The sequence below is a fragment of the Pinus tabuliformis genome, chromosome 4_1 (assembly GCF_031772625.1).
Source record: "Pinus tabuliformis cultivar Carrire ecotype Pingquan chromosome 4_1, CPIR1, whole genome shotgun sequence".
Classification (NCBI taxonomy): Eukaryota; Viridiplantae; Streptophyta; class Pinopsida; order Pinales; family Pinaceae; genus Pinus; species Pinus tabuliformis.
Window position 1 is genome coordinate 791,319,132 of NC_142303.1, and position 144,179 is coordinate 791,463,310.

A 144,179-nucleotide genomic window follows, 5' to 3' on the forward strand; every position below is an offset into this window, starting at 1 on the left:
ATACAGATGTGATTCAATGTTTCTTGGGTTCCTTTGGACAATTGAACACATTTTTCTAAGACTTGAGAGTAGAAAATATGGAAGGTTAATATCATCTCCTAAGAAATGCATCATGACTTTGGCATGGTAAACATATAAAACTCCAAACCTTCCCTCACAAGTAAAGAATTTTTGCACTAATAAAAGTAAAGTTGTCCATTCTTCCTTGACATAAGTAACAGGAATCCCTTTTGTAAAAATGTTGGTATCCATACCTGGATTCTTTAAGATTTGCTTCCACTGTTGGTCTTGTACTGATCTGTTTTTAAACCATCTTTCTCCAGTTTGTGGAAGTGAAGTGGCCTGTGCTATACTGCTCTCAGTGACTGTAAACTTTAGGTCCCCTATCTCCACTTGATTGTCTTTGTCTCTGAAGGAACGTGCAAAGGCCTTCGTAACCTCTTTGTGATAACCTCTGAATTTCTGGATGCATTGGAGCCAGTTTGCTTTCTGCAAAGCCTCTTTAACTTGAGGATATCCCTTCAGAAATTTTGAACCCTCGGGTTCTACTCTTAAGAGTTTACCCATTGGCTCTACGACTCTGTTCTAAGACTTTTGGAAAAAAGGTTACACGGCTTCAACAGTGGCCTTAACACAGTAAATTTACGGCTCTAATGTAACAACCGTAACATACGTTCACTGATAATCAGAATTAGCAGAGAGGAAGAAGTAAAACAGAGTATTGCTAAGGTAGCAGCGTAGTGAGCACAGCGGAATAAGGGAACTGTGGAAATGAAACAGCGTGAATGGAATGATACGAGAGTATGAGGGTTATGAGATGATGGGTAGAAACGGTTAGGTCCTTAGGCTTCGGTCATAGGTTTACACTTGGCTGCGGGATTATGACTTAGAGAGACGTAGTACAGTAGTCTACGTCACTCAGGTACGAAAACCTTAATGGAAGAGCAGCCGCAATTGAGTTTCAAAATCATGATGAACAGGACCAATAAGTGTGGGGGATACGTGGATTTTTGGTCGCATGATGGGAAAGACTGGTAATCATTACATTAAATGGCAGAAAACATAACCCGAAAACTTTGCAAAATGAGATAACCGTAAGTTTAGGATTTAGATCATACCTCATATCCGCGTTTGGATTGCCTTTGACCATTTTCCACTAACCCTTCATTGTTTTATTGTTGTTGCATGACTCTTTTCCATTTATTGTTGATGACTTCTGAACTGTAAATTTCTTTTCAAACAGACTGTGTTTCTTTTTTATGCAGGTGCAGAGAGCTGCAGAATGGTTGAATGGTTGCAGAATTGCTAGACAGCTGCGGAAACTGCAGTGGTACCCTCCGGCTGCACAAAACAACTTTAGTTGTCTAAAAAAAACTTTATTGATGGAATGAAATGTAATGAATGGATGGATGCATGGAAAGAAATGAGGTGGAGTGAGAGTGATTAAATGAACGAGACGGTGAATGAAGTGGATGAAATGGAGAAATGAGATGGAAGAGAGAGATATATTTTATTTTTTTTGGAAAACATGAGGTGTCAGGTGACCCTGATTTTCACCTCAGGTTTTCTGCATAAGACTGCCAATCAGAGATTGGTTTTCAGGCTTATACATTTATTCTTTTTTTTTTTTTTTTCAAAAACCAAAGATTAGGCTGATGGAGGAGAAGAATCCTTCTCCACCAACCTGATTGCAGAATCTTCTTTAAACAACTTGACAAACTCTTCTTTTGAGAATGGCTTTTGGTAGATTTTCAAGCGATGGCCATTCACAATAAGAGGAGTATGAAATTCATCAATAGTTTTCACTCGAACTGCTCCATTGCTAAAGACTTCATCAATCTCATATGGCCCAAGCCAATGAGTTTGAAACTTTCCTTTGAAGTCTTTGAACTTTGAATCAAACAATAGAGCCCAATCTCCTTTCTGAAACTTTCTTTCTTTGATATGACGATCATGCCATTTAGATCTTTGGTGCTGAACTAGATCGGTCCTTAGAATTGCATCTTGTCTTATTTCATCTAGCTCACTTAGCTGGTCCATTCTGTGTCTTTGGGCTTCTGAGAGGCTCATTCCCAATTGGACTGCCATCTTGAAGGTCTTGATTTGGAACTCAATGGGGAGCAGGACTTCCTTCCCATAAACAAGTTCATAGGGAGAATGTCCTGTTGTGTTCTTCCATGTAGTTCTATAGGCCCATAAGGCTTCAGGGAGCCTTTCCGCCCAATCTCTTCTATGAAGATGAACAATCTTGGTGATAATGTCTTCAAGAACTTTATTGGTAGATTCCACTTGGCCATTGGATTGCGGATGGTAGGGAGTGGATGTTCTGTGCTTGATCTTATATTCCTCCATCAGCTTCTCCATCAATTTAGATGTAAACTGGCTGCCCTGATCTGTTACAATTTCCCTTGGGACACCAAAACGAGTGAAAATATCCTCAAAAAGAAATTGGACAACTGAATTTTCAGTGGCAGAAGGCAATGCTTTCGCTTCTACCCACTTAGTAACAAAATCAGTACAAACCAGTATATACTTCTTTTGCTTTGATGGAGGATTAATTGGTCCAACGAAATCTAGAGCCCATTTCTCAAAGGGTTCGATGCATACCTGAGGCTGTAGTGGCATTTCATTTGAAGGAGTTGGTTTCCCAACTCTTTGGCAGCTGTCACACCTTCTAACATACTGCTTTGCATCTTTAAAGAGATAAGGCCAATAATATCCTAGAGAAAGGATTTTATAGGCTGTCCTCTTGTCAGCAAAGTGCCCGCCGCATGGTTCATCATGACATGCCTTAAGGATGTCAGGCATTTCATCTTCCCGAACACACCTTCTGATTATACAATCTGGCCCTGTTTTGAACAATTCATTAGAAATCCAAGAAAAATGTGAACTCTCCTAAATGATTTTCCTTTTCTCATTAGGAAATAAGTGTAGTGGAAGCTTCCCTGTGACTAGATAATTAGCCATATCTGCATACCAAGGAGTCTTGGTAGTCACTGCAAACAAGTATTCATCTGGAAACTTATCTTCTACTGGAGAATCTTCATTAGTGTTTTGGATTCTAGACAAGAAATCAGCTACTGTGTTTTGTTTTCCAGGTCTATCTAACACAGTAATGTTGAATTCTTGTAAGAGTAAAAGCCATCTTGTAACTCTACCATTAGTAACAGGTTTGTTCATTAAATATCTTATGGCAGAGTGATCAGTATGGACAAAGGTTTCATAGCCGGTTATGTAGTGTCTAAACTTGTTGATTGCATGTACCACAGCTAAGAACTCTTTTTCTGTAACAGTATAATTTAACTCAGTGGGAGTCAAATTCTTACTTGTGTAATAAATGGCATAAGGGATCAAATCCTTTTGTCCCAAAACAACTCCTAGAGCTGTATCTGAAGCATCAGTAGAAATGTGGAAAGGGAGTTTCCAATTTGGCCCCTTAAGATGGGTGCTTCAGATATTCTAGTCTTTAAAGCTTCAAAAGCAGATTGACACTCGGGATCCCATTTGAACTCAAAGTCCTTGGTAAGAAATTTGAAAAGAGGGGATGCTATCTTAGTGAAGTTTTCAATAAATCTTCTGTAATACCCAGTAAACCCAAGAAAACTTCTAACATCCTTTTGGCAATTTGGAACAGGTAACTTAGAGATGACTTCAACTTTGGATCTATCAACCTTAATCCCATCTCCTGAAATATGATGTCCTAAAACAATCCCTTCAGTAAACATCATAAAACACTTTTCATGACTTAAAGAAAGATTTGTTTCCTTACATCTTACCAGTACTTTTTCCAAATTTTCCAAAGCTTCTTCAAATGTATTACCATAAACTGTGAAATTGTCCATGTATACCTCTACACAATCATGAATCAGATCTGAAAAGATTCCTAGTACAGCCCTTTGAAATGTAGCGGGTGCATTGCACAATCCAAAAGGGAGTACTCGGTAGGCAAAAGTTCCCCAAGGACAAGTAAATGTGGTTTTGTCTTGATCTTCAGGTGCTACCTGAATTTGATTATACCCACTAAAACCATCCAAGAATGAGAAATACTTTTTACCTGCTAAAGTGTCTAGTACCTGATCAATAAAAGGTAGAGGGAAATGATCCTTTAAGGTTGCCTTGTTCAATTCTTGATAATCAATGCAAACTCTCCATTTACCATTCTTTTTGGGCACTATAACCAAGGGAGAAACCCATTGGCTATCTGAAATGGGGTAAATGAAGTTTACCTTGAGCAATTTCTGGAGTTCTTCTTTCACGATTTCCCTAAGGTTTGGATTCATCCTTCTTTGTGGTTGCCTAATAGGTCTGTTGTTTTCTTCAATATAGATGTGATGAATACAAGTCTTAGGATCGATTCCTTTCATGTCAGTGTATTCCCATGCAAAGGCAGTGGAATGTTTTTGCAACAGTTTAGTTAATTCTTCTTGTTGTGGTCTTTCCAAGTTTTTATTAATGTTCAATGTTTTTCCTGGAAGGATTTCAACTGTAGAACTACCAAACTCTTCCATTGAGAAGAGAGACATCTGTCTAGAGGAGAGATATTCAATGTCTGCATCTAACTGAAACTGTGTAGAGTCATATTCTAAAGGTATTTCAAAATTTTCTAATGTATTTAGAATTTGACTATCCTCACTGATTTCAGAGATGGTTAGAACAGGTTGAATAGTATCCTCATCATCAACCCACTCATCTTCTCCTATTTCTGTTATTGCCTTTGCTGGAGGATACAAGTTGAATTTCTTGGTGGAATTACCATTTGATATATACATGTCCCCAGACCTACAACTTATGAAAGCATCAGCTATGGCCAGCCAAGGTCTTCCTAAAATAAGAGGATGTCCTCCTAGATTGTACTTAGGAGTTAAAATCATAAAATCAACTGGATATTCCCAAGAATCTAGGGAGACTGGAATATCTTCCAATACACCATCAGGTTTAATGATTGATCTATCTGCAAGCTGCAGTAAAGTAGGTGTAAAGAGAAGGTTAGGAAGCTTTAACTGATCCATGGTCTGTCTACTCATGATGTTGATCGCGGCTCCTAAGTCAATCAAAGTATTTGGGATTTCAACCCCATTAATATGAGTTTTGACAATAGGGCTACCGGGATCCACATACTTTTGCATGGTAATCTTACCCATCATTATGTCTGCAATTTTTCCAACTAGATGTATCATTTTAGTATCTCTGGTTCTTTTTCCTGTTTTCTTCAAACTCAACTCCTTTATTGTCTTCGCTAGAATGGGAATTTCTTTAATGGCTTGTAACAAGGGGATCTTGATACAGACATTCTTCAATTCATCTAGAAAACTATAGTCAGGCACCCATATTTTCTTTTCCACCCCTTTGTCAATTTGCAATCTTTCAGGAAAAGGCGGTGTAGCTAAAGGTGTAGGTTGCTCAACTATGGGAGTTGTAGAGGTTGATTCTTTTTCCTTTTCTTTTTGGATATTTTGGTTTTGAAGTGATACTTCAGAACCTTTATTGACTTTGAGAGATTCTTCCTCATAAATGCTTGGTTGTTAAACACTTGTAGAAGGTTGATCTAAGATTCTACCTGATCTGAGTTGTACTTCATTGAGAGGAACAACCATATAGGTAGGGAATGGTTGACCTTCCATCATGTAAGCATTTTGAGGGTTCCTATTATTTGGATTTGGTAATGGCTGAGAGGGAAGTTGATTTGATTTCTGCTGGGATTGAAGTGATAGTTGAGAATTTTGATTTTGTGGAGGAGGTTGTTGTTGTTGAGGGTATGGCAATGATAGTTGTTGACCTTGATTTGGAAGTTGTGGGGCTTGCTGATTCTGAAATGATGGAGGATATTGATAGAATTGAGCAAATCTCCCATAAGGATTTTGCATGCTTTGCATCCATGCTTGAAAAGCATTTTGAGGTTGAGGCCAAGGTTGTTTCCAAGGATTCCAATTTGGTTGGGATTGAGAATTCATAGAGTTGTTAAACCCTTGATTCTGTTGTCCTTGCCAAGGTCTCCTTGCAATAAAACAGAGAGATTCAAGTGTATCTGGATCCTCTTGAAAGACTGCTTTGAGGCCAGGAATTGAAGGACAATCCTTGGTCTCATGAGTTTCCGAGCAAATTACACATGTTTCTACAACGTGTGCATCTAAGGGACATTCCCTTAAAGCATGTTTCTTTCTACACTTCGGGCAAAAGATAGCCAAAGCCTCAGCTTCTGCTTTTTGTTTATTTTGAATCTTAAGGGTATCAAGTTGTTCACTAAGACTCCCTAAGATGTCAGTTTTAAATTCATCAAGCATACTGCCGATTTCAGCCCTACTCACTGATCCTGTTGCAGATTTATTTGCCCTAAGGAGAGAAGGATCTCTAGGCCCTTTTTGAGTTTTTGATTTGCCTCTTGAGAGATGGATACAAAGTTCTGCTATATCATTGAGTGAAAGTTGAGAAATATCCCCTTTTCCCATCATGTTTAAGATGTCTATCCATTCATCCCTAATGGCTTTTAATAAGAGGGCTTTTAAGGTCTCTTCATCCAAGGTACTCATTTTTGCTCTTTTCGAGTTATATTGAAATCTCTCAAGTAAATCTTCTAAGCTCTCATCTTCTCTTTGTATCATTTTAAAAACCTCGTCCTTGTGATTAGTAGGCATACAATAGTCCAAATACCTATACAAAAATGTCTGTTTCATTTCATCCCAAGTCCTAATGGATTGAGTGAGTAACCCCATGAACCATTTCAAGGCTTGATCCTTCAGTGTTGAAGGGAACAATTTGAGTTTCTAAGAGTCATCCAGGTAGTCATAAGTTCGACACACCACTTCAAACTCAAATAAGAATGTTTCAGGGTCCTCAGTCCTTAACCCATGGAAGTTAGGGAGGACAGATGGTGATATGTTTTTCATGGTGGCTCGGTAATCCTCATTAACAATGGGAAACCCAAATGAATTATCCCCATCTCTATTTCCTCCTCCAAGGGGACCTCTACCTCCATTATTGTTATTGTTATTTCCTCCTCCTCCTCTACCTCTACCTCTACCCCTACCACCTCCTTATTCCTTTGCCATGATGATTCTCCTAGGGATTTCAAAATCTTCTGGTTCCTCTACAAAAGGTGAATGAGAAGAGATTTCTCCTTCTTCTTCAGATGATTCCACTTCCTCAATTACAATTGGTCTTTCTGTAGGAGAAAGAGAAGAGTTTCTTCCTGGTTCAAATTCAATAGAAGGTGTAGGAGAGTCAACTCTTGGCTCTTGAATTCTAGGAATTCTAGGACTAGGAGTGTCGGTTGGAGATAAGGGAGGTGTCTCTTGTCTATCCCTTGAAGCAGATGGACTTGTAAAAATTGAACTTCGAGCTCTAGCTAAAAACCTTCCTCTAGAATCTCTAGCTCTATGCATGTCATTTTTTATTATTTTCTTCAAGTCAAGTTAATAGTTCTTTTTCTGATCTTCCAGTTCACTCTAGGTGCAAGAAGAGAGCATACTCAAGAAACTACCAAATCAATAACTTTCTCTTTTCTGATCCTCCAGATCACCTTGAAGTGCAAGAGGAGAGCATACTTTGATAGGTTATCAGCTTCTTTCCTTGAAATTTTTATGTTTTTTTTTTTAAGAATATGGCTACTTAATTTCACTTCCCCAGCAGCGGCGCCAAAATGTTTAGTCAATTTAGTGTTCCTAAATTGATGTCATTAATTGTCAACCCGGGGCTCGTAAGCTGATGAAGTGAAGGTGTACTATATGTACTTAAGCAACCTCTTAGAGCTTTTTGTCGTTTGGGGTGTTGTTTGTGGTTAATTTATCTTCCTAAGATGGAGTGATGTTTTTATAAATAGATGAGTGATAGTGTGTGTAAGGTGAATTCTAGATGAGTGAGGGTGTGTGATTAGTGGTTTCTAACTACTTGCTGAAAAGGAAAAGCTTGAAAGAAATAAATAACTTGAAATGAACTGAAAGCAAAGAACCACTTTCTAATGGCACTAGACACCATTCATGTTGCTGCAAATAAAAGGTAAGAAAATCACTTTAAAACCCAATGATAATGTTTATCTCTTCCTAACTCCTTGCTTCTAACACATAGTACTGTGTAAAACACGATTAGGAAGTAGCTAGAGATGAGTTTAAAAAGTGATCAAAAATGAGAAAAATCTACTTTAAAGACTAGTTATAATGTTTTGCTCTTTCTAACTCTCTGCTTCTATCATATGGTACTATGTAAAGCACAATTAGAAAGTAGTTAAAGATTAGTCTAAAAAGTACTCAAAGCCAGCTGTAATTTATCAGTATTCTGATCTCTAAAAGATAAACAATCTGTGATAAAGAGACCATTCATATGTTAGCAGACAACTTTGAGAAATTAAACTAAAAATTAGCTATGAAAATAAAGTAAAGGCAGCAACTTTGAATCTGTCAACTGAAAATACCATCAATTATAAAGCAAATACATAAACACAAAAACAATCCCGGGTTAAAAACCTGCAAAAGAACAATACTGATCAGCTTAAAATAAAGGCTGGAAATAAAATAACATGAAAGTGAATCAAGTTGTACATGTTTCAAAGAAAAGGAAATGTTGAATGGAAAATAAGGAAATGTTGAACATAAAATACTATACAAGGGCTAACATGAACAGGGGCCCTCCATTCATATAACCCAAAGAAGACTCAAGGATTTGAAAACGTCAGAACAACATTGTCTTCTATTACTCCATATGCAGAAAATTACAGTCAAGAGTGCTAGAACAGCACTATCAAAACAAAGTCTTGAAATGCACTAAAATTATAACAAGTTCATAAAACACAGCAACTAAAAAGTAACATTAAGCGTATGCAAACGCTAGTTTTTATAGGCATCTAAACGATTGCCTAATGCGTAAAGCTAGAAACTGAAAATTAACTAATATGTCATGCGTAATAAAGGTTAAGCAACACGTCATAAGCCTCGTGGATGAGCTGGAGGTTCTGGTCGTTATGGGAATTGAATCCAGAGTTGGATTATGTCTTCCATAACCTGCGTAACACGGACAAATCACCAGTTGCATTGACGTGACCCAACAGCTTACGCAACACCGTTTAAGCTGCCTTTATTGACCGTGGCTTGACCCTCGTTGACCAGAGGTGTAGATGATGTGGCTGACCGAACTAACAGCACAGGAACCTCGAGCACCTTTATCCCTACATGCCCATGTGGCTCGTTTTGCAAAATGACACGTGGAACCTTGAGATTAACAAAAAGGCTGCGGAATCATCAGATGGCTGCAGAATCGCTGAATGGCTGCGGAATTGCCAGACAGCTGCGGAATCTCTGTAAATATGTCAAAATCTAAACAAAACAGTCACACATTAGCAAAGTTCACTTAATCATGCTTAAAGACATCTAATGTAATGATCTGGGTATGTTTACAAGGAAAATGAGGCAAAAGAGAAAGATGAGTGAGGGAAAACTGTAGGTAATGATGGATAATCAAGTGCAAAGTAGAGGCTCTACACTATTATACATAGGAATCTCTCTAGTGACCTTGAGCATAGACAACTCAGAGCTAGGGGATAGGCAGGTTTTTGACCAACTCATTAGACCATTGACTACATCTTCACTCTTCGCATTATGATTGAGGAGGCAAGACATTGCTCTTCTAAAGTCTACTATTGTTTTGTAGATTTTCGGAAAGCTTTTGACTCTGTTTCGAGGGAAGCCTTACTCCAAAGACTCAGAGATATTAGCATCTCGACGACCCTATTAACGACTATTACGTGCCTATATGAGTTTCCTTGGTCTTCTTCGCATGACTCATGGGATGTATGATTTCATCCATAACATTATTGGGGTTAAGCAGGGTTGTCCACTGTCCCCTACCTTGTTTTGGATCTATATTGATGAGTTGGAGGCATTTTTACATGAGCATATCCAGGACATCGATGGTTGCCTTCTTCACTAGGTTCTGATATCTATTTTACTCTTTGTTGATGGCATGGCTCTCCTCTCCTCATCCCTAGAAGTATTACAGAGGTAGTTAGATGCCTTAGCTCTGTTTCGTGATCTTTGATAGTTGACGGTCAACCTGGGTAAAACTAAGGTTATTATCTTCAATAGGGTGAAGAAAACTTCATACCTTCACTTCCTATTCAAAGGGGAAGAGGTTGACATCACCAACACATATGCTTACTTGGGGTTGCAATTCTCAGGTCCCCGCTTCTGTTTGTGACCAATGCTTCAACCTCTGATCAACAAAGGATATGGATCCTTACCACTTCTCGGGAGACAATGCTTTTGATGTCACTGTTGAGTCTTGAAAATGTCATTCATTTCCATTACACTTTCACTATTATGTCCATTATATCACCTCCATTTCACTACTATGTCACCACATTCATCTCACTTTCATTATCATTGGGCCACCTTTATGTTTTTCCAATATTTATTATTTCTAAGCCTTTTAAGTGAATTTGTGGTTAAACATTAGAAAATAATGTGCATATGCTTATACCTAACAAATGGGTTGAGATTGTTGACATGTGTAGGTTGAAAGGAGGCTTCTAGAAGACCCTTATGTGGCACTCTAAGGCCAAATTCGAATTTGGTTGGAAAGAATCATGGGATCATGAGGATATGTGTCACATCTCCTAATTGTATTGTAACTCTAAGAAGACATGTGTCTTATCAGTTCCTATTTTGATTAGGACTCTAGAGGTAGAGGGAGAGATTCATGGACTCTCATTAATGAGATGGCTCTCATCTTTTTGTATAAATAGGAGATCTCTCTCCTTCATTTGTTAGTCTTTTTAGTCTATTTTAGCTTAAGCTTGTTTTGTAGTTCTTCCTTGATGGCTTTTGAAAGCTTTGGAGAACTTTGTTGTACTTTGTACTTTTGAAGAAATTGAATAAAGCTTTGATGTTCTCAACATGGAAGGAGATGTGAAGTAGATGTCATGGAGCATATTAGGATGTAAGGTAGAGTAGATTTCATTTTGTAAATATTGCTTTGTAGAATGTAAGGTAGATTAGATTTTTCATTCATGCAAGTGTGTTCAATTTTGCTTTGATTTCATAACTAGTGGCATGTGTGATCATCTTGTCTATGTTGCTGACTTTTATTTTTCTGCAGTTTGATTTTCATTAGTATCATTTCTTTAACTTGCAATTTACTTTCTGCTCTTAGATATCAAGTTGTTCATCTATTGATGGTTCTTTTTCCATAATCAAATAACTTTATTGGAGCCAAAATATCACTTAGTACAGCTTGGTTTAGTTTGCTTTAAGACTCACATTGCTGACTTGTTCATAACTGTTCTCACATGATAAATCTAGCTGAAAGGCAAAAAGGTTAAGAAAAGGTTAAAGTAGTGTGATTTGTCTCCTTTATGTAGTGTCACTTAGATTTCACATTGCTTAGATTAAGTTGAAGAGTTAAAATAGTGTGAGATAGTTGTTCTCGCTTTTAATTGAATTTAATATAGATTTCATTTTCATTTTAAATCAGCAGTAGAGATACTGGGCCGATGTCATTAGTCCTTTATTTGATGTCTTTATTTTCCTTTAAGCATTTGATTTCATAGGTGGTAGAGGGCCCCTGCCTTGTATAGTTGTCATTTTATTTTTGCATTTTATTTCACCATGTATATTACTGTACATAACAAAGCTTTTTGGTTACTGTTGTTTTACATTTTTCTCATGTATATTAGCTGTACATAAATTGCTTTCAAGTTGATTGTAGATTAGTGATGCACATAGCCTTTTAATGAACTAATGACGTGATAGAATCGTCTTGTCCTTTTGCTGAAGCAGCAAGGATACTGGGTCACATAGTCATTCTCTCATTATTTGATTATTGCATTTTATTTCGATTGAACTAGTTGTATATTTACACTTTTGTTTAAATACTAACTCCATCAATAACATGTTTTAAGTTCTTTTGAAGTGCTAAGTTTTGGAAATTACCATTAGGGACATAGGCCTTGTCTTGAAATCTTTATCCATACTTGTCCTTTAAAATTATTCTTAAGACCTTAGAATAGGACTTCCATTTGCATTAAACACTTTAGAAAACCAACAAGAACAAAACCCCAAAAACAACATAAACTATAAAACAACGAAGGAAGAGAAAGGTTAACTAAGCACATATAGTGCACTACACTTCATCAGTTTACGATACCCGGATTGATCATTTATGTAGAGCAATTTAAGACATTAAATTGACTAGACAGTCACTTCTAGGAAATCTCATCCAAGATGAGCCTCATGGACACCTTGACCTGTCCCACTGTTTTATATGGCTCAAAGATTTGGGGACCATCTTTACTTGAGTCAAATTGGGCTTCAACTGAGAGAGTCCAAATTCTTCTTCTCCACTGCATCACTAGATGCAAATATACAATACATCAACACATAATCCTTGCAGAGTTTGGATCTCATCCCTTTCGACTTGAGATGTTCTTCAGATTGGTCTCATTCTTGCATCATGTTCAAGGCTTTGCAGACTCGATAAAGGGTAGGGATTGATATCCTTACTTGACATATTTATCTTATAAGACTATTGCCCATTCTACTCCCTTAGGTCAGGCTAGATGTTGGTTTACTGGAGTTTCAAATCTCTTAGAGTCAGTGGGCATTCAGTTGGATCGTCTCCCTCCTTTCCGATATTCTTTAGATGTTCCTGGTCCCCTTTTACCTACTAGACAAGAGTTGAACAAGATCATTAGGGAGGACATCTACAGGCATTTCACTTAGGTCACCTGGGTCAATCCTTCGGGAGGATTGTGCCCAAATATCGCCTTCTACGTTGAGAACTTCTTGGATTTGAGAGACAGGCTCATTGTTCAACCCCAGTATACATTTCACCACTGGATGCTTGCTCTTTGCATTCCTCTAGGCTAGTTCAAAGTAGGTTCTCATAGACTTCAAGTAGAGATGGACCACCAGATTGATAGAGCATAAAAAATCTTCCAGATATGTCATTTACAAGAAGTGGAGACCAAGGTGCACTTCATTTTTGGATGCCCTGTCTACTACGAGATCAAAGGAAGGTTCCGTTGCTTGTTAAGAGATTCTAAGATCCTCGCCGGCTTTTTCAGGTATCCCGATCAGAGATGTTTGGCCCTATATATGCAGGAGGCTCTCAGTTTCCAAGCCCATATTCTTCAGCCTCCCATCAGACCAGACACCACATAGAGGATCATGACATTTTTCAGGACATTACCTTCCGGCAGGGGCATCGAGAGACCAATTGATACTAGTTCATATCCAGACTCTAGATCAGTGAGGATTTGTGGGACCTCACCCCGCCACACGATATTTCAGCAGCAAATATGTCTTAGATCTATTCCTGGGATATAAAATAGGTCCTTCAAACCCCAACAATGCATGAACTTCCCCAGTCAACGATTTAGTGGACAATCCGCACTTTCCATCGACCCTTCATCGGGCCAACAAACTTTGTGGAGTTTTCTTTAGTGTTCTTCATCAGACTCGGATGTTAGGAGAGATGGGTCTGATCCTCAGACCCATTAGCTCTTGTTTCTTCTCCGTTATGGCATTCCATACATTGTATCTTTTATGTTCCTGCATTGTACCTTTATATTCATGCATTGTACCTTTATATTCATGCAATATTTTTTTTTATAGAAGACCGTTTGGTTCTCCCGCATTTTATGGACATCATTGTAATCAATAGTCCCTTTGACCTACTTTGTGGTCAATAATTAGACATAAATATAATTATCTTTATCTTTATCTTTATGGTGTGTTCCCTGGGTTGAATGAGTACAATGTTTTTTAGGGTTGATTCATCCATTCGTTAGCCAATTGAATTACTTATTTTAACAAGGAAAAATGAAGTTGGGTTATGCCCTATTTATCATTATGTAAGAGGAGGATCACATTGGAAACTTTCTGTTGCAACTAGCTTAATGAATGATTGAATTGGCTTATCCAACGATAACCTTAAATAAGAAAATAAGGGAAGTGAATCGACCTCAATTCCAACTTTGCTCTCAGAACCATTGGGAAAGGACATGAGTAGCTAGGCATAAATAACCAAGATAACTAAATGGCATAGAACACAAGACACTAGTTACTAGAAGATGGGTTACTAGGAGACAGAAATACCTAAGGTAACCACCAGACAGAAGGGCTTCAACCAATTGATTCCAAAAACTTGATTTATATATTTAATGACAAGCAACTTTTGCTTCACATTAGTGGCCTTCTAGAAATTGATTTGGATGACCTTAGAGCGAACAAGAGTATGCTGGTTACAGTGCAACATCTTCTTCTATCCAATGCTTTAATTAATCATTGGCGGTTAGGTTACACTTTTTAGGTTAGACATTAACATTAGCAGAAGATCATCGATCATACTTTCTTGCCTTCACCACTATTGAGGAAGAGTGACTTTGTTCCTTTGACCACTATGAGGAAGAGAGACTGATAGCACAAATGATCCTTACCTGTGAAGGTAGAAACAATACCTATTGTTAACAAAACAGAGTCCCAAGGCCCATTTATCACACTGGCATCAAAAACTCAATTATCATATTTTCAGGCAAAGCACCAATAAAGGACGTACAGGCCTGTGAGCACTTAATTGCTTGTGAATAATAAAAACCAATGCCAAGGCAATAGAGCTAACATGAAACCTACCTGACGAAAACCCTCCTTAATTCCTACCAAGCTTCCCATCCCCAATGATGAAAGAAGGATAAGCTAAAATAGGAATTGGAGGGACAAGGTGGTCGTAGATCAGGACATGAAATGTGCATTAAAAACCTAGCTCCAAGAAGCATTGGGTAACACCTTGATACCCGTTGACTCCAAAGAGCAAAGCCACCTTGAAACCATCAACTCTGGCAACAATGTATGCAAAATTTCTAGAATTTCACGATCATCTGTCAACTAAGACATAATCCTACACAACAAAGATTAACAACTAAGACAAAATCCTACACAACAAAGTTTAAACACCTAGCAGATGATTAACATGATACTTAAAGCATTCAAGGTGAGAAACATTAATACGGAGAGCGAGACATATCAGTAAAATCAGTTATGGTTCACAAACACAAAGCGCAGGGAAGATCTCCGTACACAACAAAACAAAGGGCAAAACTTCAGCATTGTACTATATAATAAGAACACTTATCACATCTAACTAAGTAAAATGCATTGGAAAATAGAAAGCAACACTATTTAATATATATTATAAAATATTAATGCATGATCTTTTTGGTCTTTATGTGTTTCCCAGTGTAAAATCGTGATAACGAGTGTCACATTTGTTCATATGTGCTCTATTGTGCACTCTCATGTGTCTCCAAAACCCTGCAACTTGTGTCTAGGTGTTTTATGTTGCCCTTTTCTGTGCGTGCGCCCTAGCTATAGTCATTGATGGAGTGACTCTAGCCAAGATGTGGCACATTGAACAATGTCATTATGCCTAACTTGTATAGGCTCCTCGTCCATTTCTTAGGGTTCACCACTTGACACCATCAATAGCATGGTCAATCTGAGTATAACCTGAGAATTTGAGATCAAGGAATAATTGATTGTCCTGGATGATGTAATCCATGAACTTGAGTATTGGCACTATGCCATAAAGAGACCCTAACACTTGGACTTCAGATGGCAATGGTTGCTCCAGCATGAGTGTGGGTTCAACACAAGGTTTAATGCGTGTTGTAGGAACCTTAGTGGATTTGGTGTGGCTAGAAGATGCCATCATGCACTGGAGGCAGATCGTGCATTGAGCTTTGTATCAGAAAAAGAATACCCGTGAAGAAATCTACAAACAATGGGCTTTCGGGAACTCCACAGTAACATGGAACAATGAAAATGACAATAACTCTAAGAATCACAACTAGGGTTGACATGCAAGGATGGAACAAAGGCAGTGGTATAGATTAGTTAAAGCTCCTCTGCAACTAGGTAATCACTTGACACAATTACTAATTCAAGTTCAATGGTCTTTCAAATTGGCTCTGCTCATATCTTACATGCAACTGCCTCCGCTGGTTTTCGAAAGTTTATGAGATACCTCTGCTGAGACTTGGAATATCTCCTCTATGATAGCAGCCATCTTAATTCCTAACTAGTATCTGACCAGGTTCAACCTACCCCCTCCGAAAATCATTTCTCAAGCAAGTGTTTTGGAAGCCCTGGTCTAAGTTCAAGTAATATAGCCAAGTATGTAAGGTGAACACTACAGGCTGACCCTAGTGCCTAGACCTCTTGTTATTGATCCAGATCTAGATGCGAAGGCATCGGCAAGGACAAATGCATCAGTTGATTATGTTCATCTTAGTTGTTTCTCTTCAGCTTGTTGGTTCAGTAGATAATTCTTTAGATTCTAAAGCTGATGAAGTAGGACCACCTATTGTTGATCTAGATATGGATGCAAAGGCATAGGCAACGACAACGATAAGTGCATCAATTGATTTTGTTCGTCTGATTGGTTCAATAAATTATTCTTTACATTCTATAGTTGCTTTAAATATTATTCTTTAGATTATATAGTTGATGAAGCAGATGATCTAGGTGCTTAAGTCGATCCATCAACAGTACCAGAGCTTGCGGAGCACAAAAGAATTTGAGCTTGCATCTCTTATAGTCCTAGCCTCTCGCACAACCCTGTACTAAGATGAAGCTAGCTAGAGCCCAACTGGCATAAACAATAGCAACATATCCCATTCTCGCTGACTTCTGTTCCATAAACATCACAATAGACACCGCAACAACATGCATTCACAAGTTGGCCTCCTACTCGTAGAACCACCCATACCCGATGCATCGCATTGGGTAGGATGGCCTCTAGGGTTTGCACTTCCTTATAGCTGCCTTTATAAGTAATCAATCAAGTTTTAACAACGTTAGTGACCATTTCAGTTTTTTACCATGTGGCAGATACATAGCAAGTGTGTACTGCCAGTTGATTCGAGCACCACTAATTGCTTTGATTGCGGCAACAGCCTTGAGCCATTTGATAGGCATAGCACAAAATAAGCAATAGATTCTAATGTACATAAATATCTTGTATGCCCCCTAGTCCCAAGTGAAGTTGATCCTACAGAGACAAAAACATTAGTGGCAGTAGCTAGAACTTGCCTTGCTCGCTGGCACAAAAGCATGAATATAATAGAGTTGAGGCCAAGGTATCTAAGGTAATAATGGTTGGATATGGAACATTTACCGAATGAAAGCAACATCGGTGGGAAGGTAGAGGCAATGGAGGTATTTGATAGGAATTAAGACGATTGGTAGGCTTACCAAGGTAGACGCCCAGGCCAGACATGGCGATTCTTGTGCATAAGCAAAGGAAACAAATAATATTGTAAGGGACAACAATATTGTAAGGGCCAGAGCCACAATAGACACCGCAACATGCATTTACCACCTGACAACTTCAACCGTTCACCACCTAATAGCTTCAACCCGTAAATGACTTTAGCTTGTAATAACATAGCTTAACATTTCATAATTGTAGACTAATGCTAGCATTAGTCTCCACTTCCGAAATAAGAAAGGCAAAAGGCAAACATAACATATTCCTGTGGCCTCTCTGCCTAGGGAAGAGGCCAATTAAGAAGATGAAATAAATTGCCATATAGCTTGTTATGCTCCTAAACTGCAAGATGATACTGGAATACCAAATATGCGAACAAATATACCCAGAACATAGAACAATGAGAAATAACAACAAGTATTTTATTATTCAGAAAGCAATGTTCACTTGCCTCTTCAAGGGGGTAACCTCCAATAGAGTTGAGCTGAATTACAAAATAAGACACAATGCTCCTCGAGGGGAGTCTCTATCCTTTATATAGGATTCATACATGCATTACCATGGTTCTTATTAATACCATCTATCTAATACCATGGCCCATTTGCAACTAACTTTGGTCCCTTCATTAAATGATGGTTAACCACTTACAATTATTAATATGGGCTTTATTGACTCTTTACTTAACTATAACTATGACTCGATCCTATTACATAAATAAGGGGGTTAGGGTGGGACCCTAACATGCCCTCCCCCATAATAATAGCCTTGTCCTCAAGGCTGAAGCTGCGGAAACTGCTGAAGAATAGTGGCTGGTTCCCAGGTTGCATCTTCTGGAGAGGTGTCTTTCCACTTGACGAGGACTTCCTTGATCATGCGGCCATGCAGGTGTCGTTCTCGTGTGTCAAGAACTTGTTCAGGTTGGAGCTAGATTGACCCTTCTTCATCCAGTTCAGGTAGACTGGTTTGAATTCTACAATTGTTCCCAATCACTTTCTTGAGGCATGAGACATGGAAGACTTGATGGATTTTTGCAGTGGGTGGCAAAGCTAGCTTGTAGGCAACTTCTCCAATGCGCTGAAGTGATTGATACGGTCCGTAGAATTTTGGAGATAGTTTCTGATAACCCTTGTATTTGAGTGATGTTTTCTTATATGGTTGTAGCCTCAAAAATACCTGATCCCCTTCTTGAAATTGGCGTTGTGAGCGATGTTGATCTACCTATTGCTTCATGCGGTTTTGAGCTTGATGAAGATTCTCTCTAAGGTGGGCCAGCATGGTTGTGCTGTTCTATAGGAGTTGATCCACTACTTGTACCTTCGAGCATCCCTTGATATAAGACGTAGGGGAAGGAGGGAGTTGACCATAAACTGCTTCATATGGAGTCATTTTGGAGGTGGCATGATAGTTGGTGTTATACCACCATTCGGCTAGAGGTAACCACTGTACCCAGAGATGTTGCTTTTTTGAAGTGAAACACCTAAGGTAGGTCTCCAGACATTTGTTGACTACTTCATTTTGACCATCAGTTTGTGGATGATAGGAAGTACTGAGTTGTAGTTGGGTACCTTGTAGCCATAAGAGTTCCTGCCAAAAGTTACTGGTGAAGATCGGGTCACGATCAGACACAATGGAAGTGGGCATGCCATGCAATTTGAAGATTTGATCCATGAAAGGTTGAGCCACCAAAGTTGGAGTAAAAGGGTGGGGTAGGGCGCAAAAATGAGCATACTTAGAAAGTCTGTTCACAACCACCATGATGACTGACTTGTTTCCTTACTTTGGAAGACCCGTAATGAAATCCATAGAAACCTCCGTCCAGATTGAGGCCAGAATGGGCAATGGCTGTAATGTGCCTGGGGATTTCACTGTTTCTCCTTTGTGGCGCTAACAGACGTCGCATTCAGCTACAAAAGTAAGAATGTCCTTTTCAATGCCTGTCCAAAAAAATGATCTTCGAGTGCGAGCATACGTCTTCTAAAACCCTGAATGTCCTACAATGGGAGATGAGTGCAACTCCACCAAAATGCGGCTTTTGAGGGTGGATGTTGGTGATATTATGACTCTGTCCTTGTAGCGAAGAATCTCATCCTGCCACGAGTAGCCCGCTGTGGAATTTGGATCCGCCTGCAATTGATTAATGAGTTGGGAGAGCCAGGGATGTGAAAACCATTCCTTGTGAGCCTCTTCAATCCATTCTGGAATGGGAAGGGAAATTGCGAGCAGGGTACTTTCCTCCTCAAATTGGTGGGATAACGCATCTGCTACAATATTTTCGCGCCCTTTCTTGTAAATTATCTCATAATCATATCCCAGCATTTTGGCAAGCCATTCATCTCCTTCTCATAGGTAGATTGTCCCAGATTCTTCCCACTTATTTGTTGGCTCGTGAAGGCCAAGGGTCGACCTTCCTGCATTAAGACTGCCCCAATATCCGTACCCGAAGCATCACATTCAATCACAAAAGATTTGGTAAATTTGGGTAGTGCTAAGACTGGAGTGGAACACTTGGCATGTTTGAGAGCTGTAAAGGCCTGTTGTGCTTCATCATTCCAGAGGAATGATTTTTTCTTGAGGAGTTGAGTGAGGGGCCTAGCAATGCGATCATAATTGCAGACAAATTTGCGATAGTAGCCTGTGAGACCCAAAAATCCTCTCAGGCTCTTCAAGGTCTTAGGTTGAGGCCAATCCTGCATTGCCTGGATCTTTTTAGGGTCCACCCTGACACCTGCATGCCCCACAATGTGGCCCAAATACTCAACTTCTTCCATGCCAAAAGAGCACTTGGACATCTTGACAAATAATCTATGCTTGTGGAGCAATTGCAAGAGCAGATCTACATGCTGAAGATGTGTGGCCCAGGTGCGACTATAGATGAGGATGTCATCAAAGAAAACAAGGACAAATTTCTGAGATATGGTTTGAGCAAGTGGTTCATAAGGCTCTGAAAAGTGGAAGAGGCATTACAAAGACCGAATGGCATGACCAGGAACTCATAATGGCCTTCATGAGTTCGGAAAGCAGTCTTTGGAATGTCTACTTCTTTCATGCGAATTTGGTGGTAGCCTGAGTGAAGGTCGAGCTTAGTAAAGAATTGAGCCCCATTTAGTTCATCCAACAAATCATCGACAACTGGGATGGGAAATTTATCTTTGACTGTCAACTTATTAAGGGCCCTGAAGTCTGGACACATACGCCATTCCCCATATTTCTTGAGCACCATGACCACCGGCGATGAATAAGGACTAATGTTGGGACAAATGACACCTGCTTCCAAGAGTTCCTTGATTATTTTTTCTATTTCATTCTTTTGGGCGAACAGATATCTATATGGGCGCACATTTTGTGGTTGGGCCCCTGGGACCAAAGTAATGCTATGATCATGTTCCCCTCTCGAGGGTGGAAGCTCATGAGGCTTATCAAAGACTGGCAGATGGTTGTTTAAGATCTATTGCATCTCAGGATGAATATGAAGAGAATTGGGTTCAAAGGCCTGGATGACATTAAATTGAGCTATAACTCCATGGTGGCCCTTTTTTAACAATTTTTCCATCCGATGTGAGATGATGCTAGAGGGAGCTCTCGCCTGGAGTCCGTGGAGGGTATGTGTGTGGTTGTTCTGCTTAAAGCTCATATATAACTCCTAGAAATCCATCGTGATTGGGCCAAGTGTGCGAAACCATTAAGCACCGAGGACAATGTCGCATCCTCCCATGTGTATGGCAAACATGTGGATCTTTAACTGATAATCCCCCATTTGAAGTTTGACATTTTCATAGCGGCCTTCACATTTCATTGTCCCCCCATCAACAATTTGGACCTGGAAGTTAGAAACTACTCGGACAAAACAATGCACTGCTTCCGCGATTCTTTGAAGAATTAAATTATGTGTACTTCCACTATCAATCAAGACTACTACTGGGCAATGCTTAATAAAACCTCTGATTTTGAGAGTTTGGGGCAAAGAAATCCCTGCCAGAGCATGCAGGGAGATAACTGGTTCTTCAGGTACATTGTCCTGTTGGCTGTCCAATTCTTCCTCCTCTAGTTTCTCAAGCGGTGGGGCTTCCTTCGATGAACTGTGATCAGTAACATCAATTTGAAAGAATTTGGGCTCCTTGCATTTATGCCCGAGGGAGTATTTCTCATCACAGTAGTAACATAATCCTTGCTTTCTTCTTTCCGCCATTTCTGCTGGTGACACCTTTTGAACTCGAGTGTTTGGGTAGTGCTTTGAGCCTGTGGGGGACGACCCTTGGCGATGAAATTTGGGCGAGTGGACTAGGCCGCTAACGCACATTCGACTTCACCAGCTATCTTGCAAGCATGCAGCCATGAGCTAGGGTGGTGCAGTCAGACGTGGGCTTGTATGGCTTCTTTGAGACCACTGACAAAACATTCCACGTAGAACTCATCGTGTAGACCTCTAGTGCAGAAAGCTAAGGCTTCAAAGGAGGCAATATATTCGTTCACTGTTCCTGTCTGTCGAAGCTTAGTGAGAGAACCCAAAAAGTCAAATTCATGGTCAAAGCAATCCATAAGAGCTTTTTTGAATGTTTCCCAAGTCAAGGGCCTTCCATAGCAACGTTGATGCCATTGCCACCATTGCCATCTTTCATTGTCCAAGTACATGATACCCACACTAAGTTGAGTCGCATTATCCAGGATGTAATTCCGTGTGAAATATTGCTCCATTTGTGCTATCCATGTGGCTAGGTGAGAGACATCAAATTTATACATGTCCAGCTTGGGTGGTTGCGGATAGGATTGTTGGTGGGTGCCAAAGAGGTGAAGAGATTGGCTAGACTCACCCTCACTGCTTTCATTGCCAATATATGCCTCCTGGTGTGCCTCCACCTTGCCCTTAGAGAGTGTTGCATTTAAGTTCTACAGCTACGACACGACCTCTTTCAATTGTGATTCAAGGTTGTCCATCCTCTCATTCGCCATAGCTTGAGCTCTAGTTTGTACCATGCACTGATCCGATGTACTTGAAATTTGGGACCGCCCGAATTTTTTGGGACTAACAATTGAATCGGACCACCTTGCTCAGCTCGTCGTCCTGATTCTTATGGGCTAAGTCACCAATAAGTGCCCTGGGGGAACCCACACAACTACTCAGATCTAGATGGCGGATCTGATGGATCTGAGAGATCTGAATGGTTGATCTGATAGATCTGAATGACGGAACTGATTGTTGCTGCGATCTGATGGATCTAATAGATCTGAATGGCTAATCTGATAGATCTTAATGACGGAACTGATTGCTGCTGCTGTGACAAAACCCCACTTGCGAGATCTGATCTGGCAAAGATTATGCGTGATCCAAAGATAGAGAAGGGAACTATGGTCTCCAGGAGTGTTAGGTGCTACGAATTGCAATATACATAAGGGTGTGACAGTAGTACTTGGCCCAATTTTTCATGGCACTAACCAAGGAGGATCAACCGTACCCTTAGCCGTACAACCTGACTACCCTATTGTACACGCGAGTAATCTCTCCGAGTGCTATTCTCGATGTACTGTAGCAGCAAGACGGCTGACAGTTTATCTATGGAGAAGTTTCAAGGGAGCTAGGGGGCTTCTGATATACCCAGAGGGTACTTGGAAGACAGTTCGTGCACAGTTCTGTTTAATGCGCTACTACTCGAAGGGGTACCCACAAGGGTTACAAGGGAGTCCAACAAGCGTGACCACCTCTTGTATTTCCTGCATGCATGCCTCCCCAAATTTGAAGGTTTATGCACTCAATGACAGATCCCGTGGTTTAAAGACGCTGGAACACGTCTCTAGCAAAAAAAAATTGCTAAAAATTGGAGATCCCACCGGCCCTGGAAAGCGCTTTGATACCACTTGTTATGATCTTAACCTGCAAGACGATACTAGAATACCAAATATGCGAAGAAATATACCTAGAACATAGAACAATGAGAAATAACAACAAGTATTTTATTATTCAGAAAGCAATGTTCACTTGCCTCTTCGAGGGGGCAACCTCCAATAGAGCTGAGCTCAATTACAAAATAAGACATGATGCTCCTCGAGGGGAGTCTCTATCCTTTATATAGGATTCATACATGCAATACCATGGGGCAATACCATGGTTCTTATTAATACCATCTATCTAATACCATGGCCCATTTGCAACTAACTGTGGTCCCTTCATTAAATGTGGGTTAACCACTTACAATTATTAATATGGGCTTTATTGACTCTTTACTTAACTATAACTATGACTCGATCCTATTACATAAATAAGGGGGTTAGGGTGGGACCCTAACATAGTTAATAGACGGAACCTGGTGTATAATCTGCAGACTCGAATGCATAAGTTGTAGACTCGGTAAACGAATTTATGCTAAAATCATGATTCCGATTACTATAGTCCGATGCCAGACGACAGGGACTAAAAAGGATGGTGAGAAAAAGTTTTGCTTTATGAAATAGTAGGGTTGGCACATTCATTAATTCGAGAGAGGTATGATATCCTTTAAGTATGAGATAATTTTCAATCTTTTGATAAGTAATTGTATGTATTGACTTCACATGGAATCTCCGTTTCAATAGGCATTCAAAAACACATCTGATAACATGCCTAGTATTCCTCTCAAACAAATTGGTCATTTGAGTTTGTCTCTGAAGGATCATGATGGCCACCTCCCATGATTGAATACCACATGCCACAAATGAACACTAGGAACGAAAAGCACATGGGAAGGTGGGTAGTGGGAGGTATGATGTAGTTTGTCCATTCTTGTGAAATACCATCCATTCTTAGAAACGATTGGAGGTGCACCATCCATCAAACTTTTTTGCAAATAAAATTGTAGTGAAACCTCAATTTCAATAGAGAATTATTTGAGTTGCGTACGACCATGGAAAATATTATTAAAACCTAACATGCTTCACTGTAGGGTTTCTAACAATCAACATACAATTGTAAGTATAACATGATTATTAAATATAATATTAATATTAAATATTTAATGTGAATATATGATATATTAATATTATTAATTCAATACCATATTAAAGTTATAATTTTGGATTAATAAAATATTAAATTTGGTATATTGTAATACATACTAATATATTAGGATAAAGAGCTTTAATACAATATTACATTTAATTTAATATAATATAATAATTATTGATTAATATAACATATAACTAATATTATATTAAACATGATATTATATTATTAAACATAATATAAGGGAGAGAGAAGGAGAAGAGAGAGGGGGAAGGGGAAGGGAGAGAGACATAGATAGATATAGAGAGAGTGTGTCTATGTTTGGGGGTGATATAGAGAGAGAAAGAACGAGAGATAGAGCAAGATAAAGATATAGATAGAGGGGGGAGAGAGGGGAGACGAAAGAGACAAAGAGAGGGAGGGAGAGATAGATAGATATGGAGAGAGAGAGTGTGTGTGTCTAGAGGGGTTAGATAGAGAGACAAAGAAGGAGACATGGATATAGATATAGATGGAAAGGAGAGAGAGAAGAGAGAGACAAAGGGAGGGAGGGAGAGGTGGAGAGAGATGGAATTAGAGGGGGAGAGAGGGAGGGAAAAAAGAAAGACATAGAGAGAGAAATGTTGGGAGAGAGAGGGAGTGACAAGGGAAATATGGAGAGAGAGTGGGGGAGATAAGAGAGCGGGAGGGAAGAGTGAGAGAAGGGGAAGAGAGATAGAGTGTATGTTTGGGGGGCGAGATAGAGAGACAAAGAAAAAGAGACATAGGGATATAGAGATATATATGGAGGGGAGAGAGAGGGAAGAAGAGAGAGACAAAGGGAGGGAGGTAGGGAGAGATAGATAGATATGGAGAGAGAGATCATGTGTGTTTGGATGGGTGATATAGAGAGACAAAGAAGGATAAATTGAGGGGGATATTGATGTAGATAGCGGTGAGAGAGAAATGGAAGAAGAGAGAGACAAAGAGAGGAAGGGAGAGGCGAAGAGAGAGAGACATGGGGGAGAGGGGGTGGGGAGAAAGAGAAAGATGAGGGGAAAATAAGGGGGAGACACAATTTTATTCACTAAAATAATGCATTGATTTCAGTGTAGGTGTTGATTCTTAATCCCATTTGATCGATCGCACTAGGTGCATTGATTTCAATGTAGTTGATTTATAATTATAATTGATTGCTTGCACTAGATGCATTAATTTTAGTGTAGATGTTGATTTATCATCCTATTTGTTTGCTCGCACTAGATGCATTGATTTTAATGTAGATCTTGATTTATATTCCTATTTGATTTCTTGCCCTAAATGCATTGATTTCACTGCAGACGTTGATTTCTAATGCTATTTTAATGCTTACACTAGATGCATTGATTTCAATGTAGATGATGATTTCTAATTCTATTTGTTTGCTTGCACTAGATGCATTGATTTTAATGTGAATCTTGATTTCTATACCTATTTGATTGCTTACCCTAGATTCATTGATTTCACCGTAGACGTTGATTTCTAATACTATTTTAATGCTTGCACTAGATGCATTGATTTCAACATAGATGTTGATTTTTGATTTGATATAACTAGATGTATTATGTACACTAATTTCAAAGTAATTAGATTAATAGTGTGCATTGATTTTAGTGTAAGCATAAAATAAATTATTGACAAAGTGCATTGATTTTTGTGTTACGATAATTCAATCATAAATAAAAGACTTGAATTTTCATCTTAAATAAAATGTTCGCTTACCTGAAATGTCTACTTCTTGAAACTGTAAACTATTTGTCATTGACTACATTCTTATTATTCCCATTTTCCATCATTCAATATTGTTAGTCACTTTTCATTCAAGTGAGGTAATAGAAAACAACTACCATTGAAACTTACTTGGGGTTTAACACTCCATAAGTCACAGAGTTTGGAGAAAGCTAGTATTAATATTGGAGAGCAACATAGACAAAGTATGACGTTTATTACAATAACTCAATTTAAAGATTGGTCTAAGATTTAAACCACCAATTTTATATGATCCATATGAAAGGATGACAAAACTAATAGGTGTGACAATAAGAACAATAGAAGAAAATAGTCTAAAATTTATCACAATGAAGACTATTTGTAATTGACGACATTCTTATTATTCATATTTTCTATCATTCAACATTGTTACATAGTCAATTTGCATTCAAAATTTTAATTTCATCATTTGTCATTATTCAATTTATTAAGAGTCTCTATCATCTCAACAATTGAGGTAACTTAGTAAATTTAAAATTAAAATGGTGAAAATAATTAGATGTTCAACAAATTTTCCATGGCTAAACACAAATGTTAGATTTATCTAACTCTGAATCTACTATGCACCAAAAGAGATCAAATCCCTCGGGTGCAAACCTTTCCTCAAATTATACACTCCAAAAAAGATTTGATCTTTCTTTAAGCAAAATAATTCCAAAATTAAATGTATCTAAACTAGTTAAAATAATAATAATGATTAATCTCCAGTTAAACAACTATTTTTACTAAAAACCAAATTTGTCAAATAAGTAATAAACCCTTAACCCCCTCTATTAAAACTTAGTGCATAAAGACGGAATCTCCCACCAACTAAACTACCAGGTAACGTGACTTGTTTACATTGCAATGGCATATTCCACGTGCTGGGATACAAAGTTCTACATTGTTACTTTACACTGTACGTAAAATATCTTCTTATCCTTTCTTCCAATCGTTTTCAGGCCGTTCGATCGGGCTATTGGGAGATCACATCCGTCGAGCAGGTCCTTGAAACTGGTAACCCTAGACAGCAATCTTTGTGCGACAGCTCGGGGCCACCGGCTTCGGGACGCAGGGAAGCTTATTGTGCATGCCGATGTTGTGAAACTGATACCCCAATACCCCTCAACACGTTATTTCCTGTCGTCGGGTTCGAATCTCAGAGATTGCGTCGGAATAAATAGACAAGCTCCCGATGGGCTATTCTGAGAGCAAGGAGAAAGGGAGTTTTTTCGAGGAGGTAACCGAAAACGTTGATACTTTCAACCAGACGAACGCCAACGGAATGGCTGATGCTATGAATCCCTGGAACAAGCGCCCGTTTTCTGCCAGGTACTATGAAATTCTCGACAAAAGAAAAACCCTACCCGTGTGGCAGCAGCGCCATGAGTTCCTCGACATGCTTGACAAATCTCAGACATTGATTTTGGTCGGAGAGACTGGCAGCGGCAAGACCACACAGGTAAACCCTAGCCTCTTTTAAAAAGAACCTTAAACATTTTGCTGTGTTTTTCATTAATTTTGAGTTATTAAGTCCAATTTTGTTGCGAGGTTATGACTTTTGTCCCTTTTATCATACGCAGTTGTATGGAACGCATTTATTTATTTTTAAATTTATGTATTGAAGTCTGATTACGGTATATTATTATTATTAAATCTTCGTTTAATAAACGCCTGTTCGGTCGCGGAAACAGCAACTTCCTGCGACTTAGATGCTAGACTCGAGGGGCATATATTTTGCTAAAATTGCTGGGACTTTGCCCCTGGCCTCATCCCTTTGATAATTTATACTCCTGCCATGACCTTGTCAATGAACCAATGAACTAACCGTGTTGTTATTTCTCACTGTGACAAACACCGGACTCCGGAATAATGCTTTCCCTGACCTTGTCAATGAACCAATGAACTAACCGTGTTGTTATTTCTCACTCTGACAAACACCGGACTCCGGAATAATGCTTTCCCACTTTGAAAAACGTTGGACTCGCAATAAAACAATCTGTTTCACTTTGAACTTTTCTTTGGATTTTGATACCATTTTAGGTGAGACTGTGATTTTTTTCATACTGAAAATGTATTTTAGAATATGTAAATAAATTTAGCACACTAAAAAATTTCGTTGGATTTTGATACCATTTTAGGTGAGGTTGTGATTTTTTTCACATTTAAAATGTATTTTAGAATATATAAATAAATTTAGCACACTAAAAACTATGTAACATACTCAAATTTTGCAAACTACACCATTTTAATTTACAAATCTAAAAGTCTTCTAGCAAATTTCAAACAAAATTGACCAAAATAAAAATGTTCAGTAAAAATCCAAAAATATTGAATTAAAAAAAACCCAAAAATATTGAGAATCTATTTTTTAATTAACCCTCTTTATGAATCCTGGCACATTTATAGGAAAAAATACATTTTAATTTAAAAATTGCATATATTTTTCTCCAAAATTGCCAGCACATTGATCAGAAAAAATACATTTTAATTTAAAAATTGCAGTATTTTCTCCAAAATGGCCAATTTTTCACCTTCTCAGCAGATAACTATTTTTTCAAAGTGATTTATGCGTTTGGGCATTAACTAAAAAAAGATCATATGTGGTCCTAACTTCTTTTTATGAATTTGGTTATTTGTTTGATTTCCTGACATGAAATAGTTCCAAGTGTTTGATAAATCAGTGAATCACACCATCTCCCGTTTTCTGTAATCCGCAGCAATTTGCTTATTGCTTTAAAGTCGTAAGATTTTCATGTGAATGTAGGGAAAGTTGCTCCTGTATGAGCCATAATTTATAATCCAGAGCCAAGTGGTTGGGTATATTGATTTTTTTGTTTTTTGTAATTGTTTTCTTGTACTGTTGTTAATGTTTTTGGAACTGAATTGGAACCGGTCGGAACTAAACTGGAATTGGTAAAAATACCGGACCAAATAATTGGTCAACCAAAACACATAAAATATTCAAATTTTAAAGAAAAAAATATATATATTCATGTGCATCCTTATGAATTGAAACCATTTATGCACAAATAAGCAAAAGTTCTTATTTATATAGCATGTAAAGGTGCACATAACAAAAATAGCATGAAGTGCACAATGTTCCACCAAGGTTCCGGGACAACGGGGCGAGGGAGCGGCCTATGCAAAAGCTCCCTACCATTTTTTAGGAAACGTGGGGGAGCGTCAGGGTCTTAAAAATTTATAAATATAAAATATAATTTATTAATTGAGTCCACTATGACAATTTGGGTTGAATTGAAAAGCTGCAAAGCATGATCATTGATATGAATTCCTGGAGCAAGAAAGCAATGAATTTGAAAATTTACAAAATCCTTCTTAGAAGAAAACTTAAACAAAGAAAGAACTGTCCTTCCTAGAAGAAAACTTAAACATAGAGAGAACTCAGAACTATAGTGGATTATGTATAATGATTTTGAGAAACTGGACTTCTAAGTTCTTGACATATTAGTTAGGCAGGGCGTAGATTTTCAACTGATAATATTAATATATGAATAGCCTATTTGGCAATGCTTCCATAGGACTAGCCCATAGGTCTGATATACCTTCACAATTTTGTTTTAGATACTGCTAACCTAGAGAAAAAGTCTAAAAGAAATCATTTTTGGAACTTGGACTAAACGAAACTTGGATGCTTTTTCCACAGGTAAAGACCATAGGCCTAATATAGTAATAGGCTGACTGTCTATTGTTTATTCAGTTCCTAGGTAACCATTGTGACAGCCATAACCTTGTGCCATAGATTTTTCCATCAGCAATCTCATGCAAAAAATGATAGACACGTAAGTGGAAGTTACTTTCTTCTTTTCATGTTGTTAGACTGCTTAGTTAGTTTCCATTTTACAGATCCCGCTGGTTTCTTTCTTTGAGTGAATGTTTATTTTGAACCCTTTAAGTTCTCATGGGATCAAAATTAGATGTCAAGGCAGAATTTTGAGAAATCATATAGGAAAGTAGTTGGGTGGCTGGTGGAATATTAACATTTGTATTTTAATCAGGTCTTATTATATCAACAATATTATATTTCAGTCAGGTCTCATCAACACAACGCATGGTAGTCAAGGAGGCAGTCTTTTAAGTTTTTACAAGTCGGATTTTTCACCCATACTTGTGGTTAATTGGTTCCTGGAAACAAAATAGTCAGATCCACTTTTCAGAACATGTGACAATAGGCTCTTTTCCTAAACCTACTATCACCATGAACGGGAGAGCCCATATTGAACCGATTCAAGGTCTTGGTTTTCCTAGCTTGCACTTTCAACTAATTGTATTAATTCACTGACTTTTTTTAGGTAATTTACCTTTTGTATACAATTCCTAATACAATCAATAATGATACAGGCACTGTTTATTAAAATCTGAACAGTGAAATCCAACGCTGTGAGTGGAGCGCTCAGCGAACTTGCAAAGGCTGTGAGTGTGTTGTTCATGGTTCAAGGTGCCGTTTTTATAACATGAAACAACGATTTTCCAAAACCCTAAATGTTAATTAACTCTTAATTAAAGATTAAGTTCAGCATTTAGTTAATTAAAATGGTTTTTAATGCATTAAAGGTGTGCCACGCCCCCCCACGTCCCCCCACGTCCCCTCTCGTCCCCCCACGCCCCCTCACGTCCCCCCACGTCCCCCTTTTTGGAAACGCCCCCTCAGGGAAGGGAAACGTTTCCCTGGCACGTCCCCCCGAGTTTCCTCCATTTTGGGAGCGTGGGGAAACGTCCCCTACTCGTCCCCAAGTCCCCGGAGCGTGGGGGTGCGAGGAAACTAGACCCCTGGGGGGGGGCGAGTCCTCGTGGAACACTGCAAGTGCAATCCATCTCTGAACCAAAAATACATCAACAAACAGGCTCTAGATGACCTCTAGCATCCAAAAAAATCATTCTACAACAAATACCTATCTATCATCAAAATCATTGCCTACAGTGGGATCTTCGTCATCAATATCACCCTCTAAGCAATAAAATTCTCGATGTCTTGTAAGCAATAAAGTAAGATAGAAAAAACGTAGCATGTCAAGTCAAGTTTTTGTTTGAGTGATAGTACATTTTTAGTAGGGTCATGATAGAGGAGTTTGACTACCAATGCCACTAAAATCAAGGTACATAGAAGGCTTGATGCTCTTGATTAATTACTAGTTCTATACCTTCATACATGACAAAATCCAACGGAAACTTTGCAATCTCCCCAATCTTGAATTCTTGAAAAATTGTTAAGTTTGCTAGATTTTGAGTGGGATCTAAAATTCTATTTTCTCCATGTGAAATCTAATGAGGTCGGAACTATTCTCAAACATCCCGAGTCATTTCATGGTAATTTTAAAATTTAAGTAAAAGGATAACAAAATGTCATCCTTTTATTTTAAGAATTTAACATTTTCCATGAATTAAATAGTAAAAATATGGCCGTAGACTTGAATATGAGGCTGCCCCATCCAAAATTTTTTGTTTTGTTTTTGTGTTTTTGTTTGGTAAATTGCATTTGGAACATCTTTGGTGGCTAGTTCCGTACAAAATCGACCTGTTCAATGAAAAAAGGTCGGTTTGATACTGTACAGGCCAGTTTGGTACTGTACCCACTGGTTTGATACTGAACCAGCTGGTTCTATTACATAACCGGGCAGTTGGGTACTTATCTGGCCATTTCCGATTTTCAACCTTGAGAGCCAGACTAGTTTGACCCCGAACCAGTCAGACCGACTAATTATGATAACATTGACTATTATTCTATATTTTCTTCATGCTCTTTTTTTCATTGCATTGGACTTATTCCTTTATTTTTATGATTCAATCAATCAAAAGAATCAGCTAGCTTTCAAAAAAGGTGTGAATGGGGCATTAGTTCAACAATGAGTATGGTACACTCTGGGTTAACTGGGTGAGGTGAAAGAGTAAAGCGTAAAACTTGGAAAACAATTGCTCGAGTTAAATGATTTTTTGGATGGGTTTTCGGTTCAAGCTTCTAGAGTCAAACTCACTAGTTACTTGCGAGTTAGGTGTTGAATTGCGAGCACTCATGACACAAGTGTGTTGTAGTCAAGTTTGATTAGACAATGATGAAATTTTGTTGGGTTGTTTTAACTTGAATCAGTTTTGGCACCAAGCCAGATGTGACTTACGATTCCAATTAGTTCCACTAACTCCTGTGAATATGCTTGTGAGGTCGATAAAGTGACAAGCCACCCCGGGGTTCCATTCTTGTTAGGTCATCCTCACATGTATGGCATGAGTTTAGGAAGGGAAGAGTGTTGAAAATAAGGGTACCAAGGAGGTGTTTCCTAGTTCATTTATCCTTTTGGCCTAGGAAGACACACTAATGACCCTTTTGTCTAGTGACATTATGAATTTTATTAATGTCATGGAGCAAAGTTATTTTTTATGGGTGATGTACTATGTACTTCAATTTATTAAAGTCACATGTGTTATAAAAGTGACTTTATGAGAAAAGTACTAAGTACACTTTATGATATAAAAGTGACTTTTATGTTTTAAAAGTGACTTTATGAGAGAAAAAGTGTACATGGTACAAAACATTAGAAAGTACTGTGAGGCTTATTAATTGAGGAGGACTACATGAGGGAGGAGGTCAAGTGGGGGACTTGATCTCATGGGCTGAGATTTAATCCGAGCCCTTGATTTCATGGGTTAGTGTTCTCCTCACTTTATAAGACAAAAAGGGAAACGAAAGAGTTACTCCATTTTTTTATTCTCAAGAGCTACTGCAAAGAGAAGGAGAACTAGAGAGCAAAGAGCAAGGAGGCAGAGATTGCAGGGTCAGGGAGAGGAGTTCATACAACAAAAGGAGAACAACAAATAGACCAAGCAAAGAGCTTGAAATTTCTAGAATGAGACTAGCGCTAATCCTGAAAATTATGGGCTAGTCATACAAGCCAAGATTTCAGTGCTTGTTGGCTGAGATTCAAGCCACAGGACTTGTGTTGGCTTGTAGAGCCGTTGGGAGGGAGTTCCAGTGTGTACCTAGCTAAGGAGAAGGATAGTTCAAATCCTTGTCTTCAGCAATTTATATAGTCACTGGTGATCCAGGTGGATGTTGGTGGCCACCCGCCTATCCCACATGGACCCCCACAACTGTCTCTTTCAGTTTTTCAGTTTCCTTAATTGTAGTACAATTTACTATTTTTAGCAGTTTTTCGGGTCATGAACTTCTAGAGCCATTTTGAGGCCCTAAACGACGTTTTTTGGGAAAACTGGGAGCAACATGTTCCATATGGGTCCATGGACCATGTTGCTCATCCCAAAGTTGTAGTCCTCGGATAGATCTTTCTAACGAGTATTGTGCACGTCAAACGAAGATCGTATGCCAAAGTTACGACCCCGTGAAGTTGATGTACCAATTTATCCAAAACGGGGCCCATAGTTTGGCGCTTCATCTCCTAGGGTTAGGTTTTTGGATGTTTGGGGTATTCCATTGTTTCTCAACAATAATTAGGCCTTCGAGCCTCTTTGTAACACAGTTCAGAGGCATGTAGCCACCACATTTCTTCTCAGAGATACGCTATCATCGCCCTAGCTGGTTTATTTCCATTTCTATTTGTCAGCATATTTCGTTATTTTACATTAATGAAATGAAGTATTATTTCTGCTGCACCTCTGTATTTATGGTTATTTTTGTAATTTGTTGCATTCCTGTTTAAATCCGGTCCAGTGGTATCAGAGCGATCTGCTCTTTCTCTGTTTTTCTTTGCATGTCCTTAACGAAGTCGGGATATAAGGAGTTAGGGCTTGAACTGGTCAAACCTTTGCAAGACTAGCCTCGCAAATCGAGACGGCCTCCCATGGCGGATGAAAAGAAAGACGAGGGGACAAGAGATCCTATCAAAATCTTGCTCGAAGAAGCCCCTGAGCAACAAAGGAACGCGATGATGGACAACTTTGCCCAGATCCTTCAGCGGCTACTCAAGGGCGACACATCTACTTCCAATAGCTATTCTGGAAATGCCATGCTGTTAAGGTACACGTTAACTTTGAAATCCCTATATTCGAGGGTTAGATAGACGCAAATACCATAGATAAATAGTTAAATCTGCTAGAAGGTTATTTTTCTGTTCGTGATTTTTCCAGCCGGGAAAAGATCACTTTTGCACTTCTTAGAGCAACCCCCCACGTCAAGGACTAGTGGGAAACCTACAGCAAGAAAAAGGATGAAAGTACGAGCTCACTATTTTTAGTCGCACCCACTTGGAATTCATTCCAGGATGCCATCAAGGAGCAGTGCTACCTTGTTAAGAGTTATGAGGACAAATACATAAAGTGGACCACGCTGCGGCAGGGAAGGGACCAAGATGTGTCGAAGTTCACAAATATTTTCCATACCCTTCGCACAAAGTTGGGTATCAAGGATTCTGAGCTGCATTTGGTACTCAAATATCGTGGCTGCCTACACAATTATATCTAGGACGAGATGGAGTTCCTGAACATCTTCTCGCTTGGCACGACGTACCAATACGCTGTCAAGATCGAGCAAAAGTTTAAACAGAAGAAGCGAGACTTTGGATATGCAAATCTGAAGCAAGGGAAAGGCTTCCCCAAACCGCAGAACCAAGGACAAAGCCAAGACGGGGCAACCCAAGACAACCCGTCGAAGCCACAAGAAAAGAACAACACCACGAAGTCGAAGAAGGACACAAGAAAGTGGTGTGAGTTCCATAAGAGCCCCACTCACAACACAAGTGTCGGACCAAGCAGTTGCTGGTGGCCGATTTGAAGGCTTCAGAATCAGATTCATGTTTCGACACTGAGTCAGAACCCGACAAGGGGAATGGCAAAGGAAGAATATCATTGACGTGGAGCCCAATGCCACTGTTGCCATCGCCAAGATCCAGAAGAATGAGCTCGGAGATCCAGAGGAGGGGGAGCGTCTTTTCCACTCACCAATGTGGGTGAAGGGTTTGCGCCTGCAATTCATTGTTGACAGTGGGAGCCAAAAGAACCTCATTTTAGCAAAGGTCGTGAAGCGGCTCGAACTACCAACCATACCACACCTGCAATCGTACAACATCGGGTGGCTTCACCAAGGACGAGATCTCTGAGTCTACCAGCAGTGCTACCTTCCCTACAGCATCAAGCCCTTCACAGATGAGGTATTGTGTGATGTTGCACCTCTTGATGTTTGTGATGTATTATTAGGCCAACCATACTTGTGGAGGCGACACACTGTGTATGAGTCAAGGCCTCGCGCTGTTATTATTTCTTTGTGTAATACATTATACATGATACCGGAGGTAGCCCCACCTACTGCCACTTCTTTGATTTCTGCTAAGAAAGGCAGTAAGATCATCTCCTAGACTAGGAAATTTATTTTCTGTCTGGTTCGCTCTCAAAGTGAGGGGAAGATAGTAGCCACTTCCATGGCCCACGTGAAGGGTTCCTCCACGCAGCAGAAGCAGGTTGATACGATCATGAAAGAAGATAGGGACATCTTCTCCTCACCCACAAGGGTACCGTTGCACTGTAAGGTCAAGCATTCGTCTGATCTGACTTCCGGAGCACCTCTACCCAATGGGCTGATCTATCGCCACTCCATTATGGAAAATGCCAAGTACAAGCAACGACATGATCAACATCAGGTACCACGCAAGTTTCAAGTGGGTGACAAAGTCTGGTTACATCTGCAGAAAGAACGCCTTACAAGAGCTCATCAGAAGCTCAGACCACTTCGATATGGTCCTTACACCAGTACCAAGGCTGTGGGAAACAATGCTTTGGAGCACAACATTCCCCTTCTTTCGCTTGCACCGAGTGTTCAATGTGGACCGCCCTCGACCAAGCTTCCCACCATCACTGGACACATCAGAAGTTACAGAACAACTCACCAGGGACCAAGTTCAGCAGAAGTTTCCTCATGTCATGGAAGAACTCAATGCAATGGGGACCATTGCTTCTTAAGGCGGGAGGAATGATCCAGGTGGATGTTGGTGGCCACCTGCCTATCCCACATGGACCCCCACAACTGTTTCTTTTAGTTTCCTTAAATGTAGCACAATTTACTATTTTTAGTAGTTTTTTCGGGTCCTGAACTTCCAGAGCCGTTTTGAGGCCCTAAACGACGTTTTTTGGGAAAACTAGGAGCAACATGGTCCATATGGGTCCATGGACCATGTTGCTCATCCCAAAGTTGTAGTCCTCGGATAGATCTTTCTAACGAGGTATTGTGCATGTCAAACAGAGATCGTATGCCAAAGTTACGACCCTAGGAAGTTGATGTACCAATTTACCCAAAACGGGGCCCATAGTTTGGCGCTTCATCTCCTAGGGGTAGGTTTGTGGATGTTTAGGGTTTTCCATTGTTTCTCAACAATAAATAGGCCTTCGAGCCTCATTGTAACACAATTCAGAGGCATGTAGCCCCCACATCTCTTCTCAGAGATAAGCTACCATTGCCCTCGCAGGTTTATTTCCATTTCTGTTTGTCAGCATATTTCGGTATTTTACATTAATGAAATGAAGTATTATTTTTGCTGCACCTCTGTATTTATGGTTATTTTTGTAATTTGCTGCATTCTTGTTTAAATGCGGATCAACTGGAGGCCGAGTTTTAGAGGGTAAGGAGGTTGAGAAAATAACTCGCTGTCAGCATAAATTTCGGGCCTCTTCCAATACATATTTCGAGGCATTTGCACTCAGAAGTTGAGGCAGAACGCTGTTGAGAAATCTGAAGGGCTGCAACTAAGATGATTTGTTTTCAACTTGATAACTGTTTGTGATGTATTTTTAATTTTCTTGGTTATTAGCTGCTTCTTATATTATTATGTTGTTCTTATCATCAAACAACTACCAAAGCAAGAAGGTCAACAATACACAAGAACATAGGATATGCGCTGCAAGCCAAGGCCAAAACCTCTTCACTTGAGAAGAAAACCCGCAAATCTCTTCTCTTCTTATAGTTTCTTCAAATGACGAATTCCAAGACCGCTAGACCAATACCAATACCCTTCCAAGACCAAGTTTGACGTCCTTGATTATGTGCTTCCTCTGTCCAAGTCAAACCCAGTCAAATCTCTTCCAGCTGCACAACTTCGACCCCCAACTACAGAATTTCGACCTCCACTGTAGGTCTGAAAATTTTGGCCCCTACAACAGTGGCTACCTCCACACGTGTGAGCAGTTTCAGGGCTTCGAAGGCTTCCTTTGACCTTTGCTTGGGTTTCTCCTTCTTATAGGGCTTGTAGGTGACCTATTAGACCTTCCTTCGACCTTCGTTATGCAATTTTCTCAACTTCAATCTTGCAACATCAAAACCCTAGCCTTCTTTCTTCGCACGTGAGAGAGAGAGAGAGAGAGAGAGGAACAACCCAAACTTTCGTTCTTCGTCCATCTTTCTTCTTCGCTAGCCTTATTCTGCTTCTCCTTCGCTTGGATGATGAGAAGATGAGTGAGTGTCCATAGGAGGTTGAGTTCGCTCCTAGATATAGGCTTCCAAGGAGGACGACAAGCCCTAATGAGGCCGACTTCTTAGTTGCCAGACCGACTTGGTCTTGGAGGGTATTTTGACATTGACACTCTTCAATGGTGGTGGGAAGTAGAGTCTTCTCCCGCAACTTTAGAAAAAATGGCTGAAGAATTTGTGAAAGATAAGGCAGGAGACTCTGTATTTCATGAAGATGGAAGTGCTCAGAGCAACATGATTGGTGCTCTCACATCAATGATTCTTGAAAATTGGTGTGGTTCAGAAATTGAGATATCAAATAAACATTCCCAGATTCTTATGAATCTAAAGTGCAAAAAATGTCTTAGTATGAAGATTTCCATAGAGATTGGGTGCAGCGGATTCATGAAGTCAAGGACAGTAAAAATTTTTTATGGAAACAGGTATACCTTGCTGCTATTGGCCTTCCAAATTTGTTGATTATTTAAGAACTCAAGAATTTTTCCAGTAGCCATATGAATCCTATACATGGGGTGAGATCTATTGTATTATAACCAAGGCCTTAGTTGGCCAATGTACAAATTTAAAAATGAACAAGTCTATAAAAAAATTGTCTAAATTTCCTGACAACAAATCAATTTGCAACAAATATGGCTTAACTTTATATGATCTTATTGTACATAGAAAAAGGACAAAGAAGGCCATAAAGAAAAATTCCAAACAAAAGATTAGTCATCAGCCCAAACGATTTTCAGGTCAGATCTGCAAGTATAGAAAAAACACAGCCAAAGGATATTATAAAAGAGTTCCCGAACTCATTATTACAGTCCTCAAGATATTCATCTTAGGACACATAAGCAAGAAGCATGGAACAAGCTTACTTGCTGGCTTTGTGGCCAACAAGGCCATACGTCAAACAAATGTCATGTTGGAGAAGAATCCAAATTGAAGAAAGGAAAAAGATCCCAAGAAAAAGCACAAAAGTTCAATCAAGAGAAGGGTAAACAAGAAGAAAGGAAACCATTGTTCCATCTTCAGTGCTACAAATGTGGCTCTAAACTGCATAAAACAGACCACTGCCAAAATTTTCACATTAAGGAAGAAGTACACATGTTAGGACACAACTGTTGTGATTCGACTAAAACCTCTAGTTTCAGTAATTCTGATTCTGATTTATTTGATCAAGATAACATGTTCCTTCTTGATTGTAATTGTACAGATTTTGATGATTGTCACTGCACTATAACAGATATTGATACTGAAGAAAACTCTGACCAAGAACAGTGACTACTAAAGTCATCAGAAAAGCTTAAAATCTGTTTGGCTCATCTCGATGATGATGAAGAAACCAAAGCCTTGGCAGGCATCAAGATGTTGTTCGAAGGGGAGATGAAAGAAAAGCTAATGGAAACTTTTCTGCAGACGATGCTAAAAAACCAAGGATCTGCAACCACTTTCTCCAGTGAAAATCCTAATCCAAAAGCCCTTTTTGTCGATGCTTCCTTTGAGAAAAATAGTAAATCCTTTCAAAAAAGCCACCAGGCAGATAAGAAAAGAACACTTACTCTCCCAGAAATTAGCCATGAGATCCAAAGTCTGAAAAACGAAATATCTAAGCTCAAAACCCAGGTCTCAAAATTAGAAAAAGGAAAGACTCCTGAAGACGAAACAATCCATTTCTTTTCTAAACCAAATCCAAATATGGAAATCTATGAGACCAAGCATGCAGATTTCAGAGGTTTAGGCAATATGAAGATTATGGTTGTGCAACATCAACAATTTCATGTTATGCTCCAGATTAGAGTCCAAGATGAAGTCTTTCATTTAAAGACCTTATTAGATACTGGTGCAGACGTCAATGTACTGAATAAAAAATTTGTGCCTGCTAAATATTGGTCCAAGGCAATATGTGAGGTTATTGGATTAGGGGCACAAGGGTTTAATTTTCAGTATGAAATTCCTAAGGCCACAATATGTTTAATACATACTGCATAAATGCAATATTTGCAGTAGGCAACATTCCTATTGACTGCATCTTGGGAAATCCATTTTTGGCAGGATGTAGAACCACATGGCTCTGCAAGACTTGAAGACGGTCGATCAGGATACTTCATCTCTGTACCCAACAATAATGGTTACTTGCATACAATCACACTCCCATTTGTGTCAACGCCTCGAATCTCCACTATGATCTAGGCAATACAAGAGTTGCATAAATCCCAAGAGAAATTAGTAGAATTGAAGGATTTAAAATCTTGCCTCCAGATTGATGACCAACTCAAACAACCTAGTGTAATGAAAAGAATTGCAGAACTCAGACAATTTCTAGAAGAGGAATGTTGTGTAGAAGAGCCCAATGCCTTTTGGCACAAAAACAATATTTTGTTGATCTACCATACAAAACAGAGTATACAGGTAATCCATGTAAAAGCCAAGCAATTGCTAAGAATGAAGCCTACCGACAGCTCTGCCTGAAGGAGATCCAGGGTTTATAAGACAGAAAGTTGATCCGAAAATCCAACAGTCCCTGGAACTACTATGGATTCTATGTCAATAAACACTCTGAACAAATCAGAGGAGTACCTTTCCTGGTAATAAATTACAAACCACTCAACAATGTCCTGGCGGATGATAACTATCCAATCCCACACTTGATTACCCGAATTGCAGGTGCTAAGATATTCTCAAAATTTGATTTGAAATCAGGATTTTGGTAGGTATCTATCAAAGAAGATCGGTTCAAAACTGCTTTCAGTATACCATCTGGACACTACGAATGGAATGTCAGGCCTTTTGGCTTGAAGCATGCTCCCTCCAAATTCCAAAAGGTGATGGACCAGGTTTTTAAGCCATATTTTCACTGGCTTATTGTATATATAGATGATATATTGGTATTCTCTAAATCTGTTGATGAACATTTTAAGCACTTGTACAGATTTAAACAAATTGTTAGAAATAGTGGATTGGTTGTAAGTAAGAAGAAAATGGAAATCTTCCAAACAAAAATCAAATTCTTGGGTCATATCGTCGAAAATGGGCAGATCACTCTGCAACAACATGTTGTTGCATTTGCTGACAAATTTCCTGATGAAATCAGAGATAAGATCTAGTTGCAGAGATTTCTAGGCTGCATGAATTATGTCTGCAACTTCTACAAGAACTGCGCCCAAGCTAGAAGAGTCTTGATTCGGCGTTTGAAAAAGAATCCCAGCCCATGGATTGAAGTGCACACTGGTGCAGTCAAGCAAATAAAAGAAGAAGTTTGAGTCCTACCCATTTTGTATGTATCTGATGAAAATTTGTTGAAGATTGTTGAATCTGATGCCGATGAGCTAGGGTGGGGGGGAATTCTTAAACAAGACAAGGAAGGTGATGAGCAAATTATAAAATTTGCTTCAGGAGTTTGGAGCCCTGCTGAACAATTTTTTCTACAATTGAGAAAGAAGTCAAAGCCGCCTGGAATTGCATCGATAAATTTGATATTCATTTGATCAATAAAAGATTTCTTCTAAGAACAAATGCCTTTGCCATGAAAAAGATCCTGACAAAAGATATAAAAAACTAGGAGAAGCCAAGTTTGCAAGATGGCAGGCCCTGTTTTCCAATTTCGATTTTGATATCGAACACATTAAGGGTGCCATAGATTGTATTCTAGATTTTCTTAGCAGAGAAAATCTCCAAGGGCCGACACACCTCATGATTATTGTTACTGAATGGGACGTCCAACACAACCAAGAACTCTACAGAGAAATCCCAGACGCCACCCGATGGCAAGATTATATAGACAGTTGGAGACCTACTTGGTAGCTACGAAACACACAAGTATTAAATGAAAATCTCCAACCACATGGAGATCTCCAGCATCTGGTTCCAGAAAGAAAAATATATCCAAAATCAAGCCGATGGATTCCTGACATGGTATATAGCCATTCTAGCAAATTAGCAAACGAAGCACAAGAGGCATTAAACCTTCATTTTAAAGATTTAATTGAAGTTTGGCAGGAAGAAAACAATCGATTCAATATTTATCACAAATATTTTGTGATCAATCGAGCAAGAGATCCATCTTTTGAACTAAAATTGCTATGGCCACATCATGACCCAACCTTGGTTTTTCCTGGTACTATCTACAATTTTTCTGCATATAAAAATTTATGGTGGAATCTCCTTTGCAGAGATAAACTAGGTTGTACATACTACACACTGATGAAATTTGGGTCACTATTCCTCACTCAACTTCATCATCAACCGCAATGGCTCATTGAATGGTGGGGAATGTTTGGACTCAACAACTTTGCCATGGACCCACTCTATTTTTGAATTTGCTTGTTCAGTTGGAATGTGAAAAATGTGAAGGTAGAGAATGCTTCCACTTACCCTGTAAAGTTGTCTGGATCTCAGTAAATACTCTGTCAATGAGATCCTCCTATATTTTATGTCCAAACACCTCCAGTGGCCTATCATGACTAAAGTTAAACATCAAATTATTTTGGGTAAGCCCATGATAGTCCATAGGATTTTTACAAAGGCATGGGACACTAATCTCTATCGCAAAATAAGATTCCCTGGCTTCACCTTGTTGGAGGCTTCATAATTGTACTCATTATTCATTCCTCGTGGACCTTCCATGATAAAGGTATCCATTGTGTAATGTAATGTCTAGTCACATGACTATGACTGTGACTGGTTTTGTGGGATTCCGACAAGATCTCCACATTGTAAATAGTTTGATACACTAGGATCTTAGAGGATGGATCTGGAAGATTGTGATGAGACTCGGAGCACTTTTCCGACTTTTGGTGAGATTTGACTCACATCTCATCTGATCTTATGGAAAGAAGATGAGTTGTCTTTTGAAGATGCCTTTTGTCTCCTCTCAATTACTATAAATAAGGAGAAGAGCAAGCCTTAGGGGCATTCGGTCTTGGAGTTTGGAAGTCGAGAATTATTGCTAGTCTGCATGTGCGCTTCTTAAGCGATTTGCTTGTAACACGGAAACATTCTCACAGATTGTGATAAGTCTGAGAAGCCTGCGCATCAGGACAAACAATCCTGGTGAGAACCTAAAGTGGCCAAACTTTTAGGATTGAGTCTTGTTTTGTGTTAAAAATCTCTGATTCTCAGACAGAGTTTGCAAAAGGCCAAGTAGCCTTCAGTTTATATACTCAATTTTGAGTTAGAATATCTGATAAATGCCTTAGCAGTGCATCTCTGGAAAGAAGAGAGACTTTATGTGTATCTATCACCAGCTATTCTGAATTCAATAAAAAAGAAGTTTGTTGTTGATCAATGCATGTCTAGTACCTGCTTAATTTTGAGTTATAAATCTTATGACTATTGTGAAGTTCATAAAAAATTCACTAGAGGTTCGCTTAGAGTCCTGGAGTGTAGTTTGCTTGTATAGGCAGGAGGCCGTCAAAGAGCGTGTTTTGCATTGGACTTGTCTGAAGGTTCGTGTATGGGTTTGTGTAAGATTTCCTGTAGCAAAGTCGCCAGTTTGTAACTCTGCAAGCTTCATTCTTTGTCAGAGGAAGCCTCTGCGACCAACGCGGTAAGGAATTGTGACCCAAATTTCAAGTGTGTAGTATGTACAACCTGGTTTATCTGTGCAAAGGAGATTTTGCCATTAATTTTTATATGCAGAAAAATTGGTATCAGAGCCAGTAACGCCTGGTTCACATGGTAATACTATAAACTCTTCTTTATCTAAAATGGAAGCTGGAAGAAGATCTGTTTCTTTTCGAGAAGTTTGAGACCAAGAAAAAACTTCCAGTAATATAGATATTGCAAAATCTATTTGATAAAGCTTCATCTTCTATAGTAAATTCTGCCGAGATAGAAATAGTCGAAAACTAGCCTGCTTCATGTTGGAAACTCCCGTCAATTAGTCCATCAGATGTGTATGCTGACCTTTCTATGTTTCACCTCAACGCTGTTACCTGTGTTTGTGTAAAAGAATGTGTCAGCCAGGTCCAAGAGAACGCTGAAACTATTTAGACTATTCCTCTTTTAGATCAGTATTTTCCTACGTGCATCTTGGTTGCATCCGGGTGGGAATTTCTGCTTTAACCCACAGAGGGTTGAACATTTTTGTGTTAGCTACTATTAGAGACTTGACTCATAACAAATATACTGATTCTATTCTTGGAGGGATTGTTGCACCCCTATCAAACGGACCTGTCTGGTTTGATTGCTATCCTAATTTCTCTGTCTATGTGTATGATGAACACATCAAAGACATACTTCAGTTGCAAATAAAGACTTCTGGCTTTGATATGTGGAGAAAAAGAACAAATATTTCCATCCACACTAGAGGTTGTTTCTGCCATACTAACACCCTCTATCCTGCAGTCTTGCATTCTCCCAACCAAGAGTCAAAATCAAGTGTGGTCGTTCTCACAGATGCTCATAATCAGAAGATTGAACACCAAACAATAAAATGGGAAGAGCTAAGTTTTCCTGAGAGTTGGGTGATAGATATTCCCAGAACACCTAAAATTCAGAACATTACTTCTGCACAAATCAGAGAAGATTTTGCCTTTGCAGTCCTGTCTTTCCCCCGCAGATCTACTATTCCCAGAATAAGGATAGAGCAGGCAGTAACAGACTGCAAAAAATCCAAACCCATTCTCGCTGAAGCATCTACCACATCATCATCCATATGTACAAACTGTCTCCATGTTGAACTATTTGAACTTGCTCAAGTTTTAATTTTTTCTGAACTAGAAGTTAAATGCCCTGCTTGCCAATATCTAGTCAACCTACAAAGCCTTGTACATTTGACCATCCATAAAAATCATAATCCAAGAACTGGAGAAGCTCCTTCTGCTCTGTTAAACAACTCTTCTCCAAATCCTAAATGCAACGACATCTCATTCCCTCATGATGAAGTTCTCATCATCCATGACCTCCCGTCCTTAGAAAATGAAGATCTAAGGCTCACTGAGACATTTAATAATATGTGACCTGCTGGTATGCCAAAGTATGGACTTGGTTATCTTGAACAGATGGATTCACTTATCCCTTCTTGTCGATTTAAAAATTTCCTCCCAGATGACTGTAAAAAGCCATCCAAACCTGAAATGTACAAATTCTTTTCTTTCATGGAAGGATGTCCAAAACACAAGATTAATGCAACCTGGATGAAAAGCATGCTAAATTGGGATCTATTTTCACATCCAGATTCCAATGACTTTAATTTAACAACATCCATGGAAGAAAAAAAAATCTTTCATTGGCATGGAAAGAATACATGAATCTTACAAACTCTTGGATTTCTTTCTATGAATGGAAGAAACAACAGACCAGTACAGAAATACAAATGCTTTATGGAGAAATCTCCACAAAGCACCAATGGACAACTTTAGATGGTTCAAAGATCAAATCCCCATCGGTCTTTCCACCATATAAAAGCATTGTGTTGGGAGAAAAAGACAATATTGCCAAATCTGCCCCTCTAGTTCTCAAAGATGACTCTGTTTTAGGCACGGATGGCAGAATCCAAAAAGTCAGTGAGCAGTTAAATTGGACAAATACTGCTCTCAAAGGTCTCTCTGTACATTCCTCAACTCATTTTGCACAGAAAGAGCAAATTGAGTCTCTACAAGTCTCTATGAATACTGTGAATAAAAATTTGAATGAATTTCAATTCTCTGTTTCCACTCTTGAAGGTTTTGTCCGAGAAAGCACTAGAGCCACAACATCTTTGTCTGATCAACTCAAAGGTCAGTATGATGATATTGAAAAAGGAGTCAGTCTAATTTGTAAGATTATCCATTTCTTCCAAAGACAAAGATATTCCCTCACCTATGCTTTTCTGACATCCTATCTCTGTACAGACAAAATCTGTTGATCGATTTCCTCACTTGTTTCCCAAAGAAACTCCTGACAAACCTGAAGCATCCTCTGGATCTCATCTTTTACCAGTTTACGAACCTCTGCCAAGCCAATTTACCAGATATCTTGCCCCTGATCTTAGTGGCAAAGGACGCATCCCTGAATTCCAGACATTCCAACCCGACTCCCACAGAGAGTGGAATGTTGACAATCTTAGCTCTGGCCAAATCAGACAGATGATTGACCAGATGTTTACTGAATACAAACTAATGTGCCTGAAGGGAAAAACTGAAATCAAAACCTGTAAAACATTAATCCAATGTGTTACTGGCACTCTTCAGCGGTGGTGGGAAGTAGAGTCTTCTCCCTCAACTTTAGCAAAAATGGCAGAAGATTTTGTGAAAGATGAGGTAGGAGATACTCTATTTCATGAAGATGGAAGTGCTTAGAGCAACATGATTGGTGCTCTCACATCAATGATTCTTGAACATTGGCGTGGTTCTGAATGTGAGATATCAGATAAACATTCCCAGATTCTTATGAATCTAAAGTGCAAAAAAATGTCTCAGTATGAAGATTTCCATAGAGATTGGGTGCAGCAGATTTATGAAGTCAAGGACAGTAAGAATCTCTTATGGAAACAGGTATACCTTGCTGCTTTGCCTTCCAAATTTGTTGATTATTTAAGAATTCAAGAAGTTTTCCAGTAGCCATATGAATCCTATACATGGGGTGAGATCTATTGTATTATAACCAAGGCCTTAGTTGGCCTATGTACAAATTTAAAAATGAATAAGTCTATCCAAAAACTGTCTAAACTTCCTCACAGCAAATCAATTTGCAACAAATATGGCTTAACTTTAGATGATCCTATTCTACATAGAAAAAGGACAAAGAAGGCCATAAAGAAAAATTCTAAACAAAAGATCAGTCATCAGCCCAGACAATATTCAGGTCAGATCTGCAATTATAGAAAAAACACAGCCAAAGGATATTACAAAAGAGTTCCCCGAACTCATTATTACAGCCCTCAAGGACACATAAGCAAGAAGCATGGAACAAGCTTACTTGCTGGCTTTGTGGCCAACAAGGCCATACTTCAAACAGGGTCCTGTTGGAGAAGAATCCAATTTGAAGAAAGGAAAAAGATCCCAAGGAAAAGCACAAAAGTTCAATCAAGAGAAGGGTAAACAAGAAGAAATGAAACCATTGGTCCATCTTCAGTGCTACAAATGTGGCTCTAAACTGCATAAAACAGACCACTGCCCAAATTTTCACATTAAGGAAGAAGTACACATGTTAGGACACAACTGTTGTAATTCTACTGAAACATCCAGTTTCAGTAATTCTGATTCTGATTCTGATTTATCTGATCAAGATAACATGTTCCTTGTTGATCGTAATTGTACAAATTCTGATGATTGTCACTGCACTATAACAGATACTGATACTGAAGAAAACTCTGACGAATAACAGTCACTACTAAAGTCATCAGAAAAGCTTAAAATCTGTATGGCTCATCTCGATGATGATGAAGAAGCCAAAGTCTTGGCAGGCATCAAGATGTTGTGCGAAGGGGAGATGAAAGAAAAGTTAATGGAAACTTTTCTGCAGACGATGCTCAAAAACCAAGGATATGTAGCCACTTTCTCCAGTAAAAATCCTAATCCAAAATCCCTTTTTGTTGATATGCTTCCTTTGATAAAAATAGTAAATCCTTTCAAAGAAGCCACCAGGCAGATAAGAAAAGAACACTTACTCTCCCAGAAATTAGCCATGAGATCCAAAGTCTGAAAAAAGAAATTGCTGAGCTCAAAACCCAGGTCTCAAAATTAGAAAAAGGAAAGACTCCTGAAGACAAAACAGTCCACTTCTTTTCTAAACCAAATCCAAATATAGAAATCTATGAGACCAAGCCTGCAGATTTCAGAGGTTTTGGCAATATGAAGATTATGGCTGTGCAACATCAACAATTTCATGTTATGCTCCAGATTAGAGTCCAAGATGAAGTCTTTTATTTAGAGACCTTATTAGATACTGGTGCAGACATCATTGTACTGAATAAAAAATCTGTCTCTGCTAAATATTGGTCTAAGGCAATAGGTGAGGTTATTGGATTAGGGGCACAAGGGTTTAATTTTCAGTATGAAGTCCCTAAGGCCACAATATGTTTTGATACATACTGCATAAATGCAAAATTTGCAGTAGGCAACATTCCTATTGACTGCATCTTGGGAATCCATTTTTGGCAGCTGTAGAACCACATGGCTCTGCAAGACTTGAAGATGGTCGATCAGGATACTTCATCTCTGTACCCAACAATAATGGTTACTTGCATACAATCACACTCCCATTTGTTTCAACGCCTTGAATCTCCACTATGATCCAGGCAATGCAAGAGTTGCATAAATCCCAAGAGAAATTAGTAGAATTGAAGGATTTAAAATCTTGCCTCCGAATTGATGACCAACTCAAACAACCTAGTGTGATGAAAAGAATTGCAGAACTCAGACAATTTCTAGAAGAGGAATGTTGTGTAGAAGAGCCCAATGTCTTTTGGCACATAAAGCAATATTTTGTTGATCTACCATACAAAACAGAGTATACAGGTAAGCCATGTAAAAGCCGAGCAATTGCTAAGAATGAAGCCTACTTACAACTCTGCCAGAAGGAGATCCAGGGTTTATTAGACAGAAAGTTGTTCCGAGAATCCAACAGTCCTGGAACTGCGACCAATGCGGTCAAATTGGTATCAGAGCCAAAAACGTTTGGTTCACCGGGTAATACTATAAACTCTTCTTTATCTAAAATGGAAGCTGGAATAAGATCTATTTTTTTTGAGAAGTTCAAGACCAAGAACAAAGTTCCAGTAATATAGATATTGCAAATCTATTTGATAATGCTTCATCTTCTTTAGTAAATTCTGCTGAGATAGAAATAGTCGAAAACCAGCCTGCTTCATGCTGGAAACTCCCATCAATTAGTCCATCATATGTGTATGCTGACCTTTCTATGTTTCACGTCAAAGCTGTTACCCATGTTTCTCTAAAAGAATGTGTCAGCCAGGTCCAAGAGAACGCTGAAACTATTCAGACTATTCCTCTTTTTGATCCCAAAGAATTACAAAAAGAAGCAAGAAAGCATAAAACTTCCTATGTGCATCTTGGTCGCATCCGGGTGGGAATTTCTGCTTTAACCCAGGTGGGAATTTCTGCTTTAACCCACAGAGGGTTGAACACTTTTGTGTTAGCTACTATTAGAGACCTGACTCATAACAAATATACTGATTCTATTCTTGGAGGGATTGTTGCACCCCTGTCAAACGGACCTGTCTGGTTTGATTGCTATCCTAATTTCTCTACGTGTATGATGAACACATCGAAGACATACTTCAGTTGCAAATAAAGACTTCTGGCTTTTGATATGCAGAGAAAAAGAACAAATAAATAAATAAAAACTTTGATCATAAATAATGAAAACTCTTAAAATAAATGTACTTTGATTATTAATAATTTTATGAATAGTGAATGTACTTTGATTATTAATAATTTTATATTATTCATATTAATAATTTTATCTTATTCATTTATTGACCACTATTAATAATTTCTTTATTCATAAGTATGAATTATTCCTTCACATCACTCTAGAAGACTGGTTGATTGATGGTAGGCTGTGGGTTCATATTTGGTGGCTGGAAACTTGTAGTGGCAGAGGACTTTTCTACCTTTTCACTGGCTTTAGTTGGAACACATTGGAGAGGCCTTTTGACGTGGATCTTTAGCTTCCTCTGTAGCAAAAACTTGTGACAGCAGTGGAATTTTGCCCCATTTCTCACTTGAATGTTGACTTGAAACCTGTAACAACAGTGCTTTTTTTGGGAATGGATTCCCCAGAATCCACTTACAAAACTTTCTCGGTAGCCAAAAACTTGTGACGGTAGTTGAATTTGCTCATTTCTCACTGGAACGTTGGCCTGAAACCTTTTACAACCGCGTTTTTTTGGGGTTTCCCACCAGAAGCTACCTATAAATCATTGGAGAGGCCTTTACTCAACCTCACAACTTAGATTTGAAACTTGGGGTTTCATTGATTCTTAGTCAGGATTAACCATTGATAAAATATATAATCTTTTTATATTTTCAAATTTCTACAGTATACTTTTCTATATTTGGGGCGGGGTCCCTTGTTGGGGTATACACTCCTATGTACTCAAATGTACGGTGAACATGAGCACACTGTTCAGACGTACGGAGTACTCCCCACGTACCTGCATCACACACCGGAAACATGTTGGAACATTGATTAACACACTATGCACTAGAAAAGATGGTTGTCACCGCTCTATTGAGAATCTCCCAAGGCTTCGCCAAGTTCACAGGTTGAATGTGAAGTTCCACTCTATCTTGTCACAAGCCAAATATTCATGCAAATATAGAAAATTTTACCAAATTGAGCATCGTGAAAGTGCTGGGCTAAGAATTTATCTGTGTATTTGTGATAGTGTAGGATTCTTGTGTCTTTGATGTTTGATGCTTCTTTGACTTTTATATATTTCTTAGACTTTTGTGCCTTGTTCCCTTGCAGATTCCCCAATTCGTGGTAGAAGCTGGGTACACTAACAATCGGAAACAGATTGCCTGCACTCAACCTCGCAGGGTGGCTGCAATGTCTGTTTCTCGTCGTGTAGCAGAGGAAATGGATGTGATAATTGGAGAAGAAGTTGGTTATAGCATTCGATTTGAAGATTGCAGTGGTCCAAAGACTATTTTAAAGTAAGCATGCATAAGTTTGGTAATTAACACATTATGCATGGAACTTTCCTTAAACTGCCATCGGCAATAGTTTCATAAAAATCCAAGTGCCAATATTACAATATAATTTGCCCCAACTTGAGTACCATCTTATTTGTAACAGAGCCTGTTTTGATTGGATGAGTGATACCTTGCTTAACAGCACAATGCAACCAAACAAGAAACTTGTCTGCTTGTTTTCCTGTTGTGAGCTGCTTTGCCTTTCTGTTGTATATTGTCAGTCACTCATTTATTACAAGTATTCTGATCATTGACATCCGGGGTTCTAGATTGTGTCGCATCAGTTGTTTCCCTTGTCCATCCCTTCTAAGTTTTAATTTGTTATTTTGGATATGGAACTACGATTTAAATCCAGGGTTCTCTTTTGTGTTGCTTCGGTTGTTGCCCTCGCCTCCTTTTTAAGTTTTAAATAATTATTTGGATATCGAACCACGACAGCTTTTAGTTGCGATGGTTTGTGTAACTTAATAATATAGGCAGGTAATATGAAATTTTACTATTGTACCTTACAGGTACTTGACAGATGGTATGCTTCTCAGAGAAGCAATGACTGATCCACTTCTAGAGCGTTACAGAGTAATTATTCTGGATGAAGCACATGAAAGGACTTTAGCTACAGATGTCCTTTTTGGATTACTGAAGGAAGTTTTAAAGAATAGACCTGATTTAAAGCTTATTGTTATGAGTGCAACATTAGAGGCAGAAAAATTTCAAGCATATTTCAATGGTGCACCTGTTATGAAAGTTCCAGGAAGGTTACATCCAGTTGAGATATTCTTCACTCAAGAACCTGAAAACGATTACTTAGAGGCAGCAATTAAAACGGTTGTTCAAATACATATACATGAACCACCTGGGGACATTCTTATTTTCCTCACCGGGGAGGAGGAAATAGAAGATGCTTGTAGAAAAATTACAAGAGAGGTACAGAATTTGGGCGATCAGACTGGGCCTCTGAAAGTTGTTCCTTTATATTCAACCCTTCCTCCAGCCATGCAGCAAAAGATATTTGAGCCAGCTCCACCACCCACAAAGGAGGGTGGTCGTCCCGGAAGAAAAATAGTGGTATCCACTAATATTGCAGAAACGTCACTGACTATTGATGGCATAGTGTATGTGATTGATCCTGGTTTTTCAAAACAGAAAGTATATAACCCTCGAGTGCGTGTGGAGTCATTACTTGTTTCTCCTATATCAAAAGCAAGTGCTCATCAGAGAGCAGGTCGAGCTGGACGTACACGGCCTGGAAAATGTTTCAGACTGTATACAGAGAGGAGTTTTCAGAATGACCTTCAAGCACAGACATATCCTGAGATTTTGCGATCAAATCTTGCAAATGTAGTTCTTACCCTGAAAAAACTGGGGATTGATGATCTGGTGCATTTTGATTTTATGGATCCTCCTGCCCCAGAAACTTTGATGCGTGCATTAGAGCTTTTGAACTATTTGGGTGCACTGGATGAAGATGGGTGTTTGACAAAACTGGGACAGCTGATGAGTGAATTTCCACTGGACCCACAGATGTCCAAGATGCTAGTCGTCAGCCCTGAATTCAACTGCTCTAATGAAATTCTTTCCATCACTGCTATGCTTTCAGGTATGCTTTCAGTCATAATTGCTTTCATAGTCTGCAGCTGTCTGATGCTTGGTTTGCTGTGGTCATTAGGTAAAGGTTAATTTTATTTTTGTCGTTACCAAGGTGAGTGATCAGTCTTCTGTCTGTAATATGTATATATCTTACGTAGCTTAGGCATGGTCTGGTTGGTGTGTGACCTAGATTCTTTAAGTTTAGCGATGATGCAGATAGCTGCAGTTCTCTATGCATCACTCATGGTGCATGTGGTGTGGTCTCGCCTCTATGCATCTGCTGACCTTCCGTGGGCCTCATCTGTGATAACAAATTTCTCTTTCTATAGTCCCAAATTGCTTTCTCCGGCCACGGGAGGCCCAGAAAGCTGCAGATGAAGCAAAGGCCTGTTTTGCACACATTGACGGGGATCATCTTACGCTGCTGAATGTGTACCATGCATACAAGCAAAACAGTAAGTACGACTTTTTTCTTCCAGTTTATTCCTTGGAACTAATAGAAACTTAATTTCTTAGTGAACCTAAAATATATTTATTTGCATCCTCTGCTGGTTGACTTAAATTCATATTTTACTTGATGGGTTGTCTTCTTGTCCTTGAAATATATATCATTGCTTCCATGGTATGAAGGAATCTTGGCTCTTATATTCCTCTCAGCAAAAGTAATTTACCTATTTGGTAGAGTGCATATTGGTTGGATGATTCCTTCAAAGTTCATAGTCGACTTGATGGCATATTTGAGATGATTCAAAGTATGAAGAGCTATCCCAGTGCTTCATGCTACAAGATTTTGCTTGCGAATAATATCTGAGGGAAATAGTTTATTAGAGGTGTAAATAATGCTATTGTACAAGTTTGCATTTGAAATTTCATATTTATAGTTTGGTTGAGTGTAATGGACGGAATTGTTGCAAATGGGATCTGTATCACGCCCATACACATACAGCTAAATTTAAAAGTTTGAGTTTGGGTTTGTCAGTTTCAGGAATAGCTCCAAAGAATATTTGGATCATGACCATTCATATGGTAAAATGCATTTCTTTATTATTTGCATTATTGTTGCACTAAATCTGTATTTCCTGGGGACGTGTCTCTGGCTGTCAGAGTGATGTACCCTGCATTCTTCACGTTCATGGAGACAGTGGAAATGTTCAGTGATGCCACCACGTACTGTGGACGTTTGAAGAGTATTTTGTCCAGTTGGGAAACATTATCCTCATCTCAGGAATGCTATGACTAGAAACACTATTTTTTATTTATCTGAATAAGAGGTGGTATGAGAATGTCTCCCGTGACAATCTTTTTTAAAGATAACCTTACTTTTTTCAAGGAAAACCTCATGGGCAACCCAAGGGATGCTTGTCTACATTCATTGATGGCATCCCTAGTAAACCCATTATCATAGACTATTATGGCTCACCCTGGGGGGTTTTGAACTAGGCACCTTCTATCACAGGGCTGGCCAAATGCCCAGCAGCATTGGCGATAGGTACAGATCCCTGTATTGCAGCAAGTTATGCACAGATCCCTGTATTGCAGCAAGTTATGCGATATCTGTAAGGATTACCAAGCCAAAGGCAGACAAGAGAATGGGTACACTAAATAGTTACTGGAAGAGGATCTGCTCTACAACTCTTATGCATCTTGGAGCATAAGCTGAGAATAATTTATAAAACAGTTTTGTGCTGAGGGGTGCATATTACAGCCTGGGTGAGGGAGATGTGTAACATAACATGACAGTGATGTGGCATATGTCAGTTTAACATATATTTATTTTCCAAGGAAATCTCGTGGGATACCCCTTTAGAATGAGGGCAGCTCAACCACCTGCCACAATAAGAGCTTGTACACCAGCAGGATTCTGTTGGACTCAAACCTCAGAACCAGAGACCTCATGGCGAACTCTTCCTTGAAACAGTCTGTTTGAAGTTTGAACCAAATGAGCTAACCCACTAAACTATCTGAAATGTTATTATTCCAATTTATGTTTGTGAAGTTGCAGAAATAAACAGATGAAGTTATTTTTACATTTTTAAAACAGAACGACCATAAATTAATTGAGCTAACCCACTAAACTATCTGAAATGTTATTATTCCGATTTATGTTGGTGAAGTTGAAGAGATAAATAGATGAAGTTATTTTTGCATTTTTAAAACAGAACAGCCATAAATTAATTGAGCTAACCCACTAAACTATCTGAAATGTTTTTATTCCAATTTATGTTTGTGAAGTTGCAGAGATAAATAGATGAAGTTATTTTTGCATTTTTAAAACAGAACGCGTTGACAAATATGGAGGCTTAAGAATTAAGATTGATTTCTCTGTCATAATAATTACTTGTGAATTTTTTGGCTTATTTACTAGATTTATATTTTCTTCTTTTATCAAACAATTACCAAAAATGCATAACATGAAGATCACAGAAGACAAAAAAAAACACAAAGATGTAGGCTCCAAGCCAGGGCAAAATACCTCCAGGGGAAAACCCAGAAAAAACAATTCTCTTCTTATAGAATCAGATCAAAGTGAGAAATCCAACACCCAAATTCAACCTCTAAGATGCCAAGTCAAACCCTCTAAATCCATCAATCTCAGTCACAGAAAATAGTATTAGTATATGCCACAAAATTCCGCTCTTATCTCATATTATCTTTCCACAGAAGACCACCATCATTTGAGATTATTTTTGTTAACTTTGACAATGGTATGTTCGATGCTTACAACAATTATTTCAATGTACTTTTATTAGCCCAATGACAATTTCCACTTAAATTTCAATAGCAATCACATTAACCATTAGATAAACATTGACAGTAATTGTAGATAAAACATAAACAGTAAAATGCAGAAGACAAGCCAAGACAAGAGAACCCAGATATTAGGCTAATGCCAGGGCAAAACCCACCAGGGGAAACCCAACTGATCTTTTCTTCTTAATAAATATCAAATGTTCAGAGAGAGAAAATCCAATAATGTACAATGATGATGAAGTCAAAGTCAAGCCTTTGACTGTCAAACTGTCCACAAAAACCCAACCAACAGCTGTCCAAAAGATGAGCAGAAAACCAATCAAATGCTGCCAAGTGTCACCTCTGAAATGCCTCAGGAAGTCTGAATTTCGGACTGTTACAGGTCTCTGAAATTCAGTCAACTGTTGCAGAGTTGACCTGCAGTCAACGCAGGTCAACAGGGAGGTCCGAACCTGTGGAAAGATGCTCAGAATCTCAGTTTTTGTTCCCAGGAGCTCAGTCAAAGAAGTCTCCCAAAACAGCCTTGTTGAACTCAGTCAAACAGAGAGAGAGTGCTTGGTCAATGAGAGTCAACAGAGATAGAGAGAGAAACCCTTCATACGTGCCTCAGAAAATCGTCTTCTTCTTCTGCCTCAGGTACGGGCTGCTTTAGGAGAGATGCCGAGTTGTGAATGTGCCAAATGGGGTGAACATATTGTTGAAGAATGTAACTAGTATCGATCTTCATAATTGTATTTGAGTCATGATGTAATTTATTTATCAAAAGAAAGAAAAAGAAATTTTATAATTAAAGAAATTGACTTATTAAAGCATGGGTTTCATGCTTGGGTCAATTGGTTTTAGGGCAAAGTCTCCATTGAAGACTTCTAGGGTTTATGTCAAGTGTCTTTGTCCATGTCATAATATAAAGAAAACTTCTTGGGATTTATTTGTCAAGAAAGAAAATGATTTTAATGTAAATTAGGTCAATTAGGCCTCCTCCACCAAGTCGGCCTAACTAAGGGGCAAAATCACCTATACTGCAACTCGACTTCATTTGGTGCATCATCTCATCAAGTTTGAACTGCAACTTTTGGGCAAGGAAAAGGTTCGAAATTCAAGGGACAAGAAAGAAGAGTCTAGCAAAGAAGAAAGAGGTCATCATCTTGCAAAAGAAACCAAAATTTCTCTCTTCTCTCCCACATGTGTGAAGTTTTGAAGTGCTGCTGGAGGGCCGAAATTTTGTAGTAGCTAAGAGGCTAAAAATCTGAAGCTATGCCAAAATTCTGGTGAAGTTGGGGCCGAAATTTCTGATTGTTGCTTGGTTGAATCTGCTAGATAAAAAGAGACTTTTGAAGTGTGCTGAATCATATTGGGAGGCTAACTTGGTGGAGGAGGAAGGTCTTTGAGTCTAAGGTCTCGGTCTATCTCATTTTGAATCTACTAAAGGAAGAGTTTTTGACTGGGGTTTTCCCCTATATAGGGGTTTTAGCCCTGGCTGAGAGCCTACATCTGGTGTATTTGATCTTTGTGTTTTGGTCTTGGTAATTGCTTGATGAAACTAAGATAAAAGAAGAATATAAGAAAGATAATAAGAACTCAAAGAAATCACAAGTAATTATCAACAAGAGAAAATCTTTTTGCCTTTACGATTTTCTAACACATATAGCCCTATTTATAGTGGTTGGAGTGGGGTGAAGAGACATGTCTTTTCATCCATGAGCCGACATGAAGAGGAGCCGACTTGAGCCAACCTGAAAATGAAGCATTTGGAGGAAGACAAAAATTCCAAAATTCCCAATGATGAATGATGCCATCAAGAGCTCTTCAAGGGTGAAGTGTGTCATCAAGAGGAGCCTTCCAAATGAGGGAATTGATCCCTAGTTGCCATTTTTAACACTTCCTCTCAACTAAGGAGTAATTCACCAATGTCCATCCATAGCTATACCATCAAGCTCATCGTGTACTGTTTTTGCAACTTGTCTCGTCCTTGTTGAAGATTGATATCATATCAAGAAGAAAATATCATGGAGGGTGGGTCACAAGACCCTACCACCCACATCCATATGACAGAGGTAAGTCCTCATGTCCAGGGGTAGAAACCCTACCAGGCTTGATCCTTAGTGATCAAGTTGTTGAACATCATGCATCCTAGACATAGGGAGTACCACAATACTCAACGTGTCCGTCAGTAGTGCTAATGGTCCCTATCCACTTTTCCCAACTCATTAGCTAGATGAGAGGTACTTCCCATGAGTCCCAGACTGCATGGGTAGGATGTATGTTGGGGTATCCAGTGTCCACAGGGGAAGGTGAACCACTCACCCTATGCTCAAATAGTGACCTCCACAGGGGAGGGTGAACCACTCATCCTGTGCTTAATCATGCTAGGGTATATACTCCACAGGGGAAGGTGAACCACTCACCCTGTGCTCATATAGCTCCAAGAAGTACCCTAGGTCCCCAAGGAGCTCCCAGAACTCATTCCAACTCACACAGGACCCTCATGAGAGGGTCTTTCCACGACTCCAAGTCTCTCTCTGAAGATTAAGAACTTGGCCTTTCCCAAAGGTTTTGTGAGGATGTCAACAACTTGTTCATTTGTCTTGATGTGATGGAGCCTTATTGCTCCTTGCTATATCATATCCTGGATAAAGTGGTACTTGATATCAATATGTTTGAATCGGTTGTGGAACATGGGATTCTCTAAGAGATGAATCCCACTTCGATTGTCGCAATAAATGATGGTGGTATCCAACACGTGCTCAAATAGCTCACTGAAGAGCTCACTCAACCAAGTAGCTTCACAACAGACCATACTAGCTGTAATATATTCAACCTCTGCGGTGCTTAGTGCAACAAATTTTTGTTTTCGGCTCATCCATGAAATTGCAACAGATTCCAAAGGAAAACAACATCCAAATGTGATTTTTCTATCCACCACATTGCTAACCTAGTCAACATCAAAATATCCATGAAGCCTCAAATTCCCAGTAGTATATCTTAGTCCATAGTTGATAGTGCCACGAAGATATCTTAGAAGATTCTTTGCAACAACCCAATGTACATAATGAGGCTCAACCATAAATTGACGCAAAATATTTATAGCGAAGTATATGTCCGGTCAAGAGTTTACCAAAATCATTAGGGCCCCCACAAGTTTTCTATATTCAGAAGGATTTGCCAATTCCGGACCAGCAACCCTTCCATTTAGTTCCATTGGAGTAGACACAGAGTTGCATTCCACCATACCACATCTTTCTAACAACTTAACAATGTATTTCCCTTGAGAAAGGAAAATCTCGCCAGGCTTTTGCCAGACCTCCAATCTTAGGAAGTAATGCATAAGTCCTAGCCTCTAGGTCCTTCATGTCAAATTCAGAAGTCAAATCTCTCTTGCATTGATAAATGAGAGGGTCTGCACCAGTCAGAAATAGATCATCAACATACAAGACCAAAATAAGTGGCATGTCCTTTTCAACCTTGAAGTATAAGTTTGGATCAACATAGCTCCTTGTAAATCCCAGCTTCATAAGATAGCTATCAATCCTCTCATACCAAGCCCTAGGGGCTTGCTTTAACCCATAGAGGGCTTTCTTCAACCTACATACATGTGTCCTTCTATCTTGTACTTCAAACCCTTGAGGTTGTTCCAAGTAGACTTCCTCCTTAAGTGAGCCATGCAAAAATGCAGTCTTGATGTCCATTTGATGTAAGCTCCATCCTTGATTGGCAGCAAGAGCAATTATGGATCGAATAGTGGTGTATCGAGCAACTGGTGCAAATATTTCATCATAGTCAACTCCTTCCTTTTGAGAGAAACCATGAGCCACGAACCTTGCCTTATATTTTTCAGCACTTCCATAAGCTCCATGTTTAATTTTGTAGATCCATTTTGAAGTGACCATGGACTTGTCCTTGGGTCTAGGCACCACTTCCCAGACATCATTCTTCATGATTGACTCATACTCCTCAACCATCGCATCTTTCCATACCTGGTGCTTTACAACTTCTTCGAAAGTGCAAGGTTCAATTTGAATGATAGTACTCATGGCAGCCAAGTATCCTTTATATTTATTAGGCTTCCTACTTTCTCGAAATGTTCCTCTAGGGCAAAATGTTTTTCTGCATCTTGAAGAGTATGTTAGAGCCATAGTGGTCTTTTCTTTGAGGAAGAGGGATCACAAGGAGGTGGATCAAGAGGATCCAACGGGCCATCAACATCTAGCATAAGCTCTTCCATTGGTGGTTCTTCTTGTTTTTCAGCAGCGTCATCATCCTTCCTTGAGATGAGGAGATCTCTGGCTTTTTCGAGGGCAACGTCTTCATCAAAAGTAACATATCTACTTACTTGTGCCTCCCTTTGACCAAATACATAAATTCTATATGCCTTTGAATTTTCATTATATCCAACGAATACACCTTTCTTCCCAGAAGCTTCCAACTTGTTCCTTTTCTCTTTAGGCACATGAAAATACACAGGACAACCAAAGATTCTAAAATGAGAAACATCAGGTTTCTTACTAATGAAGACTTCTTCGGGTGTCTTGAAATCCAAAGCTTGATGAGGGCTCTTATTTTGAACATATACAACAATGTTAACATCTTATCCCCACAAGAATTTTGGTAGACCTTGATCATAGATCATGGCACGAGTGGCTTCCATAATAGTTCGATTCTTTCTTTCAACAACTCCATTTTTCTCTGGAGTATATGGAACGATTGTCTCCCTCTTAATGCCTACCTCTCTGCAAAAGTCATTGAATTCATTAGATTCATATTCGGTTCCATTATCAGTCCTCAATGTCTTGATCTTCTTTCCTGTTTGATTCTCCACCAATGCTTTAAAAGAATGGAACCATTTGAACACTTCATCCTTCTTCTTCAAGAAATAAATCCATGTTTTGCGTGAGAAGTCATCCACAAATATTGCATAGTATGAGTATCCTCCTAATGAAGTTACGTGCAAGGCACCAGATAGGTCAGAATGGATCAATTGAAGAATATCAGTTGTCTTGCTCTCACTAGAAGGGAATGGTCCCTTTGTATGTTTCCCAACTTCAAAACCTTGACAAACTCCTTCATGGTTCATACGAAACTCAAGCATTCTGGTGACCATCTTCCTTACACCAGGTAAGGCTTTGCAATGTAAGTGGGCAAATATTCGGTGCCATAGCTCACATTGAATAGAGGTATCACTTGCCAATGCTCCCAAACGACTTCCACCAACTTGATAAAGACTATCAACCCTAATCCCAAGATTAAAAGCATCTTCGGAAGTTCCTATGCCATGCATGTACCTTTCCATGAATGAAAGCTACCTTGAAACCTTTGTCTTCCATTGCAAAAATAGACACCAAATTCTTCTTCAAATCGGGCACTTACAAGACTTCTTGTAGATGTATGATTTGACTCTATTTAAGTGAAGAGTAACAGTTCATATCCCTTTCACGGGGTAGGTGGCATTATCTCCAGGAATAATATTTAGATTAATCTTCCTCAACTAAATTTGAGAGAACCTCCTTATATCCAGTGAAATGTGTTGAGGCTCCACTATCATTTAGCCAATGATCCAAGGTGTTCAGAGGAGAGGCAGTAGATAAAGCATAAATATGATAGATCTTGTTTTTTCTACAACATTATTTTCATCAAACCTGACATTTCTTGTCCTCTTGGGAGGTCGATTATTTCCTTCTTGGGCAACATGAGCATCCCTTTTTCCTTTATTGTTATACCTGTTGGTTCTTTGATTGTTGTTGTTGTCCCTTGGAGAATTCTTCTTTTAGGACATTCTCTAGCATAGTGGCCGAACTTGTTGCAATTGTAGCATCTTCCTTCGCTTTTTCCTTTGAATCCCGGCTTAGATCCTTGACCCTGTCTCCTTGAATTAGATGAACCAACATCATTTGTCCTCTTAGCATGTGCGGAGAAAGCAGTAGGTTCATTTCCATTGTAGGACTTATCTCTCTCCATCATTCTTGTTCCCTCTTGAGTACATCTAGCCAATAGCTCATCAAAACCAGGTGTCCTGTCATTATTAAGAATGGTGGTGACAAATGTTTCCCATGGTCTTATTGTTGAAAAGTGTAAGTAGGTTCGATCTTCATAATGACGTGTAATTGTAATTTTATCTAATTGATGTAAAGAAGAATATCAAATTATTTTTGTAGTACTTGAGTCATGGGTTTCATGATCAAGGAATTTAATTTTAGTTAAGGTTTTCATTGTGAACCTTTAGGTTTTGTCATCAGGTCATAAAAGTCAATTTGAGTCAATGTCATGTATGAGGGACCCTTCTTGGGCATGTTACATATTTGTACAAGTCATTAAATGAATAAGAAGCCCCTCCATGACCAAGCAAAAGCACCTCCTACAAGTCGGCTTCAAGAAGGAATAATGAAACCTCTCCAAATGACATGTCGGCCTAGGAAACTGTCAAGTCGGCTTATTTACCTTGGCAAAGTACTATAAATAGGCAGCTCGACCTCATTTCAGAAGTAAGCAATTCGGTCAAGGTCTGAAATAAGGAGAAGTGCGAAATCACCTAGAAAGAAGTCTCATAGCCAACGAGAAGAAGGAAGGAAGAGCGAAGGTGGTTTTGAGTCTGTTTTAGCCTTTTAGGGTTGTTCTTTTGTCTCACATGTGAAGAAGATAAAGATCATCTACTGCAGGAAGGCCGAGAAGGTTACAATCATCTACGGTAACCAAATTATGAGAAGGATAAGTCAAAGGGAAGCCAAATTGTTAAAAATAACTATCCTTCTAAAGTAAGGATAGTTAAGGGTCAAAGTTGGTCAACTATATGAGCTAGGGTTTCTGATTTAGAGCCAGAAATTGCAGCCCTGAATCAAGGGTCAAAAATTCTGAAGGATAGCCGAGAAGGAGGAAGAAGCAAAGGGTTTGACTATTGTTGACTCAAAGAAGAAGAGGAAGCTTTGTGACTTGGTCTTGGAGTGGCAAATAGGTCAAGGATCCTGGTCTTGGTATTTGTCAATTGAAGTCTCTATAAGAAGAATAACTTGATCGGGTTTTCCTCTCAAGTGGGAGAGTTTTTGGCTTGGCTGGTAGCCTACATTTTGTGTCTCTTGTCTCTTTATGGTTTATGCATTGGTAACTGTTTGATGAAGAACAACACTATAATAACGTAAGTAAAAGAAGATCCTAATCTAAGAAGTAAAAAGCATTCACAAACAGTTATCGATTATAGAGAAATCATCTAATTACTATGCCCTAGATTTCTCAACATTGTTTCGGAGCTAAGGTGACAAAGTCAAGAAAGTGCATCTTATCAAGGGACACTCAAGGATCAAATCTCAAGAAAGACATCAAAGCAAGAAGATCATCAACAAAGTCAAGATCTACAAGGAAGTGACAAAACCCTAGATCGAAGATAAAGTCTACACTAGAAAGAAGTCTTGGAATCCTCAAGCCATCTCAAGAGACCACAAAGACTCTACTCAAGTTGAAGGAATTATACATCAAGTTCCTTTCTAGAAGAGCAAGACCAAGGATGCTGTCATCAAGGTTCTAAGGCAATCTCGCTCTCGTTGAAGCAAGGTCCTTACCATTGAAGACATCATCAAGAATTCATGATTGATCTTCATCAACAAAGACTCCACCATCAAAAGATCCAAAGAGATCTCCATCTCTATGGGTTCAAGGATCATTATTGAAGAAAACTATCTTCTTCAAGGAAAGGTTTTCTATTCTCTATATCATCACCAACATCAAGAAAGTAGCAAGGAGAAGGAGCATCCTATCAAGTAAGTACATTTATGTCCACATCTGAATTTGTCAAAATGTCTTTTTGCAAGGAAAGCAACAAATTGGTTGGGGCTTCAAACTATCTTGCATGGAAGAAAAGGATAGATTTGAATCTCATTGAAAATGAGGTTTTGGAACATGTCAAAGGATCTAAAACCAAACCAGCAAAGGAAGATGCTCAAGCACTTGCAAAGTATATGAAAGGGGAAGTTAGGGCTCAAAGGATTCTCATAGAATCCATCAAGGATCCCATTATTCCATATGTATCAAAGCTCGAAACTTCAAAAGAAATCTATTAAAAAGTGGTAGAGTTGTATTCTGTAAGCATCGCTGGAGAAGTCATCTCATTAAGGCAAGAACTCTATAAGCAAAAGATGTCAAGGGAAGATGGAATAGCCTCATACTTTATGAGGATATCTGAAAGCAGGGATCAATTTCAAGATCTGGGAGAAGTCATGTATGATAGAGAAATGACTACAGTTGTACTAAATGCACTATCGGAGGAGTGGGGTAACTTTACTTCAAGTATTTATGTGAAGAAAGAAGCTACTCCATTTCAGGATCGATGGTCAATATGCAAGATTGAAGAATCTAGAATAAAGGCCAAATCTGATGTAGGATCAGGCGAGCAAAATCAAGCTTATGCTACAATGACAAGAAGAAAGGGAAAATTTGGAAAGTCTGGTTCTCGAAAAAAGAAAAGGGACATGGCCAAGATTCAATGCTATGGATGTCAAGAATATGGGCATTACAAAAGAGATTGTCCTAAGATCAAGAAGGACAATAACAAAAGAGGAAGAGAAGAAGCCCATATCATCGAGGAAGTGGAGGAAGCTGAAAAGAAGAAGTCCAAGAAAGAGGAAGTAAGAGATCTCTACTATGATTGAGATAGTCTTCCTCACCTAAGTTCTTTTCAAGTTCCTGTTCTTAAGTCTTCTATTGTAAGATATGGCTATCATGATTCACTAAGAAAAATGATGGGATGCATCATGGCATCATAGAAGCATTGAAAGCAAGAGCTCGTGACATCATCATAGAGAAGCATGAAAGATGGTTGAAATTGAAGTCTATGGCAGTCACCCATGGAAGGATATAGCTCTTGGAAACCTCATTAGTAACATAGGTGGTACTTATGGAAAAGAAAGAAAAGGTCATCTAGTACAAGGCTCATCATACATCTATCAAAAGGAAACATTTGCTGGATGAGGATACTCAAGATCCTCTATTGGAATCTTCGTTGGAAGGTTCACCAATCAAAAGGAAGCAAGGGTTTCATCAAGAATTCCAAACTTGTGGAATTCATGGGAAAATTGTAAAGTCATGTCATATGGTTGCAGGTAACATGGATCAATGCTCTATCTTGAGAGCATGATCAAAAGAAAAGGATCTCCTCCTCTGAAAGGATGCAGAAAGGCACGAGTCACACATTGTCTAGATGAAATCAACATAATATGTCCTCATATGTAATATGAGGTGGTTGATAACAACTGGAAATTCCTGGGAATGAAATGTGTGAAGAAAGGAAGGAAGAGATCATGGGATACACAACCATGGAAAAGGCAATCAACATCCAAAGATTGAGAGATTTGACTAGGATATATCCATGAAAGATATGAAGACTCTAATGAAGTCTGAAAAGGAAAGAGACCCTTGACAATGTATATCTTTGGGAGATGTGTCAATGTGTATGCGGGATGCTGATTCAAACTAGAAGATGTCATGTTGAAAGACGATCACAAAGGTAATTTTGATTTAGGTGTTCATTCCTTATTTTTGAATGGTACCTGGATAGGCTTGTGCAGGGTGGCCAAGGAAATATCTATGGATATCTTCCACCCATGATGTCCATGTAGTAGGATGAAAGATCCTTAAGGAAACATGGTATGAATAAGGCAGCATGGCATAAAAGAAGGCCAGATAGGAACTGATGGAGGAATAATGACATGACTAAACTCATGGATGAAAGTGATGGATGGTCTGTGCTCTACGAAGGAGTCCCAAAACATGAAGACTCCTGAATAACGAAAAGAAGTTCATGACATCGTGAGGAGTTCTTCAAGCAGTTGGTTGTCCCATCATCTCCACCTGAGGAGCTGCTGTAGGTCCCTAATTAAGAGGGAGCCTGGAAACAAGTTTTTTTACTTGGAAGAAACTTGGAAGCAAAATTTCTAAGCCAAGAGGGAGCTTAGGTACATTCCTTCATTGGAATAGGTATGCCCTCCCTAATTAAGAGGAAGAGATAGACACATCATTCTTGTCTCCACTTGTGAAGACAAAATGGAGGATTGGGTAAACATTTGGCATCCAATGCTCTTTGAGGATGGGTTAGGGCATCCAAGATAAGAGTAGTCGTAGAGGATCGATATTCTTTGAGGACTGGGAATCCAAGATAAGAATAGTCTTGGTGGAACACACCTTGAGAACCCGGGTGGGGTATGTTCTGAGAGAGACAATGATGAGGGTGTCTATACATCATTGGTCTCGCCAGCATTGAGCTCAGATCTTGTGGAGAGATAGAGTTGTTAGTCAAGGCCTTGCTATGTGACAATGTTGGTTGATATGATGCTAAACAAATGGGTTACCAATCCAACTCTTCTTATGAGAATGACCAAGTACCATTATGAATACCTCCCTAGTTAAGAGGGAGTGTTGAAAAGTGTAAATAGTTTTAGTCTTCATAATGATATGTGTAATTGTAATTTTATGTAATTGATGTAAAGAAGAAAATAAAATAATTTTTTTAGTACTTGAATCATGGGTTTCATGATCAAAGAATTTTATTTTAGTGAAGGTTCCCACTGTGAACCTTTAGGTTTTGTCATCAAGTCATAAAAGTCAATTTGAGTCAATGTCATGTATGAAGGACCCTTCTTAGGCATGTTACATTTTTGTATAAGTCATTAAATGAATAAGAAGCCCCCCCAAGTCCAAGCAAAAACACCTCCTACAAGTAGACTTCAAGGAGGAATAATGAAACCTCTCCAAATGACATGTCGACCCAAGAAACTATCAAGTTGGCTTATTTACCTTGGCAAACTACTATAAATAGGCAGCTTAGCCTCATTTCAGAAGCAAGCAATTCGATCAAGGTCTGAAATAAGGAGAAGTGCGAAAATCACCCAAAAAGAAGTCTCATAGCCAACGAGAAGAAGGAAGGAAGAGCGAAGGTGTTTTTAAGTTTGTTTTAGGGTTGTTCTTTTGTCACATGTGCGAAGAAGAGAGAGATCATCTACTGCAAGAAGGCCGAGAAGGTTACAATCATCTAAGGTAACCAAATTAGGAGAAAGATAAGTCAAAGGGAAGCCAAATTATCAAGAAGTCTCCTTCTAAAGTAAGGATAGTTAAGGGTTAAAGTTGGTCAACTATATGAGCTAGGGTTTATGATTTAGAGCCAGAAGTTGCAACCCTGAATCAAGGGGCCAAAATTTTGAAGGATAGCCGAGATGGAGGAAGATGCAAAGGGTTTGACTATTGTTGACTCAAGGAAGAAGAGGAAGCTTTGTGTCTTGGTCTTGGAGTGGAAAATCGGTCAAGGGTCTTGGTATTCATCAATTGAAGTCTCTATAAGAAGAAGAATTTGTTCAGGTTTTCCTCTCAAGTGGGAGAGGTTTTGGCCCTGACTAATAGCCTACATCGTGTGTCTCCTGTCTCTTTATGGTTTATGCATTGGTAACTGTTTGATGAAGAAGAACACTATAATAACGTAAGTAAAAGAAGATCCTAATCTAAGAAGTAAAAAGCATTCACAATCAGTTATCGATTATAGAGAAATCACCTAATTGTTGTGCCCTAGATTTCTCAGCACATGTAAGACCTCCAAGTGCAATAAGAGGGAGTTACCTGTTAGCAGTAACTTCTCCAATAGACAACAAATCATTCTTGACTTTAGTTATTCTCATGAAGTAGGATTGGATAAACTCCCATTTATTCATTTTGATATCCTTTAACTTGTTCTTGAGAAAGATAAGTCAAAGGGAAGCCAAATTATCAAGAAGTCTCCTTCTAAAGTAAGGATAGTTAAGGGTTAAAGTTGGTCAACTATATGAGCTAGGGTTTATGATTTAGAGCCAGAAGTTGCAACCCTGAATCAAGGGGCCAAAATTTTGAAGGATAGCCGAGATGGAGGAAGAAGCAAAGGGTTTGACTATTGTTGACTCAAGGAAGAAGAGGAAGCTTTGTGTCTTGGTCTTGGAGTGGAAAATCGGTCAAGGGTCTTGGTATTCATCAATTGAAGTCTCTATAAGAAGAAGAATTTGTTCAGGTTTTCCTCTCAAGTGGGAGAGGTTTTGGCCCTGACTAATAGCCTACATCGTGTGTCTCCTGTCTCTTTATGGTTTATGCATTGGTAACTGTTTGATGAAGAAGAACACTATAATAACGTAAGTAAAAGAAGATCCTAATCTAAGAAGTAAAAAGCATTCACAATCAGTTATCGATTATAGAGAAATCACCTAATTGTTGTGCCCTAGATTTCTCAGCACATGTAAGACCTCCAAGTGCAATAAGAGGGAGTTACCTGTTAGCAGTAACTTCTCCAATAGACAACAAATCATTCTTGACTTTAGTTATTCTCATGAAGTAGGATTGGATAAACTCCCATTTATTCATTTTGATATCCTTTAACTTGTTCTTGAGAAAGATATTTGCATTGTTGACTTTAAACATCCCAATCAACTTATCATACATTTCCTTAGAAATTCCCAAATCAGAAATATGGGCAACTAAATGGCGTCAATTAAGATTGACCTCACCTTTTCTATACTTTGTTCTAGTAGTAGCAGGCGCATTTGAAGGAGGCTCCACCTCTTTTCCTTGCACATAGTCCAATACTTAATGTTCTTCCAAAGTCAAATCCAATGTCATCTTCCAAGCATGATAGTCAGACTTGTCATTGAGCTTGTCCTCAGTCTTGAAGTAGGAGGTGGCCATGGAGACTAGTCCTTGTCAACAAATATCTCAGTGATTTCCTTTTACTCTTGCTTGGGCTTGTCCTCACTAGAGCTCTGATACCATGTTAATTTTGACAATGGTATGTTCTATGCTTACAACAATTACTTCAATGTACTTTTATTAGCCCAATGACAATTTCCACTTAGATTTCAATAACAATCACATTAACCATTAGATCAACATTGACAATAACTGTAGATAGAACATAAACAATAAAATGCAGAAGACAAGCCAAGACAAGAGAACCAAAATATTTAGGAAAAAGTTAGGGCAAAACCCAATTGATCTTTTCTTCTTAATAAATATCAAATGTTCATAGAAGAGAAAATCCAATAATGTACAATGATGATGAAGTCAAGCCTTTGACTGTCAAATTGTCCACAAAAACCCAACCAACTACTATCCAAAAGATGAGCAAAAATCCAATCAAATGTTGCCGAGTGTCACCTTTGAAATGCCTCAAGAAGTTTGAATTTAAGAGTGTTATAGGCCTCTGAAATTCGGTCAATTGTTGCAAATTTGACCTACGATCCATGCAGGTCAACGGGGAGGTCCAAACCTATGGAAAGATGCTCAGAATCTTGGTGTTTGTGCCTAGGAGCTTGGTCAAAGAAGTCTCCCAAAACAACCTTCTTGAACTCGGTCAAACAGTGAGAGAGAGTGCGCAGTCAATGAGAGTCAACAGAGAGAGAGAGAGTGCTAGTCAACAGAGAGAAACCCTTCACACGTGCTTCAGAAAATTGTCTTCTTCTTCCTCAAGTCCGAGATGCTTTAGGAGAGATTCCGAGTTGTGAATGCACCAAATAGGGTGAACATATATCCCTATTTATAGTGGTTGGAGTAGGGTGAAGAGACATGTATTTTCATCCATGAGCTGACATGAAGAGGAGCCGACTTGAGCCGACATGAAAATGAAGCGTTTAGAGGAAGACAAAAATTCCAAAATTCCCAATGAAGAATGATGCCATCAAGAGCTCTTCACGGGTGAAGTGTGTCATCAAGAGGAGCCTTCCAAATGAGGGAATTGATCCCTAGTTACCATTTTTAACAATTTTCCACAGGAAGGTCGCATTAACTTACACAGGAAACTTGCATCAATTTGCAGATGTATGACCTCAGGAACTTGCACTTCTTTAGCCACTGAAATTCACACATTTCTACCTCAGAAGTTATCACAGAAAGAGCACCGTATTACTTGGCCAAATTGGAGTAGGATGTATGCCAATGTATAATTGTTCCAACGTGCAAAAAAGACACCTCCTTTCAATGAGCCGACTTGTCATCTAGGAGGGCCAACTTGGCTTCTTGAGGTGATTTTACCCAAATTACATTTTCAAAAATTCTTTTTCCTTTTTCTTTACAATAGGTCCAAATAGGACTTTGACTCTTTGACTCAACAAATCCTAGAAGCATGAAGAACATGCTTAACTAATGAAAAAAAATCTCTCTTTCTTCTTTTTGCTTTTTACATAAAATACATAATGATACAAGTACAATGATAATTATGAAGACCAAACCTAGTTACATTTTCCAACACTCCCTCTTAACTAGGGAGGTATTCATAATTACAGAACGAGGTACAAGGATTCTCTCAAATTGAAATATTCTCATAAGAAGAGCTGGATTGATGAGCCATCATCAAGCATCAACATCATAACCAACATTGTCAAATAACAATATAGCAAGGCCTTGACTAACTAGCTCTAACTCTCCACAAGATTAGAGCACAATGCTGGGAGGCATACATATGGACACCAATACCACACCCTCTCAAGGCACATACTCCATCCAGATTTTCACCAAGTATGTCCTTACAAGACTATTCTTACCTTGGATTACCAATCCTTAAAGAATATTGGTCCTCTTCGACCACTCTTATCTTAGATACCTTGTCCAATCCTCAAAGAGTGTCGGTCCACGAGACTAATTCTATCTTGGATTCTCAATCCTCAAGAAGTGTTGATCCCAGATGCTTATCCAATCCTCCATTCTCCCTCCTAGTGCCTTCACTAGAAGTACGACAGTTAGTCCTGGCCTAGTGCATGATGCATGGAGAATACAGTGTCCACCATCACTCCCTCTCATCAAGGGAGGAGGTCCTTACTCCTCAAACATGGAGGAGATTTCTTACTCCCTCTCAATCAGGGAGACATCATCACAATCCTTAGTTGGTCTCATACTTCATCAATACATCAACAACCTGTTCTTCTGTGGAGATCTAGTTATGGCTAAAAAGCTCCTTTTTCGCATTACATCATACTTGGGCTTCAACTTTCCTGGATGTCAAACATTTTATGGAGCTAAATTCTTTCACATTTTATCTTCATGACAGGGTTTCTCAACTCCTAAACAACATCATATTATATCAAACCCTAATGACATTGTTTGACATGCCTTTCATTTGATTTCAAGATCTAGTTTTTATATGCGTCAAACTGAGGTTCTTTAATCTATATTCATTTAGACCCTTTTCATGATCATCACCACGACTTAAAGGACTTAACATCGTAAGCAATTTACATAGGTCATGGAATGCACATAAATTATATGTACCATTTGGAATTATACAAGAATACCGCTATATTACGAGTCACTATTATTGTTTCAACGATCACAACCATGCAACTGTCATAGTTCATTGTCTTACTGTTATGTAGGTCGCAATTTAGCTCTTCTCACGATCATATAGGTTATGTTCTTACCTAAGTCACATGACACAAGGACACAAGACACGGAGGACACGTAAATACGAGTATTCAATACGAAACGCAGCGACCTGGAAACAGGACACGGGGGACACGTTTTATATATATTTAATATATATATATATATATATATATATATATATATACCGAAATATAGTTTTTTATCCATATTAAATTGCAGGTTGTAGCTTATCTAATCAAATTAAAATATAATTACTTCTCAAAGTTCATAGTTCACTTTAAAAAAATAAATAGAATCAAAATTTACTATTTAGAAATTAGAATGTGATATGCTTGGTCTTGATTCTTGAATATTCAATGTTCATTGTTCATGTACAACTTACAAGCACATAAGAAAATAACTAAAGTCTAATCCTATTGATTTCCTCTGCCCCTCTTGCGAGAAAATGCCACATCTTTCCCTTTCCCTCTAGATGTAGATGCTGGTGCTAGTGGAGTTGGCAGTGGAGTTTGCTATGCTCTAGAAGCTGAAGAACTAGAAGTAGGAGCTATAGGAGGTAGACCACATCCTCTACTGGTGGCAGGGGTAGCTCGGGCAGGTGGTGTCACCTGGAAACATTACAATCTCCCAATCCCGAAATCCTTAAAAACTGATAAGTCTGCTGCATTTTGAATGAAATCTAAAATTCTACTTTCTCCATATGAAATCCAATGAGGCCGGAACCACTCTCAAACATCCTGAGTCATTTCATGGTAATGTTAAAAATTTAAGTAAAAGGATGAAAATGAAGATTAAGGAGAATGTCACTTTTACTTTAAGAATTTAACATTACCATGAATAGCTATCAATACTAGGGCCTAGACTTGATCATTAAGCTGCCCCACTCAAAAATTATTTGTTTCTTTAAAAAAAATTTGCAGCTTATGCAGGCAACGTTTTCTATCAACGGAATACACGTTTTCCAGATGCAGGACACAACGAAAACCGGTGAATACGTTTTACATTTTACAGGACACGATGAAAAACGTTTTCGACACGTTTTAGGGCCGTTTTCGTGTCTGACACGTAAAATACGGGACACGGGACCTTGGAGGACATGTCCTGTGACTTAGGTTCTTACTGTTGTCTAGATCAACAATTCACTACGATCACAGACTCATCGTTCCTAAGGTCATTGTATCACTGTTAGTTCCAGGGTTACTGGAAAAAAGGTGTTGTCATATAAACTTATTGTCACTGTTGATATAACATCAAGATCATTGTCATATATATGTAGTCATCAAGAGAGTTGTCTTATGGAATATAGTACCAACGAGTTTAGTGCGAGCCTTAAAGCCACAATAAATAATTGTGATTTGTTGGTATTTGAGCCCGTAAATTGCATAAACAAGAAAGAAAAATATGGAGAAAACAAGAAACTGAATTCATACAATAGAAACAAGAATTTACGCGGTAAAACCCTGACAGTGTGTCAAGGAAACCTCCACAAGGCAAGGGATTGGAATTCTTATTATTCAAGGTAAAAAATGACTCTCCAACATTACGTCAAGCCTCTCAGGCAACATCATATTAACATGAAGACTTTGTTACATAACTTCTTGTGGTTATGCAACTGTTTGAATCAATGTTGCAAACATCGACATCGGGAAGGGTCCGAAAAACCAAAAAATTGTAAAAATCGGGAAAATATCTGTAAAAATCGGCAAACATCATCAAAATCAAGATACCATCAAAATATCGATAAAAATCGACAAACATCGACTAGGTCGAAAAATTGCGATTTTGAGATAAAATCGGGATGTTATCGAGATGTTCGCAACACTGGGACTCTGAATGGTAAAACCAAATTACTAAGGTAATTACATTTGTAACAATATTTAATTGGTGTCATTCTTTAACAATCTCCACCTTGACAACAATTTTCCTAATCCCTTGCACGTGCACGTTCATCATCTTTTCTGTAAGCCGAGAGAAGCTAAACACCACCATAACTTCTCTACCAAAATTGGTTTAGTGAACATGTCTGCACAATTCTCCTTTGTGTGGACCTTCTTGAGAACGACTTTGTCGCCATCAATTACATGTCTTACAAAATGGTATCTTACATCAATATGCTTATTCTTGTTGTGATAAGCCAGATTAGTAGCTAAATGATTAACACTTTACTGTTACAAAATACATTCACTTTCTCCCACGTCCTTCCAAGCTCATCAAGTAGACCTTTCAACCAGATTGCCTCTTTATAGGCATCTGAAGCAGCTATATATTCTGCTTCAGTAGTGGATAAAGCAATTGTTTCCTGAAGCTTTGACATCCAACTAATCGCTCCACCTGCAAGAGTAAAGACATATCCTATAGTAGATCTCCTCTTGTCCAAGTCACCAACATAATCAACATCAACATATCCGCAGACTGAATCTCCACAACCATTAAAGATGATACAATGGTCACTTGTGCCTCTTAAATACCGAAGCACCCATTTCACTGCTCGCCAATGTTCTCTTGGATTTGCCATGAACCTGCTGACAATTTCAACTGCATGTCAAATGTCAGGTCTTGTAGATACCATCGCATATGTTAAGTTGCCTACCACATTTGCATATGGTACACGAGACATATACTTATTTTCTTCATTAGTTTTAGGACTCACACCTGAAGAAAGCTTAAAATGGGAAGCGAAAGGAACTTTACAAGTATTTTCTCTACATACTTTTGCTACGATAACTAGAGCTTTCCATTTTTCCCGTTTCTGTGTATTTCCATGCCGAAGATCTGTTTTGCAGCTCCAAGATCCTCATATCAAATGTCCCAGAAAGTTGAGCCTTTAACTTGTTGATTTCTTCCATGCTTTTGCTTGCAATAAGCATATCTTTTTTCCCACTGGAAAAATCGTAATCTTTCATTAACTTTGAAAAATTACATGTTGTAGATGCTATTTGCATATGCTGTGTCCTTCTAGCCACTGAGGGCTCGGTCAAAATTTATGAGTTCACCAAAAATCTTTTTGCTACTCTGAGCTTTCTTCACCATGCAGGGTGTTCATTTCAATAATAGGAGTCTGATATATGACTGTACATATGCCACGCAGGGCATTAAACACATAAATATAACCTGAAAAAGTATATACAGAGTTTGTCAAAATATATTGCTCAAAAAATTACAAAAAACAAGTGATCAAGGGCTCTCGGCCCTGTGGTAGTTTTGATCTATGTATGGCCGATGATAGTAGCAGTATTCATTTGTCCCTCGCTGTTCCTGGATCATCCACTCTCCTCTGGGAAGTGCCGTGGCCTCCTTGGATAGCCCGTCAGCACAGCTGTTATGTTCCCTGTAAATGTGATTGCATGAGATGGTGTTAAATTGTGCTTTGAATATATTTACTTCATCCAATATATTACTGAGTGTGTGTGTGTGACAGACAGTAATATTATTGAACCAATTCACAATGATCTTTGAGTCCCCAAAAATATTTAAACTCATGCAATTATGTCCCAAAGAGAAATGCAGGAGGTGACGTAGGGTAATGAGTTCTGCATAATTGTTAGTTCCAGCTCCTAGTCCCATCTTTACTTTAAAATAATGCTGATCATTTAAGTAAAAGATGAAACCACCACCACATCCATGCTGTTGTGCCGCGCCATCGAAGAATGCCCAAGGTATGTTTTTATCAATGGGTGTTGGGGCATGTGGCCTCCGGGGTCGAGGTTGATGAGGTTCAGGCATCTCATTATAAGCTGATATAATACAAGCAATGATGTGAGGCCAACACACAGGTCTGTTGTCAAAAATAGAACGGTTCCGCGCCAGCCAAATATGCCAGCTGATGATCAGAGGAAGACTCTGTAACTTTGAACCCCGATGTTGATTGTACCAAACTTCCCATGCACTGCCGATATCTTCGCCTTCCCAATGCCCAAAAAAATGGATGGAAGTGGAGATATTTTGCCAGAGGTTAATCAGAGATGTGCATTTCAGAAATAGATGGTGGGTCGATTCAGATGAGTTTTTGCACAAAATACACCAGCTCGGTCCATGAAAGGATCGATGGGTGAGGGACTCTCCTGTGGGGACTTTGTCTCTGAGTATACACCAAAAGAACAATCTGGTCCGAGGAGGCGATGTTAATTTCCATATACTCTTCCACCAGAAAGTGGTCTGCTCCGGTTGCTTGTGGGAGATCAAGGTTAGATATCTAGTCTTTGGAGAGTATGTACCATTCTCCGCAAGACACCAGATGAGTTCGTCTGGTCCCTCTTTTATCCTGATGTGTGATTCGCATAATGCAGAAATGTATTCATGCCATTCCTGGTGCCAATGTGGTGGTAAGTCAAGCTGCAAGGCTGATTTCCATCCTTGGGAGAAGATGTTGGTGTTCTGAGGGTCCACGATATTTGCAATCACCTTGATCTCTTGGGAATGAAGATGCTGTATGAGGTCTCTAGACAGCTGATACCTACCACCACCTCCAGACCATGGATCCAAACCAATGCGGGCCAATGAACCATCGTTGATTCTCCAGACGAGATTGTCCCTGATGTGAGGCAGGGAATGTAAAAGTGCCTTCCAGACTGATGAAATGCCAGATTTGGGCCAGCTCGGCAATCGAACCCAGTCCATGATTTGCTGAGGCCATATATACTTATGATATGTGATAGTAGTCCATAGATTTTGTCCTGTCAGCAGAGTCCAGCCCATTTTTGCAGCAAGGGCTTGTGCAAATAGAGGAAGATCTTTTAGACCCCAGCCTCCCCATTTCTTTGGTAGAGCAATCTTGTTCCAGCTCACCCATGCAAAAATCTTTTTGTCTTGATTTCCATTCCAAAGATATCTGTTACAAAGTTGTTGTAGACGAGCCAAAATGTTCCTGGGGATCCATGCAAGTGCCATCCAAAAAACCGGTGTGGCCTCAAGAACAGATTTGATAAGAACAAGCCTGCCAGCTCTAGATAAGTATCTGAGACTCCAGATTGAAAGCCTTTTCTCCAGTTTGGTGACAAGCCAAACCCAATCTGCAATTTTCTGACTAAGAGGCTTTATCCAGAAACCCAAGTATTTGAAACCCCTGTCCAGGGGTATGATACAATAAGGGAAATGCTGGTGGGCAAGTTGAGACTCCTGGATGGAAGTTCGAGCTAAAGTTATGGTAGATTTTGTGTGATTAGCTAACATCCCAGTAGCCGCCGAGAAAAGAGAGAGAATCTTGGAGAAAGTAAGAGAGTCCCGAATACTCCCATCCAGGAAGATGAGGACATCATCCACGAAAAGCAGATGGGTGAGGAAACAGGCATCAGATATCTTGAGACCACAAAGATTTCCATCACGCTTAGCCGATGCAAGCAAGCGACTAAGCCCATCCATGACGATCAAAAAGAGGAGGGGAGAGAGAGGGCAGCGTTGTCTAAGAACACTGAATGTAGGGGAGGTAATACAAGCCATAATCCAGGTGATGAATCCATGGGGAAAGCCCAGATGAATAAGAAGCATCTTAATGTAAAGCCAGCTGACACGGTCAAAAGCTTTTGCCAGATCAATCTTAAGAATAATGCCCTTATGATGTTTAGTCCAGATCGAATGAATTGCCTCCTGGGCCGAGCCAATGGCTTCATGAATCTGGCGATGTTCAAGAAAGGCAAATTGCTGGGGGGCAATATGACGAGATAGAATAGGGCGGAGTCGGTTTGCAATGATCTTGGAGATGATTTTGTACAAACAATTGCATAATGAAATGGGCCTATAGTCATTGAAGGAGGATGGGGAATCAGATTTTGGTATGAGGGCAATAAAAGTCGAATTGATAGCATTGTACAGCGATCCGGACAATCTGCATTCTTCCACAACTTTCAATAGATCATGCCCCAGTAGGTCATAGAACGCAAGATAGAATTCTATGGTCCACCCATCCGGTCCCGGGCTCTTGTCCTTTTTGAACCATTTCAACGTTCCTTCGAGTTCTCCTGCAGTCACAGGTGCACATAATTCCTCGGCCTCATCCTCATTAACGAATCTGGGGAAATGTCTGGCCACATTGATGATATCAGCCAGATTTGAACTAGGTGGGTTTTTGTATAGATTCCTGAAATGTGTAGAGCCGAGATGGGAGAGTTTGTTGAAAGTATCAACAACTCCACCCTCTGGTAGAGGTAAGTTCCATATGGTGTTTGTTACCTTCCTACCTTTTGCATAATTCTGAAAGAATCTAGTATTGTCATCACCTGCTTTCAACCATATGGCCCTACTTCTGAGTCTCAAAGATTCCTCTCGCTCCTTCAAGATCTTAGCCTTCTGATTCTCTAGCTCAATCAAATGTGATTTGTCCTCTGCTGATATAAACCCCAGGCTTCGCTCATCCAGCAGAGAGCTCAGCTCAGATTCGATGTGAGATAGTAGCGAATCCTCCCTCTGGTGTTTCTCTTTTGCCCAATTAATAGAAAGATGTTTGAGCTGAGACAGGTTATGGCAGAAGCCTTTAGCCAAGGAGTCATATCTATCAATCGGGTTTGCAGCCCAGAATTCTGAAACCATGTTAATGTATGCAGGGTCCTGTAACCACACATGGTTAAATTTGAAAGGGGCTTTAGGTTTAGGATGAGGACCAGACACCTCCAGATAAATGGGGGAGTGATCCGAAATGCCCCCTGAACCGACCCATTGCTTGTAGTGATGCAGATGCTGCATGAGGGGGACCTTCAATAGGAACCTATCTAATCTTCGAGCAAGTGCAGCCTCACCCACCCTTCTGTTCCGCCAAGTAGGAAGAGGTTTATTCATGGGGACATCCACTAAGTTGTGCTGCTCCAGGAGGTTTGACATGTACCCCAAAATAGAATCCACTTGAGCCATAGACCCCCAAGATTCACCAAAACCCAGGGAGAAATTGAAATCGCCTCCTAGGATGATGTGATCAGGGGAGAAAATCGTGAGATCAAGCAGGTGCTGCCAGAAATGCTCCCTCTGTTGACAGGGGCCATATATGTTTACAACCCTTAGGTTAATGCCAAGCTCTATCGAAAAAAATCTAATCCAATGAATCCGTGGCCTCCCCAAGATGCTAAAGCTCTGATGGAATGGGGCTTATATCCAATGGCAAGGCCCCCTGATCTCCCTACTGCATCCATTGCCATAAAGTTCCATCCTGGTAAAATAGATTTTAGGGAGCTGGTAATGTGATCAGCCTCACCTAGGGTTTCTTGGAGCAAGATAATGTCAATAGGTTCAACCTCAAAGAGTCTGCGCAGGGCTAGTTTCTTGGAGGCACTAGCCATGCCTCTGCAATTGAATGATAGACACTTCATGGGGGAACCCTACCCGGGGTGTTCAATGCTCTAAGAACCCCATCGAGAGTGGATTGACGGCCAGAGGCGACCTCAACCCCTGCTCGTTTGATGGCTTTGGAGAGGTCTGATTTCCTCCCCCTGCGTAGTCAAAGAAGCCGAGCCGGGTAGGGTGAGTCCCAAGCCAGCAAGATGTACCGGAGTACCGCTAGATAGGGTACGGGAGTGAAGATTATAGTGATGAGATGATGAAATCCTGTTGGAAGATGGAGAGGAGGATGTGGATAATGATTGTAATGAGGGTGCAGCGGTGGCAATAGAGGGAGGAGTAGCCATAGTGCAGTGAGCCACAAAAGTGATAATGGAAGGTGGAACAAAAGATGTGCAAAATGCAATTGAAGGAGATAGAGAGGTCAGAGGAATACCCGATGCTTTTGCAGCTTCAGCAGCCGCCCGAGATCTGGTGAGTGGAGGCGAGTTTGATCTGTGCACTTCGTCCACCGACTTTGGGAGGGGGTTGCTGGCTGGGGGAAATGGGCCCGGAACAGGAGAGCGCTGCACGACCGACGAGTCAATCCTGGAAGGAGCTGGTGACGCCTTTGGAGGGTCCTCTGATTTCTTGATGAGAGGGCAGTCTTTGAAGATGTGACCCACCCTGTGACATCGCCGACAACGGAAGGGAACTCCCTCGTAGTCCAGGATCTGGACCCTGGTGAATTTCCCCCATTGAAGTGTAATTTTCTCCTCCAATCCCTCGCGCGTATCCAAGTGGACCAAGATGCGAGCAAGGGTTCTATTCTTTGATTGCACAAAAGTTTGATCATGGTCCAGGTAGGTACCGAGGGCATTCCCGATCCTGATGAAGACCTCCTCGCACCAGTACTGTAATGGGAGCCCTGGCAAGCGCACCCAGAGTGGCCCAGCCCCAATTTGCTCTCTCTCTGGATCGAAGAGGGGGCTCCATCTCTTGAGAAGTACCAGCGCCATCTCAATGTGCCAGTACCTGGCGAGGACCAAATCCGTGTAATTTTCTTTCGCAAAATGTAGGGCAAACCAGCCCCTGGGTAAGACCTGCACCTCGGGCAGTTCCTTAAGCATTCCACCCCAAATCTCCCGGACCCATAGAGTGAGTCTGACAGCCGAATAAGCTCTGCCGCGAACATGTCCCACGAGTACTGTGTTGGCCATATATGCCACTTCCCCAATAGCAGAGGTCTCGCCAAACCGGATGGTGATGTCCTTTGAAGTCGCCTTCACACACTTTGTCTTTCGCTTCCCTGTACGAGGTGCAGATGGGTGATCTGCCAACGGATCAGGTGAACCTTCCAAAGGGGTATTTTTCACAGACTTTACCTTTACCGCAGGGGTCTCAAAGCATCCCGACGGTGAGTGTGCAGAAGAGGGAGGGTTTGGAACCTCAGATGCGTGGATGACTTCAGGCGGCGCGGTGAAGAAAGTCGAGATGGATGGATGGGGATCAAAAGAGGGTGATGGAGGAGTGTTTGTGGTAAGTATGTGCAGTGTACCAGGTGATAACGGAGGGCAATCCAATGGAAAGCGACCCAATGTACAGAGGAGCAGTACAGTGCCCCGGAAAGGAAACCACCGGCGACGAAATAGTTGGAGCAGGGTCGGACGGGAGAGTAGAGCCAGATGCCAGCGCGGAGAGGTTAGGGTTTCCAAAAATGACACGGTCAGGGTAAGGGTCCTCGGAAAAATCAAGTTCCTCGACTTCCATCGTATCTCCCATGGTGCAAGCAGTAACCGACAGCGGAAAGAGACGTGCGTGGCTGCAATGGAAACGGTGAGCGGAACTGTCGGTCGTCGGGTACCCAGCTCCAGGTGCCTGCAAAGTGCTGCAGTAAATTCTAGGGTTTTACCCTAAACCCTTACAGAAAACGCCTATAAATGCCATTCTTTCTTTTCTGTCTTCACATATCTAATAAGCATATCGTCAACATACAAAAACAAGATAATGAATATGGCATTGAAACTTTTAAAGTACACACAACTATCATATTCACTTCTAGTGAAGTTCTGGTTCACCATGAAGGAGTCAAACTTCTTGTACCATTGCATGGGAGACTGCCTCAAGCCATACAATGATTTCCTAAGCTTGCAAACTAATACTCTCTTGCGATCTTGTACAAAACCTTTTGGTTGTTCCATATAGATCTCTTCATCCAAATCTCCATGAAGAAAAGTTGTTTTAACATCTAACTGTTCTAACTCAAGGTCAAGTAATGCAATTAGTGCTAACATAGTACGAATAGAAACAAGTTTTACGACTGGTGAAAAAATCTCATGAAAGTCAATACCTTCTACCTGAGAGTACCCTTTTGCTACTAGCCTCGCCTTATATCTTTCAATACTTCCATCAACATTTTGCTTCAATTTGAAGACCCATTTACATCCGACAACACTTCTTCCTTTAGGAAGTTCTACAAGATCCCAGTTTTTGTTCTTGGCTAAGGAATCCATTTCCTCATCCATAACCTTCTTCTATTTTTCATTAGCCGCATCACCCATTGCTTCCTAATAACAAGAAGCTTCCCCATCTTTAGTAATCAATGCAACAGATGAAGCAAAATCTTCATACCTCTTGGGTGTTCTTCTTTCCCTTGTAGATCTCCTAAGAGTGACTGGTTGTTGAGCTAGTTCCTGAACTTCTACAGTTTCCTTTACATCTTCTTCACCTTTTTCTTCAGATTTTTCTTCCTCTTTTTGACTTTTTGAAAAAGGTTGAGTCTCCAACTGAATTTGTTGATTCGACAATACTTAATCCTGTTCGATTTATTCAACATCTGATTTTAGAAGAGAAGATTCATCAAACGTTACATCTCTACTAATGACTATCTTATGCAAAGAAGGATCCCACAACTTGTATCCTTTCACAACATTGTCATACCCAAAAAAGACATAACATTTTTCTTTTGGGTTTAACATAGACATTGATTCTTTGGAATAAGAGCATAGGCATTACAATAAAAAATTCTTAAATATGAATAATCACAAGACTGACCCGACCAAATTTCATCAAAATTTTTACAATTAATAGCAACTAAGGTGATTTGTTTACCAAATAACAAGCAGTGGATATTGCTTCTGCCCACAACTCCTTTTGCAGATTAACATTGTTGATCATGCTTCTGGCTCTCTCCATAATAATCATGTTCATATGTTTAGCAGTGCCATTTTCTTGAGGAGTATAGACAACAATTTTATGTCTAACAATCCCTTCATTCTTGCAATATTGTTCAAATTTTAAGGAAGTGAATTCATTGCCATTGTCAGTTCTTAAATATTTAACTGTATTGCCTGTTTCTCTTCCACCATAGCTTTAAATTATTTAAAAGCATTAAATACATCAAATTTTCTTTTTAACATATAAACCCAAAATTTCCTTGAGTAGTAATCGATAAATGTTATGGAGTAAGATGCACCTCCATAAGATATTGTAGGAGATGGTCCCCAAAGATCAGAATGAATATAATCCAAAATTTCTTTACTATTATGACTACCAACTTTAAATTTTTGTCTACATTGTTTTCCATATACACAATGTTTGCAAAAATCCAAACTCAATGATTTCAAATTAGGAAGTAATTTGTGATTCATTAGTACTTGAAGGCCCTTCTCGCTCATGTGACCCAACGTTTGATGCCATATGCGAATATCTTCTCCTGCCTTCTCAGATACAGTCGTTGCCTCATTGACTTGAGTACTTTCTTTAAGTTTGTAAAGGTTTATGATCTTCTCTGCCTTCATAACAACTAGAGCACCCTTTGAAAGTCTCAACACTCCACCTTGACCTGTAAACTCATAACCTTCTGAGTCCAATACTCCCAAAGGAATCAATTTTTTTCAACTCAGATACTTGTCTAACATCAATCAATGTTCTAATCGTACCATCATACATTTTAATTTTGACATTTCCCACCCCAATAGTTTGACAACATACATTATTACCCATAAACACAGAACAACGATTCACAGCTTGATATGAAGTGAACTAGTTTTTGTGCAGACTCATGTGATGATGAGGAGTGCCGGAATCTAACAACCAATCTTCAGAATGCTGAGAAACATTGCAATTTGATAAAGCTTCATCTATCATACCTGATTCAGCGGACAAAACTTCATTAATCATATTTGACTCGACTTGATTTGCTTCCTTCTTTGGGTTTTCTCCAGACTCTTATATTTTCCAACAATGCTTTTTGAGATGCCATGTTTTGTTGCAGAACCAACATTTGGCTTTACACTTCTTGCCTCTTGACTTTGATCTGGAAGAACTTCTTACGTTTTCTCCTCTCTCCCTGGACCGGCCTTTGGTTACCATAGCTTCTGGCGTGGAAGTTTCAATGCTAGACTCCTCCATACATCTTTAATCAAATTCTAAAGATTTAGTTGTGCTCAAACTGATAGAAACCACCAAATGATCCAAAGACTCGGGCAAGGAGCATAACAAAGTAATGGATTTATCTTCTTCTTCAAATTTGACATTCATATCAGTCAATTGGCAAATAAGTGTATTAAATACATTTAAGTGTTCTGTAATTTTATTGCCCTCCTTCATCGGGGACTACGACTCCCTCTTCAAATAAATTATGTTGGTTAAGACTTGGTCATGTACAAAGTTTCCAATTTACCCCACAAATTTGCTGCTGAGGTTTCTTCAACAATGTTGTAGAGAACTTTATCTGCTAGGCACAACCTGATGGTACTGAGAGCTCGGGCATCCAAGTCCTCCCATTCCAAATTTATCATGCCAGTAGATCTCTTTCTAACCCTTGTTGCGCCAACAAATCTGATACTTTCAGTTTCCACAATGCAAAATTGTATCTACCGATGAACTTATCCACCTCAAATTTGCATTGTGGAAACTGAAAGTACGGGATTTGTTGGTTCTCCACCTCCACGGGTTCTTTCAAAGGTCCCAAAAAAAAGAATCCTTCACCTAGGGTTTTCTTCCCTTTTAAATTTCTGCTTTCAGCTAGGGTTTTCTCTTAATTTGATTTTTGAATTTTCTTGCTTCTGGGTTTTCAACTAGGGTTTCTAATAAAAATATGCTTCTTGTTTTAAAATTCCCAAATAATTTTATTGTTTCTTCTTCAAACAGAAAACCCTACCCCCTTCTTTTTTACAGAAATCCAAACTCAAAAAACCAGAAAAAAATGTAAACCCAGATTTTTTTTTTAAAAATGACTCCACTAAATCTTTAGAAACCCTACTTATTTTCAACAGCAAATTCTCAAAATAATTCTTCCATTAAAAAAAAAAAATCTTCAGAGATACCACATTAGCAATGAAACTCTGCTAGGTTATTAAAAAATACCACCTTTGTTCCCTCTGCTGCCTTAGATTTCTTCAGCGCTATCTGCACTCTTGACACCAACAACTTATGGTTTGGCGGTAATTTTCAATTCTGAGACTCCTCTGCAGTCTCAGCTCTTCTATGACTGCTCCTCAAGGATCTTCAATAGCGGAGACAGCCCTGGTGGCTTCACAAAGAGAAAGGCTCCCTGCATCCCCTCAAATTTTAACAGCTTCAGGCAATTAGACTGGTGGCTCCACTCAGTAGTCTTTTCAATTAGACAGTGACTCCCTGTGGGCCTTGATTTTTGAATTTTCTTGCTTCTGGGTTTTCAACTAGGGTTTTTAATAAAAATATGCTTCTTGTTTTAAAATTCCCAAATAATTTTATTGTTTCTTCTTCAAACAGAAAACCCTACCCCCTTCTTTTTTACAGAAATCCAAACTCAAAAAACCAGAAAAAAATGTAAACCCAGATTTTTTTTTTTAAATGACTCCACTAAATCTTTAGAAACCCTACTTCTTTTCAACAGCAAATTCTCAAAATAATTCTTCCATTTAAAAAAAAAAATCTTCAGAGATACCACATTAGCAATGAAACTCTGCTAGGTTATTAAAAAATACCACCTTTGTTCCCTCTGCTGCCTTAGATTTCTTCAGCGCTATCTGCACTCTTGACACCAACAACTTATGGTTTGGCGGTAATTTTCAATTCTGAGACTCCTCTGCAGTCTCAGCTCTTCTATGGCTGCTCCTCAAGGATCTTCAATATCGGAGACAGCCCTGGCGGCTTCACAAAGAGAAAGGCTCCCTGCATCCCCTCAAATTTTAACAGCTTCACTGGTGGCTCCACTCAGTAGTCTTTTCAATTAGACAGTGACTCCCTGTGGGCCTTCAAAATTTTTGCAGCATTTGGTTTCAAAAACGTCAGCATCTAATAGACTCCTCTAGAGATTAATCAAGCTTTCCGTTTTTCTGCACCGGCGGCTTGACTTTAACTTTTAGTACGGGTGCCAAAAAATAGAAACGGTTCCACGTCTCTACTGGCGGCCCGACAGATCTTTGCTTGTATCTGACTTAGGATCTATGTTGCACAGGGACCTGTCCCCCACAAAAATACTCACGTACCTTGCGTCCCTGCATTCCTGGGACTTTTGGACCCTTAGGAAACGTCCCCAAACTGTTGGGGACTTGCTAACCATCCCCAAGACTTTCCAGACAGATTTTAGGGATGTTTTTGACAATTTTCAAGGGTTTTCTGTGCAGATTTCAGGAATTCTTTTGGGAAGGTTTTAGGGATAATCCAAGCACAGAGCTTCAGTTTTGACAATCATGGACATTGATGATTGAACAATATGATCATTTTTCCTATTCATTTTTTTTGGAATGCATTGAATCTAATTTTTTTGTACAAGTTGCAGCTCAAAACATGGGTTTTGTATGATGGGTTTCATTTTGGATTTCTAATGATTTAGATATTGGAATTTCAATGGTAAAATTACAAAAAGCACCCTCCATGTCAAGAAAATAGAAAATACAACTTTTTAAAAAGATGATCCTTGTGGTTATTTTTCTTGTTCTTTCTTAGGATCATCTCAACTTTTACATATTGTATGTGGGTTTCGAGGACTCATTCAAGTTCAGTGCTTCCATCATCCCAACCCCAAGCATTGTGAAAACGATCAGATAGTTGTGAATTGGATTGAGTATTAAATGTTTAAATAAATTCCTATTCAAACCCCTTTTTAATATGAAATATGAATTTAATATCATTAGAAAACCAAATTATTTTATAATGACTTTCAACACAACTATAAAAGTTTGCAAAACCTATTGAAAAGGGAATGCCTTTTGTGTTTAACATAGTCATCATTAACAAGAAATATGAGGAAAATAAACTAATATAAAGACAATTCTCTTTGATAGATTGTTCATGGACCTTATTACAAATTTAAAGTAGTTACACTTAAGTTTCCTAAAGCTAAATCTCATGTCTAGTGGCCAATAATGGAATGTCACTTAACCCCTTTTCAAATTGTTTGAGATTTTAATTGGCGAGTGTAAGGGTTGTGCATAATACTAGCTTGAAACAACTACAAATGTTAATATTAAATTCTGCACACACACACACACACACACACATATATATATATTGTCGTCCCCAACTCCCCAGCCCTTGAAAATTTGGGGGTGCGCTCTAGCCGTTCGGTTCTCCAGTCCCCGCCGTTCCCCTGTCCCCAAAACCAGTGCAACATAGCTTAGGATATTTGGTGGTTTGACTCGTTTAATCGGCTCTTATTTCAACGGCAATTCTCATCTTAATAAATTAAACTTGTGCAGATACCATATGATCCCACATTCCTCTGATTTCATGGCCCTCACGCTCCTCACTCTGATACCATTTTTTGGTATTTGAGCCCATAAATTGCATAAACAAGAAAGAAATTTATGGAGAAAACAAGAAACTGAATTCATATAATAGACACAATAATTTACGAGGTAAAACCTTGACAGTGTGTCAAGGAAACTTCCATAGGGCAAGGGATTGGAATTCTTATTATTCAAGATAAAAGATGACTCTCCGACATTATATCAAGCCTTTCGGGCAACATCATTTTAACATGAAGACTTCATTACATAACTTCCTGTGGGTACACAATCGTCAAAACGGTAAAACCAAATTACTAAGGTAATTACATTTGTAACAATCTTTATTTGTTGTCATTTTTTAACACAATTTATTGTAAGTAATACAATCCACAGAGATACAGGCCATTTAATAGAAATTCGAGCCATTAAAATATAGAGTGCGATCCTCACCGGAGATACGAGCCATAGTTGAACATATGAGCCATTGTATGTTGCCCTAAAGAAAAATGATGCCCCTGTGGAATGTGATTCAGTAGAGATATATATACAGATCCAAACCTTTACAGGTGTGAGTTGTTTCAGACACGATCCATCACAGAGTGTAGAGAAATGCTAGATTCATATGCCACTAAGGCGTGCCACAATGAGCTTCTGGAGTATAGAACGAACCACAGAGATATGTAGTGTTGTGAGCCAAAGTTAAGATGAATCCGAGTCCAGAATTTTGTTTAATCCGCAGAGACAACAAACCACTGTGATAGCGAGCCACAGTGAGCTATAGTAAATTCAAACTACAAAGGAAATGCATGCTCTGTCACAGTAGTCACTGAAATACAAACCGAGGAACAAACCATGGCACAGAGAATAGACGAGCTCCCTTAGAAATCTTTGATCCAAATGCCAACAGAGTGATCTTCAGGCCTCCTTCTTCAAACCACCTTTGCTCTGATACTATGTTGAGAAATCTGGAGGCTTAAGAATTAAGATTGATTTCTGTCATGATAATTACTTGTGAATTTGTTGGCTTATTTATTATATTTATATTTTCTTTTTTCATCAAGCAATTACCAAAAATACATAACATGAAGATTACAGAAGACAAAAGAACATAAAGATGTAGGCTCCAAGCTAGGGCAAGCCGCAAAACACCTCCAAGGGGAAAGCCCAGGAAAAAAATTCTCTTCTTACAGAATCAGATCAAAGTGAGAAATCCAAGACCCAAAGTCAACCTCCAAGATGCCAAGTCAAGTCCTCCAAATCCATCAATCTCAGTCACAGAAAATAGCATCAGTCTATGCCACAAAATTTCGCTCTTATCTCAAGTTATCTTTCCACAGAAGACCAGAATCGTTTGAGATTATTTTTGCACAGGAAGGTTGCATCAACTTAACAGAAAACTCACATCAATTTGCAGATGTAAGACCTCAGGAACTCACACTTCTTTAGCCTCTGAAATTTACACATTTATACCTCAGAAGTTATCACAGAAAGAGCACTGAATTGCTTGGCCGAATTGGAGTAGGATATATGCCAATATAGAGTTGTTCCAACATGCAAAAAGACACATCCTTTCAATGAGCCGACTTGTCATCCAGGAGGGCCGAGTTGGCTTCTTGAGGTGATTTTACTCAAATTACATTTTCAAAAATTATTTTTTCTTTGTTCTTTACAATCAGTCCAAATAGGAATTTGACTCTTCAACTCAACAAATCCTAGAAGCATGAAGAACATGCTTAACAAATGAAAAAAATAAAAATTTTCTTTTTCTCTTTTTCTTCTTTTTGCTTTTTACATAAAATACATAATGATACAAGTACAATGAAAATTATGAAGACTAAACTATCTGAAATGTTATTATTCCAATTTATTTTTGTGAAGTTGCAGAGATATAGATGATGTTATTTTTACATTTTTTAAACATAACTATTTATGGTCGTTATGCTTAAAAACCGTAAAAATAACTTCATCTATATCTCTGCAACTTCACAAACATAAATTGGAATAATAACATTTCAGATAGTCAAATAAACAAAACTTATACTGCTTGTTCATAGAGGGATTTGGATTCAGGGCTTCTGCAGCTTCGGAGGACATTTGGATTTGACAGACACAATGATCAGCAACTTCATGGCTACCTCCTCTGAATGTTTCATTGAATGAAATTGCACTGCATGTAGATTGCAAGAAGATTCTAAAAAATATCTTTATATATTAATCTTAGGAGTCTAAATAATAACCTTTATTATGTATCTCTGCAACTTAACAAACATAAATTGGAATAACAACATTTCAGATAGTTAAATAAGCAAAACTGCTACTGCTTGTTCATAGAGGGATTTGGATTCAGGGCTTCTGCAGCTTCGGAGGACATTTGGATTTGACAGACACAATGATCAGCAACTTCATGGCTACCTCCTCTGAATGTTTCATCGAATTAAATTGCACTGCGTGTAGAGGTCAAGAAGACCACTGAGGCAAATATAACTTGTTGAGAATCTAGATCCATCTTTGCCCGGGATATATCAAGTATTGACTCTTGAGAGGGATCAAATCCTTCATGGTACAAATTTCTTTGAGGGATTAACTTGAGGTTTGCATCTCGAGGAATTTGTTCCTTCTTTGTGCTCGATAGATTTTTGGTTAAGATTGATTTAAGCTAGTTGAGTATAGTTTTTTGTTTTTATTTGCACAAATTGTGTATGCACTAATTTGTTTTTTCTGAAGCTTGTATGCACTAAAAATTAATTAATTTTTTTTTAAATATTTTTTCCTTCATTCCTGCCCCTTGTCCCTCTAAATTTGGTAGATATCTTGCACCCATACCTGAACCTTGCCCTCCTCCCCTACCATAAACCTTGGTCATGCACATGCTAAATGCTTTTGTATTCTTTGTTGTTGATTCCAACTTTTCCTCGTACTGGTTTTGCAGATGAAGATCCAAATTGGTGCTACGAAAATTTTATAAATTCAAGGGCTCTCAAAGTTGCCAACAATGTTAGACAGCAGTTAACTCGCATCATGACAAGACACAACCTTAAGTTGTGTAGCACTGATTTTAAAAGTCACGAGTACTATCCTAATTTAAGGAAGGCAATGCTCGCAGGCTATTTCATGCAGGTGGCTCACCGAGAGCGGAGTGGACAGTATCTCACAGTAAAAGACAATCAGGTGTGAATATTTTTTTGATTAATATGATCTTATGAAGTTAATTGCAAGTGTGAATTTTGTTTTCTATCCTATGCACATGTTCTGAACTTTGTTTTCATTCCTTTTGTTATGATTGTTTATCCTGATTTACAATACACAGATTGTTCAGTTGCATCCTTCAACCTGTGTTGATCACAAGCCAGAATGGGTCCTATACAATGAGTATGTGTTGACAAGTAGTAATTTCATTCGTATGGTCACTGATGTTCGAGGAGAGTGGTAAGTGCATACTATCTCATTGTTGCTTTTGATGTGTTGATCTTACTTTTGTAAGCAAAGTCATTTCCGTCTTACAATTTCACGGTCACCCCATTGTTACAGGCTGATAGATATCGCCCCTCATTATTATGACCTTAGCAACTTTCCTCAGTGCGAGGCAAGGTATGTCTTGGAGAGGCTTTATAATAAGCGTGGAAGGGACAAATCGGTTCGCAAAAACAAGAGTAAAAAAACTGTTCTTAAATCAGCTGTATGTTAGCCTAATCTATCCTCTCAATTCCTCTGACAGAGATAAATGCATATATGGTTTTTGGAGGTTATTTGTTGACCGTTGGTCCAGACTCCAGATTAAACCATATGGAATGAGCTTGTTCATAGGAGAAACTGTATACCATTTTACACTAAGTTGCTGTTATTATCAGCATCATCTTTTTTTTTTTGAAACAATGTATTTAGATAAGTATTGGTCTCTATTTTATTTAGCATTTTTCTGATAATAATATTTTTCTGAATGTTCAAAGATAAATTTTTGTATTTGAGAGTCTACCGCTTGCATACTGCTGTATGATCACAGGAGACTATGCCACAATCTGTAGATTGTGTTTTATTGCTGTTATTCTTTTTCCTTTGGAAGTAGGTTTTGTGGCTGTGGGCAGAAAGGGCTTCTATATTGTTAAGCAGCATGTTAGAAAGATCGCTTATTATAATCTTTTTGGTTATCCCCCCAGAGTAAACCAAAACTAAATACATTTATGGTTTTTGGAGGTTATTTGTTGACCGATGGGCTAGAGTAAACCATATGGAATGAGCTTGTTCATTGGAGAAACAGTATACCATTTTAAAAGAAGTTATTATCAGCATCGTCTTCTTTTTTTGAACATTGTATTTAGATATCACTGGTCTCTATTTTATTTAGCATTTTTCTGATATTTTTCTGGATGTTCAAAGATAACTTTTTTGTATTTGAGAGTGTGCCATTTGCATAATGCTGTATGACCACAGGAGACTATGCCACAATCTGTAGATTGTGTTGTACTGCTGAGATTCTTTTTTGTCCGGAAGTAGGTTTTGTGGTTCTAGGCAGAAAGGGCTTCTAGGATTGTTGAATTGCAGGTTAGAAAGATCCACTTATTGTAATCCTTTTGGTTATTCCCACAGAAAGAGCTTTAGTGAATGCCTCGATATCAGAAAATTGTTCCCTATACCTTACCACCATTGCCACTATAGATTCTTGTCACTTGACAATATACATTTAACTAAATTTTTATCTCAGTTTTTTTTGTTTGCGACTCTCCGTGTTTAGTATGCTTTAAGAGTTGTACTACAGTTGCAGTCAAGGCATATCACCACGTAATTTTACAAATGTGTTGTACATTTAAAGGCACCTGCGTAGGGAAATGGATGATCGTATACTATTCAGTGCACAATGAAGACATAAGTTACAAGTTTTCTGGACTAGTCACTAAACCATGAGAGGATAATTGTTTAGTGAACAAGTGTGATGAATAAAAATTGAAAAAGCACTTAGTATATTGTTTGTAATACTGTGGGTATCATTGTAAGAATTTCCTAGTGATTAGTTTGATATTGGGAAATTGCTGGACATGCTTCACTGTTTTCTAATCAGTAAAAGTAAGGGTATCATTCTATTATAATTATAAAATTCTTTAGATTACAAACACGGCTTGTGTTGTGGGAGCATGGGATATGCCCTATAATATCTCAGCCCTATATGGAAAAACGACAGACAGAATACTGTTCTGAAACTATAAACCTGGAAAAAAAGCAGGCGACTTTTCTAACATAAATTGGCTAAATATCCTGCAACATTGTGATTTTATCACGGACTAATTTCTCCATGTATTAAATAAGAGAATATATTGGAAATAAAACAATATATAAATGGTTGAACTTAGTTACTCTCTTGTAAATATGTAAATGTGTAAATGCATCGAAACAATAATGTAAGACTCAGAATATGAGTCGTAACATTTCAGTGTTTGGACTCGTTGTTTACTGTTTAATATGAGACGTTTTGCTCTAAGAGGGGTGTAGGAGGAGATTGCTACGAGGGAGTGGGGTTACAGATATTTTCTATGTCAAGCACATGAGGGGTTTTTATCACGTTGAGCACATAAAGGGTTTATCATGTACACAAGGTTTAGGTGAGCAATCTTGACACTGCCATGGGAAGCAACTGTGAGATTATCTTTCTGCCTAGAGTGAGCAGTATTGCTGTCCCCTCTAGTGTACAGGATTCCAGATTTGTAACACAGAAGTCCTTTGTACTTCCATTTCTATTTAAATGAATACAAAGGAAAGATATCATCTCCATCTGAATGGCTAATTCGAATATCTATTTATTGTTATGTTATGATTCTTTGGTGCTTTGAAATCCTTGATATTGCCTTGTAATCAATATGTATTTATATGCTGAAAATCGCATCAGATTAATAATATGCATACCTTTTCTTTCCTTGCAGATTGATTATTATGTAATGCATGAAACAGACGAGATTCTAAACTAGGGAAAACATTTGGTTACAAATTTTAATTGAGCAAGGCTAGTCTACGACACCTTAGAAACATTAAAAACAAAAGAGAAATCTTACAGACTAGCCTCCCGGTTTCCATTATTGGCATTGATATCCCAAGTCGCCATTCTTGCATTAGCGTCTTGAATATGCAAGAACGACATGCTATAAAATCAGAAAGGCAGAAAGATTTCCTTATCTTGATAATTACTTGTGATATTTATTTATCTTCTTTTACCTCTTCTTCAATTTCTTTGTCTTCTTTTATCTTCTTATCATCAAGCAACTACCAAAACGTAAACTTGAAGATCAAGGACACAGGATGTAAGCTCTCATCCAGGGCAAAACCCTTGGGGAAAACCCAAAAATTCTATTCTCTTCTATGGAACCAAATCAAATGAGACAACCAAGACCTTTTGACCAAGATAAAGACCTCCAATCCACCAAGTCAGCCTCCCAAGATGATTAGCCAAACTCCAAAAGTCAACTCAAGTGAAACTGCTTCAATAGTGCAACTAACTCAGATTTTGGCCCTTCTGCAGCTTCAGATTCTTCGAACGTGTGAGGGAAAGAAAGAGAAAAATGGTCTTCAATTTCTTCGTTAGGGTTCCTCTTCCTTTGCTTAGAGTTTCTCCTTGTTATTATAGCTTCCTTCACGCCTTTCTCTTCTTATTTCACACTCCTTCAATTGCAGATCGAATTCTTGGATTGGATAATCAAATAGGTTGAGTTGCACTGCTATTTATAGTGGTTGTAGCTCCCATACAGAGGCTGACTTGATGAAGGGCAAATCGACTTGGTGGATGAGGGTTTACATGACCAATTACATAAGAAGCCCAAGAAGTGTCTATTACATGATGACAAGGACTATGACTCATGACACAAACCCTAGAAGTACACAATGGGTGCTTTGACCTAGATTCAAAATAAACAAAGCATGAAACCCATGCTCATAAATAAGTTTTCTTTTACAAATAATTTTCTTTTTTCTTTTCTTTTGACAAATACATTACATCATGACTCAAATACAATTATGAAGACTGATACTAGTTACATTTCTCAACACGACATTCAATGTTGAGAGATCCTTGCCATGTTTCACCAAGGCCTTGGAGATGAGCAGAGGGGTAATTATTAGATAAGTAAGCATGCGAGAGATTGGGTCTCCCCACTCTTATTAGGCATCGACGTGCATGTGCCACATCACGTTGAGGGTGTTATGGAATAGGTTGCACCAACCTCTACCATGCATGAGATCTATGAGGGGAATGTCCAAGGGGGGTTCCGTCCTTTTCTTTTCCTTGCAATGTTGTCTAGCCTCTCTCTAGTGTTGCGACTCTAGTATGATTTTGGAGTGGTTAAACTTGATAGTGGTATGACATTGTGTATCCCTTGCTACTGTGATGGGGGGCTCTCCAAAATCATAAACCATGTTTGTAACTGCCTCATCATGAGCAATGAAGTGTGCACTTTTGCATCTTTACCACGAATGTCCAATAATGTCTTACCCATTGGTTGCTTCACACTAAGGTCCAACCAGATGCAAGGTTGGGATGGTGTGCCTTGTGCTTCCTTAATGTTTGGGTTTTCTTAAATTAAGTAGGAGAGGGAGAGAGATAACAAGTGGATTGACATAGGTAGTCTTTAGAGCCTATTTTGCTTTTGTTTCAATGTTTTAAGCACTGTGGGTGTGATATCTGCCTTTAGTATATGGAGGGCTTTGGTATGTGCGTGGAGGACAAATCACTTGCCCTTATTTGACCATAATTTACCTTCGACTGTGTTGTCCTCTAATAATCTAGAAGAGTAATACCATATTGATTTGGCGTACTAGAGGTGAATTTGGGCTCTTTTGTTGAGAACCAATGATGTTTCCCCTAGTTGGAGCCTTGTGTGGGTTGTGTCACTCCTTTCATGTCTTCTCATGCTAGTGAAAACCTTGTGTGGGGGCTTGACAATTATCTTATCTAATTTAGATGAGGACATGTTTATTTTGGTGATTTGAAGGCATGCTTATTGTAACTTCTTGTGTTGTATATTGCAATAGGGTCTCTTAGTGAGGTTAATTCCTTTGTTGTCTATTCTATTTGCAAGTTTGTTTGCATCTTTGTGAACGAACCTTGGTAGGGCTACCTATAGAGCCTCTATCATGAGTTTGAAGTTCTCTATATTTCTAGTGAACCTCCAATGATTAGAAAATTGTTTGGTTTGAATACCTTCGCATATTTTGACCAAAGCATCAATGATCATAGATGAATCTCCTATCGCAATGTTGGTCATGTGGCGTTGAATGGGTAGAGCCAAGACCACTTCTAAAGCTTGCCTTTAGAGTTCATAAAATGAACATTATAATAGATGTAGCATCTTTGAAGGCAGGTCCTATCCTATTGGAGTTAGGTTGCCTTTTGTGGCACCATTGATGTTTGTCTTGATCATACTGACAAGGGTAGGGGTCCAAACCAAAAGGGAGGAGGTAGTATATCTTTGCTTTGTTTTTAAGAGAAGTTTAACTTTCTCAATTCCTAAAGAGTCCAAGATCCTCTTGTGGTGGTTATCAAAAGAGAGATCCTCCACTCGAGATATAGCATAAATGGTTGCTTTGAGGTCAATCTTTGTGATGCCCCATCATGTATGGGCATTGATGGTCTACCCCTTAAAATTGATATTGTTTCTTTCTTTGCATAAATCCCATATAAAGACATTGAGGAAGGTATCCATGCATGGTTAGCAATCTCACTCTTGAAAGATTCTCTTATCCAATTTGTTGGGTTTTCTAGTATGCTCACTTTGTTTTTTTTGGAGGTTGAAAAGGTTGTGGCCACCAACTCCCATAGTGAGCTCATAAGTTTAATTGGTTTAGCAAGGTTTCCATGGTTTCTTCACATTCTTCACAAAGGGGACACCTAGAGAGACCTATGAATCCTTGTTTGTAGAGTTTATCCAAGCTTAAAATATTAGTTTTTACCACCAGTGATAAAGATGTGATGTCGGGTTACATGGAGTTGGTCCAAATACATTGATAGTGGCTTTTGTCGTTTTGATTAGTGTAAGTGCAAAGGTTAGACAATACACTTCTCTCACCCTATTGTCCTAGTTGCCTTGAAATCCTTGGCATGATGTATCCAACCTTTCTTGCATTTGAAGTCAAAATGCCCTCTCTATCTTGCCCCTAAATTTCTTGGGCATGAGTTTGGTTTTATCTAGCACCTAAATTTCTTGGGCATGAGCTTTGTTTTGTCTAGCACCTATACATGTATAAGTCATTTGAATTGTGGTTCCTTCAAGAGTTGTGGAATTGTGTTTGTGTCTAACCCTTTGCATCAAATATTGACCTTAAGGGGGATGTGCAATGGTTCTTTATTTACATAGGGGCACTATTACCATGAGTCATTACAAAATTTTGTCGTTTTCCATCTTTGATTTCCTAGACCTTGAGGTTATGGATCATGCATAAGTGTGCCTTGGGGTATTCCATATAAAGGATTTTGTTGGTAGGTTGGTTTCCATGATCAGGTTTTTCTCATTAATTCCTTGAGCTTATTTGTCTCTGATGATTTGTGTCGGGAGGGAGTCTTTAGTAGCAAACACATGGATTTTGACCCTAGATGTTGTGTACATAAAATATAAGTCTTCTATTCTCAATGCTCCATGAGAATTGGGTGTACTTAGCCATTTTACTAGTGGCCACTTTTTATCCCTTACAATTCTCCTTGAGGGGGATATGTAATGGTTCTTTGTTTATGGAGGGTTGCCATTAATCATCACAAAATTGTGTTGTTCTTCCATCTTTAGTTAGACGTTGAGCTTATGGATCACACACAAGTGTGCCTTAGGATTGTTCCATATAAAGGATTGTGTTGGGAGATCGGTTTCTATGATTAGGTCTTGCTCATAAATTCGTTGAGTTTATTTGTCTCTCAAGATTTGTCCCAGAAGGGAGTCTTTAGTAGCAAACACATTTGGATTTTGCCCCCAATGGTTGTGTACATAAAAAAATAAAATTTCTATTCTTGGTGCTCTGAGATTTGGGTGTACATATATGTTTCCATTTTACTAATGGCCATTTTTTATCCCTTACAATACTCCTCCATTGTAGAGTCTTGCTATATTTTTATGATCGTGCTTAGAACCTTGATTGGTACTACCAAGGATGAAAAGATGAAGGTAGGGATGGATTGGAGATTAGGCTTAGAACCTTGATTGGTACTACCAAGGATGAAAAGATGAAGGTAGGGATGGATTGGAGATTAGGCTTGATCAATAGGATTCATATAACAAGGGTGAGGTATCCAAAAGTTCAACATTGCAATCTTGCTTTAAGTTTGTCAAAAAGAGGTTGCCATGAACGGTTCCTTCCATAGTTATGTGTAAGCATGCTATTGAGGTAGATGGAATGGAGGGAATAGCCAAGTTGCCTTCTAATATGCTATTGCACTATAAGGTTGGTTTTCAAGAAAAAAAACACATATTTGGGATTATTGCTTTGGCCCCCTACAGCTAAGAGGAAGTAATCAACGGTTTCCTTGAAAGCCTTCACCTCTTTGATGGGCGTTGCACCTATTAACATTATGTCATCTATGAACTTCACATGGGAGGTGGCATCATGGCATTGGCAGAATGAACATCCTTTGATTTCCCAATCTTCTTTGGTTTTGGAGAGGCTTTGACTAAGTCCCATTGCCACATGAATGAAGAGAAAACATGAGAGGTTTAGCTTGTCTTGTGCCTTGATTTGGTGAGAAGGGATGATTGGGGGAGCCATTGACAAGAACAAAGGATAACATTGATTTGATCAAAGTTCATTCTCCATCTAATCCAGGGATTTTGAAATTCAAAGGCTTCTAACATTCATAGAGTGAAATTATAGTTGAATCTGTGAAATTCCTTTGACACATCAAGCTTGATTATCATGCTTGGGGAGTTATCTATCTTCAAAGTGTGGATTGCTTTATGTGTTGATTCCATCTAAAATGTATTGTATCCTAACTGTGATATCATGTTCATTGGAAACATTTTTCCAAGAGTGATTTGACACATTGAGCAATGACATTGGATATGCTTTTGTAGGGCTACATTACAAAGAGTGATTGGTCTGAACTTGGATTTTACGCTTTGTGTCCCTTGAGTATGAAGGCGAAGAAAGTGACATTAAGTGCTTGCAATATGTTGTTGATGATATGGCTCTTTAAATTAATGCCCAAAGGTAATAGATATGACCTCCCATAGTTCTTGATAGAACTATGAGGGGAAGCCATCACGTTTTTCCCAGGGCCATTTCCTTTATAACTTGTTCGACCTTTATTAGTAATTCACAACGTGAGGGATGTTTTTGGTGATGGATGAAATCACTGGTTGCCAATCAATGGCAGGCTCAATTAGGTCTTTGAAAGAGGGGTTAAGCCATCCCTCCATATAATTTTCATCACAAAGTTTTTCACCATTTGTTTTGATAAGGGTTATGATCTAGTTGTTGGTTTAATGGCCCATGGTTGATTAATGAAAGAACTTGGGATTTATATACCGCTGCTTTAATAAATGTATGTGCGACTTTTGCTTCTAGTGTTTCTCCTCTTAGTGGAGTAAGTAGTCCAATAATTCACTTAGGTTTCTTTCCTTATTTTTGAGGGGTTTGGTTATGTTTGAAACCATGATCTATTCTTGATGTTTATCATGAGGTTTTCCAACTCTTTCTAGTGAAGGTGTTTCCAAAGCTATTGGTATTCCCATAATTTATTTCGAGTTAAAGAAATTTCTAATTTTAATGGAAGACAAACATTTTTTTTTCCTTTTTTAATATCAACAAAGGTCCACCATTCTTTATCACATCATGGAAGTCCAAATCTATGACATCTTTTCAAAATGAAAAAGAGTGTTTTTCACCATGGCCAATCGAGTTGAATTGGTTCGTGATATGAGCCAATGCTCGGGAGAATGAGGATTGACATTCAATCCTTTCATCTAGGAAGGACTTCCACTAAACAAATATACCTGGACATTTAGTGACATGGCATTGGTCCCCTCTTCAATTGTTCTAGGTGTATCCCCTATTTTTGGGAATGACTTCTATCTAGTGTCAATAATTTATATTTTTTTCCACTGTGATGCACGTGATATCTATCCTTTGGATGCCTCCTTTCTTTTTCGAGAGGATTGTTATCATATTAAAGTCTTATTTTATTTGTATGTTGGTGGTGGTCTTAGGTGAGATATAATTCACATGATGCAGGTAGCATTCCTTTTATAGAGGAATAGTAGGCTGATAGACGTTGACTACGGTGTCAAATGATTTGGACTCTATGCCCTAAAAGAGGACAAAGGTCAATCATCTAGGGGTTGTAAAATTACTACAATGGACTTTGCTATTGTTATAAATAATAACTAAGTCTCTTGCACTTATTCAACTACCTCAAAGTGTCTCTAGATTTTAGGTGTCCATTTTTGCAGGTATTCCTTTGTGTATTTGTTTCTTACATGAAAAACATGTCATTTTTTTAACCAACTATTTTTATTTCCTTAGAGAATCGAGACTAATAAAATTTGAGGATATTACTCTAAGTTCATGAGTTGTGTTGCTACATCTTATAGCTTGCCTTTGGATTTTTTTCTACCTCGCCTTAACCATGCCTTGTTTGGAGACTTTATTTGATTAGTTTTTATTCCCAATTTTTTTGGGGAATGCCTTTTATTTCGTGGTTACCCACCTTTTCTTTGCATTTTAGGGTGGTGCACCGGAAACAAAGTTACCAAATTAACGAGAACTTGACCAAGTTCTCATTTTTTTAGAGGTCGCATCAAATCATGGTTTTCAAATTAATGCAATATCACCTTTTCTGGTGGTAATTTTTTGATGTTTTAAATCTTATGACATATGGAGTATCAACAATTTCTTTTCAAATGTTGATTTTTGAAGCGTTTTTTAAATGTTTTTTCTCTTATATTTTTTAATGTTGGTCTTTTAAGCATTTTCCATATTTGTCTACTTTTTTCTTTCAAATGTTGATCTTTTAAGCGTTTTTCAAGTTTGTCAGCCTCTTTTTTTTGTTATCAAAGACTAGTTTTTTTAAGAATTTTAGAAGTTTGTATAATTTTTATTTTATTTTTGAGTCAAAATTACGAATTAATTGACACTATGGACTTGATGAATGGTGCCCTTAAAGAGAAAAAAAGTGGTATTACATGGATTTTTTTTAATTATTTTTTTTAGTAATTAACATTAAACCCCAATGTGGGTATCATGCAGTGACTTAAATGGGGCTAGGCGTTGCCATTCCTTGTGAATGTCATTCACTCGAGGTACATTTAAGAGGCCTTGCCTCCCAAGGAGAGAGGTTGAGGCCCCTTGGAAAACTTATTGTATATGCATCTATGACATCTATCAACTCTCCATCATGTTCTTCGTCCCTGGCTGGTGGTTTGAACTCTACATTATCCTTCGTCACTTCCTTCAACTCTTGTCTTTGCCCACCATGTGCCTGGACTCTTGATCGGTTGCTTGGGTGGGTTGTCTCTTGTCCTTATCATTGAGGTTTTGCACTATGCAGTCAACTTTTTTCAGAGGGAGAGGGTATGGCCCCAACTTCGATGTCGGTGCAAACTCATTGGCAAATTGTTACGACATCTCTTTTTCATTGTTGCCTCATGGAGCTCCCCTCTCATTGTAGTCTTGGTCCATGCAACATCTTGTTGCCTTTGGTAGCCCTGACACACCAGAGAGCTAGTTGTTGACGCAACAATGGTAGTTGTGGCATTTCATGGGGTTCCTGGGCATGCCTTCGAGCACAATCATAGGCCCATAGCTTCCATGCCATCATGCCCTTGAACATACAAGAGGATTTTTTTTATGGTGGAGAAAGAAATCCAACATGAACGACAAGTCACTCTTGATTCAAATGTCATCGTTGTCACTGCACCTTGAGTTGCTAATACAATAATTCATGAACCCATCAAAACCATTATTTGCATACTGTTGATTTATATTGGCATGTCAAGTTGTTGCCTGGAAAAATTCTAGTGGATAGGAGACAGTACCAGGTCAATCTTTTGCACAGGTTAGATGAACTTAGAGACCTTATGTTTGACATGGAAGGCCCACTATCTAAGTTAGAGATAGGTTCTCCACTTGGATCTCCAATTCCTCCACCATGTAAGGTTGAAGAACAACATATCAATATGGATACTTAAGTGTTATCATGATGCTCTAGTTCCTTACAGTTTCATATTAGTTATTGCTTCTCCAGTTGGCCCTTAAGGCATTGTGTTTATCCTTCATTCTCTATGTAGTTTAATCTTCTTGTTGGTTCAAACTTTGCAGTTCAATAAGGTTGTTTTTTTCATCTATTGTTGTTAGCTTCCCCGTGGGTGGGGCAACAATTGTTTTAGGTCTCTATTAATCTTGAACAAAACACCATGTCATCGTCTGTTGTACACCTTGTGGGAAAAGTTATAAATAAATAAATAAATAAAAACTAATATATATATATATATATATATATATATATATATATATATATATATATATATATATATAGAGAGAGAGAGAGAGAGAGAGAGAGAGAGAGAGAGAGAGATTGATTTAACTTAAAAACAAAAGAAAGAAAGAAAAAGAGAAAAAAATGAAAAATAGAACAGAGACCAAACCAAAAAACATGGCACAAAAATATAATTTTAAAAATAAATAAAAGCAAAACAATTATAAATAAATAAATAAAAACACCAGGGGCTGGTGGCATTGCCTTTGGGACCCTTTTTTATGAATTTATATTGGTATTACTATCAGAACATCAAGATACAATTGCCAAATGTTCATGATTTAACTTAGTACACCATAGGCAGTGTCAATATGCCACAAAGGAAACAAAATATATTGACCACCTATGGAGTAGAAAGTCTAAACAAGATAAAAACAATTGTTGCTAATAAACACACTTATCAACTGCCAAAGTGCAAACATAAGCAATACATGACAAAAATTCAAGAATCAGGGGAATTCACTGGAGTAGAATCCTTGGCACTAGAACTTGGAGGAGTTGGAGGCTTTATATCGTGCTAGATATGGTTCTCCAAGTGGGTTCTCCTGGCATCCAAACTCTCCAAGCATGCACGTTGGCACTGTTGGGCATGAGTTTTCGAGGCATGGTGCACAAGGGAAGGGAACACCAATTACAAAGCACAAGAGTCTATACCAAAGCACAAGATGGAATATGGCAAAAAACAGGGGATATCGGGAAGAGGTTTGAAATGAGAGATGAGAATGTGTTTGGTCAGAATGTGTTAGCATCGGAGGTCAAAATGGGAGGACAGGGTAGTAGATGAAATTTCTTGTGCAAGGTAGAGTTTCCCGCAGTTGCACTCGCACCTCAAACTAGAATGCCAATTACCTTAAAACCGCACTATAATAGGCTAGACTAAAACTATCAAATGCAGACCCAAAAAAAGTGCAACCAAAACCGACAAGAACATGTAAGTACCCCAAAGGAAGTCACCCATGCTTACATAATCTGCAAGTGTTGATGAGTTGTAAATGGGGACGTGGTCGTTGCAGCTACAAGTTCCAACTCTAGTCAGAACTGGTGAGAAAGCTCATTAGTGTGGCCAATATTGACATTTATAGTGTCAACTCGCTCTCTCTATGCATCCTAATTCGTCCAGTTTCCATTTAATTTCTAGAATACAAATAGAACTCGATCACCTTAGCTCCATTGTATGGAGCAGACAAAGATGTTTTCGGAAAATGTAGGTAGTATTTCCCCGTGCACTCGCCCCTCCTCGCTAGAGGACCCAAAAGAAATCCCTACCTGTGGCAGGGGAAGAAACTCCAAACGACATAAAAATCACAAAGGGAATTCTCTACAAACAGAGTCAAAACATGTTTGATAACTTTCCATGTCCATAAACTATGATAAGAGTGTTTGCATGCTTGATGCATGGATGGTTGGCCACGCCACCCACCCACCCCCTTAAATGTATTGCGAGACAATGGGGTGGTGTACTCGCCCCGCCTACCAAGGGTCGCTAGTCACCTTGATCGGGGACCTGAGATCCCTTTGATCCCTTTGTATATGTATAATTTATTTATTTTTGTTTGTTTGTTAACTATTTGCTTGCTTTATATATATATATATATATATATATATATATATATATAAAGCAAGCAAATAATTAAATTAACAAAACAATTATTAAAAAAGTTATTATATATATATATATATATATATATATATATATATATATATATATATCATATACAAAGGGATCTTAGGTCCTCGATCGAGGTGACTAGTGACCCTTAGTAGGCAGGGCGAGTCCACCACCCCATTGCCTCACAATACATTTAAGGAGGTTGGTGGGTGGTGTGGCCTATATATATATATATATATATATATATATATATATATATAAGAAGATACACATAAGTGGATCACTTCCCATTGGCTTATTAGTAGAGTCTAACCCTGAGGGCATCAAGGAGAATTAAATCGCGACCTCCCATTAGCGAGGTGCTTTAGCAACAAGAACTCAACCAATTGAGCTAACCCTCATGGCTTCTATTTTTAATTTTTTAATTTTATTGGTTGTATTTTTGTAATATAAATTTTTTAAGTTTGAAAAAAATCATGCAAGAAGAAGGTTAATGTTGGAGAAATCTCTGAGGAATTTGCATAGAAAATTTATCAAAACCTAAGTGTTATAATAGATCTCTACCATCATTCACTCTTCTTATGGAGAATGTCTAAGGAGAGAAAGGCAATCTCTCCTTCAGCTAGATCATTTCAGAGGGACATGCATCAAGCAAGCAACCGACTTTGAATTTGTCTTCTTTGGAGCTAATAAGATGCATGCACAGTTGAATCCACAACCACCAGCGAATCAAGCCAAAATCCATTGGTCAGGGAGTTGTTTACTGAAAGAAACTACAAATCCAAAATATGAAGTCTGATTTAACAGGATCGAAAGGTTTATCAATTACATGCATGATTATATGCTCATAGGAAAGTTCTTGAGTATTTGGCCTACAGAGAAAGCTTTATCAAGATCTATCTAGATTTAATGGAAACCAAAGCGATAGATTAAGCTAGAGCTTGGTGCCTGAGACTTTTGTAGTGTCATATTTTCCAATCTCGAAGAACAAAATAGTGTATATGAAAATGGGCCATATTTCTTCAACTTTGTTGGAATGTATTTGCATTGGTGGACAAAGAGATTCAATCCAGATAAAGAATATTTTACGGCAATCCCAATATGGATCCGCATGTACTCATTATCAAGATATTTCTGGGAGGAGGAAACTCTAGCAGGAATCAGGAATTCCTTGGGTCAATATGTTAAAGTGTTAGAGGCCACCAAGCAAAGAAAATACACATCATATGCCCATACATGTGTGTATATGAATATCTTTGAACCCCTTCTGGAATCCATAAATATATACTTCCAAGATGAACTATGGAAGCAAATAATTGATTAATATGAGCATATCCCATTTTGATGTAGGAGATGCCATGAGTATGGACACCTCTATTATGAATGTCTAGTAGTCAAGCAGACTGAATCATAAGAAACAATGTCGTCCCAAGTTGATGTTGGGTTCAAAACGGTGGAGCTGTTGAAAATGTAACTAGTTTTTGTCTTCATAATGTTAATTCAAATGTATTATTGAAATATTTGTTATTATCATTTATTACATTCATTATTATTATTTTATTTTCTAGTCAAAGCATGTTCTTCATGCTTTTAGGGCTATTTTGAGTCAAATGAAAAATTTTCATGAGTTAAAGAAATATTATTAAGTCAAAGTCTCATTTGGACTATTTTGTAAGAAAAAAGATCATTTTGTTTGAGTCAAAAAGTCAATCTTGTCATCCACAAGACCAAGTCGGTCCAAAGAGACGGTTATTTGATCTCTTGGACTTGTATAAATACAGTGCAATTCTACCTCATTAACCACCAACTCATCACTTTGATTTTTGTGCCAAGAAGAGAAAGAAAATCCAGCGAAGCGAAAGTCAAGGAAGTGTTGAGAAATCAAGGGTATTACAGATTAGGGTTTGATTCCTCTTACTTGATAGCTACTTGTGATATTTTTTGCATTTAATTATTATTTTTATATCTTCTCCATCAATAGATTACCAAAACCATAAAATACAAGAATATTACAAGAACAAAAGGAACACACGATATAGGCTCCAAGCCAGGGCAAAACTCCTCCAAGGGGAAAGCCCAAAAAAATTCTTCTCTTCTTATATAATCAGTTCAAGGTGAGACATTAAAGACCCAAAGACCAATATCAAGACCTCCCCAAGCACCAATTCATGCCTCCAAAGAATACTTCCTCAAACAATTCAAAGTGCACAAGGTCAATAGCTTCAAAACTAGCCCAACTTCATAATTTCGGCCTAGCTTCACAAATTTCCGGCCCTGCAGCTTCACGGAAATTTTAGCTCTACAATTTCAGAAAATTTCAGCCCTGCAACTTGAAAAGATGCCCCTGAAATTTGCACGGGTGAACAAAATATGAAAAATATAGAACGACTTCCTTCTTGCTTGCCCTTGCTCTTCTTCTCCTTGACCTTCTGATTCAAAAATGGATCCTGAATAAACCTCCAAGTCTAAAAGACTTCATATAAGAGGTAAAAAGTGCCAAATGGCACAAATCCTTTGTAAATAAGAGGAAAATGAAAACCCAAGGAGGTTCCTGGAACTAGCCCCATTGCAGAGATCGTCTCATTTTGAATCTACTGCAACTTGAATGGGAAAAAAATGACTTAGGATGCATAAGTTATAACAAAATGAAGCTGCCATTTTTCCTTTGGAAAAAGAGGCAAATCCCCTAAGAATGGGTTTCAAAAACCCTCCACATCTTCAAATCTTTTAAAAATCCAAAAATCCATCGCAAAGGGAGAAGTTTTGGAAATATCTGTTTACACTATCGGAAGGCGAAACCATAGAAAAAAACATTGAAAAATGGGCTTATCGGTGGTCAACAAAGCAATGAACAGGTGCCGTCGGATCTGGCCAATCAACGGTCCAGATTCAATCGGAAAATCACAATCGGTGGTGGCAGGCGGAGGATATTGGAACATGTTATATGATTGTTGCGATCGCAATATCGCATCGGAGCTATGCAACGATGCATGGCTATATATATGTATATATGCAATGCGATAGCCAGACCCGACGGGGCTATAGGCGATAATTGATATATTTTGAAGTCCGTCAAAAGGCAGTTTTATGTGTATTTTCTCATATTTCGTTAATAAACGAAAAGCGAAGGAATGTGCTGATGCGATGAATCCGGACCCGAAGGGGTTTCGAAATGCAAATGAATAATATTTCAAATCCGCCATAAGGCCATTTTGAGGGATTTTGCAATGTTTTAATGTATTTTAAAATACAAAGGGGAAACCATGAAACATGGGCATTGCGACTTGTGATAGTGATTTTAGGCGGACCTGATAGTGTTATAAAGCGGAATTAAGGACTTTTGAAGTCTGATAAATAGAGATTTGGCAATTTTTCCCGTGTTTTACAACGTTTCTTTGTGTAAACATGGAACGATTGTTTCTGGGGGATTTCAAGTGCCGATGCACTCTTTCGTTGTAGAACAGGTGGCCACCTCCCCTAAAGGCGTTAGCAATGATTAGTTAACGCTCAAAGAGGGGATTTGAGCGGACCATGGCCAGAAGACAGAGAGCCCGAGAGGGAAAATGAATTGACAGCGACGATTTGGCTTAAAAAGCCACAGAACGACAGAGACAAGGGGTGTTGTTGGTTGTTGGGGTTTTGTTGCTGAAAGTGAAGCCAAAGCAGGAAGCTAAGGTGAAGGAGGTAGCGCAGAAGCAAAAAGAGCAGCCGAGGGAGTCACTTGGAAGTCAAGTGAAAAGCCAAGAGCGCTGCAAACTGATAGAGAGCAGAAAGGAGCCAGAGTCGAAGAGCAAGAGCTAGAGCCGAAGAGCTAGAGTCAAAGCCAAGAGCCAGAACCAAGAGCCAAGAGCCAAAGCCAAGAGCCAGAGATTTAAGAGCTAGGGGATAAAATGGTGTCTGAACCCACTATTTCTGTGTAAAACAACAAGAGTTGAGCCAAGAGCTTGTAGAAAGGACTTATACCATAACCCCAGAGAGCCTAGTTGAGTTGACTAGAGCTCACGGAAATGTAGTCCAAGATTTGTGGGTGAACTCCTAATTAAATTGTTGTTTCTGTGTGATTGTTTATTGCTGCATTATTTTTTGTTATATGTATTTATATATCAGTTTCAACACATTAATTTACAGCACTTGAAAAGTTTAAGACAAACATAAGCATACACCCATATTTAATTCCACACAGGTTAATCATTAAGACTTGGGAATATTTAAAGCTTTGGAAGTGGGAAAGGTTCTTGTAAGTTAGACAAGAAGCCTAAGTGCCCCATTTTCAGATCAGGTGGTATAAGAGCTTAAGATTGGTTAACCCCACCTTTAAAGAAGGTTATATCAGAATGCTTGATTGACAAAGCAAAGACTACTTGTCTGAAAGGTGTTTGAACACCAAGAGGCTGATTGTATGCTTGTTTTGCATACTGACTATTTTCTAAGTTTCTATAGGTAAAGGGAAAGCTATTGATAGCTCAGTCCAGGAAGGACAAAAAGGAAGAAGGGCTGAAGACATTCTTCTATCCCAAAGGACCTCAAGGCAATCCAAAGCACAAGAGGTTTGTTGCAAAAGGTTGCTTAAATAAGCTCTTTATTATCTTGTTGAAGTTTTTTTTGTTCATTGGCATAATGGAAACTTCTACAAGTGGGTCCTCAAATTCTACTTTCTTCACAAGATTCTTTGATGAAGACATGAAGCAAGAATTGTCCACCATGATGGATATGGTGAGAGAAATGTATGAGGATGGAAGGAAGAGCAACAAACTTAGAGAGCAGTTGAATTCCATGAAGGAAGAGAAGCAGTTGCTTTCTGACAAATTGCAGGAAATGGAGAGGCAACTTCATATTGCAAATATGAACCTGAAAAGGATGCATGAGTTGGAGACACAACTCTTTGTTGCCCAAGAAGCCTTAGTCAAGTATCAACTTGAAGAAGAGGTAAACCATTCCAGTTTGTCTTCAAATTCCTCTAAGGATGCTTATATTGGTTCTTTTGAAAAACATACTAGAGGCATAGGTTCCAAGCTAATGTCCAAGATGGGCTATGAAGGAAAAGGCTTGGGTAGACATGCACAAGGTATTGTTGAGCCAATAATGATTGAGGAAAGGCCTAAGTATTTGGGTCTTGGCTATGGACAAGCTTATGGAGAAAGTTCCAAAGCTGCCATGAAGGCCATTAAAACAACACCAAGAAGGAGTTGCAGTGCAGGTCTTCAAGAGTGCGAGGGGTGTATTCAGGAGGAATGCAATAGCTTGAAACATCATTTGCAGGATACATGTGTTCAAAAGCACACACTTGAACCAGAGAGTTGTGAAGACTCTAACAACCTTGAAGAGATTGATGGTGTTCCAAAGGGAACCACTTTTTCATTTGATTCACCTCCTCATGTAGGAAATAAAGGTGAAAGAGAAAGGTATAAATCTGGTTCTAAACATTTTCCTTTTGATTGTGCAAAGCATGATAAATTTCTACATAGATATGGGAATTGCATGTTCCTTTTGTGGGTTGGATTATCATAATGTTTCTAGATGTTGGAAGAGAATGGCCACATACAGGAAACTTTTGAAGGAAAAGAAGCAAGAAGCCAAAGGTCCAGTGGGCAAGGCAAATCATGCTGCCAAGAGGATGCACATGCAATGCACTTACTACCATAAGCAAGGACATCTTGCTGCAAAATGTTGGACTCTGAATCCAGCAATGCTTCCACGAAAGCTGAAGAAAGTGGAAAGAGAAGATGGAAAAAATGGAAAGGAAGATTCCATCACTGATGTGTCTCAAGATGATTCACATGTTGATGTTGATGTGCAGACAAAGGTAGTACCTTTGAAAAGGATTAGTGAGATACAATTTGCAGGTTTCTACCAAGATGGTGAATGGAAAAAGGTTGAGTAGGAGACTCACTTTGTTGTTGCAACATTATATTTCATTTCAGCTTCGAAAGTACAGTGTGCTTAAGCGAAAGTTGAAAGATGAAATGCATGCATGAGCTTGATGTGCATGAACATAGGGATACTGATGATTTCCTTGTATTTGAACATGTATGTGTGATTAACTTGCAGGGTTGATTGCTTTGACATACATGTGATGCAATGTTGACTTGGGAGAAGTTAACTTGGTCTCTTAGATGGGGATAGTGATGAAGTGTTTCATCTTTTGCAAAGAGTCGAAATGGTCTTTTTCTACATGCTTGACTTGAAGGGTCATTTGTTTTAAAGACATGTTTTGTGGGCTTGTTGTCTAGTCCATTATTTGTATGCAGATGTAAGACATGGAGGTGTTCACAAGATGTGAAATATGTTTCTTTTGTTGAAGCAAGAGTTTATGCCATCTAGTTGTTGTCTGTATTTCTGTTGTTGTTGACAGCTTGTCAAATAGGTACAAATGAAAGTTTTAGTGGAGCAGATGTACTTCACATTTGTTTGAGCCACCTTGGATCAATGATCAAGGCAGAGAAGCTCAAAACTACCTTCTATAACCACTTCAACAGGAGTTCTGTAGGAAGGCAAGGAGGAAGATAGTTCCTCCCAGGAAGACCAGCCCATCCAGGAGGGGAAGTGGTAAGAGACTTTGGTTCAGAGGCACCATGCAAAGGCAAGTGTAGGGAGACTAAAAGAAGAGGGTGATTCACTCTCATTTACTGTTCAGATCAGTATATCATGTTTTTGGAGACCAAAAGTTCTTTAGTGGAAAGGCGTGATCCAAAAATGGATCCTGAATAAACCTCTAAGTCTAAAAGACTTCATATAAGAGGTAAAAGGTGCCAAATGGCACAAATCCTTTGTAAATCAGAGGAAAATGAAAATCCAAGAAAGTTCCTGGAACTAGCCCCATTGCAGAGATTGTCGCATTCTGAATCTACTTCAACTTGAATGGGCAAAAACCGACTTAGGATGCAGAAGTTATAACAAAATGAAGATGCTTGTTTTCCTTTGGAAAAAGAGGCAAAATCCCCTAAGAATGGGTCTCAAAAACCCTCTAAATCTTCAAGTCTTCTAAAAATCCAAAAATCCATCGCAAAAGGAGAAGTTTTGGAAATATCGGATTACACTATCGGAAGGCGAAACCATAGAAAAAAACATTGAAAAACGGGCTTATCGACGGTCAACAGAGCAATGAACAGGAGTCTTCGGATTTGGCCGATCAACGGTCCAGATCCGATCAGTAAATCGCAATCGGCGGTGGAAGGTGGAGGATATCGAAACATGTTATATGATTGTTGCGATCGCAATATCGCATCGGAGCTATGCAACAGCACGGGGCTATATATGTATATATGTGATGCGATCGCCGGACCCGACAGGGCTATAAACGGTAATTGATATATTTTAAGTCCGTCAAAAGGCAGTTTTATGTGTATTTTCGGATATTTCATTAACAAACAAAAAGCGAAGGAATGCGTCGATGTGATGAATCCAGACCTGAAGGGGTTCCGAAATGCAAATGAATAATATTTCAAATCCGCCATAAGGCTGTTTTGAGGGATTTTGCAATGTTTTAATGTATTTTAAAATATAAAGGGGAAACCATGAAACATGGGCATTGCGACTTGCGATAGCTATTTTAGGCGGAACCGATAGTGTTATAAAGTGGAATTAAGGACTTTTGAAGTCCGATAAACAGAGATTTGGCAATTTTTCTCGTGTTTTACAGCGTTTCTCTGTGTAAACAGGGAACAACTATTTTTGGGGGATTTCAAGCGCCGATGCACTCTTCCATTGTAGAATAGGTGGCCACCTCCCCTAAAGGCGTTAGCAATGATTATTTAACACTCAGAGAGGGGATTTTAGTGGACCATGGCCGGAAGACAGAGAGCCTGAGAGGGAAAATGAACCGACAGCGCTGATTTGGATTAAAAAGCCACAGAACGATAGAGACAAGGGTTGTTGTTGGTTGTTGGGGTTTTTTTGCTGAAAGTGAAGCCAAAGCAAGAAGCTAAGGCGAAGGAGGCAGCGCATAAGCAAAAAGAGCAGTCGAGGGAGTCACTTGGAAGTCAAGTGAAAAGCCAAGAGGGCTGTAAACTGATAGAGAGCAGAAAGGAGCCAGAGCCGGAGAGCAAGAACCAGAGCTGAAGAGCCAGAGTCAAAGCCAAGAGCCAAGAGCCAAGAGCCAGAGCTTTAAGAGCCAGGGGATAAAATGGTTTCTGAACCCACTGTTTCTATGTAAAACAACAGGAGTTGAGCCAAGAGCTTGTAAAAAGGACTTATACCATAATCCCAGAGAGCCTAGTTGAATTGACTAGAGCTCACGGAGATGTAGCCCAAGATTTGTGGGTGAACTCCTAATTAAATTGTTGTTTTGTGTGATTGTTTATTGTTGCATTATTTATTGTTATATGTATTTATATATCAGTTTCAACACATTAATTTACAACACCTGAACAGTTTAAGACAAACATAATCATGCAACCATATTTTCAAGCACATATTTAATTCCGAAAAGGTTAATCATTAAGACTTGGGAATATTTAAAGCTTTGGAAGTCGGAGAGGTTCTTGTAAGTTAGACAAGAAGCCTAAGTGCCCCATTTTCAAATCACCTTCACACTTGTTTTTTCTTCTCTTGCTTGGAGATCGAACTTGCGAGTGTGTGTCCAAATGAGGTCGAAGTATCTCCTTTATATAGCCTTTCCATGTGGTCGAATTAGGCCTCCTTTAGGCCGACTTCTCTTTTGGTAGGGCTGACTTGGTATTGGGGTTAAATAGACTCTTCTAGACTCAAAACTAATATTTTCTTTTGATTACAAATTCTCCAAAAGGGACTTTGACTCATGGAAAAATTTCTTCTTGACTCGAGAAACCCTATAAGCATGAAGAACATGCTTATCTAGAATAATAATAATAATAACAATAAATTTGTCTTTTTCTCTTCTTTTATTTTTCATAAATTTACATTGATACAAGTGCAAATATAATTATGAAGATCAATCCTAGTTACGTTTTTCTAACACTCCCTCTTAACTAGGAAGGTATTCATAATTTCACAATAAGATACATGAATTCTCAAATTGAAAAGTTCTCATAAGAAGATTTGGATTGGTAAGCCATCTTATAAGCATCAATATCAAGACTAACATTGTCAAATACCAAAATAGTGAGGCCTTTTGACTAATAAAATTTAACTCTCCACAAGATTAGAGCATAATGTTGGGAGACACACATATGGACACCTCTCAAGGAACATACCCCATTCGGATGTTCGCAAGGTATGTCTTTGCAGGACTTATTCTTATGTTGGATTCCAATCCTCAAAGAATATCGATCCTCTTTCAACTACTCCTCTTGGATGCCCTACCACATCCTCAAAGGGTATCGGTCGATGGGACTACTTCCTTTCCTGGATTCTCGATCTTTAAGGAGTACTAGTCCTAGATGTTTACCAATCCTCCAATCTCCATTATGTTGGTAATCATGATTTTCGTTAGACCAAAACCCGCAGGTGTTTGTCAACGGTAACATTGCCAGAGATAAGGATCCATGAGAAGCGGTTAGTCCATGTCACGAAACACACGTGGAGCGTTGGTTTATCTAATGTCCAACAATCTCCCCCCACCCCCAACATGAGTCGGGTGTGTATCGAACTCATGACCTACACTCGGATACCACTTGTTGGGACGATTGTCATTAGACCAAAACCCGCAGGTGTTATTCAACGATCGCATTGCCAGAGATAAGTATCCATGAGAAGCGGTTATTCCATGTCGCGAAACACACAGGGAGCGTTGGTTTATCCAATGTCCAACATATTCTCCCTCCATGGCCTTCACTAGACGTATGGTTGTTAGTCTTGGCCTAGTGCATGACATATGGAGAAGAGAATATAGTGTCCCATATCAATGCCTCTCAATTAGAGAGGAGATGTTAATAAGTCCAAGCTTCTTTCTTAAGTACCCAAGCTTCTTATTCGGGAGAGACTTCGTCAAAATATAAACTACTTGTTTGTCAATGGAGATGTAATGTAGCTTCACAACCCCAACTTGCACCAAGATTTGAATGTAATGATACTTATTATTGATATGCTTCATCCTAGCATGAAATACTGGGTCCTCAGTCAATATTATACTGCTATGGTTATCACAACATATTGTGGTAGGGTCCAACGGTCCTTCAAAAAAATCTGATAGGAGATTTCTTAACCAAACAACTTCTCTTCCAACTTCACATGTTGCAATGTATTCATCTTCAATGCTACTTAATGCGATTGAATCTTTCCTCCTGCTCATCCATCAGATCATACAGGATCCCAAACTAAAACATCCACTAGTAATGCTTCTTCCATTTGTCTCATTGCCACCCTAATCAAAGTTTGTATAGCCTACTAGTTGAATTTCCTTGCCAGCATATCTCATGCACTGATGTATCATTCCACAGAGATGCCTCATAATGTGTTTAGTTGTTATCCAATGATCATGCCTTGGATCCATCTGGAATTGAATAAGAACATTTACTGCAAAGCATATATCGGGCCAAGTGTTCACAAGATACATCAAGGAGCCAATTAATTATCAATAGCATGTAGGATCAACAAGGCTTGATTCAGAACTTCTTAAAATTTTCAAGTTTGTAATCATTGGAGTGGCCAAGTGTTTGTTTTCCATCGTGACAAACTTCTGCAATATTTTGATCACATATTTTCCTTATCCAAGATAGATTTCACCTAGTTTTTTCCATACCTCCAATCCCAAGTAGTAATGCATAAGCCCAAGATCCTTCATGTCAAATTTGGTTTCCAACTGCTTCTTGCATTCTTGAATACGATGCTCTACAAATGTAACAAGTAAGTCATCCACATATAGTAGTATAATCATAGGTTCATATTGACTACTTTAATGTAAATGCTTGGATTTGCAGAAATCTTAACAAAGCCAAGTCTTAGAAGATATGCATCCTTTCTTGTGTACTAAGCTTTAGGGGCTTTCTTCAGACCATATAGAACTTTCTTTAATCTGCAGACATTATTCCCTATTGTGGATTTTGAATCCTTGGGGTTGTTCAATGTAGACTTCCTCATCTATAGGTCCATTTCGAAAAGTTGTTTTAACATCCATTTTATGAATATTCCATCCCATAGTGGCAAGCAAAGAGAAAAATTATCTAATGGTTGTATATCTAGTTGTAGGAGAAAAGGTTTATTCATAGTCGACTCCTTACTTTTGGGAGAAGCCTCTTGCTACAAACCTTGCTTTGTATTGGTCAATGCTCCCATCAACTACATGTTTAATTTTGTAAATCCATTTGGAAGTGACAATAGATTTGTTATTTGGTCTAGGAACGATTTTCCAGACATCGTTCTTCATAATAGATCAATATTCTTCCTGCATAGATTTTCTCCATTCTTGATGTTTTCTTGCTTCCTCATAAGTAGATGGTTCTGCTTCAATGAGCTTAGTCATGTAAGCTACATATCCTAAATATATTTTTGGCTTCTTGCTTTCTCTGAAAGTTCCTTTTGTTGTTGCATGTCCTTCATCTTCCGGAGGAGTTGTTCTTAACCAAGTTGGCCTTTTATGAGTCTCTGGAATGATGACCTGTTGTAAAGGTTCACTTGGTCCTTCAACATCTTCATGGTTTATTGTAGGTTCTTGATTATTGTCATTTCCAAGATTTCTTCAAAGATTGGAACTTAGTCATTTGAGTCAATAGGAATGTCCTTTTATTTCTTATATGCAATGCTTTCATCAAAGATAACATCTTTACTTCAATTCTTAGCTCTTCCTTGATGTAGATTTTGTTGGCTTTGGATGATGAATTGTAACCCACAAAGATTCCTTTCATGCCTGTAGGGTCCAATTTCTTCCTTTTGTCTTTTGGAATGTGAATATATACAGGTCATCCAAATATTCGAAGATGGTCAACACTAGGCTTCTTTCCTGAGAATGCTTCTTCTGTAGTTTTATCATAGAGAATTTTGTTAGGGGTTCAATTTTGAATATATATTGTTCTCACTACTACTTCTCCCCATAGGAACATTAGCGGGGCTTGATCATGAAGCATGGATTTGATACATTCTTCAATCGATCGGTTCTTCCTTTCTGCTACACCATTTTTTTTATGATTGTAGGGAACTATTAGCTCCCTCTTAATTCTTGCTTCCTTACAAAAAGCCACAATATCTTGGAAGTGTATTCTCCCACATTATCGGATCTCATAATATTTATCTTTCTTTCTGTCCGATTTTCCACTTCTTCTTTAACTCTTGAAAATTTTCAAACACTTCATCCTTAGACTTGAGTAGATATATCCATGTTTTTCTAGAGTGATCATCAATGAAGGTCACATAGTATTGATGACCATGAAGAGGTTTTTCTGCCATGGGTCCACAAACATCGAAATGAATGAGATCCAAAATTTCACTTGATCTAGTTTCACTACTTGCAAATGGTTTATTTATATTCTTTCCAAAAGCACATCCCTTACAGACTGCTTTGTGCTCTTCTTCTAGTTTAGGGATTCCATTAACCATATGATTCAGAGATGGAAAATATTATAATGAAGATGACCAAACCTTCTATGCTAAAGCTCACAAGGAATTATCTCTAAGGGCACTAGAGATTGATGAAGAGGATTAAGATGTCTATACAACCTCCTTTTATGAATCCCAATAGTCTTAGCATCTTTAATACTAGATCCCTTACCCCATACAATTACTTTTGCATCAACAAAAGAAACCCCATCACCTTTATCTTCCAAATAAGAAATAGAAAGTAATTTTTTCTTCAAACTTGGAAAAAAGACTATATTGTCAATATGAATGCTTCTTCCATCTTCCTGTTGGAAATAATACTGAGAGGGGGGGTGAATCAGTATTTGTAAATCAATAATATTTCATTTCCATAAGCAGATTTGTATATGCTACTTTAGCTAAGTGAACCAACGTGTACACGCGACTGTTATTAAAGAAACCAACATATATGCAAATAACTTTTGATTTACCCAATTTATCATGCATTGAACTTTTAACCAGTATGTTAGATATTAATTAGACAGTGCAGTGAAAGTATAATAAAGCATTACACATAAGCATCACACATGAACACCAAGATATAAGGTGGAAACCCAATGTGGGTAAAAACCACCTACTGCTGTCGTTTTTGTCTTCTTTTAATAATAAGAAAAATCTATTTACAATTTTGTACTAGTGCAGACCTATACCAGTACGCAGGCTTCTACCTGCAGAATGCTGCAACCTTCTCTCGTTTTCCAGCTACTACTGGAAGGGAGCTACAACCCCCTAGCTCTTGTACTAGCCAATATGTTTACTAGTACGTAGGTGCCACCCTACAGGAAACTCCACTCTTCTACTAGGGACCACATTTCATAAATTTTCAGACTGGATACTCTTGGAACACAACACCATAATTTGAAGGCCACGTTTCATCCAATTTTCATACTGGACCCATCAACAACATCATAGCTGCAATACAATCATCAAGTACATAAACCAATCACTGAAACTCCTGAATCTGATCATTCAGAATACTGTCACCAAAATATAGTCACTAGAATAGAACCCAGATCTTCGTAACAGCAAACAAAACAACTGAAACATTATTCACAAGGTATACGCTACTTCCCTGTGTCTAACCAGCGTGTGTACGCGCTTTTGTCAAAGCCAACCAGCGTATACATCTGTAAATGTTAATTCATAATTTTACAGCTATACCAGACTTCAATTATACCCAGATCATAACATTTACAGAATAATATATGCGTCAATATTCAGATCTAGAATATACATGAGAAAAAACACATAATGATAGTTCATTTTATGCCTTAAGATCTCGATCCATCATTAGATCTAATCCCTCATCATCCGCTAAGTTTCATCCTTGGTTCAGATCTAGCAATGCACCATAACCCAATAACCTGCATACTAGATCTCACACTTCATCAGATATTCGATACTTGCACTCCTTGGCCTAATGATCTTCTCCTCCTTTTATAGTTTTAGGCCTTTCTCAATACCATGGACCAAAACCACTTAGGACCAATACCTTGGACCAAATACCTAGGGTCAATAGCTCGAACCAAATACCTTGGACAAAAACCATGGGTCAAAATACCTTGGACCAAATACCACAGACCAAAAGCTTAGTTTTCCAACATATATGCGCTTTTGCTTCTGTGAAAATGCGTGTGTACATATATGCGACTTGTATACAGTGAACTTGCGTGTATATGCAGCTTGGTCAAGGTGAACTTGTGTATACCTCTCTTTCTTCATTCTGTGTAGTCTGATCTACAATTCTTTGTTGTTAACCTGTTGTACTACGATCTTTCATCTGAGTGATTTTCCATCAAGGACAACACCTTTATCATAATGCCAGCAATCTCCCCCTTTGGACTTGATGGCAACAACAACACCAAGTCACTCTCCCCCTTTGACATCAAGGGCAAAGGGTCATTCTCCCCCTGAGTAAATGTTGAATTCTTTGATAGGCTGAAGTGTACTGATTGAGCTCCCATGATTGAGTCCATGCTCCCCCTGAGCCCAAGCAAAGTCTGCAAAAACATGACTCTATACAGACCTTCCTGTCACCAATGACTCATACATACATCCATCTCCCAACCAAGTGGGGATATACCAAATTTGACTCATCCACCCAACCAAGTGGGGATATACCAATTGTTGATACATGATAAAAACAAGAAACATTACATCATCCATCCCATACATAGTGGGGTTACAAATTAGGTCGTTTCATGACCTTTACATTAAATGATATGCATAACATATATAACAGAGACCAAATATCTAAGACAAGATCAACTTGCTTCATTCCCTTAGCATAACCTTCCATGAATCAACTAAGCATATGTCATATCTCCAAGCGGTAGCGCAAAATCATTCACATCATATCATATGTATGTGAAACACCATATGCATCATTATCAAGAACTGCATGATCTTTCCACAAGAACCTTCATTATATCATCACTAGGGAACATCCCACATCATCAACCACGATAATCAACATATGTGAGTATCATCCTATCATCATAAAGTAAGAACTCACCATCATTGATTAGGTACCAAAGACTTCTAAACATAATGCCAACAATGCTTTATTAGAAGCATAGCATGTTCTCCCCCTAAACCTATTCCACCTGTTCACTGTCAGAACTGATCAGTGCATATGTTAGAAAGAGATATCAAAACATCATCATCAATCAGATATACATCAAGTTATCAACAACTTTATGAGGAACAATATATTTCCACATGTTATCAGCAGATTGTAACCATCATCAAACAGAGCAAATAATTGACATAACCGTAGTAGACCCCCCTTTTTTTAGTCTAGCTTGCTACTTTTCTTCAAACCCACATATACGTGTCTGTGCCCATAGAAACCCGCATATGTACGCGACTACGCTTCATGAAACTCGTGTATAACAACCTTTCTCTGAAAAATAGGATTTAACAGCAGGATGATGCAACAACTACTCCCAGCTTTTGTCTGAGATATTCAAATGTCTCTCTAGGCAGTGGTTTAGTGAATATATCAGCAACCTGTTCTTTGGAGGGAACATACTCTAATTTGACCTTTTGTTCAAGCACTTGTTCACGTAGAAAATGATATTTGATGGGTATGTGCTTGGTCTTGGAGTGCATGACTGGATTCTTTGAAATACTGATGGCACTTGTATTATCACATAGGATGGAGATGGGTGGAGTACATGTGATCTGAATGTCTTGCAAGGTTTGCATCATCCAAAGTAGTTGTGCTCAGGAAGATGCAACAGCCACGTACTCTGCTTCAACTGTAGATAATGCAATTGAACTTTGTTTCTTGTTGAACCAAGACACTAACCTAGAACCCATATAGAATGCACCACCACTAGTGCTTTTTCTGTCATCAACACTTTCTGCCCAATTTGCATCTGTATATGCATGAAGAGTAAGATCTGTATCTCTAGGATACCATAAAACAAAGTTCTATGTTCCTTGAAGATATTTGGAAATCCTTTTGACTGCCTAAAGGTGTGATTCCTTTGGATTTGTTTGGAATCTTCCAACTATTCCTACTACATGCATGATTTCAGGTCGGGTAACTGTTAGATAAAGTAGATTGCCAATCATGGATCTGTAAGTTGGTTGATGTACTGCTGTTGATTCATCATTTGAGCTGAGACTGCATCCTGTTACCATTGGGGTACATACTGGTTTAGAATCTTCAATGCCGTACTTTTTCAAGATCTCTTTGAGATATTTGATTTGTGAAAGAAAAATACCATCTTTATTTTGTTGAACTTGTAGACCAAGAAAATAGGTAATGTTATGAAACCAACTCACAAAAAGATAGAAAAGATATATCAACGCCTTAGAATTCAGCCTCTTCGAGGGGGCAACCTCCTTGACATTACACAAATGAATGATTCTTTGATGATTCAAATGACAAAACCTCCTTTCTATATATAGGAGTCTAAGGAGTCACAATATAACCCAGCTGACCTAACAATAATAATATAAAGGCACAAAAATAACAAAAGGGGGATTCTATGGGGCACATTAATAACAATATGGGGACAATAGGGGCACAATAATATTAATAAGGGATATAACTACAATAGTGATGGGGTAATCACTAGTATTATTGAGTAGTTCTGGATGCTTCGGTATAAAATTCTCATCCTCCCATGTGGAACCTTCAGCGGATAAGTTCTTCCACTTGATGAGATACTTCGAAATTGATCGATTTTGTAGTTGTCGAGTTCTTGTTTCTGTGATTGCTTCCGGTTCCAATATAATTTTTCCTTCCTCGTCAAGTTCTGGCAATATTGTTTGAAATGGGAGCTTGTCGCCTATAACCTTCTTTAAACATGAAACATGGAAAACTGGGTGCACTCGAGAAGCTGCAAGAAGCTCCAATTTGTATGCCATAGTACCAATCTTTTGCAACACCTTGTACAGACCGTAATAATTTGGTGATAATTTATTATCCTTCTTAGCTTGCTTGAGGGACATTTGTTTATATGGTTGTATCCGTAGGAATACCCAATCACCTACATCAAAACTTCTTTCGCTGCGATGTTGATCTGCCTGTTGTTTCATTCTATTCTGCGCCAACACGAGGTTATCCTTTAAGAGTTGGAGGACTTGTTGTTGATGCTCGATGTGATGTTCCAATGCTTGAACCTTAGAATTTTCTCTTAAATATGATGTGATGGATGGTAGTTGATATCCATAAAGTGCCATAAATGGGGTCATTTTTGTTGTTGTATGGAAAGAAGTGTTATACCACCATTCAACTAGAGGCAACCATTTGACCCATTGTGTATGTTTATCATATACAAAGCAACGAAGATATCCTTCCAAACATTTGTTTACTATCTCAGTTTGCCCATCAGATTGAGGATGATAAGATGATTTATGAGCTAATTGAGTACCGAGACAAGAAAATAATTATGTCCAAAATTTCCAGTGAAAATGGGATCTCTGTCAGTTACAATAATCTTTGGGTTTCCATGTAGCTTTTGAATTGTTTCCATAAATGCAGTATAAACTGTACTGGCTTTAAATGGATGTGATAATGCACAAAAGTGTGCATACTTGGTAAGTCTGTCAACCACCACCATGATGACACTCTTTCCCTCAGACTTGGGTAAACCTATGATAAAATCCATTGAACCCTGCTCCCAACATTGGCTTGGAATGGATAAAGGTTGTAATAGACCCGGGGTCTTAATTGTTTCAACTTTATTTTGTTGGCAAACCAAACATTCTGCCACAAACTTTTGAATATCTGATTTAAGGCCATCCCAAAAAAATTCCTTCTTAACCCTGTGGTATGTTTTTAAAAATCTTGAGTGCCCTCCTAAGGGAGAAGTGTGCAATTCCATAAGAATATTTTGTTTAAGTTGGGAATTCTTACAGATGTATCAGCGATCTTTGTACCATAACAAATCATTTTGCCAGCTAAATGTATCAGATGTACTGGAATCTTGTTGTAACTTTTGAGTAAGTGCCCACACTTCTTCATCATTCTTCCATTCCTCCCTTGCTTCGTTTATCCAACTTGGTTGGATAATAGAAATGGCGGACAACAATGCTTCCACATCCTCATCATTTCTTGAGAGTGCATCAGCCACCACATTTTTCTTCCCTTTTTTGTAGATGATTTCAAAGTCATAACCCAACATTTTTGTGACCCACTTTTGTTGCTCTTCATAGGATAATCTTTGTTTGAAAAAGTATTTAAGGCTATCATGATCCGTTTTTACCTTGATGTGTCTTCCCATTAGGTAGGGTTGCCATTTCTTAAGTGCATGTAGTATTGCCAACATTTCCTTCTCATAAATGGATTTGTGTAAAAACTTTCCCTTGATTGGATGACTTTCAAAAGAAATGGGTCTTTCATCTTACATTAAAACAACACCAATTCCATTTCCTGAAGCATCACATTCCACAATAAAGGTTTTTGTGAAGTTCGGTGTAGCTAAGACCGATGCTTGACACATCGCCTCTTTAAGATGTTCGAAGGCCTTTGTTGCTTTTGGAGTCCATGAAAATGCATCTTTCATCAATAATGTTGTTGGAGGTGTTGCTATTCTCCCATAATTTTTAACAAACTTGCGATAATACCCTGTCAACCCAAGAAATCCTCACACATGCTTTATGGATGTGGGGATTTTCCATTCCTTAATGGCTTTAATTTTGCTAGGGTCTACCTTAACTCCTTCATGAGATACAATATGACCCAGATATTCCACCTCTTGTACTCCAAAGAAACATTTGGATCTTTTTGCATATAATTGTTTCTCCTCCAATAGTTGTAGCACCCTGTACACATGTTCAACATGATCCTTCCAAGACTTGTTGTAGATTAGTATATCATCAAAAAATACTAACACAAATTTTCTAAAGAAGGGTTTGAAAATGGAATTCATAAAACCTTGAAAGGTAGAAGGTGCATTGGTAAAGCCAAAATGCATGACCAAAAATTCATAATGACCCTCATGAGTTCTAAATGTTGTTTTTAGAATGTCTTCATTCTTTATTCTGATTTGATGATATCCTGAACGAATATCCAACTTGGTGAAGTAAATTGATCCATGCAATTCATCCAGTAATTCATCAATGACGGGAATGAGAAACTTATATTTAATAGTGAGCTTGTTGAGCTCCTTATAATTTGGACACATGCGCCATGATCCATCCTTCTTGTGCACCAATACTACTGGAGCAGAGAAAGAACTTTGTCTAGGTTGAATTATACCAGCCTCTAGCATTTCTGCAACCATACGTTCAATTTCACTCTTTTGGGCATAGGAATATCTGTACGGCCTGATGTTTGGAAGAAAACTTCCTGGAATCAGATGAATAGCATGATCATGATCATGAATAGGTGGGAGCCCTTTGGGAGTCTCAAATACCTTGGAATGATTGTCCAAGACTTTTTGGAGATCTGGAGAAATAGATGATTTCGATGTGGAAACATCTAGTGAACATAATTGTGCAATTACACCTCTTTGTTCCTTTTTTAGAAGCTTTGTCATACCGTTAGAGCTGATTATCTTTCTCGGTTTCCCTGCAATACCCCTTAATTCAACTTCCTTTCCTTCCGCAGAAAATTTCATGAAAAGTTCTTGAAAATTAAAAGCTATTGTACCCAAAGATTGTAGCCGTTGGACTACTAGTACAACATCAGCACCTCCCATTGGAATGGAAAGCATGGGGCTAGTCAATACATATTCTCCCATGGATAGCTTGATATTATGGCACTTTGCAGAGAAATTTATTGTTCCTCCATTTGCAACCATCACTTGACACTCTGGTGTTGGATATAGGAAGTAATTCAATTCTTTTGCTACCTTACAATGAATAAAATTGTGGGTACTTACTGAATCAGTCAACACTATTACCTTTTTCTTCTTGATTTGTCCTTCTATCTTGATGGTTTGGGAAGTGGTAATTCCCACCAATGCATTACAAGATATGGTTGGATTCATTTCTTCTTTATCTAGGCTTTGTTCCTGGAGTATATCCTCTTCTTTTGACCTTTCTTGCTCCTTTTCTTCTTCCTCTTCACAATCTATGTAGAATAATTTCTTCTCAGCACACTTATGACCTTTAGTGTATTTGCTATCACAACTGTAACAAAGCCCTTTTGCTCTTTTTTCTTCCAATTGTTGTGGTGTCAACCTTATAGGTTATGGAAGACTAGGGGTAACAACACTTCCATCTTTATAGTTTTGAGTGGTATGCTTCCTTGTTGCCACAATTTTGCTTTCCATTTTTCTTGTTAACCTGAATGCGTTCTCTAATGAATCGGGTTCCCAAAGGCGAACATCATGTTGGATATTATCCTTTAAAGTCCCTATGAACACATCAATCCTATGCTCCTCTGGAATATTTTCTACCCTTATGTTCAATTTTTGGAACTCTTCAATGTGCCCCATTATTGAACCCTTTTGTTTGAGACTTATCAATTGGCTAAAAAAAGTGTTGCTTTTTGTATCCTCATAATGTGCTGTCAATTCTTCCATAAAAATTGCCCAAGTGATAATTTGTTTACGAGAGCAAATCCATTGATACCATACAAACTGATTTGGTTCCAAATATAAAGTTGCAATACGTACCTTTTGTGTGTTTTGCACATTATTGAGATCGAAAAATTGCTCCATCTGTAATATCCATGTTGCGGGATCCTTGCCATCAAACTTCCTCATATCGATTTCTGGAATATGGTGGGTCTTCGATCCAACATTAGAGTCTATGAAATCATGATTAACATTTCTTTTGTTCGCATCATGAGTTTCCTTTACTACCCTTTCACCATTTGTAAGTATTTCTTGTAGAAAATTTGTCAAATTTGTCTTCAAATCTGCCATGTCTGTCTTCAAATCTATCTTCAAATCATCCATCTTAGCTTCCATGCCCTTGATCTTATATTCCACACCTTTTATCTTAGCTTCTGTTAGCTTTTGTGAGAGTGACATTTGTTGCACTTGGTCTTGTAATTTTGATATATCATGTAGTATTTCTTCCTCTTCTTCATGAGTCATGCTCCAGCTTTCAGGTTGCCTACTAGGTGTTTTCATTTTCTTTCCTCGGGGTATCAGTTACTGATAATAATGGTCTATTATTCCCTTTGAATTCCTTCGAAATAATTTTTCAAACCAAGCTTAAGCAAAAATTTAAAAAATTCTACACACCTTTTTTCACTTTGTAGGAGCTCAATATTGCCTCTGATGTATATCTGCAATTTCGGATCATCCAGTTCTAAAATTGTGACCTGCAGTAGCCCTCTGTGTCCTCTTTCCAATGCCACCAGTCTGATCCAAATTGGATTCTCCAATGAAGAGTTATGCCAAATCTCCCACAGTGACCTAATTATAGACTAGTTCAGTAGAGTGAATTTGTACGACATGCCATGTGTCCCTGTTTCGACCTTTGGCTCTGAAAAATATATACAAGAAACTACAGTTTGTCCTCTTTTTGTACCTTTTTACGAAACTTCAATCTGATGCTCAGAGAGAAAGTTATGACAATTTTCCCTAGGTCACCTGTTTGGAATGTAATTCAGGAGTCTGAAAAAAGACCAACTTCCTCAGATCATATCTTCGCAAACATAGCGCTAAAATCTCTAAAATTCGGACCCAAGGTTCAATGCGCTTTAGTCTCAAATAGGTTTTTTTTTTCGCTTCTGAAGCATCGCATAAAAAAAAAGTTATAGCAAAAATGCCATGATGACCTATTTGGAGGAGTGAAACCCTAGAATCCAAAGCTCTGATATCAATTGTTATGAAACCAGCTCACAAAAAGATAGAAAAGATAGATCAATGCCTTAGAATTCAGCCTCTTCGAGGGGGAAACCTCCTTTACATTACACAAATGAAAGATTCTTTGATGATTCAAATGACAAAACCTCCTTTCTATATATAGGAGTCTAAGGAGTCACAATATAACCCAGCCGACCTAACAATAATAATATAAAGGCGCAAAAATAACAATAGGGGATTCTATGGGGCATAGTAATAACAATATGGGGACAATAAGGGCACAATAATATTAATAAGGGATATAACTACAATAGTAATGGGGTAATCACTAGTATTATAGGGACCTAACAGGTAAGCTCACCAAGCAAGGACATTTCAAATCATTGCTGCATTACTGAAGCAAAATTCTGACTCATGGATTCTTCATTACGGTCAAAGATGATATCATCAACATAAACAACAATTATTAGCAATTTACCAGTGTCAATCTTTGTATATAGATTTCTATCTGCTAACCCCTTGAAAAACCCTGTTGGTGGAGATATTTGTCAAGATGGTAATACTAGGCCCGTGGAGCCTGTTTTAGACCATAAAGAGTCTTTCTGAGTCTGCATACAAGTTTTGCATCATTTCCAAGAATGAATCCTTCTGGTTGTTCAATATATACTTCCTCTAAGTCTCCATTAAGGAAGGTAGATTTTACATCCATTTCGTATACTTTGAATTTCTGAAAACTAGAAAGTGCAAGAAACATCCTTATGGCTTCAAGTCTAGCAACAGGTGCAAAAGTTTCTTCAAAATCTATACCTTCTTGTTGAGCATATCCTTTACAAACAAGTCTGGCCTTGTTTCTAATAACTTCTCCATTTTATTTCAGCTTGTTTTTGAATATCCATTTTGTTCATATGATATTCTTATCATGAGGTCTAGGAACTAATTCCCAAGTATTATTCTTTTCAATTTTCTCAATTTCTTCATTCATGGCCTTGACCCAACATTCATCTTTGCATGCTTCATTTACATTTTGAGGTTCGGTGGAAGATAGTAATGCTAGATAGATTGAGCCTTCTGTAATAGTTCTTCTTGTTTGCACACCTGCCTCTTTTTCCCTTAAAATTTGAGTTTCTGGATGACTTTTCTGAACATACCTGGACGGAGTCTTTTCTTCTACCGTTATCTCTTCTTCTGGTGCTTCATTGGTTTCTTCTTCAGAATTAGTGTGATTTGGTATGGGAAAATAATCCTCATCTTCTTCATTGTCATAATCTTCAGTTTTTATCTGTTTTGGATTTTTGCATGCTTCATCAACCACAACATCAATACTTTCAATAATTTTCCCGAGTCTTTTATTATAACATTTATATCCTTTACTTCGGGAAGAGTAACCAAGAAGAATACCTTCATCTGCTCTGATTCCAATTGTTGGAAATAATACTGAGGGGGGGGGGGCGAATCAGTATTTGTAAATCAATAATATTTCATTTCCATAAGCATATTTGTATACGCTACTTTAGCTAAGTGAACCAGCGTGTACACGCAACTGTTATTAAAGCAACTAGCGTATATGTAGATAACTTTTGATTTACCCAATTTATCATGCATTGAACTTTTAACTAGTATGTCAGATATTAATTAGACAGTGCAGTAAAAGTAGAATAAAGCATTACACATAAGCATCACACATGAACACAAAAATATAAGGTGGAAACCCAATGTGGGTAAAACCCACCTGCTTTTGTCGTCTCTGTCTTCTTTTAATAATAAGAAAAATCTATTTACAATTTTGTACTGGTGCAGACTTATACCAGTACGCAGGCTTATACCTGCAGAAGGTTGCAACCTTCTCTCGTTTTCTAGCTACTACTGAAAGGGAGCTACAACCCCCTAGCTCTTGTACTAGCCAATATGTTTACTAGTACGCAGGTGCCACCCTACAGGAAACTCCACTCTTCTACTAAGGACCACGTTTCATAAATTTTACTGGATACTCCTAGAACACAACACCATAATATGAAGGCCATGTTTCATCCAATTTTCATATTGGATCCATCAACAACATCATAGCTGCAATACAATCATCAAGTACATAAACCAATCACTAAAACTCCTGAATCTGATCATTCAGAATACTGTCACCAAAATACAGTCACCAGAACAGAACCCAGATCTCTGTAACAGCAAACAAAACAACTAAAACATTCTTCACAAGGTATACGCTACTTCCCTGTGTCTAACCAACATGTGTACACGCTTTTGTCAAAGCCAACCAATGTATACATCTGTAAATGTTAATTCATAATTTTACAGCTATACCAGACTTCAATTATACCCAGATCATAACATTTACAGAATAATATATGCGTCAGTATTCAAATCTAGAATATACATGAGCAAAAACACATAATGATAGTTCATTTTATGCCTTAAGATCTCAATCCATCATTAGATCTAATCCCTCATCATCTGCTAAGGTTCATCCTTGATTCAGATCCAGCAATGCACCATAACCCAATAACCTACATACTAGATCTCACACTTCATTAGATATTCGATACTTGCACTCCTTGGCCTAATGACCTTCTCCTCCTTTTATAGTTTTATGCCTTTCTCAATACCATGGACCAAAACCACTTAGGACCAATACCTTGGACCAAATACCTAGGGTCAATACCTCGGACCACATACCTTGGACAAAAACCATGGGTCAAAATACCTTGGACCAAATACCACGGACCAAAAGCTTAGTTTACAACATATACATGCTTTTTCTTCTATGAAAGTGCGTGTGTACATATACGTGACTTATACACAGTGAACCTGTGTGTATACGCAACTTGGTCAAGGTGAACCTACGTATACCTCTCTTTCTTCATTCTGTGTAGTCTGATCTGCAATTTTTTGTTGTTAACCTATTGTAATGTGATATTTCATCTGAGTGAGTTGCCATCAAGGACAACACCTTTATCATAATGCCAACACTTCTTGTTCCAACAAAGTGGATCCAATTCCCTTGACATAGTAGCTCTTCTTGTCTCCAAGTTCAACTGAATTGGAAGAGATTCATTTTGATATAGTTTGAATTTGTCCACATTCTCCTATCATGTGTCAGGAGACTCCACTATCAATCACCCAAATATTATCATCTTCCAAAGTACCTGTGAGAGCAGAAGAAAAAAAAAAAAAAAAAAAAAAAAAAAAACAAAACAAAACAAAACAAAACAAAACAAAACAAAACAAAACAAAAAAACAAAACAAAACAAAACAAAAAAAAAAAACAAAAAAAAAAAAAAAACAAACAAACAAACAAAAAAACTTCCTTCCATGACCCTTCTTGATAACTTGGAGATGTAGTTCATTATGCAACTTTTGATGGAGACAAGGAGACTCCTAAGAGTCTTGAGACCTTTCATCGTACAACTTGTCATTAAAGAGGGAGAGAAAATAGATAATTGCTTCAAGAGTGTCTTCCAATAGCCAACAATAATGTGATCTTCAACCTTCCTTCCTTCACCTTAGCTATGATACCATGTTGAGAAATCAAGGGTATTGCATAATAGGGTTTGATTCCTATTACTTGATAATTAATTGTGAGATTAGTTAGTGTTTAACTATTTTGTTAGATCTTCTTCATCAAGCAATTACCAAAACCATAAAATACATGGAGAATACAAGAACAAAAGGAACACAAGACATAGGCTCCAAGCTAGGGAAAAGCCCCTCTAAGGGGAGAACCCAAAAAACATCTTCTCTTCTTATAGAATTTGTTCAAAGTGAGACATTCAAGACCCAAATACCAATATCAAGACCTCCTCAAGCACCGATCCAACCCTCCAAAGAATACTTCCTCAAACAAGTCAAAGTGCACAAGGTCAACAACTTCAAAACTAGCCTAGCTTCAGAATTTTGGCTAGCTTCACAGAAATTTTGGCCCTACAATTTCAGAAAATTTTGGCCATACAACTTCAAAAGATGCCCCAGAACTTCGCATGTGTGAACAAAAATTACAAATATAGAAATACTTCCTTGTTGCTCTCCTTTGCTCTTCTTCTCCTTGACCTTCGCACTTGTTTTTGCTCCTGATCGAACTTGTGAGTGTGTGTCCAAATGAGGTTGAACTCTCTCCTTTATATAGCCTTTCCATGTGGTCAAATTATGCCTCCTTTAGGTCGAATTATCTTTTGGTAGGCCTGACTTGGTATTGGGGTCAAATAGGCTCTTCTAGACTCAAAAATAATATTTTCTTTTGATTACAATTTGCCCAAAAGGGACATTGACTCATGAAAAAAATTCTTATTGATTCAAGAAACCCTAGAAGCATGAAGAACGTGTTTATCTAGAATAATAATAATAATAATGAATTTTTATTTTTCTCTTTTTCTTTTCCTTTTTCATAAATTTACATTGATATAAGTACAAATATAATTATGAAGACCAATCCTATTTACATTTTTCTAACGGGAAGAAAGAGTGAAAGTCAAAGGAGAGACAACGAAGTTCAAAAAAGAGAGAAAATCAAGATTTTGTTCCCTAATTTTGTTCACACATGTGAAATTTCAGAGCTGCTATAGGGACAAAACTTCAAAGATATTGTAGGTCTGAAAATTTCATAGTTTGACTAGATTTTGAGAGCGTTGACCAATGTTGACTTTGACTTGATTGAATAAGGCTTGAAAGAGGGTTGAATTGGGGCTTTTATGGCAATATTGGTCTTGGTTTTTAGCTCTTGGATGTATCACTTTGATCTAATTCTATAAGAAAATGATTTGTTTAGGTTTTCCCCTTGTGGGGTTTTGCCTTGGCTTGGAGCCTACATATGTGTTCTTTGTCTCTTGTGATCTTCATATTTTGTAATTTTAATAATTGCATGATGAAGAGAAGATAATATAAGTAATAAAAGCCAACAACATTCACAAGTAATTATCAAGTAATAGAAATCACTCCTAATCTTCAAGCATCTTGATTTCTCAGCATGGTATTAGAGCTAAGGTGAAGGAAGGGTAGCTTGAAGATCACTTTTGCTGGCACACTTGAAGATATTCCTACAACCATCATCTCACTCTTTGGAGGACATCAGTTTCAACAACTATACTAGAAGGGAAAAAGAAGGAGATACAAGGATCATCATCTCTCTCTCTCTCTTGAAGGTATCATTGAAGACTCTTGAAAAACATCAGCAAGCCCCTGCTCATTCATCATTCATCGTTGAAGAAGTCATCATAGCAACTTGAAGAAATCTCTATAAAATCCATTACTCAAAGAACACCTTTATAGAATATGGGATGGATCATCATCATTCTTGGAAGGAATCTTATATTAGCCTACTCTCCTTTAATACATACTTTACTACATTCTATGTCTCAAACTCCTAGTCTAATGGGATTTATCTGTAAGGAAGGAAACAAGCTCGATGGAGCCTCTAATTTCAAGGCTTGGAAGAAAAGAATTGATTTGGTTCTCATAGAAAATGAAGTCATGGATTTCATTTTTGTTAAAGTTACAGCTTCAAGACAAAGGAAGGCTCAAGAAGTGGCCAAATACAATAAGGGAGAGATTAGGGATCAAAGAACCCCGTTTGAGTCTATTAATAATCACCTCATCCCCTTTGTTTCAGATTTGACCACATCCAAAGGATTCTATGACATATTGGTGAAATTATATTCTGTCAATACTACAAGTCAGAAAATATCACTAAGGAATCAACTTTATAGAACAAGGTTATCAAAAGATGAAGATGTGGCCTCATATCTTATGAAAATTCCAAAGTTGATGGATAAACTCCAAGGACTTGGAGAAGTCATATCTTATTCATAATTAATCACTTCTGTACTCAATGATCTACCTTCAGATTGGAGTGATTTTGTAAGTGGCATCTATAAAAGAAAAGAAACTCCAATTTTTGAAGAAGTTTTCGCACAATGTGTTCTAGAAGAAGCAAGGTTCAAAGCAAAGGACGACAACAAACCCAATATTGAAAATTCTCAAGATTTTGTTTCCAGATCAAGCAAGAAGTTTGGAATATTTGGAAGATTTGAACCTCGTCATAGATACAACAACAACGACGACAACAATCGACCACATGGAAATTGATACATGTCTAAAGTACAATGTTTTGGTTGCAATGAATATGGACATTATAAAAGAGATTTTACCAAAGATCCTAAGAACAAGAAAAGCAACAAGGGGAAAGAAAGAAGTGAAGCTCACATTGCAGAAGATGAAGAAGCTGAGAAGAAACTAATTGAAGACCATAAGGACCTTTATTATTCAAGAAAAATACTAGGTTTTGCAAGCCCTTGGAGAAATTTTGAGGTCTAAAATGGTCCTCCTAAGAAATATTATAAAATAATAAAAAAAGATTATATTACATCATCAAAATTTAGAGGGAAAAAGGGAAATTTATTTTTTTAACTCATATTTTCAACATATCTCCCTGTGGTTTTACTCAAATTTCAAGTGGGAGCGCTTGTTGGATGTGGAATTTAATTCCCCATCCAAGGAGTACCCATGTTTCATACTTTCGATGGACCCTGCTACACAAAAAATGATAAATACATGAAAAAACATGATTGCAATCATGTTTTTCATGTATTTCTCATTTTTTGTGTGGCATGGTCCATTGAAACTATGCAACATGGGTACTCCTTAGATGGGAAATTAAATTATGAATCATAACCCATGGTTGAAATCATCATCTTGAATCCTATTGATTCTTATAAAGTTTATTTTGGTTATATTTTTTTCCCATTTTATATTGTTTTTATTTCTTATTAGAATGTAAAAGTTAGAGTAGCAGATATTGTTACATCTTGAAGTATAGAAGATTCTTTGGATTCACAAATTATAAAGTCATTGAAGAAGCATATAGCATTGGAAGAAATGGAGTCTAAACAGTCAGTTGCATCTTATCACAAAAGGTTGGAAGCATTCATCTTATCATCTAGCAAGTAAGAATTTTGGATCATCAAAAGGTTGTCTAGTCATGAGTATAGTACAATCACTGAAGCAGTTAGTCTCATCATAAATATTTTGAAGCAATCATTTAGCAAGTAAGAACTACAAGATTCTCAATTGAAGTAGAACTAGAGAATATTTGGGATCATTATACAACATCATAAAAGTATCTCTAGCATGATATTTTGTTTCAAGCATCACTCCAACGACACCACCAGAGTTTAACATTTGAATGGAAGAATCAAGAAATCATAGAAAAATTTTGTTCTAAAAGAAGTTGGAAGCTCATCAATATGCATTGAAGAGAAACCTAGTAGCAGCATGGAACCATAAATGAGAAGAAATTTCGTCATTATACATTACATGGACATCATCTTCAAGAAATATTAAAGAAGCATTTCAATGGTAGGTTAGAAGAAAGAAGTATACTTACCTTGGATAAAGTTTTTATCAACTTTATCTAAAGAAGACCCATATCTTCAAAGCGAGTTGAAGAAAGAATATGATGCATAAAAAATATACTTAGAAAAAATGTTAATGGAAAAGGCTTGATACTTAAAAATGGAAGTCAAGGTTCTTTTAGATTATTGTTTGACATATGGTAGCAGAGAAAATTATTGACAGGACCGTTTTAGAGGGAGCCCACAACAACGATTGACATAATGAACTCTACAATTCAAAGGATACATATCAATTATGTTGATTTTCCACGATCCTAGTGTCTATGAGAGAATCTTAGATCATTGATGCTACCAAACCAAGAATCACAACAAAGCTACTTTGCGCAGCGGAATATAAACAACAGTAAATCTACTAGTGCACAAAATATACACAACATTTTACACAATATGTACAATAACCCATTCTTCATTATATTAATTCAACTGAATAATACAATAGTCTAGGGTTGTCGTACCAAGGATAATGGCTCTCAAAACATCCAATGGTACAAGAATACAAATACAATATAATCTGATGTAGTCGATGATCACAAATTCTTTGTCATATTCTGTAAAATTGTGGGTCCTTTTCTCCCAATCTGCAACACCTGCAGTTATCAATGCTCCAAGTCCATCTGGCCACTGAATCTCGGATATCCAATACGTTCTGACATTGATCGTTTGGCCATCAATGCATAAACTCATCGAGACTCCTATTGAGTTTTTCACAACTTCGTTTGTGAACAACTCACAACTACCCATTGTTGCTCCTCAGTTACTCAAGGTCTTCTTCACACTATTGTCTTCCTTCATTGCTCTAATGAAGACTAACATAGGGCAGGAGTGCTTCCACGTATCACCACCAAATGTTGCTTCTCTAATGATGAACACAAGACGTCAAATATGCTCCTCTGGCTGGCCAAACCTTGAGCTCCAATCTACCTCCTCTAGTAGCCTCCTTTGTCCACCAAGGAGATACTTAGGCTACCCACACTTCACCCAAATCACAGTTGTCCAAGGTCCCTCTTATCCACTGCTCTAGGGCTACTTTTGGACTCTTTCTTGATGCCCTCTAATAGTCCACAAGGAGTTCAACATGAAACCAAATACCATTGTAAAATATGCCTACTGGTTATGGATTCTAACATGCCAAGTCAAACCTAGCTCCTGTCTCCTACAGTCCTCCAAATATGTCCCCCCTAGGACCTCATCCACCTACCACAAATTCAACTTTAATTCATCAATCACACATACCTTTTGACTACTTTTTGACTGGTGTATCCTGTTGTTGTTGAGGCTGCTTGGTTAGGGCTTCTAATAGCCACCTATTAGCCCTCTCTAATTGTCAAAAAGACCCTCCAACAAATGTAGCATAACTTCTTCTACTAGTTATTGTACCTGGATGACTTTTTGGGCTAAATACCAACCTCTATTCACACCCAACACCCCTTTGTTCACTAAGGAACAGGCATCGGCTCCCTGTCCAACTTCCTGTACCTAACTACATGTTGTAGATCTAACTCGAAATATAAGAGAAATAACAAATATACCCAATAATAACAAGATAGAAATAGATAGAAATGATATGAAATGATTCTTTATTGATCAAACCCTTACGGTAGGGCAACACCATACATTCACTCCTTAAGGAAGGAGAGCACTCCACAAGCCATATGCTTGTTCATACAATAATACTTCTCTTCATATCCTCCATGTGGAGTCTCTAGCCTCTATATAGGCCTCATACATACAATACCATGGGTCATTACCATGGTTCCCTCATACCATCAACTAATACCATGGGCCCATTACATTATTATTAACTACTTGTGGTCCCTTACATGACATGGGTTAACCACCTTATTTATTACTATGGCCCATCCCATTATTACATTATTACCTTGGGTACCACCCTTGGTACCCCATATTATCCCCCCTAGGTATATAACATTCCACCCCCCTAAGCATGTTTCGTCCCCGAAACATGGGAAGAACACAAATAATAAGATCTACTCAAAAGAGTAGTCCACTGGTACCATGCATGTGCATCTAGCCATCCAAGAGAAAGGTGAATCATCGGTCTCGTTGGTGCCTCGCTCGCTTGAGATGGAAGTTGACCGTGGCAGCTCTTCTATGTTGATGTGTAGTGGGTGGATCTTCTCTCCTCGCTATCCATCATGTGACTACTTGGTTTCCATCTTGATGGTTGTCTTGCGGGGTGATGTGGGTGATGATATGTTGAAGTTTTAACCCATGATGTCTTTTTCTTTAATTCACCCTGTTGTGGTGCCTGTTGTGGTGTCTTCTTTTCCAATATGACTTCAACCACTGAACCCTCATCAGATGTGTCAGTACCAGTAACATGTTCTGCTTCAGCCTCTGTTTGTGTTTGATTATCGACCATCAACTGCTCATCATCTGATATGTCAGTCCCTGGAACATTTTCTGCATCATCCTCCTTGGATTCTACCTGCTTATTAATGGAAATATCCTGTAATGTAATTTTCTTATTTTTATACCATAGCTTCAGGAATTTCTTCTGCACATTAATATTGATTGTACCCGCAGATTCCATCCAAGGATATCCCAAAACAAGATCCATATTATCCATATCTGAAGCATAAAAATCACCATGAAGCACATACTTATCCATAGAAAGCTTCAAATCCTTATAGATTTGAACATCCTTATCATCAACCTGTGTATGTTCAATTTGTTTTGCTGGGACTTGCAATTTTTTTGCCAAATTAACACTAATAAAATTATGTTTACAACTAGGATTGATAGAAACAATGATCTTCTCTTTCTGAATCAATCCATGAATCTGCAATAAGGATATACCAGTAGGAATTACCCCTTTAGGTTCCATAGTTTCCTTCTTTTCTATAAAAATAAAATCTTTGCTAGGCAATGTGACCTGACGAGCTAACTGGCAAGCCTCCGTCCACGTGGAAGGGTGGTAAAGTAGAACTTGAGCTTTGATGGCTTCTTTAAGATCGAAGATAAAACAGTCCTTGTAGAATGTATCTGTGATACCCCTAGTGCGGAAGGCTAAGGCTTCAAAAGCGGTAATATATTCCTCCACTGTACCAGTCTGTCGGAGCTTAGTGAGACGACCCAAAAAAGAGTCTTCCTGTTCAAAGCGATCTAGGCCCGCCATCACAACAATATTGGCGAAAAATTGAAATGGTCACAGATCCGTCAATATTGCTCAGAATCCCTATTATAACTTGTTTTTAGAAATGGAACAATCATTCTGCATCTACCCATGTGATAAAAATCCTGATCCAGGCACTAGAATTCCAGATCTGCTCTGCTACTCTCCCGCCGTCACCCAAAATGTCTGCAAAAAGAGCTGATTTTAAATCAGCGATATCTCCCTCATCCGGACTCCGATTCGACTGATTTTTTTTTTGAAATTAGGTTTTTTTCACAAATATTCCAGATCTACAATTAGATCTTGCACCAGGACTTCTAGATCTGCGCCGCAAAACTCGCTGCCCTGAAAATTGTCTGCAACCCCACTGATTTTTAAATCAGCGATATCTCCTTCATCCGGACTCCGATTCAACTGATTGTTTTTTTGAATTTGGGTATTTTTTCACAAGGAATACAGATCTGCAATTAGATTCTGCATATCTAGCACCAAAACATATAGATCTGATCTACAAATTCGCCACCCAAAAATCCCTGCAAAAAATTAAAAAAAAAAATTCTCCACTTTTGTGCCCAAGAAAGTGCTCCGATACCAATTGTTGTAGATCTAACCCGGAATATAAGAGAAATAACAAATATACCCAATAATAACAAGATAGAAATAGATAGAAATGATATGAAATGATTCTTTGTTGATCAAACCCTTACGGTAGGGCAACACCATACATTCACTCCTTACGGAAGGAGAGCACTCCACAAGCCATATGCCTGTTCATACAATAATACTTCTCTTCATATCCTCCATGTGGAGTCTCTAGCCTCTATATAGGCCTCATACATACAATACCATGGGTCATTACCATGGTTCCCTCATACCATCAACTAATACCATGGGCCCATTACATTATTATTAACTACTTGTGGTCCCTTACATGACATGGGTTAACCACCTTATTTATTACTATGGCCCATCCCATTATTACATATTACCTTGGATACCACCCTTGGTACCCCATATTATCCCCCCTAGGTATATAACACTACATCCCTAAATAGTGATACCAAATGCCACAACACATGCCTCCAAATAACCCATATCTACCCCTTGAGGCCTCGGCCTGCCTTTTCTCCTACTCATCCTATGGAAAAGGTAAGAACGATCCAAAAAAAACACTCCTTTCTAGCCTTGGCCTCCCTTCTTGAGTTGTGACCACCTCGAATTGAAGAATTACTATGAATTGTGCACTTGTGGATGTGTGAAATGACTCTCCTCCACCTTGTATATATTTATAATACAAGGGCTCCATCAAATTTTTCCAAGAGGGATTGACAATTGTCATGAGCTCACTTAAACACTAAGTCAACCTTAACTCATCATGTACATCCCCATATAATATCTTCAAAAATTAATATATTTGCATAGACAACTCAGATTTTGATGATTTTCAATGCGTCTGGTTTGTCTCGACGTAATTTATCATCTCCATCCATCACATGTCTAGTAGACCTCATGGATTCACATCCACATTCTTGGGTGAAAATCCCACAACTTGGATTCCAAGCCCACAAAGCCCTTTTGTGGCGCTCCAACCTCCAAACCCCGAAACCTAGGGCTTGGAGTACCTCCCAAGCTACCAAAAATCAACACTCCCTCTTAGCAAGGGAGGTACTTCCAATACAAGGAAGTAGCTAGTCATAATCATCATTTCTCGTAACACTCGCCCAACTCTTGGCACCCACAACTACAACAATCCATGTAGCATGGACTACACATATCTTAGAAGTGCCAATTCCACTGGAAGTATCTTGCTTCTTCTTCTCCTGAAATTTCTTCCACTCTCTCCATGATTCCTTCTTGGCAGTTGTAGGATCACTCTTGCTCCCCACTAACCATGCACTCTTTTTGGGCTACAAAGTCTCCCTTTGAACCTATAAACTCCTTCTAGAAATTGACTCCATCTGAGCCTCTGGAACCTAGATCTTCTTCTCTGTAACTTGTACCTGCTCCTCTGAAGCTTGCCCCTACACCTAGTCCTCCTGCTGCTTCTTCTTATTATCTCTTAGAGGAAACCTGGTTGTGAGAAAGCCTCTAAGGTAACCTCAAACCTCTATTAGGTTGAAAGTTGGCCCTTCAACCTGGAGAGGGATCTCTCCCTAAAACTCAACTACTTTAGGTCACTGTAGTAGTGGGTTTTACAATTGAGTTATGTGTCCAGATTTAGTTTATAGGATGAAATTTTGGTTGGGATGTATCTAAAACACACCATTGGGCATGTAGTCTAGTTTTAACAAATGATGCTACAGATCTAATGAGCATGAAACAAAAAACAGGGTAGCAATAACCCCTTTGGCAATTTGAGAAATTTGGAAGAAGAATACTTAAAAGAAAACATAAATGTATTTGATGGGAACAACAAGTACTAATGCTTGATAAATACGAGAAAGGGGCATCAGTGAATCCAAATCTTAGATACTAACATTTTTCAGACATGAAGAATATCTTTCATAACAGAGAAATAAAAAACAAGGAACTACAACACATGGGTTTTCTGCAAATGCTCATCAAACTATAATATATTTAAGATTTGCTTAAATACACTAGAGTGCTAATGTTTTTACAATAAAATCCAACCCTTCTTCATTCTTCAGAAATTGTCTTTATAGGAAAGAGTGCAAACTAAAAGAAGTTTATAGCAAAACTTAATTACAAAATCTAAAAACAATATCGTACTTTGATTGTTTGAAGATTTATGTGGTGGGAATCTTGAGTTGCTTGAGTGTTTAGATCTAATTCCATAATGGCCATTTAAAATAACATACTTTATCAAATACATGCATATAGAAAAATTCCTAATCCTATATGCATCTAAAGAACATGTTGTTGCTGGAGTCATGGCTAGAGATAAGGATCAGCAAGTCGAATTTGGTGAGGTGGCATCCAAGTCAACAACTATCCATGAGATTTTTCCTCACGAAATCTTGAAAAATAAGGTCTAGTGATCCCTTCAAAAATCCAAAACCGTGATAGCTATTAGAAAACCGTGAGAAATTTTTCTAAATGGGTTTGTTTTGGACAAAAACCTCTTTCGGTTTTGAAATATTCATTCTCATTTGTTCGGGATATGATTTTGAAAACAATTACTAAAACAGGATTGCAAAATCCTGAAAAACAACCTTTCAAATATCCCTTTGAATATTTCAAACCATAACACCTGTTAGAAAACTGAGAGAGGTTTTTCTAAATGGGTATGTTGTGGAAAAAAATATCTTTCGGTTTCATAAAATTCATTCTCATTTGTCTGGAAAGCATGCCCAAAATTATTGTGTTATATAAGAAAAATAGAGTTTTAATTGGCCAATTTTATCAAAAACACTGATAAGCCCTTTTTCAGCTAATTTCTTCAGAAAAAATTATCGAAACATTAAAGTGTTGATATCCCCGCTATCGACGATTTCCCTGTTTATTACAACTAAAATGCTGACACTGAACTGTCAGCATTAAGATTTAAAAACAGAGCTACTATGATAACACTTCCCATGATCCATAGTCTTTCGCGTTAGCGTGTATATACCATGCTCTCTAACTCCAATCACAACACATGTGGATCTAGAACCTATGGGCTTGGGTCTTTCCTTCCCACTCTGGAACACGACCTCAAACCCCTTATACTCCATCATTGACACAAATATCACGATATATCTAAGTCTCAGTACAAACAATACATCATGGACTTGCATCACCTATCCTGACTCCATCCTGAATGGCACAACTCTCGATCCTTGTATCTCCTTCTGACGCTTATTGCCCAACACCATGTACAACTTCAAGTCCCACTTATCTAGCGTCTTGAATACCTCATGTGACCCTGTCATATGCTTCGACGCCCCACTGTCCATGTGCCATGAAGCCTCATCGATGGTACCTTATGATAAATGAGAGATCAAGGAAAATTCCTCCTCCTCCAACCTCTTGGTGAGAGAATCTATGTGAGCAGAAGTGGCAATCCCGACCTACTTCCCTTTATTCTTCTCATCATTTCCCATCTTCTTCTTCATTGGAGATCTCGTTGAAAAATGACCCATCTCACCCAGTGGAAACACTTGATCTTACTCAAGTCCTTCATCTGCTTTCCCTTCATTCATACTGCAAGTGCCACATCATCATCTGAAGCCTTCTTCTTCGGATGAAGACCCTTGTCTCATAACTCCACCTGAATGAAGTTGTCCCACATCCTATTCCAGTCTGGAAACTTTTCTCTGGCAATGATCCCCTTGATGAAGGGTTTCCATTCCTCGGTGAACCCTTTCAAAGTAATCCTCACCATATCAGAATTTGAAATAGTCACACCGACGGCGACAAGCTCATATTTGACTTGAGACAACCTCGTCATATATGAAGTCACTTATTCACCCTACAACATCTTGGTGGACTTCAAATTATCCTCCAATACCAATACCTGGTTCTCGTTCTTATTCTAGAACAAATTCTGAAGAGCCATCCACATCTCATGTGTCGTGTTCTTCTCGGACAAATGAGGTATTAGGGAGTCCTTCACACCATCTAAGATGATCAATCTCACCTTCATATCCAATTCCTTGTACACTTCCAACTCCTTAGGGTTAGTTAGCTTATTGATGGATTTCTCGGCGAATTCCCAGATCTTGTTGACCTACAAGACTAACTTGATCCTTTTCTTCCATGGAATATAGTTGGACAACTCTTCCAACTTGTCCTCATACTGGAGACCAACCCGCAACGTCAACATTGTAGTGAGATCTTCACCTACAATGTGACCAACTCCCTCTTAATTTTTACTTCAACATGCACATTCTAATTCATTGTCTCTCAAAGTAACCAGACACTCTTTGATACCATGTTGTTATTCCACGATCCTGGTGTCTAGGATATAATCTTAGACCACTGACACTACCAAACCAAGAATCACAACGAAGCTACTTTACACAGTGGAATATAAACAATAATAAATTTACTAGTGCAGAAAATATACACAACTTTTTACACAATATGTACAATAACCCAATCTTCACTATATTAATCCAACTGAATAATACAACAGTCTAGGGGTCTTGTACCAGGGATAATGGCCCTCAAAATATCCAATCGTACAAGAATACAAATACAAGATAATTTGATGGTTTAACTGATGTAGTCGATGATCACAACTCTTTAACATATCATGTACACATGCAAGTCCTTCACTCCCAATCTACAACACCTACCTCTATCAATGCTCCAAGTCCATCTGCCCACTGAATCTCAACTATCCAATATTCTCTCATGTTGATCATTTTTCCATCAATGCATCAACACATCGAGACTCCTATTGAGTGGTTCACAACTATGTTTGTGAACAACTGACGACTTCCCACGGTTGCTCCTCGCTACTCAAGGTCTTCTTCCCACTATAGTATTCCTGCACTGCTCCAATGAAGACTAACATAGGGCAGGAGGATTTTCACCTATCACCATCAAATTCCACTTCTCCAATGATGAACACAAGCTATCAAATATGCTCCTTTGGCTCCTTTTTCCATCAACGAGCGACTTAAGCTACCCACACTTCATCCAACTCACAGTTATACAAGGTCCCTCTTGTATAATTCTATAGGGATACTCTTGGACCCTTTATTTCTTCCCTCCAATATTCCACAAGGAGTCCAATACGAAACCAAATACCACTGTTAATTTTTCATCAATTTGTTCTATGTTGAAACTATTACTTCAACGATATCCAATAGCATCCAATTTAACAGTTTCACTTCTTCAATTATCAATGAAAGTAGAGAAATAGTAGATAGAAAAATCATACAAATGCACAATGAAAGACAACCAAGAGACAAGAGACACAATATTTTTCAATGACTAGGGGAAAACCCCACTCAGGGGGAAACCCTTGCAAATCTTATTCTATTAGATTGTCTTCAAATGTTCAACAGAGAGAGTACATCATCCAATATAAATTTCAATATCCAATATCCAATCAGCTATCCAATACAAAGATGAAATAGAGAGAGTCAACAATGGTCAACTCAAGTGCATATTTGTCCCAGTGAATAGCAGCAATCAATGCCCTAACCAGTCAAAAGTTCATGGTCAAATCAGCCCTTCAGCAGCTTGATCTAGGACAGTGAAATTCAGCCTTTAAATTTAGTCAAATATTAGTCAAAATAGTCCCAAAACAGATGGTCAAACTTAGTCAAAATATTATATTTTCCTACGGTCAAATATATGGTCGTCCATGTAGTCAGCCTCGGTTAAAGTGCCCAGAACTTCTCAGTTTTGGTTCCAAAAGATACGGCCTACAAAAATAAAAAATTAGGTGGCAAAATCACAATTAAATGATAGGTAAAGGTGACTGGTCAACGTTGGTCAACACCCTGCAACTACTCTGTAATTCAATTTGCAATAACTCTGTAATTTAGCCCAGAAAAGAAATCCCTTGTCCTTCACACGTGCGAGAAAATCCTTTCTTCTTTGAGTTGTATGAACCAATAGGAAAAGGATAGATAAGATATGTGTGTGATAATGAAGTTCCAAATGAGGATGAAGGTAACTTTTATTTATATGAATTAATGAGGGTGAAAATACATGTCGATTGGGCTTTATGAGCCTACATGATGGTGTAGTCGACCTTGCCAATTTGTATATGATTGGGCTTTAATTTAAAACACACTTTTCCTTGTCTAATTTGAGTGATCTTTAGGTCGATTTGGGTCAAGACCTCTCGAAAAGAGGATTTTAATGCAATAATCATCTCCATCAAATGAGTTTTCCAAAATGGAATTTGTCCCTAGTTTCATAATTTTACACTCCCTCTCGATTAGGGAGAAATCCACCTGTCAATATATGTTCATTGATCATCATGTCATCCTGTCATCATGTACCATCTTTGCTTGTCTTTCTCATCTCATGTTGAACATTCTCGAATCTAAAGAAGAATAAATGTTGCAGGGTAGCTCCAGCTACCTCCCTACCTCTATCACCATCGGGGAGACTCTGCTACCACCCAAAATCATCATCACCATCATCATCACCATCATCATCATCGTCATCATCACTGGGGAGCCATAGATACCACCCGGATCTAAAGACAATGGGCGAGACCAACCTACCCCAAGCGTAGGGATCATACTCTATCCCAAAGTCCCTAACAATAGGTGAGATCAACTTACCGGTGGTAAGCATTATACTATACGATATTATCCCTGATCATCCATCTTCACCTAAAGATTCGGATGGTAGAACATATGCATCCACCAACTTGGGCGAGATCCACCTACTGCAAGGGGTAGGGATCACACTCTATTCCAAGTCCCTCAACCCATCAGCCAGATGGGAGAGGTAATCCCACAGAGTGGGGAGGACACTAACTGGGCATACTCTGATTAAGGGAGATCCCAGGTCTCAACATCCTATCAGTCAGAGTTCTCTCATCCCCAGGATCCCTATAGCTCCATTCCACACCCTAGGAGCTCAACCAGGGCGGAATAGCACTGCTCAGTGTTCTTGATCAACTCAGACCCTTATTCGAAAGGGTCATGTCAATCAGTCCAAGCTTCTCTCTGAAGACCAATAATTTCCCTTTCAACAAAGCCTTGGTGAGAATGTCAACTATTTTCTCATCTGTTGAAATTTGGAGGAGTCTCACAACTCCTCTCTACACCATGTCTTAGATATTATGATATATGATCTCGATATACTTGGACTTATCGTGAAACACAGGATTCTCTGACAAAAAAATCCCTCTTGTTGTCGCATATATGACTGTCGTATCCATAACCTACTCAAATATTTCTCCAAAGAGCTTCCTCAACCAAACTACTTCACAACTCGCAAGGCTAGCTGCAATATACTCGGCCTCAGCAGTGCTAAGGGCTATGTGTTTCTGCTTCTTGCTCATCCACGATATCATGGCCGATCCCATATTAAAATAACATCTGGAAGTACTCTTCTTGTCGATAACATTTCCATCCCAATTTGCATACGTATATCCATGTAGTCTAATGTCTCTAGTGGCATATCTCATTCCAAGGTTAATATTACCATGTAGATATCTCAATATGTGCTCGGCCATAAACTGGATCAAGGTATTAACTACAAAACATATGTCAGGGCGAGTATTCACGAGAAACATCAGAGTACCAACCAATTGTTTATACTATGAAGGGTTTGCTAGGCCTAATTTCGTGGCTTCTCCACACAGTTTCTTGAAATTCATTTCCATGGGTGTAGGCAAGTACTTGCACTCAACCATGCCAAATCTCTTTAGAAGTTTCAAAACATATTTTCCTTGTGAAAGGAATATCTTGCCTGGATTTTTCCATACTTCTAATCCCAGGAAATAGTGCATCAAACCAAGGTCTTTCATCTCGAATCTGGAAGCCAACACATTCTAGAATGATAGGGTTTTCACCTATCATGAATAATTCATAAACATATAATACCAAAATGAGAGGCATACCTTGGACCATTTTGAAGTACAAGTTTGGATCAACATTGCTCCTTGTGAATCCCAGCTTTATCAATTAACTATTGATATGAGCATACCAAGCACGGGGTGCTTGCTTCAATCCATAGAGAGATATCTTTAATAGGCATACATGGGTCTTCCTATCAAGAACTTTAAATCATGAATGTTTTTCAACGTACACTTATTCTTGAAGCAAACCATGTAATAAGGCAGCCTTCACATCCATTTGATGGAGAGTCCATTCCTGACTTGCAGTAAGGGCTACTATCAAACGAATGGTTGTATATTGGGCCATAGGAAAAAATATATCATCATAATATTCTCCCTCTTTTTGAGAGAATCCATGGACTACAAACCTTGCCTTGTATTTTTCAATGCTTCCATCATCCCCATGCTTGATCTTACAAATCCATTTGGAGGTTGCTACAGATATTCTGTTTGGTCTTGGCATATTATCCCATACATCATTCTTCATGATTGACTCATATTCCTCGGCCATGGCATCCTTCTAGAATTGTTCCTTCATGGTTTCTTTAAAGGTGCTAGGTTCATCTTGAATCATATTTCTCATAGCCACAACATATTCTTGGTACCTGCATGGCTTCTTGCTTTCCCTAAAATTTCCACGAGAAGAAACATGTTTCTCGGCATCTTGTAAAGTGTCTTTGAGCCAAAGTGGTATTTTTCTGGTAGGAGGATCACTTGGAGGAGGATCCATGGGATCATTAATGATCTCCTTAGATTCGGGCACGAAAGGACCTTCTAGAATATCCATATCATCACTTTTGTCTTCAGGATGAGGAGGTGGAGGGAGGTCCCTTGCTTTTCTAAGGGAAACATATTCATTGAATGTTACATCCTTGCAAATTTCAACCTTCCTCTGACCAAAAATATATATCCTAAATGCTTTGCAATCTTCACTATATCCAACAAACGTAACTTTCCTTCTTGTAGCTTCTATCTTGTTTATTTTTTCCTTCGGCACATGGAAGTATACTAGGCAGCCAAAAATCCAGAGATGACCAATATCAGGTTTAACACCTATGAATACTTCCTTGGGAATCTTGTTGTCTAGAGCTTGATGAAGCAAAATGTTTTGAACATATATTGTTGTGTTTGTTTCTCTAGCCCAAAGGAATTTTGGCATCTTTTAATCATGGAGCATGGCTCGGGTAGCTTCTACAATGGACCTGTTCTTTCTCTCAGCCACTCCATTTTGTTTGTGGGTGTAGGGAACAATGGTTTCCTTATTAATTCCTTCCTTCTTACAAAAGTCTATAAATTCATTTGAGATGTATTCCCTATTGTTGTTGGACCTGAATATTTTTATTTTCTTCCCTGTATGATTTTCAACCAAAGCCTTGAATTCTTTGAACATTTTGAATGCCTCGCCCTTGTGATTCAAGTAATATATCCATGTCTTCCTTGAGAAATCCTCGATGAAGGTGATGTAATAAAGATGACCCCCAAGAGAATGCACGAGCATTGAACCAGATATATCAGAATGAATGAGATGAAGAAATTATTCCATCTTGTTTTCGCTAGAGGGGAATGGTCCCCGTGTCTTCTTTCCACTTGCACACCCAGGGCATACTCCATCATGTTGAGCTTGAACATTGGGGATCACGGAGACCAACATCTTCAATTTTGGAAGTGCATCATAGTGTAGATGGGCTAGCCTTTGGTGCGACAGCTCGCTTTGATGATTTGTATTATGGACCATAACTAGAAGGAGTCTTCCAATGACTCTATAGAGTCCTTCAAACCTATATCCCAATGTGAAGTAATTTCTCATATAGGAATTAGTAGGCCAAGTAAGTATTTTTCCTTTAATGAATGCAACCCTCATTCCTTTATCCTCCAAAGCAGATATAGAAACCAAATTCTTCTTTAATCTCGACACATACATCACGTCATGAAGCAAAAAAAATTCCCCAGAGTTCAAATGAAATTGACAGAACCAAAGTCCTTTACGGGATGAGTGGTATTATCACCGAGAATAATTTCCAAATTGGTCTCCCTCTCTACCAAATTAGAGAGAAACTCCTTATGTCTAGAGAAGTGATGAGAGGCCCCACTATCAACCAACCAACTATCCCACAAATCTAGAGGATATAAACTAGCTAATGGAGAAATAAGAATATATTTAGATTGATTAGTAGCATTTCCTTCATACCTATAGTTTCTTGACCTCTGTTTGGGTGTGGAGGTCGATTATCTTTTGATTGTTCATAGGTTTTTTGTTTCAGCCACATTGGAACCTTGTTCATAACAAGGCGGCAACATCACATGTTTAATCGTCATCCCCCCCCCCCAACAGAGGTTCAGGGGCAGCACCCATGAAGCTAAAAATAGATCAAAATTTTCCTTGTAAAATATCATAATTTCGTAGTCAATTTGGGTTGTTCATTAAGCAGATGATCTGATGGTAGAAGTTATGTTAATTTAGGGATTTTTTCCCTAGATAGAAACCCTCAATTTATATGAGGGAATTTTATTGTGATTGTGTATCATTATTCTGAGCGAGAGAGAGAGTGGAGGTTATGTGAGAGCGAAGAGGAGGTTGTGCTACTCCAATGAAGACTAACATAGAGCAGGAGGGTTGCCACCTATCACCTTCAAATTTCTCTTCTCCAATGA

The 144,179-nt window shown here is 38.4% G+C and overlaps 1 protein-coding gene across 2 annotated transcripts; it reads left to right on the forward strand.

The window, feature by feature from the left end:
• The first annotated feature begins 26,913 nt into the window (after positions 1 to 26,913).
• Positions 26,914 to 88,663, forward strand: LOC149178570 (putative pre-mRNA-splicing factor ATP-dependent RNA helicase DEAH2). Of its 2 annotated transcripts, none has more exons than XM_089420384.1 (7): positions 26,914 to 27,449; positions 49,812 to 49,999; positions 50,551 to 51,635; positions 51,955 to 52,080; positions 87,797 to 87,861; positions 88,001 to 88,119; positions 88,222 to 88,663. In XM_089420384.1, exons 1-7 carry the CDS (start codon positions 27,183 to 27,185, stop codon positions 88,376 to 88,378), a joined length of 2,007 nt encoding a protein of 668 aa, XP_089276510.1. In that variant the 5' UTR covers positions 26,914 to 27,182; the 3' UTR covers positions 88,379 to 88,663. The 2 variants fall into 2 exon arrangements, with proteins under 2 accessions (XP_089276510.1, XP_089276509.1); XM_089420383.1 differs by having other exon boundaries at positions 26,917 to 27,449; positions 87,623 to 87,861.
• Positions 88,664 to 144,179: the final 55,516 nt, after the last annotated feature.

What these genes read in the sequence shown, in the direction of transcription:
- LOC149178570 (XM_089420383.1), top strand. Translation starts at nt 27,183, where the DNA reads ATGGGCTATTCTGAGAGCAAGGAGAAAGGGAGTTTTTTCGAGGAGGTA. An exon ending in TCACAGTAAAAGACAATCAG is followed by an intron (nt 87,862 to 88,000) that starts GTGTGAATATTT and finishes TACAATACACAG; the next exon opens with ATTGTTCAGTTGCATCCTTC. An exon ending in ACTGATGTTCGAGGAGAGTG is followed by an intron (nt 88,120 to 88,221) that starts GTAAGTGCATAC and finishes CCATTGTTACAG; the next exon opens with GCTGATAGATATCGCCCCTC.